At 41.9% G+C, this 144,179-nt stretch overlaps 5 protein-coding genes across 6 annotated transcripts in view; 3 read left to right on the top strand and 2 right to left on the bottom strand.

Annotated features, from left to right (window-relative positions):
• Positions 1-50,491: 50,491 nt before the first annotated feature.
• On the top strand, positions 50,492-104,772 carry epha5 (EPH receptor A5; the record flags this gene model as incomplete). Its single annotated transcript, XM_079178862.1, has 19 exons — positions 50,492-50,591; positions 54,935-54,999; positions 63,634-64,354; positions 78,087-78,242; positions 78,354-78,692; positions 85,456-85,580; positions 86,916-87,005; positions 87,219-87,288; positions 87,453-87,555; positions 90,980-91,047; positions 91,842-91,967; positions 93,269-93,454; positions 93,951-94,012; positions 97,538-97,605; positions 97,697-97,838; positions 98,809-98,958; positions 102,620-102,813; positions 103,911-104,075; positions 104,661-104,772. 19 exons carry the CDS (start codon positions 50,492-50,494, stop codon positions 104,770-104,772), a joined length of 3,042 nt encoding a protein of 1,013 aa, XP_079034988.1.
• Positions 104,773-126,557: 21,785 nt separating this feature from the next.
• LOC306710966 (heat shock protein 30-like) lies at positions 126,558-127,201 on the top strand (the record flags this gene model as incomplete). Its single annotated transcript, XM_079179716.1, has 1 exon — positions 126,558-127,201. One exon carries the CDS (start codon positions 126,558-126,560, stop codon positions 127,191-127,193), a length of 636 nt encoding a protein of 211 aa, XP_079035842.1. The 3' UTR covers positions 127,194-127,201.
• Positions 127,202-130,308: 3,107 nt separating this feature from the next.
• Positions 130,309-130,968, bottom strand: LOC306710632 (heat shock protein 30-like; the record flags this gene model as incomplete). The annotated part of the gene is made up of 1 exon (XM_079179274.1): positions 130,309-130,968. Exon 1 carries the CDS (start codon positions 130,942-130,944, stop codon positions 130,309-130,311), a length of 636 nt encoding a protein of 211 aa, XP_079035400.1. The 5' UTR covers positions 130,945-130,968.
• A 2,169-nt stretch (positions 130,969-133,137) lies between these two features.
• LOC306710133 (N-acetyllactosaminide beta-1,3-N-acetylglucosaminyltransferase 2) lies at positions 133,138-134,489 on the bottom strand (the record flags this gene model as incomplete). Its single annotated transcript, XM_079178527.1, has 1 exon — positions 133,138-134,489. One exon carries the CDS (start codon positions 134,487-134,489, stop codon positions 133,146-133,148), a length of 1,344 nt encoding a protein of 447 aa, XP_079034653.1. The 3' UTR covers positions 133,138-133,145.
• A 4,427-nt stretch (positions 134,490-138,916) lies between these two features.
• Positions 138,917-144,179, top strand: part of smad2 (SMAD family member 2) — a gene marked incomplete at its 5' end in the record, with an annotated part of 8,153 nt that continues 2,890 nt past the window's right edge. The window contains 5 exons of one of the 2 annotated variants that reach the window (XM_079179595.1): positions 138,917-139,164; positions 142,497-142,586; positions 143,193-143,386; positions 143,533-143,667; positions 143,876-143,950. In XM_079179595.1, coding sequence (XP_079035721.1) covers positions 138,917-139,164; positions 142,497-142,586; positions 143,193-143,386; positions 143,533-143,667; positions 143,876-143,950 — 742 coding nt within the window. The remainder of the gene's footprint in view (positions 139,165-142,496; positions 142,587-143,192; positions 143,387-143,532; positions 143,668-143,875; positions 143,951-144,179) is intronic. The other variant, XM_079179596.1, reaches the window with a different exon arrangement.

The following is a 144,179-nucleotide window of genomic DNA, read 5'->3' as shown; positions in this document are numbered from 1 at the left end:
AGAGAACTTTAGCGCTGGATTGACAGTTGGACTGGTGTGTGCATAGCAGCAGAATGAGGAATGATTAAGATAGCAGCACACAAACATACACAAACACTATATATATATATATATATATATACACTTACTGATGCATATGCTGCATAAGAAGGCATAAAACCAAACACTTGAAGCATAGTGGATATAATTGTCCCTTGTGGGAGATGGATTGATGGCGTGGACGGTGTGGGAATAAGTTAAAATGATTTACTACACACACACACACACACACACACACACACACACACACACACACACACACACACACACGTTCACGAACACAGCTAAATGAATGTCAGCAGGCAAGCCAACAACCTGTTATGTCAGCATGAGTAGATGTGCACACTTGGCCGTGCACGCACGAAAACCCGCATGCACAGAAATGCACATGCGAGTACGTGCCGGTGTTCAGCCATCTGACTCTCGGTATTGACAATCAGCACGACAGTGTGGAGAGACACGGCTCATCAAAGGCTCATTTGAAAGGCGCTGAGCATGAATCCCATGCAGCGGGTTGTTGTGTATTTCATTCTTTAAGGGTCACGCTGCCGGATTATGAATTCGCTGGAGATTGTGGATACAAGCCACATTGACTCACAAGTAACTTGTTTATTGGACAGTTCTGATGAAAAGTAATCATACCCTAATAAGGAGCTTGGTCCGCATTGTTTTGCCACATTTTAAATGTTTTGGAGCTATTTCAACTAGTCTAAATTTTGACCCTGGCTGGGATTACAAGTATGATCAACTGCTTGCAAACACATGTCCACATCTGTCCATGTCTTGAGGTCATTTTGTGCAAATTCTGTTTCAATTTCTAACAAACCAGGCTGAAGTTGTGAGGGCTGCTTTATTCAGTGTTCATGCCCGCCTGTGGTGTTTATCTTCTCTGGTTTCACAAACAGCTCAACAAAGAAATAGATAATTGAGAGCAATATTCATCAGGAATGCAACTAGACCTTATATGTCATAAATAAGGACAGCGAGGTGGAGCAGGACGTCTTCTACTTTTGAATAAGGGACTGATCAAATATAGAGTAGGACACATGCAAACCCCTTTTTTAACAATTTTTCACCTGCTGATTGATCGCATAAAATTCCCTCATTTATATTATGACAGGTATATGTGTCACCATTGTTACCAAATGATCTTAGCTTTTTAATTCATGAAATCCTGTGGTTGGTCCGTTTTGCTAGAAATCATCTATTTCATCAATTGTCTGTTCTGCAGCGCAGATTCATTCCAGCCAGCTTTCGCACTAGAGTTTGTTTGAAAGCATTTTTGAGAAGACAGACACACACATTTTTGGGGCATGTTTGTGTTATTACACATCAAAAGGCTCTCGAGTTCATCTGAAGGTTCATCTGAAGTTCATCTGCTCTACATCTGATAAATGTGCTCATAGAGAATTGTGGTCAGGCAAGGCTGTAACCTCGGTGCAATTACAAAAACTCTCACTTTACAACTAATTATTAATGTTCCACCTAATCTTGTTCAAATACTTTATGTGAACATCAGAGGGGCTTCTTGCCAAACTTTTGGACATAATTGTCTGTTTGATTCCTCTACTGATGGAACTTGATTTTGCAGATCATGGTTCTGCATGGCTCATGCTACATACTCCATAACAACCCTTCCTTGCCCCTTTATGAAAAAATCCATTAACGCTTGAGTTTTGAAGTGGCTTTCTTTAGCTGACTAGCATTATATTTTTATAACTAACAAAGCACTTTCATGTTGTTTTTTACATTTCTCTAGCGACATTTGCAGTGTCGTTCTTTGGTCCCGCAGCAGTTCAGATAATATTATTCTCAATTGGCCAAGCGGACTGATCAAAAGGAGGAAACAGTAAAGAGTTCAGAAAACGTTGGTGTGAACTCATCGTGAGGGTCAATCGGGGAGATTTATTGTGACAGCACATCAGACTGAAACGTATTATGTAGTAAAGATTGAGAGAACATGTCAGGGTGGGGGGAGGGGGAGGTAATGGATGAAACATCCCTCGTCACAAACAACTTCAAAGAGTCACTGAAACACAGGAAAAGAGAGCCACAAAGAATGAGAGACGGTAAAGTCATCAGAGACTGAACGAAACTGACGCAGACACAAACAAGGAAAAAAAAGAAAAAGAGTAAAACAAAACAGGAACAAGATGCAGACACACTTTCAGATAGAGGTGTAAAAAAAGTAGTGAAAAACACAGAGAATAACAAAGAGAGACATATGAGCTGTTAAGTAGGTGAGTTAATGTCTCAACGAATGTTTAACTTTTGTTTAACCACCAAAATTAGCGCATATATGCATGTTTTTTTAAATAGGGGGAAAATGCCTAAAATAGACTTCTTTTCCATCCCCAGTAGACGAGACGCCTTTTTATTTTTGTTTATTCAGTCTCTCTTTCATATAGAGTCGGTTTGATGGGTTTTATTTTTGTTTCTGTTAAGTTTGAGTGTGTTATACAATGATCAGCGACGTAAAGTTAATGTTTCTGTGAATGGAGTCCGGTCGTGTATATAACTCTGTGAATTAAGTGGTTCCTTTGACCAAACCAGAGTTGGTCATTGCTGGAAGAGGAGAAATACTAACCAAGATGTTATATTTTGTTTCTGTTGAGTTTGAATGAAGTGTCATTTGATGATCATTGAGGTATAGTGACTGTTGTCTGACTGGAGTCTTATTAATTGTATGTTTTTGGGCCACTGACTAAGAGTCGCTATTTGACAGCCTGGGAGTGACCTTTCCCTTTAAAGGCAAAAGCCAGATGTCATTGGGAGTTGGGGCTTTACATTTTCATTATGGGGTTGTAGGCAAAAAAAGCTCATACTGTGTGGTATATATGATATTGTCCGTTGTACTGAACAATTTATTTTGCCATTTCTATGTGAAGATTTGTCCTGTTGACATTGGACTGTGGTTAGAGTAATAGTGGTGGTCTTGTGTAATGTATATTGGATGATGTCTGACTAATTAACATGCCAGGTGCCTCATTGTTGCAGCAAGCGCCATTTTAACATTCTGAGAGAGGACTGCAGATGAAAACGAATCAATCTCTGCTAACTCTGACACATTTGCATTTGTATTAATGTTGAATAATTTGCACTGTTCCTGATAAATAAGGAAATAACTACGAATGGAAAATAGCAAATTGTTGAAGAGAATATAAAATGACTTCATTTGTGTTTATTGGTTCTCGTGTTAAACACACAGTGTGTGTTGTGCCTTTTTTTTGCTTCTGCAAAAATCCTCCCCTGCTGACCAGACTTCCTGACTGAAACGTAAACTCCATTTCTTTCTGTCCTGAACAGACACAGATTGTTTTAACCATCACTCTTGCATGCACTGTACAGACTGACACATATTAGGGAACCACAGCTGTCAGTGCAAAACATGATCCAATAGCCTGCAGACAGATTGAAACACCTGAGCCTCTGCACACTGCTGCTGGTACAGGGAAATGTCACATTTCAAAATGTCTGTCCTACGATTTCAAATAGTCTCTTGTGTTTTTGTTTTTTCGTGTCTTAAGTGGTTCATTTAAATACTTTCATTTCAATGGACGTGAGACATGATCATCATATCGCTGTTGGAAAAGACAAATGCTAAAATATAATGTTTGTTTTTCAGAGAAATGTCCTATTAAAATGAATTGAAAACTTATACCGTCGAAGACAAAAGTGTAAGTGTTACAGCCTGGTGTAGTGTAGACTAGGATCGTCATTTACTGTATGTGGCACATTAATTAATTCATGTGGATCCATCTGGGTCTGCCCCATTCTGTGACATGAGGGTTAAACATGTCATTGGAAACATTTTGAGAGTGACAAACTACTATATTTAAGCAAACTAATGAAGTCAGGAAAATACTTTTGAAAGCTGCTGATATGGCGAGTAAAAAGACCTTGACTCAGGATGTTGTGGTTGTTTTTCTTTTCTTTTCTTTTTTTTGTCTCAAAAGAAACAAATAGATGAAGAGAACAGGGTGGCAGATAAAGAGAGATAAAGACAGAATAATGTTGCCGTCTCAGAGGACAGGGGGATTACAGAGAGAGTTAGAATAACAACGGCAGGGAAACAAAATAACTGGCTTCTGGTCAGGCGGAGAGTAAACTAGAAAATATCTCCACTGAAAAGAACATTTTTTTTGCTATCGTACACAGACAGACACACACGTGTTTGTGACGCCGTCATCGATGAATGCAGACAGAAAAACATACATGAAGGCACAACCAAGCGGACCAGGACACAACAACACAACACATTCTCATACCAATGCGATCAAATACCGACACTTGGTCAGTGGCACTAAGCTTCAAACTGTGACACTCTACGTAGCCCCCTAGCGTCGGGTTTGGACGTGTCATGGACGGCGCGCCACTTTCCACTTGTTCTATGGATAGTGTGTTTTTCAAGATGAACTTCCGTCTCCACAGGAAGGCACGACAATTATTATCATATTGCTGTAGCAAAGCACAAAAAGTATGCTAAAATATAACAGAGGCTACTGCCCATTGTGAGTCACGCCTGACGTGACAAAACGTCAACTTGGAGCCACAGATAACAGCGGTCTGTTGAGAGTGAGAGCGCGTTGGCCGAGGAGACGTTGAATCTCAACGTTTTTTCAACCAAAAATCACATCAACATTTCTAGATGCGTGCATATCAACGTCATAGAGTTTGAAACGTTTCCACATTCTTCATTACATTTAGGTCAATGCAACAAAAAAAAGCTAACTCACGATTTGGCAAACAGGCACATATGGTATGGGCAGTTGACTAGGCAGACACACATAAACGTATGCACACACACACACATTCTTTTGAAGGCATAACAAACTCTCTCACACTCTCACACATATGCAATGACAGTATCTGTGTCGTATTCTCTTGGGTTGGAGTTAATCCTCACCACAGGAGGTGTCATCACCTCAGTGAGACACTTTGTGCTGCGTTTTCAATGTACTGAAAAGCGCGATATTGAAAACGTTAACTCAGCTGACATTTATTTCATGTCGGGACTCTCGGTAAGTGTTGAGACGGAAGCAGAGAGCACTGTTTAAATATGAATATGTCAACAGAAATATGATTAGTAAGAGTCGCTAAAAAACTCTGCGCGTGCATACATTCGTATTCGAGGAGTGTGCGTGTTTATGTACAAGGAGCATGAGCCTTTTCATCTCTCTCTCTCTGTCTGTATATATTCATTACAGCTCTTTGTAACACTTAGTTCAGCTCTCCTCCCCTCGCTGTCCGCCCCCTGAACAATGCCCTGTGCCTGCTACATGCTGATGAAGTCGCCTTTGTCTCAGGAGAGCTTTGATTCGCAGTTTGGGATAGCGTCAAAACCTTTCTTTAATCCACGGTGCTTGACAACACCAGTGGAAGTCAAGCTTAGTTACGCAGTGCTCCTTCATGTCCTTCTCTGCATCCCTTTGAGCGTGAGGCGTGTGCAGTCCCTCGGCCTGTGGTATTCCAAAGGTTCTGATGAGTCACCGATCAAACTCAAATGAAGAGTGTTCACTTTAGGGTTTGCTGGTTGTCACAGGGATAACATCTCAGTCTCTGTTAGCCTGCCCCCCCCCCCCCCCCCCCCCGATGTCTGTTGTTCCACTGCTGGAGAGACCTTGTACTGGTATGATGTGTGTGGAATCCTGCTGGGACATCCTGTATATGCACATGTTTGCTTGGCTTTGTGAACACAATGCTGTTCAATTTGACTATGGCAAATGTTCTGTGGTATTTTAAGTAATAGGCAATATGAATTCATCTATTTTTATTATTTAAATTTTTTTTAAAATTACACCTTCATTGTCAAGACTGCTGGGCACCAACTGATTACTTAGTAAGGCATTACAGTAATGTGATTACTATTTTCAGTAACGAGCAGCAGAAGGGGTTCAAATATGGGCTGGTGGTTCGGGGAGATGGAGGAGATATGTGATGTGTGTGTTGGGTCTTATTAGCTTACCGTAACACATTACTCTTTGCTTTGGAGTAATTAGTGAAGTGCTGTAATTAAATTATCAAGATGTATTTATAATGATTAAAACAGTGTCATCTTGTCCCAATGAAGATACAGTGTATATGTATGGGTACGTGGGGATACAAAATACAGTTGACAAAGTGTCTTAGGAAGTGCACATACAACACAGTTCTATGATGCAAGAGAGCTGAGTAGAAACATGTGAAACATGCTGATTGGAGTTGTAACGTGTCAGCTTTGATTGATTAAATCCAGAGCACATAGCTTGAGAATGATTCATTCCTCTAATAAAATGAATAATGCCATACAGTTTTCTGCATCACAGGCCATCATGTCTCCTTGACCTGTCAGACCTGAGACCGACATAAAGTGAGAGAGGCAGCAAAGAAAAAGAGCAAGACAGCAAGAGATTAAAGAGGAAAAGTGGTTGTTTTTTTTCCCTTTTAACGAGATGTGTACAGTTTAGAGAAAATGATGACCTCTCCTAAACTATGATGGATGACACCATTTAAAACAAAAGTTGTACCGTCATTTGCCAACATAAGACTTTGAGAGATTATTCCACAATTATTTCTACGATCCTGGAATTTTAAGTCTAACACACAAGCATGCCATTTTGTATATGAATTTTTCGAAATCTGCCAATAAAAGCTGTGTTTCACGAAGCATATGGGTTGCACAACACTAGTCTGCTACCATCTGTGTAAACAGTTGTTACTCTGACTTTGCGGTGAGCAGTTTGGCTCCATTACCAGCTGGTGACTGATGAGGATTGACTTCGTCACTGAAGAAACTGTTGCACGAAGGAAGCTGTTAGTGTGTGTTTCTGAGCTAGTAGCTGAGGATCTGCCAATGTGGGCAAACCGTATTAAATCCCAAATATAAATATTTCCAAAGATTATTATAAGTCATGCTGAATTAGTGAGGGAATGCATGATAAAGTGATGGACAATAGATCCAGAATATTCCATTAGGTTTAGCAGAGCAGCCAAAAAAGTGCTTATCAAAGCAATTTTGTGGGCACCATATAGATATTCCTGCCAAACGAACAGCAGCATCTATTCCTAGCAGTATCGGGCAAAACCTAAATGTAAAAGTCACATTTAAGCTTGGTAATTAAAGCGGAGCTCTAACAGGAACATCCAGTGATGGGGTGGAATTTCACAATGCAAACCTTTTGACTTCTGTTCAGGTCGAACTGAGCCGTTTTAAAGTTGTGCTACAGAGAAAATGATTGGTTCAACTTGCATGCTGACATTTTTACAAGGTGAACCAGCTGCAGTGTTCAGAACCCCCCCCCCAGATTCAAACTGAAAAGATTACATAATTTATATCAACATCCAAGGGTAATGCTATAACACACTGCTGTTTTCTTGGACTGAAGGTCTGGTTTGGACCAAGCAAACCTTGATTACCTGCAAGATCCCTGCTATAATAACAACATGGTATTTTCACTGTACCATCACTCATGGTTGTTCTCAGATGTTTTGTTTCCAAAATAGTTAAAAGGGATCAATTCAGGATATATTAGTCTTTCGAGAAAAAGGTTGGCAAATATTGTATCTTTCTCCTTTGTTCTCATTCTCTACTTATCTTTTAAAATCCCTCCATTTAAATGATTTTATTACCTCTCCTTCCTTGTTTTCCTTCTCTTCCCTTTGTGGTGCTCCTGGTGACGGAGCCCGGTGCAGATTCTCCACACATGTTGTGCTGTATGACTGACCAACGTAATCTCTGTGAAGTCCTCAAGATTTAATCCCGTCAGCCATTCAATGCCTTTGCACATGTTGTGCAATTAAAATCCAATGTATGTTTTGCACCAGGCCACCACCAGTTACCAAGAGGAAATTAGCATAGACACATTCCAAATAGGATGGAAGCTTTGAATTGATTTCTTGAGGGGAATTGGGTGTCATGAAAAATGACTCAGCCTGAGCTAGTCCTTGAAGTCCCCCGATGGAAACCAGGCCAAATGTTTCGTGTGCCCTGCATAGCTAATAGACTGGCTGGGTCTGACATCTAGTGGTGAATACAGCTGTTGCATTGTGTGCGACCTGTTTTAAAAGGTGGTCAGACGATAAAACAAACGGATGACAATAGATGGATGGATAAATTAATCTTTGGATGGATCATGGGTGTACTTGTCAAAATAGAAGAGAGATATGAGAGAAAAAAAACACCTTTGTTCTGTGTGGGTATTCATTACTCCACTTAAACTAATCGCACATAGACAAATTCCTGTAGACAGCACTGTAACTGTAATTAAAGTGCTTCATGCATCGAAATAGCTAATGGGTTCTAAACTGTAATTATATTATAACAGGGTGTCATTCTTTTAGCTTTAGTATTCATAGAGAGGATATCTAGCTGTATTATTTGTCAGTTGTAGCTGCTGGCAGAAACCTTTCTGAAAGTCAGAGCTTCAAACTAGAGGGATTGTGGAACCCTTATAAAATATTTAAATTTTGACTCCAGTTTTCATAGCGAGGTCATCACCTACTCGGGAGCCCAGCTCCCAGGGTCCTGGGGGTACACATGGTGAAGGACATTGAGGTGGTCTGGGTATCTGATTCAGGTGAATTCCTGTGGCTCCCTGTGGAGGAATTCCAGGCACCTCCAACTGAGAGGAGACCACGGGGCAGACCCGGAGCACGCTAGAGGGATGACAGAGGGAGAGGGCTTAGAAACCCCCAGGAAGATCTGAAGGATGTGACCACGGAGAAGGACCATGGATTACTTAGTCCAGACCTGGATAAGTAGCGCATCAGTGATAGCTGATAGAACTTTGAACTCTCAAAGTACATCATTGAAATTCACACTTCAAAGAACCTCTATATGTTCTGGACGTGGTATACAATACTGGTCCTAAACAAATACCCTTGAGTCTGATTTGGACCTTGAATTTGCAGGAAAATATATTCTATAAATTACACTTTGACCCCAGGTTTTACATATGTATAAGTATAAGTAGGCTATATCTTCACAGTTTTGGTGAGAATAGATTTTTTTTTAATGAACTTTTGAAAAAGAAGTATTTTTAGATGATGAGCCAACTGGACCAGAGTGGCTGGATCTTTAGGAAACGTATGGCAACGTAAGTGAAGGAGCAGCTCAGAAGTTATTTCTCAAATAATTTTCTCTAGGGACCAATTTAGTCTTCTGTAAATTAATTAGATAGGGTATATACATTGAAGTCTCTTTATTGGACAAAAGTCAAACATTTCCTTGAGGCCCTGATATGTAAAATTGTATAAAGAAATAAATATGGTGATTATAGTGACAGCAGGGCAGACTAAAAAAATGTAGTTTCCACTAATGAATAATTGGGTAAAAATGAATTTGTGTCATGATACTATGACATGAACTGAATTTATTAAGTATACCTTTTAATACTTGGCAGCAGGGCCGCTTAGAATATATCATTGTTACTCACCAAGGCAGCTGCGCAATTAAAGACTAGTGCTTAGAGGGCAACAGAAATGATATTGTGCTCTTTAGAAGGAATGACTTGAGTCAAGAGAAGAAAAAAAACAGAATTACTGGATGGCTACATCAAGGGGGACAACAGACCACGTATTTACACCGCAAGCATTCAGGTGGGTATGTGTACATCAACAGCTGTTGGTAATGCCATAAGGTTCCGGACAAATTGTGATCTAATAATCAGAATTTTTACAGATTTAAAATGGTCAGTACCACAAAGATATGAATATTTGTTTTATTATTTGCCATTCCACTAGGAACAGGAATTTAGTTACACCTTTTGAGTTATGTCACAGTACCACGTTCATTGCAATTCATTTGGACATTTATCTGCTTTGATGCACTGTAACAATGCATTTAAAGCTTGGCTGCCAATAGTTGTGTCAAGTTAGGTTTCATTTGAAGATAAAAACTGGTTTGATCATACATTTGGCAAACATAGCTCCCTAGCGTCAAAGCAGAATCATGAATGCAATTCAGAAATACTTGAAGTGACTGCACTATGATTAGCAGTTCCCAGCTGTGGATGTGTGTAAATGTGGAGCAGGTTCTTGAAGATAGAGCGTCTAGCATATTATCACTTGTATTCCTCTCCACTCAATGGGATTTGTTTCATGGCAGAGGAATAGAATTAAGCACAGTCACACGAACGAGTCGTCTTACCAGGAGGGGGAGCTAGTTGCATATCCTTTATTGACCTATCTCCCCTTAGGCACCTGCTTCTTCTACCTCAAGCAGAGTCCCAATCATTGTTCAATGGAATACAGCTCTGGATTGTCTCTCAACTACAAAGGAAATTAAATGCTGCCCCTAAAATCCCTCAAATGAGCAAAGTGATGACATTAAAAAATAAAAAAAGGTTTGGTGTCCCACAGCATCAATCCTTTTTGTCCTCATTAGCTCCATTCGCACATAGTCATCTAGTTAAAGCTTATGAAGAGTGTTTTATGTAATTGCAGCATGACCATTTCTGTATTTTAATTTTAAGAATACAAAGCTAACCTATAAATTTATCATATTATATTTTATTGTGTTTTACTTCAATTTGACTTGTCTACACTGTCTCGTACTACAGTAGTTAGCCTTTAATATAAGAAAATGACTTCAGTGTAGTACATTGAACTAAAATGAGACATATATGAGACATATATCCAACACTCTAGTCTAGACAGACCATTTCACTGCCGTGAATCTCGCTGGACTGGGCTAATTAATGGATCTAATTAGTATTTCATGGTTAAAAGCAGGTCAGTGGCTGATCTTCTGAACAACTGTCGTGGACAATGATCAGCACTGTTAGTGTTCTCAGGAGATCTGTTCTTGTGGTGTGCAGTGTTATAAATGATTCAATTATATGAAAATCACATAAGAACTTTCTATGAATAAAACATATGGCTTAAGCTTAAACTAAATTCATCTTTTCTTTGAAGGGAATAGTGCACTGTTGGACAATGTTTCCACTGGCCCCTCCTCCTGCACTGTAAGGTCTATTACCAAAATCTGAATTCAAACAGTAGACTACAAGACACTGTCTCTGTCCGGCTGGCAGAGCACAAACTAAAATCAATGAAATGCTATCACTGTTAGCATCAATTCAAAATGACATGCACACATTTTGAAGAGCCATGTTAAGATGGTAAAGGCTTTACACACGCATGGCACTTAAATGTTTTAACGTATTACCTGTAATCCTAGTTCTATAAGCACAGGCTTCGCTTTCTACAGGTTATGAGTAATCCTCTCCTCTAACCATGAGCATGCGCTCAACCCCCAAAACATTTGCATAAAGGTAGCCGGCCAATCAGGACATGACTGTCTGAGAGGACCTTTTGCTTCCTGTTATTTTTATTTATTTAACATGCTTTCTTGCTAAAAATGTATATATATACATGTAAGTGTGTGTGTGTGTGTGTGTAAGCATACCCATATGTTTATGGTGACAGTTGAAAGTCCCAGTGAAGAGCTCCATCTGGATGAATGATGTCTTTGTGTATGTGTGAGTGTATGGTTGATTAAACAGGCCAATTATTGCTCAATTAAATGAGGCATTTACAACCACAGACATATTGCAATTTGGGAGTTATAGGAATCTACACATTTACACATTCATCTGTCTCTCTTCTCTACAACACTGTAAATCTCACTATCCATTTTATAAGAGGGAGAGGAAAAACCGGGGCATTCATCATGAGCCTGGAGACATGGGATATGGGACTGAGACATGTCAGCTCTGGAGACTGGAGTCCATGATAAATGGAGAAAACTTGTTATAATATCTACCTATTAATATACCTTGGATATGATATGTTCCTACCTGTTCATCCGTCCAACATTCCTGAGGGGTTAGAAGATAATTACGCTTTTACTGATGGACAATATGATTGGGAGTGGGAGATCGCGCAGTGGATGAAAGAATGGGAAGAGAGGCACAGAAAGAGAAATCCAACCCTTTGGGTATCAGGACATTAATGACTACTGGGGGTCACTCAGAACCAGATACCGCTCTAATATAATGTATTCTACCTGGACCATGAATACACTAATCAGACCATGGTCTCATCATCGCTTGATGAGCCCTTCACTCTGAAGGCTTAATGGAGTTGACCCAGAAATGGAGAAATCTTTGCAGAATATAATTAACAAACTTTTCTTCACTGGAGTTGAGTTTAGTTTCAGACTTGTAGTTCACAGCTTCTTTGCTGGGATGCGATAACTTGTCAGTGGCCTCAAATTTGTATGCACATTTTTTTTAAAGGTTAAAGACCTGTGGGCATTAACCACTGACTGTAGTGGAATCGTTGTACACAGTGGTTAAACTGGGCCCAACTGAGCCAACCGAAACAACATGGTCTCACTCCAAACTCTGTCCGTGTCCCGTGCAAAACTAAATGTAAAGTCTAAAACAAACAGCGGTTTCCTGGACGAAAGTCCTGCCTGTATGACCCATCCAACACCGCTCCCACACACCATGAGGGGACTATCTCATACAACATGAGTTGCTCTGATCGCTAATGACGCGGGTGTGTTTACATCGGAGTTGGTTGTGTCGGAATCAGACCCCAAGGGCACTGACCAAGCGTCGGTATTCGACGAGTTGGGAGTGAGACCAAAGTCAAGCTTTACCTCTTGATATCCGAATTGCACCATGTCAGTTATCGTCTCCTTCAGTAGCACAGGGTTGCCAACTCTAACGCCTTTGACTCGTGACATCCGCTTTCAAGCCGCTGTCTCACAGTGACCAAACACATGCAGAACGTTGGCTCCTTTTCTTCGATATCTGCGGTCATCGCAGCAGCAGGATCGATGCCTTTCTCCAAAATTGAGAAAGGGGCTGTGTGCAATTTACGGACATGGCACGTCAGCGGTAACTTAGTTATTAATTAAATACTCTGATGTAGGATTGTGATACAGAAGGTAGCTTTATTAACCGAAATGATTTGCTGTGCAGCAAACAGGTAAACACAGACACCAAGTTCTGAAATCATTGGGAACAAAGCACATCCGACCATTTTTTATTTATTTATCTCACACTTTGTCTGTGACCAAGTGTTGGTCCAAGGAAACACTACCCATTGGTGAAGTGTCAAGGGCGAAACTCAAGGAACACCTCTTTTTGCACAAGTCATACCTCTGTTTCAGTGATAGAGTGTCAGTATCTGGGACTGCATACTGATACTGTATCAAGGCTAATAGTTACAAATGCAGTTTGGTGCCATCCAAAATATTTTGATCTTGCAGTCTGGCAATAGCCCTCATTAGAAGGCTTGTCTCATCACCCTGACGACCACCTCACAATGTGACTTCATCTGTCATCATTATCCAAGTCGTTGTTGTTGTCAGGGAAACCCCTCTCTGGTCATAGTGGGACGATGGCATTGTGTGCAGAGACAAAAGGCCCCCGATGAAGCATAACATCAGTTATGCACACTCTTAATTTTTTATGTTATGGAAAGTAGCACAAAAGTCCATTCATTTGTCGTACATTTATGATGATAATGAACATTTGAGGTGAAAATATGCGCGTTCATTAACACAGCGTCAGATGCCTGCTCAGGGTTTTAATACATTTCTTGTACACTAACAAGATGTTGCCATGTATTTTGATTAACAGAAAGCCAGAGACAGAAGAGGTGAACAACATCTTTCAATAAAAGATATTCCACAATCCAAACATAGCGAGTTCATAATTAGTTTTTGAATGTAGCAAACCAGTTTTTATTAATTCATTATCTTGACACAACAAGCTTGAGATAAAAAAATAATTGTATTAGAAAAATAAAGAATAAAGAATATTATAAAGTATTACGTAATAATTAAGTATTTGGTGACTTTATTTCAAGACAACAAAGAATAAATGAGTAATTACATGTGTGGCCTCTTCAGCTGTCCATAGATAACACTCCTGGGGGGGAAAAAAGAAAGAGCAAAAGAAAACCGCCAACAAATGTGAATGAGCATCTGCTATGGTGAATACAGGCCTATTTAATGAACACTGATCAGTGTCCAGAAGCAATTAACATATTCCTAGAGAGAGACGGAGGGCCTTACAAAGGAAAGAAGAGCTCGTAGGCAATTGCCAAGCCACACAGAAGGAGACGGCACTCACACTCACCTGAGACCCAGCACAACACACGGTGGAGGAAATTCACAGTTCACACTCACAGATGACAGGAAATGAGGAAAAAAGGGGGGGGGGGTGTAGAGAAGGAGAGGAAGTTAGGGATGAAACAAAAAAAAAGCAGATAGAGAGGCAGGGAGAGGGAGAACAGAAGGATGAAACAAAGGGAGGAGAAAACGTCCCCAGATGGCGGGGCATACGGTGAGATGTGTTAGCAGACAAAGCTGGCAAGCTGATGTGACTCTGAGAGGAATAAAGGGACAGGAGCGTGTGTGTGTGTGTGTGTGTGTGTGTGCGTGTGTTTGCACCCTTTGATCACTCCTCAGGGAGTCATATCTCACTTGAATGAAGATCTCCATTGAAAAATAAAAAGCATAGACAGTATCACAATGCCTAACGACGCATATAAACCATACCCTATCTGTCACATTATGTATTCTTTTCATTGTTGATTTAAAAGTTAGTGACTTTTCTTGTTATGTGTTGTTTTTAGTAGCCTGCAGAGGGCAATGAAACACTGCACTCTTCATACAGCTTGTTTAAGCTCAATGATTCTTTCTCACAGGAAAAATACGTCCATGTGTGAGCTATGCTATTCATACGCAATGATCCGTGTGCGCGTGGGGGCACATGGATGCATTTGTGTGTAAGTATGCATGTGTTAAGCTCAAGGACTTAAGCATTCACCCTCGTGACTCAGTAGTTTCTTGGGAGCAAGGTATAAACCATTTGAAAAGCTACAAAGTGCAGAATATCCTTACTCTTTGATTTATGCCTCTCCCTCGTCCCTTCCCATCCGTCAAGCCCTTGACTTGATCTCTCTCTGGGGTATATTTACCAGCTTGGTCTGACCGACTGCTGTACTGTAAAAACAGAACCTTTCATCGATCCGATATCGATCGAGATGCTGGCTAATTAATAATGCATCAAGTTGGGTCAACTGCTCTGCTCTTAGGTGCTCCGGTTCGCCCGACTGGAAACAGATCACAGGCCATGAGTTGCAGTACATTTCATCACCAGACCTCCTATTTCTTTAACGTTGGATTTATATCAGTTTAGGTCAGGTGTGTGTGTTAAGAGAGGCTACCAGTTTAAATGCTTCAGTTTATGTTTTTTTTTAAAAAATAGGGTGAATTGCAAATATTTCAGGAATTTGAATCTGTCCAAGTATAAACTTCATTTTATTATTAATTTGATTACTTTAGATGCAGTTCATTGATGTTGCTGCTCCTGCTTTGGTTGATGTAGCAGTAGTAAGCTACTTGCTGGTTTCTGGGAGTCCGCCTCCCCCCACCTCTGGCCCCTGTGCCAAGCTATTACATCCCAGACCACGTACCGACACTGAACATGGAACTTCTGGTAGGACAGCGAGCAAGCAGACCTATAGATAAGGTAGACTATTGGGTCAAGTATTCCTTTTGAGGAAACCTGAGGCAATGATTAGCGTTTGGACATGGAGGTGCAAACAACAACAGGCAACTTGGAAAGCTATCAAGTCCCTTCAATTAAACAACCTTTCAGAACAACTCATATAAGTGTATTCTGATCTGACGCAGGTTACAGCAGGACAATGTCCTTTGTCTCCGCCTTTGAAAAGCGATAAAAACAACCGCTGCAAAAATAAAACAATCATCTGATTGTACACTGATCAGGTTTAGGCACAATATGAAGTGTGTTAGTGTGAGGGAAAGATCATGGTTTGGGATAAAATAATTATTTGGACAAGGTAAGAAAAAGACTGTCCTATCAGTTTGTATTATTACTTCATTACAAGTAAGGGGACCTTCAGCCTCATGGTTAATGAGGATCATTTTGTTTGAGAGAAACTATTACTGGCTGCTGGAAGTGACAATGTCAAAATTGGCATTTTCCGATTTCAGACCCACGTACTGACTGAATCTGATGCCCAGTCTTCCCGGCTTCCTTTTCAGGATTTACCCATTTCCAAAATTACTATATTTTGGAACTGAGAGTACCCTATATATGATGGTAAAAAAACAACAACTTTTATGTGAACTGTGTGGCTTCTTCTCCACACTGGTCACTCTGACATCTCTCAGGTGTGCAAAAGCTGTCTTTATTAATATACAATTAGAACAAAGCATGAGGCAAAAGGTCAAGTGGTGTCAGAGTGGCCAGGAAATGGTGTGAATGAAGTCAACTATTGTTTAGCTCTTGAGCTATTGATATGGGTACAGACACTCCAGACTGTCTGACGTCCAGCTTCTTTGTCCTGTATATAAAGAAGGGAAGAGGGAACTGGTGTTTTTCAGTTCTCTTTTAATTTAAGTTATTTTGAAGATGTTTTGTGGTCCTGTTTTGTGGTCCTTTGCAGGTCCCTAAACAATTATTTTCTTCTGGTGCATGAATTTCTTTTCCCTGTAGATGTTCATTGTATTTAATATGTAATTTGACTTGATACAGTTATCAAAAGGGCATTGCCAGTAAATGACTGTATCCCCACTGAGACTTCAGGTCTTTTAATTTAATGACACTCCACACCAGATGGAGCACCATGCAAATGGCATTGTTAAGCATGTCTTTATAGTCACTGCTCATGCGGTCATATAAGTGCACATCAGCAAGTCTAGCCTCGGTCTAATCCATACTGCAAATGAGCCAAAGAATGTAGGACATGATATAAATTGTGGAAATTCCCACTTAAAATCGCCAACCTCTGTCCTTTCCAGTAGTTCAGCTTGGAGGATGCCATTGAGATTCAGAGCGGCGATGCTTTCCAACTGATGCAAGGCTTATATATTTTGACAAACCCAGATGGTCTCACACCTGCTTCGGCCGAGCAGAACAGGTTTTATCATCATGCAGCGTAATAACTTTGAGTCAACAACACATTTTAATACTAATCTTAACAGTAAACAAGCCAAAAAATGCACGTTTTTTTGGGGGGGGTATTACTTGAGAGATGGTTGATGACGCGAAACTCCAAGTTGCATACCAACACAAGATACACTGTACATATGAGGCTTTGAGAGGCTTGTATTTCAAGATGTTTCCATAGGCAGAAAATCCAGGCGCACGATGCCAAACTGAGCAGCTGCGAGCGTCATGCAAACCGTGCAACGGCACTTAAGAATCATGAAGAAGAGCAGTATGTGAACAAACATGTTGGTTCGTGGGTGTGCTGGTGTCTTTCTGTTGAATTCATGAGACATCTGGCATCCCTGAACCCCCTGCCCTCTATCCCAACATAAACACATACACACGCACTCACACACACACACACACAAACACACAGCCAGACCTGAATAATGAGGTGTCATGTCTCCCTCACACTCTGGGACCCCCATTCATGCCTCATCCATTCACGTCATCTTCCAAATCCATCTTTTGCGCTGTAAGTCTCCAGTGTTACACGCTCCTTCTCCCCCATCACACACACACACACACACACACACACACACACACACACACACACACGGTGTAAGGACGGAGGTCATGTCACGGTGCTGAGAGATGATACTTTTTATTGAGAATAATTACAGTTGAGGATTGGCCGCTCCCTGGTCTCTTCAGTATAAACATCTCCTATTGGTCGGGCTGGTTCACGCCTGGCCTACCAGCTGCCCTGTTTGTCTCAGGTGGTAAAGGCAATTATTATGATGAATGAAGATATTATTTATCATAGCTGATAATTTGACAGCAGAGCTTTGCTTAGATGGCTGCTATTGTCGAGGTTCACATAATGAATCTTATCTGCATCTGTTTTCCAATCTCACATGAAAAAACACTGAGGTGAAGATGAGACATTTTACAACCACCTTCCGTGCTCGGTCGTTCAGCTTACGACCGCTCCATCTATTTTTACTTAATGACACAGTGTTTCCAGACGATTTCACTACAAATGAGCCCTCAACTGATTTGGGATGAGCCCTTACATCCCTAAGATTCCAGAAGACGCAAACATAAGACCAACATTCTTTAGAAGGATTTATATTTTGCGCACACAGTTCAATAACGTCACCAGTATGAAGCGTCTCTCCCTCAGTGTGTCGTAAGCCGAGCGTCTTTGTGCTTTGTTTACGTGGCCGGTCCGGCCTCGTGTGCATGTTAGTGCATGTCAGTCTCAGTGGTTGTGTCCCACTGGCGAGGTAAGCGGTGCCGCTCTGCAACGCGCTCATACGGCAGTTACCGCTGATAACGCCGTCCTGACACTGAATCCCAACTGCTTCCCAATGGGAATTTTGTCTATCTTCGCCGTCCTACTTGTCTCCTGTTGTAATTGCTATGGCTGCAAGAGGGTTTTGTCAATTAAACATAAAACTTAAAACTTAAAACTGCTTTTTTGTGGCTCTTGCTAGAAACTCAACATAAGTCGTAACAATTCTAACAAACTGCAGACTTTATAATTTAGCTGAATGGATGTAATGGAGAGTAGTAAAGTATCATTTCATATTCACACAGAGAATATACCTCATTAAAGGAATAAATTGTCATCAAAAACCAAGACGCAAAAGTGCTTTGAATCACCTGTCACATGCAGTTACCTTCGTTGTTTAAATATTCAGGCTTCTCAGTATCACAAATTCACAAAGAAAGCACAAATAATATATCAAAACTATGTCAACACTGCCTATGAAGCCATTAGAAGGTCTTCGGGTGCTCTACCATCAAAGACTGATGGTCTTTTTTCAAAAATATACCATTGGTTAATAGAGCTGTTATGGATTGATCTCAATTCCTGTGTGTGTGTGTGTGTGTGTGTGTGTGTGTGTGTGTGTGTGTGTGTGTGTGTGTGTGTGTGTGTGTGTGTGTGTGTGTGTGTGTGTGTGTGTGTGTGTGTGTGCATGTTTTACTCGTGAATTGGGGACATAAATCTGATTACAGAGTCACATTGTGGGTACTCGCCTTCCTTTTGAGGACATAATGCATGTCCCCATAACGTAAATCATTACATTTGAAGGTGAAGACTTGATTTAGATCAGGCTTAGTTTAAGGTTGGGTGTTGTGATAAGGCTGGTAACGATTATGGTTACAGTCAAGGAAAGTCTTCAGGAAGTGAATGTAAGTCAATGCATTGTCCCCAAAAGTCATGAAAACCTGACCACAGTGTGTGTGTGTTTGTCTTTAGAGTCATCAGCCAACAGCTCTGTGATCTGTGATCCAGTAAGTAAGCTAGGGTGACAAGGACACATGCACACACATGCACACACATACACACCACACTCACACACACACACACACACACATACACAAAGTGCACATACACCACTCGTCCTGTAACCCCGGTTACCTATAGGTCGTGTCTTGCTGATGACAGCTTTATAACTCTGCCGAGAGAGGCAAATCTCTCAACACCAGTGTGTGTTTGTGTGTGTGTGTGTGTGTGTGTGTGTGTGTGTGTGTGTGTGCTCATTTGAGAGCAGGTGTGCAGCTGTGTCTAAAATGAGGAGAAGACAGCAAACATTAATGAGTGGAGACTGATCAAATCTAATCTATTCATATTTATTTCCCTTTTTTTTTGGCTGCTCATATTGTGGAACAGACCAAGAGTGAGGGAGGGTGATGAATAAAAGAGGAATGCAGGTAGGATTAACTGACGCAGATTTGAGGTGCATATAGAGAGAAGGAGGGAGCGAGCACAGGTGTAGGAGGGTTTAGGGAGAGGGGAGGCAGGAGGCTAATTTATTCAGCTGGTACGTAAATAGTGCAAAGTATAATGGTATTAGTGATTATATGAGGCAGCTATTTCAGGAGAGAATCTGCAACCAGCTGCTGTAACAGATGTAAGAGGAGAGGAAAGGAGAGGAGAGTGAGGGAAGAGGCGAGGACAGGAGAGGAGACAGGGTGATTGATTTAAATTCCCATGCATGCAACCAAAGGATTTATTCAAGTCATGGGTATTATTGTTATTTATGGTGTCCATGCTCATAAAAAACGAATTGAAAAAGAAGATGCCCTGCGCTACGGGTAACCTGTGTGTGTTTGCTTCCCTGATTCTGTGTGGGTTTCTGTCCATGTGTAAGTCCATATACATGTTTCCATAACAGCGTCCCTGTAAAATCATGCATCCACACAAGCGAGAGAGAGCGAGAGCGTGTCTATGTGTGCGTGCAGCCCTCGCCACTTCTTCCGAGCCCTCCGCCCCCCCTCGGTTCCTGTGTTGAGGTATCCTTGTTCTCTGTATTGTGATGTTTTTATCTGTGTGTGATTGCTACAGTTCCCCTCAGCCAAAACACACAGCTCTCTGAAGGCACACACAGTGCCAGCTTTAGCCGCCCTCTGAGGAGTGTGCGTCAATAAAATATGAGCCGCGGCATACACACAGCCTAACAGACACTGGCGTCTACACACACACACACACACACACACACACACACACACACACAGAGGCTCGCCTCAGCCTGTGCGTTTACACTGCTGTGAACATGAACGCTAAGTGGAAGTTTGCACGCAAACATGGCGGCCACGGGAGTTACCTCAGGCCAGCTGCCCTGTCATCCAGTGAATCAAGCGCACCATTGCTCTCCCTGCCCACCGTCACCGAAACTCATTTGACTGCGGGATATGTTTAATTAATGAGCACCGTTTGTCCTTTTATAGCTTTCAAGACCTCCAACCCCCAACGAAGAAGGAGAAAGAGAAAGATTGAGGAAGGCACACGTGTAGGAGAGAGAGTGGTTCCCACATGGGAATGCGTTGCGTGTTGCGTGGGAACTGTTGGTGCAGCAGGCTTGTTTGTTGGTGCATCAAGTGACAGCAACAAACTTGATGTGAAAGTCCTTCAGGCTGAAAGGCTTTAAGTGGGCATCTCAGCACAGCAGTGGAGGGCACACACGGCACGAACACAGCGCATGCACATATATATTGCAGCTACTGACAAAGGATTGTAAATTCCGGTCGTCCCACCACCATCAATTGGGTGAAAAAGCCCACGAAAATAAAACACGATAATTTAGTGTTTGCCATTGTACTGTGGATGGGACTAAAGAGGAAGATCGGTGTGATCACACAACAAAAGCTAATCCTTGAAACTTTGGATTTAGAAGCTCATGCTCAAAGCACTGCTTTAAAGATGAAAGGTATGTGTAAAGTATCTTTTTGAAAAGCTGGTGAACTACACTATAAATGTTTCTGTCTTTGTACTGACGACATTATTGTTTCTTTCCATTTCCCTGCTACAAATTCATTCATTCAAACATTTTGCCCCCAAAATATCCCTGTAAATGCCTACTTATGCCATGTCTAGTATTGACTCTTTCAAATTAAAGCTGAACCACCTCCCTGGACCAATCCATGCCAGAACCGGACTACAGAGAATGATCTCCAAGTGTCGCCAGATGTTTTTGCCTCGAGCTCCTTCCTGTTGTCACCTTGCAGTTTATTGTCATGAATGGAACTGCCTCTGACGGCCTTCATAAATTTCTGAGGAGCCCTGAGAGAGCTTTGAGAGGTTTCCGAGGCAATAATATCACAACTCCCAGAACAACTCAAGGGCCACCAGGTTCAATTTCCTCTCAATTTACCAAATGCTCCACATATGGGCTTCCATATATGGTCGCACAACCTACTATTAGCCTGAGGAGACAGCCGTGTTCTCCCCCCTGCAGTCCCACCTCCTCTATGCACAAGCCTTGATGGGTTCCCAATGACAAGGTCATGGTCCCTCACTGGCTTCCCACATTGTTTTCTTTTATTTTTCTCCTCCCCCTGCCACTTGTGTGTCTTACTTACTTTGGTCGTCAGAGGGTTTTAGGTTGTAATCCACTTTGCCACTTATTCTACATAGCTTGTCGTCCATCTCACATCTGTCTTCCATAACATTCAATACAGCTGTGCATGGTTTCCAAGCTTTATTTGTTCTGACTCTGTGAGCTCTGTATACATATATACAGTGGCTTGCAAAAGTATTCATACCCCTTGAACTTTCCCACATTTTGTCACATTACACGCCACAAACATAAATATATTTTATTGGAATTGTATGTGAAAGACCAACACAAAGTGTCACACAATTGTGAAGTACAAAGAAAATTATACATGTTTTTAAATTTTTTACACAAATAAAAAACTGAAAAGTGCAGTGTGCAAAATTATTCAGCCCCCCTGAGTCAATACTTTGTGGAACCACCTTTTGCTGCAATTACAGCTGCAAGTCTTTTGGGGTATGTCTCTACCAGCGTTGCACATCTAGAGACTGAGATTTTTGCCCATTCTTCTTTGCAAAACAGCTCAAGCTCAGTCAGATTAGATGGAGAGCGTTTGTGAACGGCGGTTTTCAGATCTTGCCACAGATTCTCGATGGGATTTAGGTCTGGACTTTGACTGGGCCATTCTAACACATGAATAGGTTTTGTTTTAAACCATTCCATTGTAGCCCTGGCTTTATGTTTAGGGTCGTTGTCCTGCTGGAAGGTGAACCTCCGCCCCAGTCTCAAGTCTTTTGCAGACTCCAACAGGTTTTCTTCCAAGATTGCCCTGTATTTGGCTCCATCCATCTTCCCATCAACTCTGACCAACTTCCCTGTCCCTGCTGAAGAGAAGCACCCCCAGAGCATCATGCTACCACCACCATGTTTGACAGTGGGGATGGTGTGTTCAGGGTGATGTGCAGTGTTAGGTTTCCGCCACACAAAACGTTTTGCATTTAGGCCAAAAAGTTAAATTTTGGTCTCATCTGACCAGAGCACCTTCTTCCACATGTTTGCTGTGTCCCCCACATGGTTTCTGGCAAACTGCAAACGGGACTTCTTATGGTTTTCTTTTAACAATGGCTTTCTTCTTGCCACCCTTCCATAAAGGCCAGATTTGTGGAGTGCACGCCCAATAGTTGTCCTGTGGACAGATTCCCCCACCTGAGCTGTGGATCTCTGCAGTTCGTCAAGAGTCACCATGGGCCTCTTGGCTGCATCTCTTGTCAGTGCTCTGCTTGTTCGGCCTGTAAGTTTAGGTGGACGGCCGTGTCTTGGTAGGTTTGCAGTTGTGCCATACTCTTTCCATTTCCGGATAATGGATTGAACAGTGCTCCGTGACATGTTCAAAGCTTGGGAAATCTTTTTATAGCCTAACCCTGCTTTAAACTTCTCCACAACTTTATCCCTGACCTGTCTGGTGTGTTCCTTGGACTTCATGGTCCTGTTTGCTCCCCAATATTCTCTTAACAAACCTCTGAGGCCGTCACAGAACAGCTGTATTTGTACTGAGATTAGATTACACACAGGTGGACTCTATTTAGTCATTAGGTCAACATTCAATCATTCAGCAGTCATCAGGCAACTTCTGAAGGCAATTGGTTGCACTCAGAGAAAAAGGGGCTGAATAATTTTGCACACTGCACTTTTCAGTTTTTTATTTGTGAAAAAAATTTAAAAACATGTATAATTTTCTTTGTACTTCACAATTGTGTGACACTTTGTGTTGGTCTTTCACATAAAATTCCAATAAAATATATTTATGTTTGTGGCGTGTAATGTGACAAAATGTGGAAAAGTTCAAGGGGTATGAATACTTTTGCAAGCCACTGTATATATATACATATATATATGTATCAGATTATATATGATATATATATATATATATATGAACGTACATACGTTTTGTTACAACTAAGTAAATATGTTAGAAGGTTTATTTCCATTTTTGGGGGGGGGGGATTTCATTGTGGTCACTTTAAGAATCTCGGGATGTCAACATCAGCACAAGTTATTTCATGTGACCGGTAATCAGGAAGTAAGTGAGCATGACTGAGAGCTGCTGTTTCATTCCTATCTGAGTTAATCCAGCAACATCTGCATACATTTTATGCCTTTTGGTGGCATCGTGGGTATGTATTGAATGGTTTACTGTCATCTACGATCGCAGATCATCATTTTTTTGGGACGATGTTACGTTCTTGGAACTTTGATGCTAGCAATCCACCGAGTTGCTATTGCTTATGACTACACTGTTCCCAGGCCTTTAGAGGTTCATACAAGAATATTTACAATAAATAAATGAACAAATAATTGATTACATTTTAAAATATGATCTCCTATAACTTACATTTGAAGATAAATAGTCGATAAATACATGAAACATGCAACAGCAAAATCAAGGGGATTTGATTCATATTAAAGGCTGAGTTGGTATATGTACATTGTGTACATGTGTCCCATTGTTGAATATGCCTTTTGTATGTTTTTGTTTTAGTTTCACCCTTCTTTGCTACGCCATCAAACCTGTGGACAAGGAACAATCATCTTCAGAGTCTTGATGTTAAGGAGGCGTTTATCTGACTGTCAAGTTATATACAGCAGGATAAACAATATATATATAAGTTTGTAAATATATAAGTTTGACAAACTTAGGACCCTTTAAACGACAGAAATGCTTTGCCTTTTTGAAGTTTGAAGCTCTAGCGCCCTGTAACACTTCTGTCAAACTTTACCAATTAGTATTGACAATGAGAATTGGATTTATATTAATGAGTATGTTATCAATTTAGATCCAGACGAGTGGGGTATTTCATGGTCTGGCTGGGGGGACATCAAGCGTGGATTGACGTTGGCAGACCTTTACGAGCCTGATGCTCCGACACAAATTACACAACGGTTCTGTTTACCATCTTGAAACTAGTCTCGCAAACAGCTCGACTTTTTGATTCCTCTGACCGCTTCATACTTTATACTTCCCTCGTCTTTCCCTTTCTACCTTTCTTTAGGTCCCCCTTTCTTTCTTTCTCACCTCTCTGTGAATGTACAGGGGAGCTTATTAAAGCCATTCTTTATCATTTAATGAAGCCATTGGATTAGAGGTGATGCACTGACCAGTAAAAGGGGAGAAGTGCGGTAGGAGTAGGTAGGAGGTGAAGGAAATCCGCTGCTGGTAGCACCAGGTGTTTTTGACCAATACTAATAAGTCTGTACAAAATAGTTTGACAATAACACCTTTATTATGTTCAGCTGCACCATGGAGACAAAAGCTTATTAAAAGCCTTTTTTTTTTTACTTTTGCATTTGCCTAGAGTACTCCAAAAACATAAGAACAGTATTATTTAGACATATAATGACATGTCTGAAGTACTCTAAACATATTAATTTAGAGTTACTGGTTACAGTATAAAATAAGCTTTAGGATACTACTTTTTAATCATGAATGAACGAAACAAATCAGATCGAATTTAAAATTGAAAAAACTGTGAAAATTAACAAATAAACATTTTATCATCGCTGTTCATTCTCCATCCCTGAAGTGTTGAAAGTCAGATCTTAACAACTGAAAGTTAAAGATGAAAAAAAGGCACAAATCTCTCCGTGACTTTGCCTTCCTTTAAGAAGGAGAGGTAAAGAACATGTGTCTGATCTTATTTTCATATTCAGACCACATAAGAAACAAAGTTTTGATATTCAGTTTGAAGACGAGCAGGACTTAAAGCTTTGTCCTGATGTCGATCCTCGGGGGGGGGGGGATAGAAACATCAAGGAGGTGTTGGAGCTTTAAAGTGTGGATGCAGGCTGTGCTTGTATCCTTCTGACTCTAACCAAGGAGACTGTGTGCTATAGCTGTGTCAATATAGAGATATCTCAGCTTAAAGAGTCCAGAGAGGCAGGCTCATTTCTCTCTGTGTGTTCTTCTGCCTCTCTATTGCTTTTCCTCTCTTTTTTTCTTCTCTTATCTCTCTTTTACTTCTTTCTCTTTCCATCTGTATCAACACTTTCTCTCCTCATTGCTTTTCTCACTGTCACTCAACTCTGTCACTCAACATTCCTCTTCGGTCCAGGCTTTACCTTAGCCTGTCTCCCATTCTGACTTGTCCTGGTCTGTCTCGCTTAAACCCGTCGTGAAGGAACCCCTTTCTCTCTTTCTTGTGTGGTGTCTCTTTGCCTGGCCAATTCTCTTCTTCTATTTTCTTTCTTCTTCTGTTCCTCATTTTTTCTTGCACAGAAGAAAGTACACGTTGAATGCGATCATGAAGCCCAAAGTAAGAGTTTTATCTCAGGACTGAGTCCGGTCAGTCAGCCGACACCAGCAGGCGTCTGAGCCTCCTGTTACTGAAAATCAGGGAAACAGTGAAGCTGAAGGCACTGAATATGGCAATCTGTCTATGATGGAACCATTGTCTCAAAACGGTGAGTTATACAAGCTGCAAATTAATTCAGTTTGGGAGAGAGACAGTGAAATATTTGGCATAACACACGCTGCAGAAGTTGGTGTTTTTTTAGACATTCAGGAAAAATACTGGCATTAAACCATTTCAAGAAAGAGGAATAAAACCAGGAAATAGAAAACTGTAGCATTAGCTAGCATTTGTAAATGCATACATTGGTATAGCCAGCATTGAAAATGTCCCTCCTGAGCCACGGTAGGACTGTTCTCTGATACTGCAAATGCCGTGACACGTTTTCACTCCCCTTATCTATAATTGTGCATTGTGACCTGTTCGGTTTTTCCCCTATCTGGAATACATAGTATCGTACTGATGCTGTCCAGATCCAGCAGCAGTTCTATGTCAAAAATGAGAGTTGGACATGAGTTGTTGTTCTGTCTCAGGTAGTGTATCACAGCCACTATGTCACCTCTCAAAGGGCCCTGACAGAAAGAAAGCATGTCAGAATTTAACCTTGTTCTATTGTCTTTGCAAATCACACAGTTTAGGGGAAAAACCATAAGCTATGATTAGTTGAGCATTAGTGTGCAGAATTTACCGCCCATTAAACTGAATCTGATGCAGTGAACATCTCAAAACTGTGATTCCGATATTTAGGACAACATGTATCCAACCAGAGGAGACTTTGACACGTGAAGATGAGACTTGCACAATTGAACGTGAAAAGTTGTGTTGCAGACTCCTTAATTAAAGCGCACAAACTGCAGATGGCTCTGAAGAGGAGGGTCCGAGACTGCCTCCGCCTTCTGGTGGAAAGTGCAGGTGGGGTGGCTTTTTTTGCCTACAAAATGAGCAAAATGTAAACTGAGAATGAGGGCCAGTTTATTGGTGGGAAGAGGCAACAATGGAAAGCGTGCCGTGACGTGCCGTGTTTGGATAAATGAGATGAATTGGGAGTTAAGAGAGAAGAGTGTCTGTACCAAAGTAAACGGGCGCATGAGCCTTCCTTGGTCTCATTGTTGAACTTCAATAGACTTCTAGTAATCTTTATAAAACCACATCATCAGTGCTTGCTATGTGACCAGGAAGAAAGTAGCGTGCTCTTGTGTAGTGCTTCCTGCTATTAATGATTTTATCAGTGCTTTTTTCTACCCTGTCTGCTTTTAAATCACTGGCGCGTGGACATCATTTGATTGCACACGACTGACTTCATTAGAAACAGGCGAAGCCACATGTTAGTGAAACTGATGTGATACAGACCATGATGTCATGCTTAATGAAGTAACGGACCATTGTCTATCCGTGATCCGTACGGATCCCCCACCCCCCACGGTTCGGCGCGCGTGTGGACTGTGCATTAATTACACAGTTAAACGTTAACCATCACAGTGTGAAATAAAGTTTTACTGACGATCTTTATCCGCCAACATCCAGTAAAATATGCGATCAGGACATCATTCATGTTTTTCTAGCCGCCGATCTCTGATAATGTTATGTTGTAAACAACACTAACAGCTAACAAAAGAAGGTTCCGTACAGAACAGGCTCTGTTCAGTAAAAATGAGTATTGAGCAAAGATATATCATGTGTTTCAATAAATACAGTTGTTTGAAGGAGATGTTTTCACAGCAACATGAATATATATTATAAAGAACTATATTATATAAAACTAGCTCTGAGCGGCTTATGATATATCATTAAAACTACAAATAATTTGTTTTTAATCAATAAAAATGTAATCTTTTATTTCCTTATCATTTGAATTGTGTTTTTAAAAAGGAAAAATACTTTTTTTTACAAAGTAATAGAATAACATTTAGAATTGTTGATGGTTCACACTGAGTGGTTGAAATTATTTTTGGGACGTTGGCAAAAAATGTAATAGTCTGGAGATCAGCTGCTATAACCAAACAACTAGGAATCTGTATCTGCCAATATGAATCATCAAAGATCGGCAATTAGTATCGGCGGCAAAAAAAGTGATCAGGGATTTGTAAAAGTTATATTCGCTCCCTTTTTTCTTTTGTGCTGATCCGAGCTGTGATCCGAACTGTGAGTTTTGCGATCTGTTGCACCACTACAGTAAGTCTGCTTATCCCAGTGTTCCTCTATGAACATTACACTTCCAGCTGCTTGACCCAAGGCGGTGTAGTCTTTACTTTATTGTTGTTATTGTGAAATTAAAGCTCTTCATGGCTTCATCACTTGGAATGAGAGAGGCATCCTGGTTTAGGAGTTGGCACCTGCTGTCTGTTGCACTTTAGACAAACTTTGATAGTTCTATGGTGTGTGTGCTGCCAGGTGCTTGCACAGTGCAATCATCCATTAGGAGATACCTGCAGCATGCTATTAATACTGTTTCCATCACCGCTGTCCATAATAAACATTAAGCATCACTTCCTCTGCAGCTCCACTGTTTCGCACCAGCAGCTATCTGGTACACAATATCTCTGTTACGTCCTCGCACAACAGTGGTAGAAATTAAAAGTTGGCCTTGTACAGCAAAGAAAGTAATCATGAAGACATTCATTTATCGATTTGATTCAAAAACAGTGTGTGTTGTTGATTTTCTGTGGGATGAGCTACGATAATTGCTTATCCAGACGTGTTAATGTCTAAAGAAAAGCACGTATTAGATGAAGATATCACTAAATTTCAATTTTAAATCCTCTCTCTTTCCCTCTCACATTTCCTCTCCTTATTTCTCTCACTTCCTCTTCCCTTCCTCTTTTCTTTCCCCTTCCTTCTTCCTACTCACTTCCCCCCTCTTCTGTTTCACCCCTGCTCTTTCTTTTCACCTCCTTCCTTCCTCATCTTCCTTTCCGTTTCTCCCTCCTTTCCGTTTCCCTCCCTGAGTCTCTTCTTCTCACGCTTCCCGTTCCTTCCCTCTCCCCCTGAGTCTTTCCCCTCTCTTAGTCTCTCTCTCTCTCTCTCTTTCCCTGCTCTCTCTTCCTCTCTTACCCCCCCCTCCCCCTCCCCCACCCTATAGGGATAGAAACTCAGTAGAATTACCATCCTCTTGATCTATAATTACCACACAACTCTCTCTACCCCTGGCACTCGTTCTCCTTGCTTGCTTGCAAGCCAGTCTCAGAGTGTACACAGGATACATACATTATCATTTAAACATTTTCCTTCCGATGACAGCCTTGTCCTGTTTGTGTGAACAAATAATATAAGAATCTTTGAGATGTTCAACAGAGGAGATGAACATACACTGTATGACAAGCGAATGATGGCATGACCTATATATTGGATGAGCCAAATAAAAATGATGGAAAATATGACGTGTAACACCGTGTATGATGTGTGTCTTTTCACTTTGACAAACAGGTGCACTCGGATCAGCAGCTGTAAACAGTAATTCCTGCATATAATCCGTCTCAAATGTCTTCCTTTGTCAGTGTGTTTTCTCTTTAATGCTAGCTTGTTATGAGATCCTGGTGTAGTCAGCTATTGACCTCTCAAGTTGTGCTGAGCACACAGTATATTTGTCTCCCTTGCCCAAGTTTGACAGCTGTGGTGTTGTAGCAGGAGTCAGTTATACAGTTTTGGAGTGGAAACTAGAGATACGGAAAAGATCAAACTGTCCAGGTCTATCAACTGTCGGGATCATAGCCCTGTGATATTAAAGGGGAACTTCAAACGTGTTGGGGAGTACATATGAATATATATATGAGAAGCGGACCGTGAGGTCATCCATTGGTTTGTCGACTACAGTTTTGAAGCAACAAGTTTGGCGTTTTGGCCGTCGACATCTTTTCATTTTTTTTGCCTTGCGATCACAATACTTTTGCAAGCATGCAAAGGTTATGTTGATTTTGTGGTAAGAATTTAAAATGTGATGGCATTGGATGTAAGCAAACAAACAAAGAAAATGTCATTGAATGTGTAAGGGGTTTTGCAGATTAATCCAATCTATGCTCTTGTTTGGCAATTCGGTTGCGCAAATAGAAAAGGAAGAAAAACAAATTTGTTTCGGAGAGAAAAGAATTGTTTTTTTTGTTTTTTGTTGTTTTTTGTCGTACGGTTGATTTAATGTCCCCTCTTGCAGATACAAGTGCTCACAAGATGAATGACTGCTCCAACTACAGGCAGGCGGGTAATCAAGAAGAACGAGCCACTGACTCACATGACACATTTAGTGAATTGACTGCATTCATAGAGTGCTTTCATCCAAAACACTTTACAATTTACCTCTCATTCAGTTTTGTTTTGCACACCAACTGCGGGAAGCTATTGGCATTGGGAGCAATTTGGGGAAATACCAACCCTCCACAACCTGCTGAACCTAATCTGCACCTTCAGTAGATCACAAAAATGTTCAGCGGACAACACAAGAAAGTGGATTAAAACTTAGCCAGACATTCAGTTAGTCATTCAAGTGGGCTGTTTTTAAGTTGATAACTACAATGCAATCTAAGGAACCAGCCAAGATAGCGAGGTCGGACCGCTTCGTCTGACATAATGCAGCTGCAGTTTAAACGGGCTAGAAACTATATAAAATCAGTCATTCTTTTGTCAGTCAGTCAGTTAGTGTTTAACTGTGATGAAATTAATAAGGCAGTAGATGAGGCAGTGAGGGTAAACACAGTTTGTAACCTACACTTCTATTCTCCTCAACATCTATTATTCATCGGCCAGGATGATTCTTTCATGAGGCGAGCTAGTTGCACATAATTCATAACGCAGGCTGTGGAAACTAGGACAGGGTGAGATACAGGCAGAGAGGGGAGAGGTGGGGGGGGAGGAGGAAGGATGAGAGAGCGGCTGAGTGAGGAAAGAGGGTGACGAAAAGGATGAAGACAGAGAGAGCGTCAGGATGAGGAGGTGAGAGAAAAGAAGAGGGGGGAGACGCAACAGGATTTTAGGTTTACAGAAATACAATTGAATGAGGGGGAACAGGCTGCAGAGCCTGTTCATGTAGACTGCAGGGAGAGAAACAGATGGGAATTGGGAGATTGAAGGAATGAAAGAGCAAGAGCGAGAGAGAGAGATGGAGAAGAGAGACAGAGAACCAGTGGGAAATGTTGGAGAGAAGGAGGAAGAGCGATGAGGAGAAGAGAAAGAGAGTTTAAGATGTGATAGATATCGCTATCAGGCGGTGGGGGGAGGAGTCTGCTGTAAAGAGAAGTTTATCATTGGTCCTTTGTTTTACCAAAGAATACATTTGGATCACGCTTAACTGTGCAGCCTGGTAGGGAGATATATGGTTTCCCTGCATATTTTTTTACCTCCATAGAAGCAATAGCTGCAGGAAGAGTAGTGCGTGTAAAAGCAATGAAAGCTCTGTCATCACTCGTAATTTGGCATCGGACTTTTGAAGACATTCTCTCCTCAAAGCAATTGTTCCCCCATCACGCCCCATGTCTGTTTGATATCAGACAGTTCACTCACTTGCGCCTGTGACTAACGCCGCCAGCACCTGAGAGAAGCAAGTAAGAGAGATGTAAATGAGGGAAAGAGGCAGGTGTAATTCTCTGGTTGGAAAGGTGAAACATGGAGTTAAAAGTTGGGACCGCTTCTCTTTGGTCTGGTGCTGGGAGCGAAAAGATCAGAATCCAAACATCATTCAGCGGCTGTGTGTGTGTGTGTCTGTGTGTGTGTGTTTGACAGAGAGAGAGAGAGAGAGAGAGAGAGAGAGAGAGGTGACAGGCATACTGACAGAAAAGAGAGAGAGAGAGAGAGAGAGAGAGAGAGAGAGAGAGAGAGAGAGAGAGAGAGAGAGAGAGAGAGAGAGAGAGAGATCACAGAGAGAGTGCACACTTTCTCCCGTGCTATATAGCTCTGGGCCGTGTACACAGCAGAAAGTCACGACCCCAAACTACAGTCCATGGTCTGAATTCCAATGAATTTTTGACTGAGATAGCGCATTTGTGAGTGTGCACGTGTGTGTTTTAGTGTGTGTGTGCGCGTGTGCATATGTGTGCGTCTGGGAGGAGGATGGGTGGGTGTTAGCGTATGGGGGACAGTATACCTCTTGGGAGCTGAGGGCAGAAAAAATAGAATGCTGAATTGTGACAATGACACACAACCCTGGGAAACACGCAAACACACACACAGCAACCACCCTAGGAAGAGGTGCGAGTGTAGGGTAGGACAAGGTGACCACAAATAGAGTTGGAACAAGGCTAAGCATCTTGTAACCTGCTTGCGTAGAGCCATGACAGTATGCTGGCAGGACGAAGTGCATAAACAAAAAAAAAACAAGACATTTGAGGATGTCTCCATCAGCGATGTCTCTGCTTCTGTTTTCAAATGTGACACTCCACCTTGAAGACGGCTCTCAGACTCGAACGAATATGGCAGCCACCACGCTGAGGTGTTGTTGAGCAACACAGAAGAAGTGTTCCAAATACATACTGGAGAAGTGACTAAATTACTTAAAAGTGTAATCAAAAGTGCATGCATACTTATATATATTTTAGATTTTTAAGCGTCCTATTGACTTTTGTTCCACAATACACGGTTGCACAGGAACAACATTCTGCGGCAAAAATTGTTTTAGTTCAAACAAAGGAATTTTTCATGTACATAATTGATAGAACACCAGAGCAAAAATGCATTGTCAGACTACATCCTGGCTTAGTTTTTGCTCACTTCGATACCTTATTATTTATTTTGTGTTTTCAGCTCTCCGAAACCCACTTAATAAGAGTCCATGCGGCTTTGTAATCCCAGCAGCCCATTTCTGTGGTTTGCAAAAGCTTCTTGATTGATCCTGGTTAATATTTTGAAGTTTTCTTCTCTCTCCATCTCTTTCTTCATTTTATTTGTGTAAACGTCTGTGAAGATGCATATGCTCTTTATAATATGCCCACATATAGTATGCACGGATCTGCACTCATGCATGTGGCAACATGCAGATTCTGCCTCAGTCCACATTTTGACATTTCTGTTCCTCTCTAGCCGTTTATCATATCGTGAATACAGTGAAGCATGGAGGAGAGAGCACTGTGTTTGTTTCTCATATTACAGTGTAAGTTACATGAAATAGACCTCAACGTAAGCAGTTCTCAGACTGTCTGATGGCTTCTCAGAACGCTAATGTCATTATTGCACAGATTAAAAGAATCACTGTAATCAATGACCTTATCGGTAATTAAATACACTTAAAATATATGTACTATATTTTATTGATTGCCAGAAATCTTGCCTAACATGAGGTATGGTATCTGCCAGCGGGGCTGTTTGATTATCATGTCTGTCGTGGCTAACTATTAAATCATGATTCGAATTTTAAGTCTTTCGTGCCAACAAAATCACTAAAAATAATATTGTATTAGAATAATGTGAACAGTAATGTTGTTCATAAACCGTTGATTTGATGCTGTTGTTGAAAAAGTCAATATCTCATTTGCATTAAAACATCTGAAAGAGAGGCAGAGGGGGGTCAACATGGGTCATGAATGGTTAGAAAGGTCACAGAGAGGGACACCTAAGGTTGCAAGCAAAACTCCAACCGTCACTTGATTTCTCTGATGTCATTTTAAAAGTGCTGTTTTCGTCCATCATTTACTCAAAACCCTCGGATTTGCACTCAGCTGAAACTTTAGAGGATCCTCTGGCTACACAGTATCCATTTGAAATCAATAGCTGGCGACACTGCTGCTTTAAAGATCGATAGTGGCACTTAACGGAGGGTGTCGGTGAGGTCTTCTTTTAACTAAGTTGGGCTGTCCACCCTTTTGTTGTATTTTTGTATTTTTGCATGTGTGCAGAGACCGCTTTGCTTCCTGGCAGGCTGGAGATTGAGTGAGAAGATTGTCTGCCAAACTCTACTGGTGCAGTCATTTCATTTCCAATTCCTCTTAGCAAAACATGCCATAAACTTTATCCCAAAATTCTAAAAGCAATAAGGATCTGAGAAACACTCAGGACAATCTCTTTCTTGTCGGCGGTATCAGCAAATCCTTTTTTTCCTCCATTCAGTGTAGACGGGGCCTTAGACTGGAATAGGTTGTATAAGGGACTTGATGGAAAGTTTGCATGTTTCCATCAGCTGCAACAGATGTAGGCTTTAACAAAAAAAAGTAATTTTTCAGATTCCTTCAAGTCAGAAATCATGTAAAAGTACTTCTTCTCCGGTTTGAGAATAGGGGCCAGATAGGTGAAATGAATACTTGAAAGGGTTTGCATAAAATATCGTTAATATGACACATTACGAGACAACCAAAACCACTGTGAAAACGAGTTGGGGAAAAATAATTGGGTGCTCGGATACTTAAATGGCATGTGGGTCATTTAAGTATCTAGGTGTCTAGTAGTCTAGGTTATAGTCACACTGTTATACAGTTTAAAATCATGCAGAGATCATATCATTCTAAGGAAAAATGACATCAAAAGCCTCCAGCGGTCTCTCCTTTGTGTGAAAAATGCAACTCAGAGGCCGTTTACTTCAAGGCTCTTTGTTCTTCTCCGACTACTGGATTAATATCTTCGCTTTTTTGTCAAAAATGAGTTGAATGGTCAGATGGACCCAGACCTAATTTTAATAGATCTGTGAATATCTGACGATATGAGGAAACTAAATGTAGCACAACAATGCTTCCTGGTAGTGGTAGGGTAGAGTATGAGGCTGTTTCTCTTTGATAATAACATTTTGAAGTATTATTGTTTTCATGCTCACCTTATTTTTTTATTGTATTATTCATTTACTTATTTTTTTATTTATATTTTTTACTATGTATTTAATTAAGTAGCGGATGAGGATTTAAATTTCAGTCGTTATAAATGATATAAAACTACAAATGGTCCTAACAATTATGGAATTATCATTGTATGAGATATACACATAAGTTATAAACCTTTTTTGCAGAAGTATATATCTATCTCGCCATGCATCTATGCTTTGAATGTGTTTTATATTACACCTTCTATTCGAACAACAAACGCTCTGGAAGAGTTACTTTCAGTAATTACATGGGCTTTGAAATGGAGTTGGCTGCCATCCAAACTCGTCTGCCGGGTCTTACCCCAGCAGGGCATGTCTTGCACTTAATAGACAGTGAGAAAACGGCTTTAATATAATTTGCTATGTAAAAAGGGGGTGGAGGGTTATTCCAGAAACCTCAACCAGAGTTAATTCATAAAGAGTTGCCATGAGATCCGTTCATTCAAACTTGGACAGGAGACAGAGCTGCTGGTAAACACAACGCTGGCTCTTGCAGGGCTTCAGTTTTGGGTGTTTTAGTTCGATAAGTCTTTATTGAACCAGCACTGCAAACACTATCATTTTTATTTTATATACAAGTAATCACTCAAGGTGAGATGGATGGACCTTATATCTCACTTATTTCTTTACCAAAGCGTCATATACACAGTGTGAATAGATGCCAAAGACATGTTTTGTTTGATCCATTTAGCATCCACCAATCTGACGATTACTGTTACTATCTAAACAATGACACTTTGAATGAATCAGCTGGTGTTGGAGAAAACGGATTCGGCAGACAAAGCTATCTCAATGTAGAAACAACGATACTCATTCCATTACCTCCTCATATCAATGCTCAGTTGTTCTGAATAATCGCATCACTCTCGCCTCAAGCCTTCAGCTATTTAGCGATGGTTTAGAGTTCATCTGACAGGTTGGAGTTTCCACTCACTGCATTATCTGCTCCGTGTCTCCGTCTTTATCGTATCTTTCATTCTGTTTCCAGTTGGGTTTTTTTTTTGTCTCCCCGATCCCTGTGTAGAAGTAGGTTGACACCCCCCTCGGAGGAAACTTCACGTAGCATTTTCAGATGATGACTCAGTCGTCTGAAATGCCGCTCTGCCTTGCTGTGTGTCTCAGTGAAGCACGTGCAGTATGCATGTGTCACAGTGGTAATGTACGTGTGTGTCTAAGCACACTAATCGTAATTAGTTGTTTCCTGTATCAGGCTGTTTTGCAATTTGAAGCACAGGCTCTGCCAAGTGCCCTGAGGGTCTGTGTGTGTGTGTTTGTGTGTGTTTGTGTGTGCGTGTGTGTGCATGTGTGTGTGTGTGTGTGTGTGTGTCTGACTCTGGTTGCTCTTTGTTTATATTGGGGTCAACTGACATCACACTTCCTGTGCACCAGTCTTCCCTGTCTGGCACTGTTTTTTTGTTTGTTTTGCATACGTGGTTGTGTGTGTGTGTGTGTGTGTGTGTGTGTGTGTGAGCCCTCACCCTTACTAAAGATGTCACCAAATCCAGTGTCCTCGCACCACTTTTAACTCTGTTTAATTCCTCTTCTTTCTCTTGAAATAAATCAAAGAAATGAAATGCTCCTTTTCGTCTGACCCTGGTCCACGTGTCATCATCAACCATGTTCTCCACCCTCCTTTTGCCCCAGCATCATGCCATCAGGTTCCTTTTTTTTAAGTCATTTCAGAATATATCCCCTCTTCTAACCTCTTCCCCCCGTTGTGCTTCTTTTTAGCTCTTAATCTCAACCCCTCACTTTATCTAATATATTACATCCCTTCCTCTCCCCATCTTGACATCCCTGCTCACTGTCTTTCATTTCTTACTCTGTCTTCTTCTCTCCATTCTCCACTTTTCCTCTCCCTCTCTCTCTCTCTCTCTCTGCCTGACGCTCTGTCTCTCTCCCTCTCCTCCCTTTAGGAATGGAGGGATTATGGAGATGAGAATGTGTATTGTTCGGGACAGGGCCTGTCTGTGATCCTCTTGTAAAAAAAAGAATCTCTGTGCCCCCAACTGGAGAGAGCTGCATCACCAGGATAAACAGCATGTGGCAGTCAGACACATGCAAACACACTAGCGTGCTGCTTTAAATGCATCCATATACACAAAAAAGAACAGACACCAAAATGCATGCACATACGCAGGTCTATGCACCAAGAAGAAAAGCATGCACAGACCTCATTTACATAATCATGACAGGGAAATATTCTCTAAAACAGATACAAAAGCACATACAAACTCCTACGAACAAACATAAACACCTAACAAAGCTGTCATAGTGGTGCAACTAACTAGTGTAGATGTGGCAACCTCCGCGGGGGAATTATACCACAGGAGGGGGTTTTCTCCGTCTCTTTCTATCTCTCCCTGCATTTCGTCTTTTGAAGGTTTAGTTTTCCTCTCCTCGTGTTTGTGCCGGTGTACCGGCTGCATGTGGGAGAGGAAGAGAGGGGAGCAAACAGACCGGGAAATTCAATATAGTGTGATTTATTTGACTGCGGTAACTGAATGCACTCATGTAATGCTGTATTTTATTATCCAATAAAATCTACCTGTGTATGTATTATATCCGTCTGGATAATGAATGGGGATACACGGTACATGAATGCATAAGCTTTTGTAATTAGGCATGGGTCCAATCTGAGGGCCATGAAACTGGTTGTGATTATACATGATAAACAGAAAATAATTCGATAGTAACATGAGAAAAGAAAATCAGACTTAAGGCGTGAAGCTATGCAAAAGGAAAGGGGTGTAACGTAAAGCTACTATCTGTAATTGGACATATAACGCGAGTGGTCGTGATTTATACCGGAGGTATAAGTGCAATTGTCTACTCTGCTTAATTAAATTAATTTATACTGACATTCATATTCCTCATATGCATGTATGTGCCATTTTTGCTGCCAACAAACAAATACTTTTCCAATAAATTACGCAAATGATAAAACAAGGAACTTCACCTTCAAAAAAAGCTAAAGGGGCTGAAAGAGGTTAAACTGAGTTCAAATTAAAGCAGTCTGATTATTAGTGGTTAGTGGCCATAATAGATCAATGGAGCTGTCATTTAGACTCAACTGCCTCAAGATTTACATATTTTAGACTCATGCTCTATAAAACATTTATTTTTTAATAAATGCCCATCTCTTAAAAGCTTTAGAGGAGATCAGCTTGAATTGGTACCAGTTACAATAGACATCTACAGTATGATGACCTCATTTCAAAGCAAATGTTGCATGAGACCATATCACCTTTCAAATAGATGACTAAAAACGAGCCAATTTGGATTCAGACAACAATGATGACCTATTGATATTGAAGACATTGGTTTCCATGACTTAGAATATTGATTATTGGCCCCTTACTGTACTCTTTGTGTGACAAGAACAACATATATGATTGGTTTCTGCATAATCGACTAGTTTTATGATCGCATGATGTAGCTGCAGTGCCGAAGACATTTGTCACGGACGGCAACATCAGATGGTCCAAGCGGGTAATGAATGGTTGATGAGGCATTTAATCCTTTTCTCTTCTTGTCAAAATGAGGGACATTTGTAGAAAAATAAATGTTCCATTGGTTAACATATAAGGGTCTATAATAGAGTCTGACATGCTCAGACAGTTGTTTTTTTGTCATCCGTCCGGTGTATGCTGGGATACGTTCCAGTCCAATTCAACACGAACCCTGAATTAGAATGAGGGGGCGCATCCATCCGTCCATTTTCTAAACCGCACAAACACACAAAAACATGCACACCCAATGCCAATCACTCTGTTTATGTCCTGCCTGTGTCTTTGTTTTTAAATTTTTTCTTTTTTTCTTTAAGAACATATTGGATGCTAAATTGGAAGGCGAGCTCATCAGCCACCTCTTTTATACTCAGAGCGCAAGCACAGATCCCTGCAGAGGTTACAACGAGGGGATTGGGATAAGCTGAGAGAGGAATGTGGACTCTGCTTCGAAACTGTATTCTGTTATGCATCATTCCCGTCCCTGTGCATGTTTAATATTGTTAATAATGACGCTAACAGTTATTATATTTGATAAACAAACTGCAGTGCACCACATCATTTCACAGGGGAAAGAAAACACCTCTTCCCTGAAAGTAGGTGTAGGTCAATGAGCTCTCATATATTTTTGTCCTTCATTTTTTTTTCTTTTCTTTTGATGGGGTGTGTTAATTATGTTTATCTTCATGTAACTACTTACAAGTTGCTGTGCGCCTTATATAACTGCTGTTGGTCCCTCTGAGAAACACAATTCATCTCATCTGGGTAAATGTAGGTTTGGACTTTTTGGCCACAGTGTCTCCCAGCACATGCAAGAAACATGAAGCCAAAAGGTCTTTTTATGTCTCTTTTATATTGCTGTCCTATATGTCTGGATGCAAGCTGTTCTCCCAGCACCGCTGCAGTGTCGCCAGCTGTGCCGCCGCTCCCCTGGCAGGTCAATTATGAGGCCTGATGAGTCGAGAAAGCGTCGTAACAGTCAGCTTTTTAAGTAAAAACTTGTTTTGCATCCCAAAGAGCTGCATTTAAATTAAATATGGGAAATGCAATGTGTGACGACATATGGCCAACAGACAACATCTGAAACGTGAAGAATATTACCGCGGTGACCTTCAGGAATCCTTTGCATGGCCAATAAACCAGTAATTGGAAGCAATGAATTTCCTTGTTTTCCACTGGAAACAGACTCCAGGACTGAAAGCTATGTTAATTGTGGTATCCAGTGATTTCTATGCCAATTCTCACATTCAGAATGACCAGATTTCTTCCCGTGACAGCTTGTTTGACTCAATGTTGAGCAGCTTAATGCCAAAAGACGTAAATGTGAAGTAATGTATGACCTATTGGGCACATCAGGCATGGCTTTTCCATGTACGCTGTGAGCATCCATTGAGCCCATATACAAGCTGTTATTTGAGAGCCTCGGCAGTGTCTACCAGCTGTAACAGCTCTCTCCTGGCAGGCAGCATATACAGTCACAATCCATCTGTGTCTGTGGGCATCAGGCAGCGACACCGCCGCACTATATATGTCCTCCTCTAAACTGGCATGCTACCACTGCCTCCCCCACAGCTGCTAAGATAAGAGCAGATGCCTTTTTTCACGCTGCTCAAAAAGTCAGACAGCGATCTACGGGCTTGCACACATCTGTATTATCTTTTCCTATTTTTCCCATTCACATTAGGTAACCAAATCAAGAAGCAGTTTAACCTGAGCGGTGGAGTGCTGAGCCGGATGCCCTTGACCTTCTTATTTCTGGCAATGTAAGGTAGACTGAAATAATAGGACTGCAAGGTGAATAATCTCATTTATGGTACACGTGAAAGAAAAATGTTTCCAAAGCAATTTAAGGAGTGAATCTGCTGAAGAAGGTAGCCTCTGACCTGGCTATAGTGGCCTTAATTACTGGCACAGTTTTGCTATACAATGGCGTTTGTGAATCAATTTTGCAAGGTACCGAAATATGGGTCCCGTGTGGAAACGACAGACAATCCTGCATATGAGACCAGAGCGAAATCCCAGACTGTGGCAAATTGTACTCTGCTATTCTCAGGAGGCTCTCTGCATGACATGAGCCGCACGTCTAACTAGCTTGGCAAATTTGCCTTTTGAGGGAAATTTTCTGGGTTCATTATTTCGTTTTTCAGCAAGACTTGGTGTGAAGTCTTTTGCAATTTAATTTTTTGTTATTTGTGCAAAGTTTTTCTCATAAATATTATTTTTTTTTGTGTCATTTTCACAATCAAATATTAATTTTATAGCTTGCATTCATTTTTTAAATAATTGAAATAGTGTACGTCAGGTCACGTTGTGTCTGTTCACTGAAAGTTTCATTCTCAAGAGAGCCGAGGCGGGTCCCATTCACTTTTCCTGTCCAAACCGTCTGAGACACTTCAAGATTTAAAGTGTTGATCCTCTGCCCAACAAGCCCATTACGCATGCTGCCTCCTGGTTCAGACCTTTTGCAGATTCTCAGTGTTCTGTTATCGCCCTTGTTCTCTTGCCAGCTCCTCATCTCTCTTCACTGTAGATTTAATTAAGTCTTGCCTTTAAAAAAAAAAAAAGCTCAGTGTTTGATATGCAAATAATAATGCATGGACATCTTTTTAAAGTGCATGTACGCATAATGAAAGAACGATTACATCGTGGAGACATGAGTAAAAACAGGCTGTACTCCACTTTGACAATGAATGGTGGGGAGTGCTTTTGCCTTCAGATGGAAGATCAAGGTTCTACTACTAAGACTTGTAATTTTCAGTCAAAATGGCTCAATTTTAGATAACATGCTACTACTTATTTTCTTCATGGCAGCTGGTTAAACTAGAAGTGGCTGCACAAGCACAGCGTTTCAACGGCTCACATCAGATTGTAGCAAATTCTTATTTTTTTTTTCAATATGTGGTCTATTGTTTGGCTGAATACAATTGTATTCAACAATGGCTAAAACATTAATATAATGGCCTGTCAGATTGATGTTATTTCACAATAATCATAAAATAACACGTCTGCAAATAGTCAGCATTTAAAAAAAGGCACTTTCAGATTTGAGATGGCTTTGTTATTTATGTATTTGTTTTAATCTAGATACACATCGAATACAATCAAAACAATAGACACTTTTAATGGAATTGGATTGCTAGGCAACAGCTCCATATTTACTTCCTGTCAGCTTATGTCATTCACTGCAACAGGAAATAAGACGTAATTAAGGTCGAGTGATAAATACAAAAGGAGTCACTGATTTGCAAAAATAGAATGTAATATGTGGGCGGCTTGAGTGTGTGACAACTTGCTCAATCAGCAATGACAGCTGTTTATCTCCCCCCAACAACTAAACACAGAGGCAAAACATGATAATAATAATTTAAAGAGAAGCATACATACATTCGAAGGAGCGTATAGAATACACCCTTACGAGTGACTGGAAGGCTATTGTTTTTTCCCCAGGGAACTTCTATCCATAATCTCCTTTCTTCATCCACACACACACACACACACACACACACACACACACACACACACACACACACACACACACACACACACACATACCATCTAGTCTGTTATTGCTCCATAGGGATCCATTCGTTTTCACATGCAACATTTAAATCAGGCAGCATGTGCATGTGCTGGCAGGGCGTTGGTACATGTATATCAGCAGGGGGAAGTGGAAGGAGGACGTGTTTACGGATACATGTATGTATGTGAATCATGTAGGTGTTTGAGGTTTGTGAACAAATACCTCATTTGACTGAAACTGAGTAGAGGGAATATATTGATTTTGCTCATTACACATCATCAGCGTAGTGACTTCTGATTGGTCAATGAACATGCTCTGTGGTTAAACAGGACAAGCAGTTACTGTCATTTATGAGCACGGGGAAAATGTACACATTGCTTTAATTAATGAAACGTAACATTGCCATTAGCAATTTTAACTGTTTTTCTATTTTGCTATCATTTCAGTACTGCTCTGGCCTTGAATTGGCATCTACAGACATCGCTATTGTGACGATTATTTTCAGTGTACTACATCAATGGTATACATTTTTCAGAAGTCCCCTTTGTTCAAATACTCCTGCTAGACATGAATGATAAATGATGCTTCTAAGTCAAATTAGCCAAAACTTAATTTGTTAAAAAACTACGTTTTTTGACGTACTTGTCTCTTCAAGACTTTGTTTTGCCTCTCCCTCTTGTTTCACCCTTGTGAAGCTTATTTTTGATTTGTGATACTTGTGGATGATTTCCAGCTCTTTGAACATCAACACTTACACATTGTATAGTATTGCTGTGACGACTTCCATCTGTTTGGCACCATTGCCAACTGTAGGGGACAACATCGTATCCAAACTTTCTCCTGAGACCACTCATGGTCTGTTTTTTTTTTGGCTGTACTACAATGTACAAATCAGCTGTTTTCTATCTTAAGCTGGGGAGGCATACATTTGTTTGTTACATTTTCCAAATGGTGTCGATTATATTTTGGTTAAAAGGGTGACTGGTTTGTCTTTTATTGTTTTTGCTTAGAGACTGAGATGGACGGATAACAGATAGACAGAAATGAGGGAAAGAAAGAGAGATGCCAGCATTTTGCTAACACCATTGAACTAGACAAACAATTGATTGGATTGCCCTGGACCCCCAGGGGGCGTGTGTGTGTGTGTGTGTGTGTGTGTAGCCAGCATGATATTGAAGATGTAGGTTAAAAGGAAGAGGAAATACAGGGCTTCAGAAGTGTGAGGGTGCGCACGCATGTGTGCACTTCTATTGGGCTAAACGTCCTCACAAGGCTTAAACGATGAGGAATACTCTCCAAGTTGAGTGAATTAATGTAATCATTTTTATATTTTTGATCTTATTTTGCTAGTTTTATGTATTGGCCCTGTCAATTCTGATTAAATTGAGCAGAAACACAGAGGTTGGGAAACTCTATTAGACACAGCTGTACAATGAAATCCTTGGAGAAGTACAATCACTCATTTTGAAGAGAGTAGAAACCTGTAGATAAATGTAGATACCGTCTAAATTACATTTATTGAATTGGCGCATCATCACGTCAGCTGTGCCAAATGAGTGTAAGGGTGTGGTGCATTGAGAATATTGTATTGTATCAAAAATTAAGAATGAAGAGGAGGAGGAAGGGTGGGGGCATATGAGAAAGGTCGACATAGGAGCTAAATAGACAAGAGAAAGCATGTGCTGTATGTGTTGCTGGAGAAAAAAAAAGCTGAGGTAGAGAAAAGCAAAGTGACAGAAAAGTGCTGGGATGGATGGGGGTGGGGGCGTGGGTGGCTGTTGGGGGTTAGATTGGAGGAGACAAAAAGGATGAAACAGATGAAAAGGATGCGAAAGCGGGGCGTGCCTTGGGGAAATGGAGGCAATCGATAGAAAAAGATGCCAAAGTGTTTGGGGGGGGGGGGGGGGGGGGGGGGGTATGTTATATAACTCCAAAAATGGCAGCCCTGAATTGCAGAGTAGTCTGTATTCTGGAGGGCCGTCGTCTCTCCTCCAAGTTGACTGCTACTTGCCTGAACTAACAGTTCTACACTGAGGGGATACTGAATATTAAAGGCTCAGGAGATCAGTCTGATCTCACTGCTGCTTCAGCTCTGTAGCGCAATTGAGTATGAAGTATTTATTTTTTTCCTGTTTTTTGTTACAATTTAAATCCAGCTCAGGAGATCAAAGTTTTGTTTTTGGTCTTCTTTTTCAATAATCCATAATCATAATTGTCAGCGCACACATCTACTATGCATATGAATCCTCACAGCCATTTTCAGTTATTCTAGTGCATTGGACTAAAAGTATCACTTCTTTAAAAAAAATAGTATACATTACAGAAATGTAATAAAACGGTAAGAAAGACGTAATTGTTTCTTCTTTTGCCTGTTGAAGGAATCTAAATCAAAACACTTCTGTTATTTATGCTATGGCTCAACTTAGAACCTCAGGCATATTTTTTTCTCTCTCCACGGATTGCACTTAGAATATGTTATCCCTCAGCCCTATACACACTCAGTTTCAAATAAAGTATATATTCTGTAGGTCCTGAGCTGGGAGATAAAATGTGTGAAGAGAGAGCTGTAGGATTTGGAGCACCATGCCGAAGGGAGCAGCCAAAATAGAGAGAAAATATCAGCAGCACTGCCTGCCAGCCTCACTGAGCTGCTAAGCAGGGCTTAACGATGCCCAGGGGGCTGTGTGTTGTGTGTGTGTGTATTTGTGTGTTCGCTTTCCTTCTTTATAAGCCCAAAACAAGAGCTCCATGTTTCGGGGTCAGATAGAGGCCAGAGAATCTGATTTGCAGAACTTTATTTGAGGGTTGATGTCAAGTAGTTAGGAGTGGATGCAGGTTAATTGCAGCAAGATGAGCAGCAAGTGAGTCCACCTGTGGTGGTCTCACGGTCGCTTAACAGGTGTGAAACTTAACTGTGACTTTTATGGAATGGCGCCATTGAGGGTCTTGCTGTAACATCCCGCAAAGCAGCGCACTCTCTCCGCAGAATCATGACAGACTGACAGGGAGGAACCTCACCACGAGATCGGAACAGATAACGAGGTGCACACTATCTCCTAGATTACCTCTTTTCTCTTCGGTGAACTGTCGACCTGACCAACCAGCAGTTTCCATGTGCATCAGTCTGAGCATGATCTCTGAACTCTGCCGGTACATCTTTGTGCTCGCCAGGTATTTTTAACTCGTATTGAAAAAGCACAGGTGTAACTTACAACGTGAGCAATGGCTCTCTTTTTTTTTTTCTTCATTTAAATGCTCCAGTAAGGCATGCCAGTGAGCCGACATAGCCAGGCACTGGAGTTAGGATGGAAATGGAATGCAGCCACAATTCACTTCTGTAATTAGACACATGCTTTTCCTGCCACAAAATGCATGCCACTAAAAAAAAAAAGTCCACCATCCTCTTTGGAACTCCTAAAATCAGGTGTGTAAACGCTCTGCTGCGCCACCGAAGCATAATTCATCCCGGCTCATAGGGGTGAAGCACTGTTGGACTCTGCTTTTTCCAGTTCATTTAACTCAGGCTGTGATTTCAAATGTATGCTCTGAACACTGGCGTCTGATTTCGTGAAATAAGTTGTCATATCAACCAAATTCAGAAATAATGGAGGAGAATAATGATTAGCAAAGTGAACCACATTCTTTTTTCAGCCCTGCAGTGCTTATGGTTCCAGAGGAAAGCGCCTCTAAAAGCATCTGAGTTAATGTAATAATAGCAGACGTTGCTCGGGAGGCAATGCTTCACCACATGTTGTCATGGCATTTTGGAAAATCCCAGAGTTCCTTGCAGCAGAGGCCAGCTGGTCAAGCCCCAAAGCTGATTATTTTGGGAATGGGGGTGCAGGGTGTGTGTCTGTGTGTGTGTGTAGAGGGTCCATGGGGATTTCTCAACTACCTCAAGGCCCATTTCTTCCTCAGGGTTGCTGATCAGAAGGAGGTTATAAAAAAGAAGTTATTTTAGATTTCAGTTCACCAGCAACACGTTTTCCCCCAACAGAAGAATCAATAACTAACGGAATACTTGAGAAATGTCATGTAGTGTGAAACCACTTGCTTTCAAGAATAAATATCTTAAATATATTTTTGAGGGGGCTGTCACGGTTTTCACTGCACAATTATCATGGCCAAAAGCGTTCATGAAAAAGATATTATTGCCATATTTATAGAAAATTTGAAAATAAATAAATGGGGCTATCGTTCAAATTTATCTTTTTTAATATCATGTTCATCGTCTATAACCTTTATATCACAACTCGGCTATTTTATTTACAGTGTGTTTCTTTTTTCTGTCAATAAAGTTGTGAAAAATGTCTTTCTAGATATGGATATGGAGTGAATAAGACTAACACTAATATTTATTTGTAGGAAAACAATTATGTATGTGTGGGTTCACAAAGAAATTACAAAAGTTTTAGAATGACATTTTAAAAGCTGAGATATTTCAAAATGCATTTTCTTCACACCAATGTAACACTGGATTTCTGTTAACACAAGAATGTTGTAGAAGAATATACTATGAATAAAAAGAAAAACATGATCATTAGGCAAATAACGGACAAGCTGTATTATAATTGTAATACCAGTGTGTGTTTGTGTGTGCATGTGTGAAGGGAGATCTTCTCAGTTGGAGGACTGAGTCAGTTTTGACTTCCTACTTCTGCATCAGACAAAGGTGTCCTCACTGCCAAAAGCCAGGTACTCCCTGCTACACGTGTGTGTGTGTGTGTGTGTGTGTGTGTGTGTGTGTGTGTGTGTGTGTGTGTGTGTGTGTGCATGTGTGACAGAAGGAGAGGTGTGTGTGTGTGCTCCACTGACCCTGTCTGACCTTGCTTTCCCATTCCCTCCCCTACTGTCGTGAGTGGGCACACACAAAATCACAACTGACTGTTTATCCCCCAAGGTGCCATCACATCTGATTGCAACAAACCATTGGTTTGGGAAAATGCCGTGTGCTGATGTTGTGTCCTGTAGTGAAAAACAAATCCTACAGAGACTTTTTACCACCAAAGAAAAGGTTGGATATGGTTCACATTTATCTTGGCCATACTCATGCCCACGTTGGCATTTTACATCATATCGACTCTGTTTGAGTTCGGTGTGTATTTAAAAGTGTGGATGATGTCATGTCTCTAACCTTAGTGCTACGTTGTTTGAAGAAATCTTCTTCTGGACAGGAAGTAATCATGGGGATGGAAGGGCATAAGAATTCACCAACACATTCTCAGTCCCAGAGGTATCTTTTCAAAATAAACTTCAGTGTTGACAGGAAACGTACAGTTTCCGCTTGTTACAAATGTAGTCTCTGTTTAAAATATACTTTCAACAAAGATTTATTTAGTTTTTAGGTTTACTTACTCAACAAAAGTACAACAAGGTTATGTTTAGGCAGCAGAATACTTGGTTAGGTTTAGGCAATTAAAGTACTAGGTTTAGGTAATCAAAGTACTTAATTAGGTTTAGGCAACAAAGATACTTGGTTAGGTGTATACAACAAAAGCAATTGGTTAGGTTTAAGCAACAAAAGTACTTAGTTAGGTTTAAGCAACAAAAGTACTTAGTTAGGTTTAAGCAACAAAAGTCCTAGGTTAGATTTAGTCAACAAAAGTATTTGGTTAGGATTAGGCAACAAAAGTACTTGGTTAGGTGTTACCTAAGTTACGTCCTACCTACCGTCTAGGACTAAGGAACCCTAACCTGTCACAGTAATTCCACCACTTATACTATCAAAAGCACCCAAAAGAATAACATAAAATACATTGGCAAACAACAAAATAAGGAGATACATCACTGATATCTGACTGCTAGGGGGCGGTTTGAGGTTTGGGGGCGGATCTTTTTCTTGCACTTTCCTCCGCAGACATATTACAGAATTAAGCCGACGACACCTCCTCGAGACGACAACAGTTTCTGGCATCCCAGAACCACCTCCACACCCGCTGTCAGTGCTAATCAGACCCCTACATGCCAAAAATACACCACCGCCATAACCACCCTGGCGTTACACCTTCGGTTACGGTTGTGCTTGGCGAGCAATGTTTGTTGTTTACCGCAATATGGGAAACATTTAAAATGTAAAGATGTTCAAATTGATGTCACAAATAGGAGGTGGGGATTTGTGCTATCTATCAGGGTTGACAAGGGAGGTTGCATTGGGGTCATTGAAGATCTGAATGTATGTTTTTAGCAATGAAGCCATGCATGCGTGTGTGCACGCCTGTATGTATGTGCATACACGAGCGTGGGAGGTGCCGGCAGGGCACGCCACAGGGACAAAACCGAGAATCCCCCAGTTATCAAAGAACCTAATTGCACCATGAAAAATAAAGGCAGGACAAAAATAGAAAGACAAACAGCAAAAACTGTGAGAAGGATAGAATACAGAGGGAAAAGCTCAGAGAGAATGAGAGAACATGAGTACTGTGTGCATTTTCTTAAACACGTATACAGGTAACACTGAGAATATGAAAGAGACTCTGCTAGATGGTGAGACGTGAGAGAAAAGGAAGATTGAGTAGAAACGGGGATCAAAGCCAAGATGCCATTGCAGAATCATCAAACATCATCTAACAGTTTTATGGTCCCATAGATATTAATTAATTGAACACACTTTGAGGAATCATGATGATAGAACTCTCCTTTCCAGAGCCTTCATCTGTGGCGAGAATGTTTCTATATACAACACATATTTACCCAGGAAGCAGACAAAGAAATGACTGTCATTCACAGTTATGGTGTGAAGAGTTGGCGGACGGTATATGTGTGTGTTTGTGCCAGGGATGGGGGTGTATAGTTAATACATATTCACACTTCAGAGATGCGTGCGCCTACAGTGTTTCTGAGGGACTTCACTAAATGGACACATTTAGGAAAGAACTGTTATTGTCTCTGTCTAGACTGTTCCCTTTGTTCAGTCATCGCAAGCTTTCAACCAGAGAGGTTGAATAGAGAGGTTCATCGTGCTAGCCTGTTGGTTATAATGGAACACAACTGAATGAGTGACGTCAGACAAATGTGTGTATGTAAGTAAGTTTAATTGATTTATTTAGCACTTTTCAAAATTATTACAATGGGTCAATATTACACATTTTAAAAAAAGAGCTTGTTGCATTAGAAATGCATTTAAGAATGAATAGGTCTTGACGTGAGTTATTATACAGTTTGCATTATAGTTTGCTGACCTGACCACCAGAGGTAGCCTAAGGTTGACCATAAAGCCACCAAAAAAAAAAAAAAACAAGGAAGAAAGAAAATGCTGCTTGGCTGCAGTATGAAAAGAAAATTATGTTTTTGATTATGTCTTTTAATACTGTACTCTTTCGTTTGTTGCTGGTTGAATGGTGCCACCACACAAATAGCAAATCACAGCTTTCACGTCAATAATTTCATATATTGCCAGGCTCAAGTCTACTCTCGTCTCTTTCTTTGCAGCGTCTTTCCACCTGTTATTGCTCCCTACAAGGGAATTAGTTTTGTATCCACAGCCGAGCAATAATGCTCCGGGGATGGAGATGACACTCATCAGGATTTTGAGTGATAATGCCAGTTACTGATTCAATATCAACCTCTGAAGTAAACTCAGCAGTGGATGCTGTTAGCATGTTTCATGGTTTGGTTAATTTCTTTTGAAACTAGGGTTGGCAACGTTGAGAAACTTGCAAGATTATGCTAGATAAAAAAAAATAAACAGAGATTACCCAACCAACAAACCCAGCCCAGTGTTGCAAACTCTTTCGAGATTTTCCAAATCTATTGATAAAGTCACCAAGTCAGCAACACTGACAGCCCGTCCCTTCAGGTCTCCCTCCAAACCCACTCCCCCAAAATTCAGATTATTTATGTTAACAATGAACATGTCTATTGTACTCACAGCTGTTAAGCACATTTATTAAGAACTCTCCAGTGACCTGCAATAAGTGCACTGAAAGAGTGCGCTCAGGCAGACAGTTGTAGGAAGACAGGTAGACGGGCCATCAAGTATTTTTGTTATTCTATTTATTGATTGCAAGCGGGATGTAATGAGAACAAATACAACAATATTTTTGAAGAAGATCACCTACCCTAGCGTTATCCAGTGTAAATAAATACTCTTAAAATGAACAATCCCCATTCGCCAATTCATGCAGGGGGCGTGTAGCAGGGAGCATCAAACTGTCATTGGTTTTTAAAGGTAACGAATTTAGAAGTAACTAACCCGGCTCTGTTCATCACACAGTTTAACACAAATGCAGGGGGGGGGGGCGCTTGATAGGCACCATAAAGTAACGACGTTACATCTGAAAGTGGTAACGAGGTAGGAGTAATAAAGCCATCATCTGGAGCAGCAGTGGGGTTCACCTGTGGAGGTTTCTGTGATTGGAGAGACTTGCGCTTCACTCCGCCCCCCTCCCCCCCACCCCCGGCGCGCTGCCCGCCTCCCCAAACCAAGAGCGAACACACTCGTCACTTGCTTCCTCTACCCGCTGCATAACATGAGCTCCCTTCCCTTTGAGTGGACGTACAACGATACAGATGGTTTCCCAACGGCATCCCGCTTCATGCTGACCGAAACTGTTGTTATTTAGGAGAAATATCTCCCCCCCCCCTCCCCATTCCCACGGTTGTGTGGTTTTTTTTTTTGGATGCGCCATGCAATCTCGCCGGTGGAGTTGTGGAATTCGGCTGGCGGCGTGGACGTGGGTTTGGAGTCTGACATTGCACGGAGCGTGGTGCATCCCCGCAAATGAAGGTAAAACGCGCACAGACACATGGTGGACACCGCTGTTTGGTCCACGACTTTAATTGGCACTGACAAGTCTGACCGGTTAAAGGTCCGTCTCTGGTGCTCCGCACCGTCGGCAGTTCCGACGCTGTTTGAAAAGGAGGTCCAAAATGAAATTGAGCAGATAATGTTTATGGCAGCTGTGTCCCCCCCAAAGTCCGTAATAATGTGTTCCGAGACTGTAAAAAACATGAAATTAAAAAAAAAAGACCTTTGATCAGAGCATGCGTCTCTCCAGATAAGCAGTCCTTGGAGGACTTGGCAGCGCAGACAGACGCGCAGGGCGCTGCGAAATTCACTTCTTAAACATCGTCCTGAGCAGCTCATACTGTTGAATTGGCATTGACCTTAAAGCGCTTTATTGTGCTTTCAAAAAATAAATAAGTAGGAGGTCAGGAATTCAATTTGAGTTTTGACATCTCTTATAATAATGGGAACTTATAGGTTTGTGCTGCGATGTTTCACTTGATTCCCATTACAGGTTATTTGAGGTTTAGTCTAGTCTGACATTCTTTAACGATGCGATGAAATCCCTTTAATACTGTCAGTTCAGATGGTTGGCAGTAATGTTACTTTTCTTGTCAGCTATTAACAGTTTCACTTGGCACCACCACCTAATTTGGCTCAATTATTTCCATATGCGTGAGGTGAAGACCGTTTACTTCTGAATATCAAATATGGACATTTGCAACGAGGCTTAAAGATAGGAAAAGGGAAATAAGTGCAACGTGTGAATCAGTGTGTCAAATATTGTTCCCACGCCATTGTCCGCGGGCTGAGCAGCATTGTAATAGCTTGAGATGAATGCCATTGTTTGGGGGCTCTAAACAGCATTATCCGGGAAAGAAAGAACATCCATCAACCTGCTTATTCTTCACATGGCAGATGTATTTGTTCAAAGTTTAGATTCGCAAAAGCCTTTCCCAAAAGTGTGACCATGGGACACCCGGGGGTCCTGCAGGGCATCTTTCGGTAACATGTAAAATAATTGAAGTTTACCTGGAATGTACAGGTTACCTCTTTGTGTCAGTGTTCTCTGAATTAAATTACTGTGGGGTTTTGGTTTAATGGGATAAATTGCATTTTGTAGTGTTGGCATACAAGTTCCACAAAGGAGTGAACAGTTCGATAAATTCACTTGAAAGAAAGGGTATTTTACTGTATCTGTCTGTGCCAATTACTCATGAGGATTTCTGTCTGTATCTGCAGTTGTATATACTTGAATTCCGGCCTTGTTAAAATCAAGCTTCAGGCTGCGAGAAGCGTGAATCAATGGCAGCCTGGATCATAAGTTTATGTTTTGACTGGAGTGAGAGAAAAGAGAGAGAAGTCCTCAAAATGATCTTCCAATGAGCCAGGCATTTCCTTTCCCTGCTGTCTTTCATTCATCACACACATCCTTTTGTTTTGCTCTGCGGTGGCACATTAAGAATTTTTTATTTTCTTTCAAATTTGACTGAAAAAGTGCAAACATTTTCTCCTTATTTCAAAATACAACAGTTAAACACCTCGCCCCTTTCGCCAGATTCAACACAAATTTTAGACGAATTTTATACGTATTTGTATCGCAACGGATAATCACACATTGTGTGCATAATTGGAGCGGAGGGTGAAGCCCGTAATTAAAATAGCCGCTATCCTCTCATTGGGCTGATTTATTGTAATTGAAAAAGTCACATTAAACCATTTTTCAGCTCGCTTTAGACATCTTGGCGGAATCATCGGGGACTCTGGGCACTGATGTTTCAATGTGTCCTCACATTAAACAGCAGACTTGCCTCATGAACAGAATTTAAAAAAAAAAAGGCCCTGATGCCTCTTTAATAACATTTAGCAGTGAGGACAGTTACCCTGCAGTGGGGCTTCAACCGCTCATGACTAATGCTGCTGAGGAAAACTGTACACACTCTGCCAACTTGATTAATTCCCTATGTTGAAGCTAATCCATTATTTTTGAAATCGATCAATTTAATAGAACATCTCGATGCAGAGCCAGATGCCTTCTCGTCTGTTGTAGAGATTCTTTTTTTGTCTGTCATTAATAATAATGTCTGACTAATGAGGGGTGTGTTAAGTGACACTTAACTCATATATTAGCTTTTTATTGGTAATGGCGTTGAAATGAGGAAAGTAGATTTTGGTTAGTTACAGTAAATGGCTCGATGGAAGTGTAGGTTTGCCCGCTTATTTACTTACTTTTGGTTTCAGAAGTAAAAGGTAGGACGTGGTTTCAGACAAGGTTGTATTGGCACTAAAACCCATCCCCTGCTCGATTGCTACAAATGTGCAATTAAAAGTAAATGGCAGCCATGTCGCTCTCGGATATTCAGTGATTATTTCGAAGATCATTTTTATCTGTACTCCACATGCTGAAAATCTTCTCACTCTTCAACATTTTTTTTTGGAAATATTTAGAGTATCCTTGAAGTAATGTCACCACAAGCCTTTCAATCGCTTCACTCATTTCAATGGCGATGACTTTTAATAAGAAGTTCTGTAGATCATTGTCGCGGCTGATCTCCAACTTGTTCGGTGGTTTGATCCTTAGAGAGAGAGCGAGAGAGAGAGAGTGTGTGAACGAGGTAACGTGTCCCTTATGATCTAGTTCAGCATCACTTATCTCTTCTTTATGGCCTAATTAGTTGTCTAATCGCCTCCTAAGGACATCTTTTATTATTCTCTACAGAGCAGCGGAGACGGTAAGACTAGTGTAGTGTAGTGTAGTGTAGTGTGTTTGGGGAGGGGGAGCGGAGCGAGCGCGTCTCGGATAGTGAACTAGCTTCCGCCTCATATTTTGTTCCGCTCACTCCACCTTCTCACTGTGGACCTCTATTCTTTTGTTGACATCGGGGCAGGGTTGATAAGAGGATCCGCTGTCTTGTAATAAAGCTTATCAGAGGACTGGAAATATTGTGCCCAACAGCTGCTTTTAGGACGTGGATAGTATTTATGAGGGTAGACCTTTGGACGATTGATTGAATCTCTGGCATGCAGTATTGGTCTTTGCTCCGTATTAATGTTACACTACGAAACTCCTCTTGCTGGCAAGAATCAACACAAGGGATATGGCGGCAAGATACTCGCGTTACTCACTGCTCTGTGAAGCTTTATCACAACTAAGGGAAGAGAGATGGTAAAACATATTGTGATGTGGATTCCAGTGTCTTCTGCAACTACCACTCACTCACAATTTAAATTTGGCAGCTCCCGTGGGAAAATAATTGACATAATCCAACATTCAAAATTGAAAACGTGCCAATAGTGGGATATCCACACCAGCTGTCATGGATGGGGCATTAGTTAGGGACTGAAACAATGAATTTGCAAGTAGTTAAATAGTCTCTGGATGTTCTGAAAGGGACATATCTAAGACCAGTTAGCATGTGTAACATATACTACTTCTTCTATTACTAGTATGCTGACATGTCTAGCTCTCAATCTGGTCCCGTTGCATGGAGACGAGAAGCTTGACAATAGAGCGTTCAGTTGGACTTTCTCGTTTATTGTTTGAGTGCACGCTGTGCCAGACGCTGAACAAGCCAAACGTTATCACAGATGAGATAAAGAGACCTGAACTCCGGCCTGAAAGAACTTGAGTCTCGTTTTCAAAACGGCGAGAACATTCATGCAGAGCAGTGGGAGGATAATGCAGAACTCACGAGAGACTACGCAGTCACCAGTGTTGCCCAAGTGGTCAGGTTTATTGCACTTGACAGCTTTCAACTGAACGGCTGAGAAAGGAGGATTTTAATGGATCGGTTAGAGCGGAGAGCACCGTTGGGGGCACGGAACCACTCGGGAGTGTCAACAAGATGCACAAAAGTGTGTAACTAGATGATAGCCACTCGTCTTGGCACAACACTCCAGGCCGTGCCAACTGTTATGTCAACTCATGAAGTGGCTTTTAAACGACTTTTGTAATGAATTCCTTTAAAATTCAAAGACTTCATTTAAAACCAGTTTAGTAGGTTACAGAGATTGAAAGTGGTCATTAACCTGTCGGCCTATAACTATAAGAGAGACACGCCCTCAGGGGAAAGTTACTTTTGACAGTAACTTTCCTGAGATTTTGTCTGAGGAGCAGATCTGCAGTGAACACACGGGTCCAAAAAGTTCTTTTTCAATCCTCAGTTGATTAAGATTGTGTCAATTCTCCAAACTCTCATCCAAATCTACACAGCGGTCAGCCTTGGTGATATACCTGTCACAATTTCACCTTTTATTAGCTGAATACATATTATGATTGTAAATTGTTTTATGTTGGTCGTTTATCCATACTTAACACTGCCTGTGTTTTTAATCTTTAACAGTGAACCTGCTGGATTCTCGCTCTGTGATGGGAGACCTAGGATGGGTGGCCTATCCTAAGAATGGGGTGAGTATGACCATTGCTAAGATCTTCCAATTGTTGGTTGATTACAAAAGAAGAAGAAGAATACAATTTGACAAATGCTGTTGTGGTGACACCTACAACTTTTTAGTGTCATTGTTTCATGATTGGTTGTCTTTTTGGAGGCTCCTGTTGAGTAGAAGTATACAGATGTGTTGTTCTTGTGTTTTTTTTTTGGACACAGTCGAAACACCTTCTGACATGAAAACAAAGCTATGTAGTTCAAATATCTTTATCGTCTTTCAGAAGATTCATTACCCATCAGCAATTACTTGACTATGTCTAACAATATACTTGCCTTCGTCCAAAAAAAAAAAAATCGTCAGCTTGTGAGCTCAGTTTATGTAGTTTTAAGTTGTGAACTCAGCGTGTGACCAAAGGCACCTGCGACATCATTATTTCACACTGAACTACAGGCTCTTCAATTGTTTTATCAAGGTTATTTCAGGACATTTCATTACCAAGAACTCTCAGTTCATTATCAGGGTCAATTGAATTCATGAATAAGATGTTGAAAGTCACCACGGGATATATTATTCTCAAGCCAGGAATTGAAATTCCATTACCAAGTATTCCCATGGGGAAGGCTAATTAGAGAATGACTCACTAGAGTTGGAAAATACTTATTTTGTGGTATTGTATATTGTGTTTTAATGAAAAAGAACTAGCATTTAAAATAAATGTATTAATGTATTCTGGAGCTTCAACACTACCTCGACTCAAGAGACCGTAGCTGACAGCCGAATCTGCCACCTTTTGTTGGTAAAAAATGAAATTTCCCAACCTCCAAGGGATTGCTAGTGCTGCGGTCGCTCTAAACAGGAATTAATTTTGTGCATCCATTTGATCCACATGGAAAATCTCTCACATAGTCGCCACTCCTGTTGGCAAATATGCAGCTATACACGCCGGACCAATAGTGCTGACTGTAGCGTTTTGTCAGCTCTGGGTATTCAAATCACGGCCCACTCTGTGGCTGTATGTAGATGGGAGAGATAGTGCTGACAAAAGCAGCCGTATGCGCATTTCATATCAATGAAGATGTGATTATGGCATGTGGTTTCTACTGTGCACCCGCATAAATAACAGCTTTCAGGGGGGGACGGAGGGAGAGGAAAGAAAAGACGCGATAAGGCCATGTAAGGATCTCATAATGACATCCTCTCTTATTAGGTTTTTGTTCAGCTCCGGTTTCAAGTGATTACAATTTATTTTATTATTCTGTTCAAGTTGACTGACACTGAAAGGACAAACATGTCTGACAAAATGAATACTTTATTCCCTGTTTGGCATTTTAAATAACAGACGTTATCGTCGTTGGCCATTATATTTCCCATCATGCTCAGCACATAAACGGCAGAACCCAATGTGCACAGCATACTCTCGCATGTTCTCCATGCGCACAAACGCACATTTGGCAGCAACAATCTTCCGTGGCTAAACAGGATGTTGAGGAGGCACAGAAGTTGTTTTTTTTTTGTTCCAGATGGTTTGTTTCATGCCTAGTTTTCTCCTCGTCCAGCCCCACCATCATCTCTCCTCTCATTCTCCACTTTTTTTTTTTCCCATCCTTCATTGTCCCCGAACATTCATTTTTACTCCTTTTTCCCCGTTTTCTTCTCATTCTTGTCATCTGCTCGTCTGTTCTTTATCTCGCCATCTCCTTTCCGCTGCGCTCTTCTCCCAAAGCTTCAATGTGCTTTGAAAGTTCTTGAAACATGCATTTTAGCAAAAGAGAGATGGGAGTAAAATAAGGGATTTAAAGAAAAGTGTTTGAAATTTGATGGATGACCTTGAAATGTTATGACACATTTCAATGAACAGCGGGACACTGACATAGTAGGTTGTAAAACACAATTAATAGCTTAATTTTTCACTAAAAACCTTTCTCGCTTCATCTATGATGAGCTCCTTGAGCTGTCTAGAGTTGAGTGTTCTTCTCTTCTGTATACACAGCTTTATTTATACTCAAGCATATTATAAACTGAAATTATGAAGGCCTTACGAAGTGTCTCTTTATTAAAAAATCTATTACGGAAGTCTGGTGATGCTGAGAGACGGGTGTGGTGTGGGACAGGGTTGGAGAGATGGAGATCTGCAGGCAGTAACAGCTTGAAATGGACAAAGAGTGTGAGAGAGAACTCCTGTGACCTCGCGAATAAAAGTCCTCTTGAATGCAAGTTCTTCATGGCCAGTCAGGAAGACGGTGATAAACTAGAGAACGAGACCAGAAGATCTTAAAAGTGGAACTAGTTTCATTTTGTCTGCTATCCATGTCTCAGTGTAGGTTGATTACTGCAGCAGAACGGATGAGGTTGAAAAGGGTTTAGGTTGGAGAACATAGAGAGAAATGGTGTGTGTGTACGTAGTTGAATGCAATTAATTAGCGCTTGATAATGTAGGACGATATTCATAGGTTATTTGGCTGATGAAGAAACAACAAGAGGATTATTAGGAAGAAAGCAACCGCCAAAGTTTAAGAGTTTAGCTTGAGGCTCTACATTTGAGCACATTTGAGTTATAGTTGGACGACACTGAGCTGGTATCATTGGAATCTCAGTTGGCCAATGAAAGTTTGCTTCCTCCTCACTATTGCTGATCTTATGCATTTTGGTGGATGCTTTTAACTGCTGCTTCTTAAAGCATCTTGACGGGAGAAGAATAAAGTAAGAAAAGTCATGAAGGAAGGTGACATTGAAGGGATGGATCCCACAATATGGATTATTTTACTCTGTCCATCAGTCTCAATTACCTCCCATTTTGCTCAGTCTTTATCCGAACATTGGTTGGCAATGACCCCTGGGCCTGTAAAGATGCCGACACACCAAGCCAACCTCAAAGAACCTATTGACAGAGGCTGACTGATGAGACACGCTGTGACGCCTTAAGTCACCTCACTTTTTCTGTTTCAAGTTTTTTGTTTGAAGAAAACACAAAGACAACTGACACTCGCCACGCTACGGGCCTGCATGAAAGGAAGTAGTCTGCAGAAAAGCCTTTCTTTACACAAAGACGAACAAGCCAAACTAGCCCACCATTTTCCCACCACTGTGAATCTGTTGAAATGGGCTTTATACAGAATACGAGACTGTCTGACCAAAAGCTGCAAAAGAGAAAGTTAAATTAGTTTTTGTTTCTTTGCCTGCTTCTGCTTTTCCATTGGGCTGAACGATTTGAGGAGACTATCTAATTGGGATTCTTTAAAATGTCAAAAAAGAAATGAGTTTCCCAGGGTCCCATGTGACATCTTCAAATGTATTTTGTAACAGTCCACCATCCTGAATATATTGTTCAGTTCATAAATGTATTTTAAGAAAGCAAAACCTCCCATTGGGGAAGCTACTTATTTTGGCTTTAAGAAATGACTTAATGACCTCATCGATTATTAAAACGGTTAACAGTTAATTCTCTGAAGACTAATGGACTAATCGCCGCAGCTGTAATTGCAAAACAAAATCCGACCAACATTGCAATTTAATTGTGAATAGTTTCTATACATCAAACCCCAGTCTTAGTAGTTGTGATATACATATATTGCAATAATACTGCTGGCTTTGGCCAAGTGTGTTTATGAGCATTTTGTATTATGACATAATAAATTCATCATTGTCATTTAGATATCAGACTGACAACCCTGCACTTAAATCTGCTTAAGTTGATGATGGATGATTAGCTCAAACAGTGTGAGAAGCAAAAAAAAAAGAAGCAAAACAGAAAATGAGGTGGAACCACGCTAAATTGGTGTAACTTGCTTTGCTGAACAGCCACTCGGAGAGGTCTCTTTCATCTACCGCCTCTCGCTGATGCCGCATGTTCAGTTGACCAAAGATAAAGGCAAGCCAGCATCAAAGGTGCTGAACACACTGCAGAGATACTCTGGGTAATGGTGAGACACAGACGCTCAATGACAGCTAACAGTTGGCCCGACGTGTCGGGGTCCTAAACTGTCCGTCCCTAATGAGGAAGGGCAGCGGCTGTTTGAGCAGTTCAAGGAGTGTTTGCTTAGGGATACGTTCTGCTGCAACTCGTACGCTATTTAGCAGGCCTGGTTTTCCCTTAATGCACATGACGGTACCATAAGGAAGGGAAGACAAGGTGGCGGGAGGAGAGGAGAGCGGGGCTATACGAGAATGGCGGAAAATCGCTAGAATAAGGTGTGACAGAAGGGATGATCGGGGACAAGGAAGAAGAAGAAGACGGGAAGTCAGAAGCTGCAAGTTGAGGAGGCCGAGATGGAGAAGGGTGGGGGAAGCGGACGGAACGGTGTTTCTAGGTTAGACTTAAGATTGGATAATGACAGGAAGAATAGAGGACACATGGAGGGAAAATGATGATGGACATGGATGACATGAAAAGGCAGAGGAATGAGGCACAAGATGAGTGATGTTGGAGTGAATTAGATGGAAGCAGAAATAGGGGGGGAAGTTGTGTGTGTGTGGGGGGGGGGGGGTTCTTGTAGGAATAAGGAGGGAGGGGGACAGTTCTATCACAGTGTCATGACGGTCAGCGGTAATGGGCGGTAATAATAAGTTGGGGACAGCTTTATAGACTTAGAGCCAGGAGGGCACTCAGCACAGCCACAGGGGGTCTGCTGACGGATGTGACTCGCACGCGGAACACCCACACACATGCGCACACCCACACACATACGATAGTCAACAAAACAAACACACACTAATGAGGAGCCAGAGGGATGCCTATAGGGACAGTTCAGTGTAGGGAGCGAACTGAAATAGAGGCTAGTGCTGCGTGGGGAGGTCTGAAAGGCCTGACTTTTTTTGATAATTTGCCACCGTTGGGACCAAGAACTCTCAATCTGTTGGCTCTTTGAATTGTATCAATTCACCCAAATAGCACCAGAACAAATCGTACTGCTAGTGGTATCTAGCCATGCAGATCATTTTGGTTTCATGTGTCCAGGTGTTGAGATTATTGCCCCTAAAGCTTCTGCTGCCACCATAATATAATGTGAGCAAAGGGCATTTTGTTCACGTTGCTCAAAGCTTTGAAAACACGCGTCAGAAATGTAGCTTTTGAAAAAAACAATGTCCTGCAATAATTCACATTCTTTGCTGTCAACAATTTTTTATAGGAGCTGCGCAAAGCAATCTGAAATCTTGAGGGGAAAAAAACCGCAGGAATCTTCTAAACAAATATGTGGAAACTTCAGCGTGTGAACCCGAAAGTGTCTGTGTGGCTAGATACCACTATGGGGGAAAAAAAATTCTTGGAATTATGAATGAACTGACCCTTTCAAGAAGAGGTTGTGTGAATTGCATGAATGTGAGGTGGCCGTGCTGAAGATGTCGAGCAAATAGATGGTGAATTGCGCTACAGAATTATTGAGAGACAAAAATAGGTCAAGTAGTAGATCTGCTGTAAAATGTAACATACAAATAGTTATTAGTTTAAACTTTGGTTTCTACAGTGCCTCACATTAGTACGGGTGGTCCTGAACCCACAGTGTTAGTATGCTGCCCTCTGCACCGAGCTTTGTGTTTGACTCGGAGGCCCCTCCCCACCTAATACCATGCACAATAGTTTTAAAGATCCCATGCATTTGAACTTAGCTCATTCCTGGAAAGCCATCCTCAGTCATCACAATCCCTTCCTTCTGCCTGTGACTACTGTACCAAATCTGTCTTTTTCTCCATAAATAATAGCCCTTTGTTTGGTTTGCTAACTCGTTTCTAGCCTTGCTTTGCGAGGAAATGCATCGATGATTATGGTTATCATTTCATGGAACCTTTTTTTAAAAGCAAAGGAGCCAAACCCCTGCTAACTTTAATGGAAGTGTGTGCGCGTCTCAGTGCTCTTTTCAAACTTGCAAATGGCTCCTGTTCGACTGTCATGTCAATTTACATCAGTAATCAAACACTGTTATTACAGCAGTGCTGCAAAGTGGGCTGGACCTCCAGTGGCAACAAAGGCAACCACACTTTATACACAGATACTGAAGCCGTTTGGTTCCAGGCATAACTGGAGAAGGTCGTCTGCTAAACTCCCTGCTGGGCTACAAATGATGGTGTGTGTGTGTGTGTGTGTGTGTGTGTTAAGCTGTGTAAAGCCCGGAGCAGCCTGGTGGATCTGTGTGATCTAACCAGTAAGAGGCTTAATGTCTGCACTGGGACTGACTGTGACTGACTGGGCTGGAGTCTGGGAGAGATCGGGACTCAGTCACACTCAAGCACCCACAGATCAGGTCTGTGCATCTCCAGTGTACTTGTGAAGACATAATGGATTTAGTTTGACCTTTACCCAGGCTATGTCTAACCTTTACTCTTAATAAACTAATAGTCAACTCTCAAACGGCCCTTTGAAGAATTCAGGTTGGTTGAAGTTGAAAAATGTGTTTCTCTTCACAATGTATTTAGGATATAAGGAAATGCATATTTGTGGCGATAGGGTTAGAAAACGTGGGCTAAACCTTTTTGCGGTTGTCGTCAACAGCTGATTTTGCGGCAAGCAAATAAGTAGCATCGTGTCATATCTGACCCATGTTCAGTTTATAGTTGTACTGTCAGCTCTTTGTCCACAACACATACCAGGCAGACAGCATGGAATACAAATCATTCAAGTATTACTTTAATTTACTTACTAATTTGGTGTTCTCGCTTCCAAATAATCCAGCCACAGAACTATCCATTCATGACAAAAAATGACATGGAACACTTTAGGATCCTCTTTAGCCCGGGTATATGCACCAGCATTAATCGTTTGTTAGAAAGGCTTTTAACAATGTAACAGGAGTGATCCTGACCAGTCATAAACTACAGATAGAACATAATCCAACAATGTAATCCTTCAAATCACACTTCAGGAGACTCTCTAATGATTCGAATTGGAAATAAACCTGATTTATAATGGCATATGCAAAGTAGCCGACGAAACACTAAAACACTTTGTAAACTCTAAGCTGATGTGGAGCTGAGAAACCTTTCACTTCCACTTTTCTCTTTCAAAAAAGAAACTCTCACCGAGATTTTATGGATAGTTTGATGATCATTTAGAGATAAATGTATTCATTACTTTGATTTTCATTTTTAGTCCGAGATTTATATTGAGAAAAATATGTAAATATATGCTTAATTTGGTAGTACTTTTTATTACTTTTGAGTTTAATGTTAAGTGATCTAGATTTCAGAGATTGTTCATTCCAGATCGATATATTATTATTTCTAAGGGGAGGGGCATTGGCCGGTTAATCGGCTATAGGCTTTTTCCTGCTCCAAACTATTGTTATTATATCAGCCTTTAAAAACCCACCACCGGTCGACCTCTTATTAAAATATTCTCACTTTCCAGAGATGTGCTCACTGTTGATGCCTAAAACTCATATAGGTCCTCTAAACGATGGAAGTACAAAAGCACAAACACACAATATGATTAATCAACCCAGAGGCATGTGCATTTTACACACATGTCTAATAACACTTGACTATACCTTCAAACATCCACAAATGGTTCAGAAACTGAATGATAATACGCAGAAAAGAAAAGAGGCCTTTAGAGAGGCCTCTAAAGCAGGGAGGAATGAGAAGGGGGAGAAAAGACAAATGGAGAACAAGACAGAGAAAAGACAAAGACAGAAGGTTGTACACGGCGACTAAAGCAAGGGTTGATTAATATGGGCTATTAAGCTATAACACCAGATCATAGTCTGGTCCCTCTGGCCATATTACAGTGACATGATGAAGCGCCTGTATTAGCCATGGGAGAGTGCTAGTGATGCAGATAATAGCCACCTCCCAGGAGACTTGCAGAGGGAATTAATGCTGCTGTCTGACATGCACACACACACACACAGGCACAGATGCAGATGCTCACACACACACACACACACGCTTGAACACTGACGGCATAATTTACATATATGCACACATACAGGCAGGAACCAACACACACACACACACACACACACACACGCTTTATGGAGGTATGGCTATGCACTACACACCGATGAACACACCTTTAAGGGCAGGTTAATCATTTTTTTTGCTGACAACTCTACCCCCCCATTCATGGTAAATGCATATATACCCCATAACACTCTCATTATTTTCTGTCTATTGCAGTAGGAGCAAACGAGGTGGAAGGGATGAGGATTATTCTGCTATCTATACCTAGCCACACACACACACTCTTTATAATTTCCTCGCCAGTGTTAAGCCTCTCAAACAGGTTCACGTAGCTCATTCTTACTACATTTCCAAGGTTCTCAATTCATCAATTTATTACATCTGTGCTATTCAAAATATTCTGATATTGGCACATATAACAGAGATTTGTCGATACCATTACTGCAAAGTATTGTACATAATTACAATTCTGAGGTTCTTGTACTTTACTTTATTGTACTTTAAGTATTTCCATTTAATACTACTTTATTCCTCAACCTAATTTCACAACAGAGGGAAATATTTTACTCATTACTCCACTACATTTATCTGATAGTTGCTCATAACTTGTCAGCTTAGGATTTTACCGAAACAACACATTAAAAGTATATAAAATACAATGGGGAGTGAGGGAGCGCGACTAAACTACCGGAGTGTAAAGTCGTAATTTCCCCTCTTCTGTGCTCTTTCTTTACTGACCTCCCTCTGTTCTCTGTCTCAGTGGGAGGAGATCGGGGAAGTGGACGAGGACTACGCTCCGATCCACACTTACCAAGTGTGCCGGGTCATGGAGCAGAACCAGAACAACTGGCTCCACACCAACTGGATCCTGACCGAGGGCGCCCAGCGGGTCTTCATCGAGCTCAAGTTCACCCTGAGAGACTGCAACAGCCTGCCCGGCGGGGTCGGGACCTGCAAGGAGACGTTTAACATGTATTACTACGAAACGGACGGGGGCGAGGAGGAAATGGAGGACGGAGAGATGAGCGATGGAACGGGGATGACGGAGGAGGTAGACAGGGCGATGAAGGAGAGCAGATACATCAAAATCGACACCATAGCAGCCGACGAGAGCTTCACCGAGCTGGACCTTGGGGACCGCGTGATGAAACTCAACACGGAAGTCCGCGATTTAGGCCCCCTGACTCAGAAGGGCTTCTACCTGGCTTTTCAGGATTTGGGGGCCTGTATCGCTTTGGTGTCGGTGCGCGTTTTCTACAAACGCTGCCCGCTTCTAGTGAAGAGTTTGGCCGAGTTCCCCGACACCATCCCAGGCTCAGAGGCTTCGCAGCTGGTGGAGGTAGTGGGCCGCTGCGTCAATAACTCCCTGCCTTTATATGAGCCTCCCAGGATGCATTGCAGCACGGAGGGAGAATGGCTGGTGCCGATCGGGAAGTGCGTGTGCCAGCCGGGATTTGAGGAAATCAATGGATCGTGTCAAGGTAAGAGGAAGTTTGTGTTTTCTTTAGTTTTTTTTTCGTCACCAGTAATTAATAAATGTGAAAATTTCCAGATTTCCAAATCATCTCCCAGGGTTCACATTTTCGGCCTTTTTTTAGGTTTGTCGGTGCGTGACTGTTTGGTTTGCCATCTCGTTTGTTTATTTTTATATCCATGCACAGGTTTGTTTTTAGTATTGTGTGCTTGAGTGTGTGCACAGACGGGTTTTATTCTTTTACTAAGAGTGTTTCTTGCTATGAGTCAGTCTTAGTGGAGGGTATTCCCCCGAGCCCAGCAGCACTTTGCTGCTCTCACCCAGCCGCTGTTCTGCTCCGAGTCGAGCCCAAACATTCCCACCGCCGACCTTAACTGCCATTTCCACGGGCGCCCAGGGCCTCTCTATTTTCCTCCCCTTCACTCCTCTCCAATCTTCCTCTGCTCTGTCTTTAAATTACTCAATTTTTCAGACCTGAACACTAGACTCTACTTGCGCAACCACGAGCATCTCTGAGTGGCGTGGCGAAAATTTCAGAAAGAATTCCAGAGAAGTTATTACAGCGGCATGGAGCTGCGTGGTATGGAACATCGAAATGTGTGATTTTATTTGGTGGCTCTCGAGTGTTTCATCTCCACCAGTAGAGTGTCGGCCTCAAGCGAAGAACTCAAAGATTGGTCTCAAAATGCTCAACTACACATGGCCGACTCCGGAACAGTACATGCAGAGGTTTGCTTAATTTCTTGCTTTTCTAATTTGCACATGCATATGGGTGAGTGTGCACGTGCAGCATGATGAATCAATTTCTTGGCTTTGATAATTTGAGGAGGCTGGTTGCAGGTGTGCAAGGCTCAGTGCTTTCAGGGAGCATTTCACAAATCAGATTTTCTATTGAATTCATCACACCATGCCTCCAGAAGTAAAAGCATGGCCTTTTTAGATGCAGCATATGTCTTCTAAAAAAAACAAAAAACGTAGTGTAATAAAGTGTGCACCATCTCCAGCTTAACTTTGTCAGACATGGAGTCTCTGTGGGGAGATCATTAGGAAATAGCTGTCAGTGTGCCACCGGCCTGCCTGGAGTCATACTGCCACCAACTGTGCGGTATCACAGACCTGTGGCTGACAAGGCTAAAAAAAATAAATGCAATAAATATCTCTGGCGTTTTTCATTCTGTACTGTGTATATCAGGTTGTGGAGTATTAAAAAAACTATGAGAGAAGCATCTTTGAGGTTACTGTACACTGGAACATATACTGTGTAGAATAAAAACGTGTGCACTTTAGAATTACTCAGAATACTAAGAATTACACATAAAAAGTAGTAATGTCATTAAAAAAAAAGGCATTTTGGGCTCTTGGATTGGACTCTCTGTCTGCATCATTGGCAACGTGCTTTAGGTGACGTACTAATGCTTGTACAGTAGTACACCAAATACTGTAGACTGCAGTTTTGTTCTCTCCAGCTGTCGGTTGTTTGGATCACCCTCCACCTTGATGCAGACTGAAATATCTCAAAAACTAATTAGATAGATTGGCAGGGGTTTTGTACAGTCGTTAAAGCTCCCCAGGGGTTAACTTTTGTGGTTCAGACTGAAACGCACACGGGCGGCCGTCGCTCTTGGGGTAGAGAGGTTGGTGGTTGGATCCTTGGCTGCTACGTGTCCTGTGCCGATGTGTCCGTGAGCAAGACACCGAACCCCTAATCGCTCCCCGGGCGCTTCTCAGCAGCCCACTGCTCCCGACATGCTAGGGATGGGCTAAATGCAGTGGTTTAATTTCATATATATGTACAATGTATATAATGGCGATTATAACAACAATATCTCTCGTTCTAAATATCAACTGTTGGATGGATCAGCGTGTGCGTTGATACAGATATTCCAACATGTTCTCACTGCCAACTGTTCAAATACAGCAGCTTGGACAGTGGCCCTACGCTTCAAACTATGAAGCTCCGGGTACCCCTCTAGCTTCAGGTGTGCACCTGTCAGTTTTCCACTGGACTTGAAATAAGTCAACATTTTGAGACTTGGTTTCACACGGGACACCAGCACCAGTCTCCTGGGTACAAGTCCTGTGTTTGTCTGACCCATCCATCCATTGTGAGCTTCAGCATGCTGACAGCAGCAGTAGGTAACGTCTGTTCAGCCTCAGAGCAACAAGCATGGCTGTAGACTCTTCGTCCTGTTATTCTTAATGGTTCTTTGAAGTAAAAGGAACATTTTTTATGGCGCCCACAAAATAGCACATTATTTACTGTACATCCAGCAGCATGTCGGCTGCCTGTGCGATACCTCTGTTGATGGTGCTGTTATAGAAATATGTGTTTTAGTGAACTATGAAATCTAGCACAAGGAAAAGAGAAATTGAAATGCATAGTTTATAAAGACTATATATTTTGCATGTTTTCCCCGTTAGAGATGTAGATATATTATCAAAAGTGTCATCGGTATACTGTGTATATGCATGTGTCATAAACACAACATGGAGGAAACGTTTTTTCCATTTTCATTTTCGAGTGGCGAGATGATGCTGAAGTATATCATTCACAGTGTTCAAAAGCCGAGTTGGTTTGAACTGTATTCACTCTTTTTCATAGATAGAAAAAAAAAACCCACTACGCGTGTGACAGAGAAGTGGTTTGTGTCTGTATGGAGCTGGTGAGTGCAGCAGCGAAGATTAAAACAGTATTTTTTTGTTTCATGAGACATCAATTAAAAAAAAAAAACACGAGTCTTTTCTGGTGCAGACCGAGCTTTAAAGAGACAGACGGACAGAAAGTGGCATTCCCTTTGAACCTCTATCCGTGAAAGTGGTGCGAGGGTGTCGGTTTGATGACGATGTGATTAAAGTCTGACCCTGCCACCACGTTTTGCGAGACGCTAAACGTTGCGCCTCATGACCGGTTTTCGCCGTCGTTTTGCAGCAGAGCAATGTTTTGAGCCAGAAGGATTAGATGATTTTCATTTTAATGAGTTTTGCATTTCATGAAGATCGAGCTTTGTGATATGCAAATGTGGCTCTTTGGTTAAACGTTTCAGACAAAAAAAAACACATCCGCTGCTCATAGTAGAATTGATTGATTCTTTTCTTTTTTGTTTCGTATCGTGGTCCATACGTGCAGCAAAATGAAGTAAACAACCTAAATAGTGAGCTGTCTGAGTAGAACACCCTCCAAGCAATTATTGAAGCTACCAGATGATTTTCAGTTTCGGATGCAGATGAGTCTGACGGCCTTTGAAAGTGTCTACAGAGAGAAACATGGCAGGATTTCCTCTCTCTGAGCTTTGTAACCATATGTGTTCTCTGCTTTGGCAAACATTTTTTTCATGTGCATTTCGCTCGCTCACATCGCAGTATCAAGTGTTTAATCCCGTTTTGAAAGCTTTCCTGGACTCCATACTGCGAGGAGTTATGTATTCAGTCTCTTTATGTATTTTCGGGACGGTGTCTGCTTTTCAGATGTGAACGTTCTGAACATCTGTCTGTCTGGATATGAGAACCTGCACTGGGTCTAGTGGTTTCATTCCCGCTCTATTATGTCTATTTTGCCCTCCTCAGTGAATGTGTTTTAACAAAGACATGCAGCATTGATGATAACAACTTTCTATTTTACAGCCTGTTCCGCCGTTTCAGTTAGTGCTTTAAGCATGGTGGTCTTCCAGTAGGCCGAGTCTGTGAATCAGCGGGTTGCAGGTCGGAGTACAGTACAAAGTGAGAGAAAATGTGTGTTGATCCTGGCTGGTTTGGCTGCATGTGCTGCCTAGTGGAGCGTGATTTAACGCAGCCTCTGTGAATGTAGGACAGAAATCGTTGCGTACAGTTCTCCCTCCCCCTCTTTTGTCTTTTTTTTTTCCTGTCTCACGTCTCGAGTTCTTTGTCTCACTCATTTGCTTTATGTCTACACCTCACTCTTCTGTCCTTCTTCCCCTGTCTTTATTTTCTCTCGCTTTATCTTTCTGCGACTGCCTATCACTCATTGCCTTTCTATCCCTCCTTCTTTCTCTTCCTCTTTACTGCTGCCACTTCATCAGCACTCCTGTCTTTTACACACACACACACACACACACACACACACACACACACACACACACACACACACACACACAAAAATGACAGTAATACTCTTTTATAGAAAAAATAAATCTCCCCCCAAACAATCTTATTCCGTCTTATTTTCTCTCACTCACTCATACACACACACAATAGTACATCTGTGTTTATGGAATACATTTAACCACAATACACCAGCAGCAGGAGTTTCCATAGAGGGGAAATACTGTTGGACATAACATTGTCACTGTACAGTAACATCTGTACAGAAATGCATTGTTGGATTTGTGTTGTTATTCGTTGCTTTGTGCTGCTATTGTCCAGACTCGGTGTTTGATTACTTTAGTATTTTTTGTATTATTTACTCGTATGACATCGGAGGATTAAACTGATAATCCGTTTCCATTGTATTTGTTCATTTTCGAGTGCCAGCGTAGCAAGAATGAAAGACACAGATCGTACACACATTTACATACGAACCGTGTGGGGATGCCGGCTCCTTATACCAGAGATGTCGGATATTGTGTCAGATGACATCTAAAGATATTGTATGTGGTTGTGTGTAATGTATAGATGTAGGCACAACTTTAGCTGGGATAATTGGTGATGGCCTGCAGCACTGTCAGCCCAGCGAGACTGAAGAGAGGGGATTGGGGGGGAGGGGGGGAGGAGTGCATCCACGACTAGATGGATGGATGGATGGAAGGATGGGAGGATTACAGAGAGGGGAATGTGATGGCAAAACAAGGGGACCCAAGATAAATGGAAGGTTTCTCACCATGGGGTCTGAGGGCAGAGAGACAGAGAGATGGATGAGTGTTGTTTCAGCGGTGATTGCAATAGAGGAAGGATAACTGAGGATAGAAGTGGGCAGATGGATGAGGGGGGGTGATTGTAGATTGAGTTCAGCCTCGCAGATGTGATTTAGGCTGAATGAACACTAGAAGGAATGTGGGAATAATGGCTGAATGGAACATTGGAGTAACGTTTGAATTGACTGTTGGGTTCTTGGAATAACAGCTGAATGGTTTGGATCGCATTCATGGTATGATGTTTGCATTGAGCATGATGAATCCTGTCTACGTATATCACTTTGTACATTATTCTCAGCCAATTTTCTGTCATTTAGTTAGCATTTGTTTACTGTGAGTAGTTAAGAAAGAACCAAGTTTGTAGTCTTGGCTGCCAGAACTGCATTAAACCCTCTGCTGGATTTGGCTTCTCTATCTGACCACCAGTAATAGAAGATGAAAGCCACAATACCGCACTACAACCAGACGTTGATATAAATTCACCATGATTACATTAGTTATTTATTTTTTTAACTCATGATTTATTTATTGGATTTATTTTATTGTATTAACTACGAGGCAAATGTAGCTGAAGACGTAGCAGCATGCTGACTAGAAACCTGGATGAGGTGTTTACATGGCACACTATCTTAACAACAGTCAGGTTGGTCAGTACTAGTTTCTGGGTTTCTGGGACCAGGATATGTCTATAAGTGACTATAAATAAAATAGTTGGCTTGAATGATGGAATAATGTCACATGAGCTGACTGAAATCTTGGAATAAGGGCTGGGATTCATTGTTGGTTCAGTGGAATAAGTGCTATATTGGATGTTGGGAAGATGAAATAAAGGCTGAATGGAATCCTGGGATTGACAGCTTGGTGATGTTTGGATTCAGGCTGCACTAAATTCAAGTGACAGAAGAAAAGACTTGGAGGTATAAGATGGGCAGCGAAGTGGGGGGGGGGGGGGGGGGAGTTGGGGGAGGGCGAGAGTCGGCAGAGAAGAGGAAAAAGGATGACAGAAGATGAGGAATACGAATGACAACGAGGACGACTGATAGTATCATCAATTAAAAGAATTGTACCAAATGATGAGCTGCCGCTCACTGGTAGAAGAACAAAAACCACGGAGTATTCCGTTCCACGAGCGTCTTCTTAAGTCTGCCATGGGTAGAGCTGGATTCCCCTCGACAATACGTTGTTTCGGTGTCAGGGCTCCCCTGATGTTCCTCTGTGTTTGCCTGCCTGTCAGACGTCACTGCAGCATTATGTCAAACTCGATCGGGTCACGGTGGTGCTGCTGCTGCTGCCATCAGAAACTGTCCCACTGGTGTAGCAATGCGAGGAAGCTTCCTGCCTTCTCCCCTCCAGGGAATTATGGGATAGCGAACAAGCGGCTCACGTTTTCAGTGCGGGGCCGGCGGTTGATGGTGACACGGGTATTGCAGGGGCTTGCGTAACACAGAGGTACACGCATGATCGTGGCGGCATCTGCCATTTTCAATATGTGCTGATAAGGGTCTGACTTCCAACACCTCCTTGCTTTAGTTATTTAATTCAATTAGTCAGTTATTGAAATGTATTTGTTTTAGTGACATGCAAAACATTTTGCCCATCTCACATGGGATTCACAAGACACAGTTATTTAACCGTCATCTATCGTTGATCGATGTATATTTTCAGTGTTGACAAATCAATAGTAGCCCCTCTGTCATGGTTGCATGGGTGCAGCCTAAACTTTTGATCTGAACTCGCTCAACCTGAATGGCATCGCTAGTCTGGTATTTGCTCCCCTGTATCTATCGCAGTGTGCCTTTTTTTTAATTCTATCATTTTAAGCTATCAGTATTCAGAAAGCCTTACTCATCCCTGAGTTCCTCAAGAGACAGAGAAGCATGGTGAATCATAGCGCCGACATCTGCAAGTGGCAGGAAGCCTTTTTTGACTCCGTCATCCCCTGAAATATGAATCGACTGGATTCATTGCATAAAGAGCTGCCATTCATCTTTTAAGATCCTGTTCAATTGGAAGCTGCTTCCGGACTTCTTTCAATACTCTACTCTCTCTCTCCTCCATCTTCCTCCCCAGCCCCCTCTCCATCACGCCATCATCTCAACGTGGTGATGCTGTCATGACAACTAAAGTGCTTCCTGAGTGCTTGTTGGGTAAACTGACTTTCCCAGAAGTGCTTCCTCCCCGTCACCCTCCCCCCTGCTAACGTGCACATGTGTTTTGTAATACTTGTGAGGACCCTAATTGACACGGTGCATTACCTAGCCCCCATCTTCAGCCAGAACCAACATGACTAGGTGCCTATCCTCATTCGCCTTAACCTAAACCTAATTCTCACCTCACCACTGAAACCAAGTCTAAACCCTCAAACGCCTCTTTAAAGAAATGCGGGCCAGCCGCAATGTCCTCACAAAGACAGAAGCGCACATAGACACACACATTCCTGCAGTTGGTGAAATATTAATAAAATGCTGCGTTCAGCAGAGCCAGCTTCTTTCCATGAAAGCCTGGTCGTCTCCAGAGTACCAGTCAGCGCTGGCTCGTAGGACTGGTGAGACTGGTAGTTGTGGACACTCCTGATGCATTTAGGTCAGGCGATTATTTTCCCAAATGATACGCTTTGACAAAACAATAACAGTTTTACAACATTGTTGAGGTTTTTTTTCTTCATTTATTATAACATCTGGCTGTTTTAAAAAAATACATCAAAACACATTTTCCTGGGAATGGAATGAAAGTGCAAACAGCATCTGGTGAATTTAAGTTGGGACTTGCAGTCTCCACATGTGCGTCTGTGCAAACACGTAGCAATGTAATATTGCTGTGCAAACGGAAACACAAATGGTCTGCATAAATGGGTCAAATGGAATTATTATTCGATTCACAACCGATTTCACACATCCATTCCACGCACTTACGTCTGACCTGACAGCCCTCCACCTCCAGCACACGTCTCAGGAGTGTTGTAATGCCACTGAGATCCTGACCTTTGTACACCCAATCTGTGGGCGCTTGTAATTTGTGTTTGCGGTTGTCCGTCCGTACATTTATCAAGTACATAAAAATGCTGAAAAGGCAATATAACCTGCAGTCTGGTGTCATTGTTGTTCAGCGTAACTTGACATTTGATTTTAACATTATGATATATTGCTAATGTTTAATCTCCCCTACTGGGGCAATAAATTGATTTGTGTTGGAAAGCCATTGTGACCTGCTGGACCTCTGGGTGTGAGCTTGTGGCCTGGGAATAAATGGGTGCTGAACAATGACCCTCCTCCGCCACCCAAAAGACAGGAAACCCCATTGACTTTATTGTATATTGTTGTAGTTTTATCATCTGGCTTTGTTTGTGTTCACACACAGGCATACGCAAATGTAAGCATGCATCGCCACATACACATGCGCTCAAACGCAGCAATGCAACAATAATGCATGAAGGTATGACACCGTCATTCATGCAAACACACACAAATAGACCCGCACACACATGCTGTGTTTATGTTCCTTTAGGCCAGTGGCTCGCTGGGGGACAAATGCAGGAAGAGGATATTTACCGTGTTTCCTTGCCTGATTTATTAGTTTACAATGGTATCTGTTAACAACATGGGCTTTGTGTTGAAAACTCAGCTTCACCATTTTTGTGTTTCTTCTGTCAAAGTTTACTTGCTTGCCAAATACTGCTGAATCCGTGTACAGTTAGAAGAGTGACAGGAAAGATGGAAGTATGAGTTCATGTCACGTTCGATAAATAGTGTGAGACGTTATTTTGTCTGACTGTAAAGCTCTGTTTGAAATTCAGTGGTGGAATGTAACAATAGTTAAAATACAGTTTGTGCACAACACAATTTTGAAATATGTGTACTTTCCTCGGGCATGTCCATTTTATGCTACTTTGTACTTGTACTCCACTTAATGTCACCAACATATTGCACTTTTTATTCCACATTTACTGGCCAACTGTAGCTGCACTTACTCTGCAGAACCTCTTCACACAACTTACGACAAGCTTGTAATATGTAGCATTATTATGGATTAAACTACCCAACAGCATAGATAAAATTAGCTCCACTTTAACCAGCATGCGATTGCATAAGTAACGTGCTAATAATACACTATTTTATGATGTAACAATGCATACATAAGGTGTACTTCGATTATTTTAATGCGTTTGCGTCTGTACTTTGAAAGCATTGTGTAATGGAGTATTCGCACATTTTGGAATTGCTACTTTTGTTCCTTGTCCATCACTGCAGACCGTTTTCTACTTTCCATTTTCTACAATGTCGTTAGCCAACTACCCAACTGGCACTAGTCATGTCTCCAGAAGGTTGGCGAATACTGTCCCTTAATCCAATGATTATATTTCTGTTTTAGGAATTTACTTTACTATTTGCATCCTTGCTGTGTCTTAGCCCCATATAAATGAATTAAAATCCAACCTTCTGTTGATGCACAGTGTGTGGCCCTTAACTTTAACTTCTGTTCCATCCCCCCCTTCGAGTATGTATCGCTCCCTCTGCCTTAATCGCTTACTCCCTCTAATCCCACCAAACGACAGCCAGTCATATAAATCAACATGTTTACAATGAAATGTTTCCAATTAAAGAGGACGCTCGTTAAGAAGCATCAACCGACACCGCTGGATCCTTAATTGCCTGGGATGCCAGTGTGTGATGCATATTAATTACGTATTAACCTCACACACACACAAATGCATGCAGGCACATTAGTGTGTGTTGCATATTAATTACCTATTACCCTTTTGTGCTGTGCATTAAAAGCTGCGTGGCATCAGAAAGACAGCTTGCCCAAGGGCAACGCACACGCAAACACACACACACACACACACACTAATACCACCAACACTGTCTATTCGCATGGCATTCTCAATGAGGGATGAGCCATTTCAGTCAGCCGCCCATGACCATAACTAATCTCACCGCAGCAAGTGTGTGTGCATGTCCGTATTTGCTCGCATGAGTGAGTGAGTGGGTGTGTCCCTTTTAAGACAATTTAGCAAGTAAAGCACCTCATCCAAAGATCTAAGCCGTTCCTTGCTTCTGGAGACGTTTAATTTCTAGGAAATCTAACAGGATGAATAATAAAGAGATGATTAAATTAAGTGAAGAAAATAAATATACATAGTAAAACAGTGTGGGTTTGAGAGTTGAAATGTATGGTACTGGTCATTTAAAAAAAACTATAATCTGTACTTCATTTGCAATTTTACTAAAAATATATAACTATGGAACTAGATCAAGAGGTCACAGTTGGCCATATGCCCTCCATATCTATATATTGTTAGGGTAATGGGTCACATTTCATTAATCTTTAAACAAGACTCAAGAGTCTACACAGCGATGCTAACGTCTCCATCACCATCCCTCCATCGCTAAATGTTTACAGCAGTCCTTTGTTTCACCATGATGCTAGATGGTCTATAGAGTTTAAATGAAAGCAGTAATCACTAAGTCACATGCACAGTAATCCAGTTGCCATTTCATAAATGTAATTTAGTCAACTTGTTTTTATTGTTTTATTTCCGCTCTTCTCCCGACAGCCTCCCCATGGACTTTAAGGCTACTCCTCAGCTCTCAGATTCCACACTGAACATACATGTTCTTATTCCCTCTCTGTGGCAATTTAATTGCTTTATCCAACTATCAGCCTTCAGCTGGCTGCCCTGACCCTTATGCCCCCTTTTGCCTGTGGGTGGTAAATCCTTAGACACATAATTAAACGAATACAGTCAAACGGAGCATGATATATATGTAGTTCTTTCCGCTCATATCACGTCTCACAATGCATGCTCGCAGCTCACTTCCACACATGTTCTGTGTTCACTTTTCCTGTCGAGCAAGGATTATCTATTTATCCAAAATGGGAAAATGAGCTAGAATTAATGATAATAAATACCTTAACATCTACACTGTTGGCTCGTTTTAGTCAACCGGAATTGACTTTCATTAAAGTGGCATGCGATGGATTTCCTTTTCACACCAATTTGCACATTTTAATTGCAAATGTTTATATCATTCTCATAATCATTTGCAACTTCCAGGGGAAATTAATGCATTATTTTTAATTTAATGAAAAGACATCATATCATCTTTGACACCACCTTATGTCTACTTGTCTATGCAAAATATCTATATTTATCTCTTTTTCTATCTCTTCAGTAGTAACATTTTTCAGCAAACAAATGCAATTTTATGTTCTTTGCCAAGAAGAATCCGGGATCAGATATGGAACATATTTAATATTGTGTGTGTGTGTGTGTGTGTGTGTGTGTGTGTGTGTGTGTGTGTGTGTGTGTGTGTGTGTGTGTGTGTGTGTGTGTGTGTGTGTGTGTGTGTGTGTGTGTGTGTGTGTGTGTGTGTGTGTGTGTGTGTGTGTGTGTGTGTGTGGTCTGTAATTAGAAAAACAATATATAAAAGTTATACCCCACAGTGACAGTTGACAGCCACTGTGGCCAGCAGACAAAAGTAAATCCACAGAAGCTCAAAACTTCATCAACAGGAAATCCAAGTAGGAGCCATCAAAGTATCACACTGTGCCCTATGCATACTGTTTGATTGACAGGGGATCTTCAGGGAGTGCAGCATAGCCACACCAGGTGGTGGGAGTTCAGCACCAAAAATAAGACAATAATGATAGTTACACTGGCATGATATCTGACCATACTTTCTCAAATTATGAATCTGTTCAGAGGGTTTTTCATTATTTATTTTTTTATCATGCTGCTTATTATCTACTCCAGTCTACTTCACTGCCTGCATGTGTGCCTGTCTTTGTGAAATGAGCTGCCACCCCATGTTTTATTGATTTGGCCATGGGGGTTTTGAGGATGGAGTCGAGGAGAGCTAGACACCAGACTATGGCAATAAATCTGTATGCAACCATAAACGTGTGCGGGGCAACGGGCTGAAGCAGACAAAGGATCAGGTGTGTCCTACTGCCCTGAATGCCTCAGCCCACCACACACAGACACACACACACACACACACACACCTACACACACACACATGCGCATGGAAGGTGATACGGTTCTACATCATTAGACTGCAGCAGAGTAAGATGAAGTAAATGGACATTCAATACAAATCATGCATTTAATACCTATGCGTCCATTTTTTCAGCATTTCACAAAAGATTCGGCGGCAGCAAAAATCAAGAATTTCGACCATCTTTTCACATCTGAATGAAATAAGCCCTAAAGACATGCATTACTGTCTGTGCTTTGTTGAGCATGAATCATCTCATCAGCTGCATTACTATCTGCTCCTTCGAAACTAGGCCAGCTTCATGAATGCCTCAAAAGCGATGTCTTGAGCCGATCAACTCATAATTAGTGCATGTGTGGCATCCTACATGCTAAGCCAATCCACGCATACACACAAGGCCACACAGAGGCTTCGAATGTGTGTGTGTGTGTGTGTGGCGTGTGTGTGTGTGTGTGTGTGTGTGTGTGTAGGTGTGTGTGTGTGTGTGTGTGGTGTGTGTGTGTGTGTGTGTGTGTCTGTGAAGCAGAGGTGAGACATAGAGCGATCCAGGGCAGAGGGAGAATTTTTCAGGCCTAATGTTCCATGACAGTGGACCAAGGTTCCGTCAAGGGGAATCAGAGCTATTGCTGCCTAACGCCTGAAACACACACGTGCACACACAAACACACACATCCCCCCCCCCCCACACACACACACACATACTACTCCTTTGTCTCATCTCCTCTCTTCCCACAATTCTCTTCCCTCGTCTTATTTGCTTTTCACCTACTTTTCCCTCCCCTATTCATTGTCCTCCTCTCCTCCTTACCTGAAGTTTAATTATGAAGTTGTTAATCCCAGCTGCAGCCTGAATGGGCTTCACAGCAACCACATTTTAAAAAAAATAAAAAAGAGCGGGTGAAAACAACAGCTCCTAACCTTTACGCCCTCCGAGGACGAACATAGATCATATCTCCTCTCTTTTGTCCTCTACTGTCTCTCTGTCGTATGTATGTATAGAACTCTGCTTATCGACAGTCCAATATCCCATCATCATTTCATCCTCTATTGCATCCGTCTATTTGTATCCGTCAAGGGTGCAACAGCAAAATCAGGAAGAAAATGATGCCGTGATAAGCCGGTGATTGGTTGGCTTGGGGGCGCAGCCATGGCGACAGAGGTTGATGATGTATTCTCCCGTGTTAACATTCCGAGTGTGTCACCCCGCTGTCTACCTGTCCCACTTAGATCAACAGAGTGTATGTCTGTGTGGGAGGAAGAGAGATTATGTCTGTTTCAGTGCTTGTTTGTATACGTTTCCCATATGCGGCCGGGTGGGTACAATATTGTGCCGCAGATGCCCATGATTCTTAACCAGGCGATGTTCACTGAATTGAAAACTATGAATAAGAAGGGAAGCTCCAAAATAGGAAAACAAATAATAATCTTTTTTTTTTTTGATTAAGATAAAAAAAAAAACAGAGGAAGAGAGCAGGGTGGCAGGGTTTGGACAAAAGAAATAACTCCCCCGAGGGAAATGAGAAGAAAATCAGACTTTAGAAGGAACAAAGAAGAAATACAAATGTGACAGCCGAATGCTTCTTTAATTTCATCTCTGCAGCTACAGCGGTATCTCTGATGTGAAACCTCAAAACAACCACAACCACCCAGGGAAAATGTCGATGCTGACCTCCTTTTTTTTTTTTTTTTTCAAAAGAACTAACCATGTTCTCCTGCTTTTTCTCTCCCCCACCTTTTTTCTTTTTCTTTACCTCTCTCCCCATGGCCCCCTTCCCTTTCCCATTTGTACGTCTTCTCTTATCATCTCATCTCCTCTTTATCCAACCCAAAACATCCCATGGCATCCGCCCCCCCTCCCCTCCTCGTCTTTCAGTCTGCAAAGTGGGGTTTTATCGCTCGCTGCTGGAGTCCTTGGCCTGCAGTAAATGTCCACCCCACAGCGTGGCCAGGCAGACGGGAGCCACTGCTTGCAGTTGTGAGGACGGATACTATAAGATCGACTCCGACCCTCCCAATATGGCCTGCACACGTGAGGATTTATATTTGCACATGCATTTTACAACTGATGTTCACAGTTGTATTCTAGGATACCATGTTGCTGTAGTGACCCCTTTCCAACCTCTCTTTCCATCTCTCTCAGGCCCTCCTTCTGCTCCACGTAACGCCATCTCCAATGTCAACGAGACCAGCGTCTTCCTGGAGTGGTCCGTTCCGATGGAAACCGGTGGCAGGAAGGATGTGCGCTACAACATCCTGTGCAGACAGGTATTGCCAGATGGAAGGGGCTTGGAAGAATGCGGCCCCAACGTACGTTTTCTGCCGCGCCGCGTCGGCCTGTCAAACACCTCGGTCATGGTGGCCGACCTGCAGTCACACACCAACTACAGCTTCCTGCTGGAGGCTGTCAACGGGGTGTCAGAGCTGGCCAAAGAGCACGCCAAGCAGTATGTGTCACTTAATGTGACAACCAATCAGGCAGGTATGTTGCGCCGGATCTGTCACAACTGTCAATACTTTGTTTTGCCAATCACAGCCGCCTCCCCATGACTTCTCCAATCAGCACCACAGCTGTCCTGTTTTTGTTTGGTTTTTTCCCCCCCAATATTCAAGCTTATTCTGAATTTCCCAACACAAATCATCACCATTTTGTCTTTTCTTTTTACCTCGTTACGGAGACTTCCACAGACCAACCTGCAAGTTGCATTTCTGGCGCAAATATCTTAGTTTGGCAACAAAGACACCAGATGATCAAATTATCACCATCATTATTTTTCCAACAAATCTGTCGCTGTGTTAATTTCGTCTCGTGCGCCATCCTTGCAGTGAATGAGGGAACATTGCACAGTGGAAAGCTAATATTTCTGTTTTTGCATTCAGATTTGTCATTGAAAAAGCAGCTTGGTCCCCTCAATTAGGCAGCGCATCCCATCAACAATCTTTGCAGGAATCGGGGGCAGAGTGAAAGCTCTTGATTTGCAGGCTGGTTGTGTATGGGGGTGTCTTTTGTGGTAGCAGGTGTTTGTTTTTCTTCTGCATGCCTATCAAAAATGATGAATCAGGCAGATGATAGGCAAGTTTGCATGTTATTTTTATGCTGGGAAGTACTTTTATTCATCAACTCTAAGCAGAAAAATAAACCTTTAGCTGGTATAATGTTTTGCACTTGTAGCTGCTGGGAATATTTCATTATCTGCCATGCCAGAGCAGCTTAGAAATTTGGTGTGACTTTAAAGTATGCTTGAGCAAGGCACTAAACCAATAACACTAAAGTGAGCCGCACAGTGGCCAAACATAAAAGACCACTCTCACGTTAGACAATGAAAGAGTCCAACTACTCCCCATAGCTGTAAATAGGGAAAGCTTTGCTGGCTTTCCTTTTAAATGGAGATTAAAATTCATATGGGCTTTGGGAGACCATTTTTATTTTTTTTTTATGTTTACGGGTGGTATGGGCCTGTGTAGTTTATTTGATTTGCTTGTAATGAAATGGGCAGCATATGGCGTAATGAAATGAGAAAAATATGAGCCTAATGCTCTCCTTCCCAAGGCTTCCATCTGTAGGGAAGGCTAGAGAAAGGAGCCGCTTTGAAGGAGTGTTTGTTCCCGTTTGTTGAACAAATGGTTCATTGGCAGACTATTAACTGTAGGAAGTAGCAGCAGCAGCAGTGGTAGGAGAGAGAATGAGAGAGGGCAGATGGTTGTCTGACAGTCAAGAGTACCGACGGCCCTCTAACTGTGTTGTCATTGTGCCTGTCTGTAGACTGAGTGGATTACACCAGGCTACAGAATCCACATTCAGTTCATTGGCGTTGCGGCTAGATTAAAGTTAGCAGCCACTGGACCGTGTAGAGATTAGGATTTACATTAGATTAGATTACACATGGTTGGCTGAGTCACAGACAGATCTGCTCTTTGGCATGAATGAGGCACAGGCTAGGCTAGGGCGTGTTTTTATTTCTGTCGATGTTTGATAAATATACTCTCTTTAAAAGTTGGGAACGCAATAAATGGAAGAAGCAGTCACTGGCACCGCTGAGTTTGTGCAGCGATCAATAGAATAACATTAATTAACGGACGTGTTGTGACTGAAAGGTTGTTGTGTGCTGCGCCACTGACCACATCCAGCATTATTGACGGATGTTGCCAGAAGTTTTGTCGCACCTAATTAAACCACACCCAACCGGGATGTCGAGGTGTACAAACCCTCCAATGTGAACTCATCTGTACTCGTCATATTTTGCCTCACGGGCAGAAGCCCCAGGCGTGGCAGCCTTTTGCGTAGTGTCGTGATGCTGAAGGTCTGCGTGTGGTTAACCTGGTGAGTTTAGGCAACAAAACCACTGAATAAGGGTTGGGGAAAAAACATCACGGTTTGGCTTAGAATAAGATCGTTTGTAACCTAACGGAAGCGATGAGACTCAGTGGCGTACTTTCAAATATAATGGGCGAATATGGCGCTCGGCTTGTGGTGCTATGTCTCAATGCAATGTCTCTTTCCAGAAATCACGACCCGGTTAGTCAACAGAATCCACAGACCTTGTTATGAGCAGTTTCATGTAGGAACTGTGGTAATGGGTCATGCTTTCTTGAGAGAGGCATTGCTGTTGAGTTACATTTTTTTTAGATTTCTTTAAGCACCTTAAGCCGAGTGCCATACAGTACCATTATACTGGAGAGAAGGCAGACGTCTCTGCAGCCGATATCTCCTAAACTAGGCAACTCGCACTAAAACCATCTAGATTGATAAATAGCACCACAGTTAAGAGGGAAAATGTGGATTTTGATTTAGATGTGAACTGTCCCTTTCAAAGGACCTCCTCGCTCTCAAGTGATTTCCCAAAGTAATCAGAACAATCATGTTAACAATAATCCAAAAGCATTAATTGTAACGAGCAGTTTAACATCCTGCCTCGGCTCTCTATGACAGATGTAATTACGCAATGAGGACTTTGATCAGCGTTGTAAACATCTGTATTTTTTTTACTGCGCTTCTGCTCGCGAGGGTAAAAAGGCACAAACAAAGATACCAAGACCGAAGTACTGAGAAACGGGGGCCGACGGGTAGTCTCAGAGAGACGGAGACGGAGAGAAGGAGTCGGAGGATCTGCCTTTTGATGTGTGGGAATTGTCACACTCGATAAGGGATCCGTGAAACAGGTGATTTCACAGTGTTCCTGTGAAGACCTGCTGAATGTTAAAATGTTGGTACTCGTGAGGAGGAGAGGTGAAAGGTGGGAGGGAAGGACAGAAGACTAGGACGGAGGTAGAGGAAGAAGCTGTGGAAATGAGGGGGGAGGTTTGTGATGAGGAAAGAAAAGGTGAGATTGTACACATTATGAAAACACTGAGGTCTGGTGCAGCTTCATTAGAAAGAGAAGATGGAAGTCGTATATTTTGCACCTCTTTAATAGTTATGATACGGTAGCTAACTATCAACCATTATTAAGATGTAGGAATTAACTTGCAAAAAGAAAAGAAAAAATGTCATTCATGAATCCAAACCATGGGAACAAATAATCTAATTGACCATAAATCATCAATAATCGCAGACAATTCGGTCTTTTGTCGGCCGATAAGCTTGATGATCATATAATGGGTTCCTGCGGTAGCTCAGCTCTGTTATGTCTTTCTTCGTGCCCAGTTTTTCATGTTGCTCACAGTGTGGGAGCACTGCGTGGTAACTGCACACTAAACGCTCACATACATTGTTTGTGCTGTTGTTGGCAATTCATCAAATGAATGGTGATGCATTGCGTTGTGGGTGGTAAAAATAAGAGCACAGCCTGGTGCGCTGCCCATGTGTCTTACTTTTGCTTTTAGTCATGTATAATAGATATAAAAGTCGTGGGGTAGCGAGGTTGTTTGCATTGAATTTGTGAGTATTTTAGCTCTATTTTTTTTAAATGTATGTAGTGACTCAGAATAACATTTGGTTACCACGCGTACATTTGGAGTCTCCAAATGTCCTTTTGGGACATCTGCCTCTAGAGTCACACTTCAATTTGAGTGTGAAAGTGTTGGTACTTTCACAAGAGACTTTAATAAGCAGTTTATTCTCAGATTGTTGCTTTACCTGATGTATGCGTATAGTATGTTTGGTTTAGGAGCTGGAGCCATTTAAATGTTGTCATTTTTGTTATTTTTTTCGCACAAACAGGAAGTTTGGAGACCTTTTCAAAGATTGATGACACATTTGGTAGATCAGAGCAGAGGAGATAGGCTATAGGAGATAGGCTAGGAAAGAAGAGGGCCAGGGTAACTTTTCACTTTATACGAAGATTGCTTTCCATCTGGTTGAGTTTGAACATTCAGTATTCTTTTAAACGTATTTTCCTATGAATTATACCCGACAGGAAATACAGGAGGAGAGATGGGGAATGACATACGGCAAAGGTCTGGGGACGTTGCAGTTTAATGGTCAGACTAAGAAGGCGCCCTGTACTTCCAGTAGTCTTCCTGTTAAGACTTTTATGAATTCCTGATTGACTGAAATGTACGGGTTGCAACCGGTGAGATTGCAATATGTTACGTGACGGATCAGTTTCTAGGCTGCCAAATGACTGTCACTGTTGCAATTGTATGAGGAAAAAAACATGAGAGCGGGATGAGATAGAGCAGGTCGACGGGTGTTTATGTTTCAAATAAAAAAATAAAAGATGAGAGCAGCTTCGGTGCTTTACAACCTTAATAAAGCCATCTCTCTTTGTCTCCCATATCTCTTTCATTCCGTCTCCGGGTCTCTCGCTCTCTGTCATTCTCCGAGGGTATAGTTAAAGTATAATAAACCAGATAGTTGAAGGTCTGTATTGATTTTAGTGATGCTCCAGACAGATAGCGGTCTGAGAGGCTTATGTTCTGCACGGTGATAACGTTGCTCTTATCTGAGGCCAGAGTTGTTACACTGGAGGGCTGCACTCGTCCGCTGAATAGCTTTCTCGACCTGTCCCCGCGTGAAATGGAAGCTTCGGCTCGATTGGTAAAACAGAAAATAGCATCACAGACGTTAAGAGTTAATTTGTGGTGTGCGATGCCGTACTGTAGGTGCTCATTATCAGATGTAACAGGCACTGGAAGTGTTCGAACCAGCGAGTGCGATTCCTCTGTCTTCCTTGCTGCTAAAATGAAAGTGTTGCTGGGGCCCTGTCTACATGCTTTCACCGTGTCTCTCCCTCTGTCTCATCTCTCACTTTCTTCCCGTTTTTGTCAACCCTCTCACTTTTCTTCCGTCTCCTCCTCTAGCACCCCCTCCGTCTCTTACAGCACCTCCCACCCTCTCTCTGCACGGAACTTTCTCAAATCCGTCAGGTTTTAAAACACTTAGTTAGTTTAGTCTCAGTCGCTGAGGTGTGGCACTAAAAGGTGTCTCATTGTTGCGCATCTGTGCCGTTTGGTATTTGGTGAAAAGGAAAGGTTAGGGCTGAGAAGGAACAGACGAAAATGACGTGATGATTAAATCCGTTTGTCGTTTGGAAACGGAATCCAAATATAAACTGAATTACTTATGCGTTAGATGCACAGAAGACTTTCCTAAACTAACTTTTCTCATTTAACCGAAAATTCAGCCATTTATATAACAAATGCAGCATTTCAGTTATTTTTCAAGAAAAAAATCCCCACAGCTGCTTTTCAAATATCGTAGTATTTGCCTATTCTCTTTTTTTTTTTAACACATTTGGGTTTTGCATCAGACAAAACAATTTAAACATTTTATTTTGGGGAAAAACATTTGACGGATTCATCAATTATATAAGAAAAAAAAGATATTTGCAGCAGCCATAGTTAAAATATATACATATTGTATAAGTGGAATGGCACATCATCAACTTTATTCTTATAACCCCAAAATCTAAAGTTTGTACAACAGAGGGCTCTGCAATCTGCACACGACCCTCTATTCTATTTTGATTAAATATAGCATGGCAATCTGCATCCTCTTTCGTTGGATTTGAACTTATTTTTTGATGTATTGTTACCCGCTAAGCTGCTGGGAAAAGAAGCCCTCTCTCTCATCATCACATCCCGGCATTTATAGCGTTTAAGCATTGAGTGTGTGTGCGATTGGGTCTCTGGTTTCAGGCTTTTAAGATGTTGCAGATAACACTTCTGTGCGACCATCCACTCAGGATACAGTTACTGTGTTTGTAGCAATGATTTATTCCCTGTGGAGTTCTGCTGAGGCTATTGAAACCTAAACGCTGTTTAGCATTTGCAGGAGAAGCGCACCCACACACACACACACACACACACACACACACTATCAGGATGTTGCCTGAGGGAGCATTTTGCCTAGTGAAAAGCTCTTTATGTGTCAGAGACTCTCCAACTGTCCCTCTGAGAGATGGGCCAACAGTTCATGTTACAACAGGATGGTGCGACGATTGATGTGAACGCACACAACTGAGCTCACTTGACATCAGAACTTTAAAGAATAAATTACCAAAAATCTTATAATGGAAATTGAAACTTCGCAAAGAGCCTAAAACAAACCGTTTTTCCCCCTGTAATCAAACGTGGTACACTAAAAGCTGTGTGCCAGATGTGTGGTGTCGTAGTTGGCTTCACGGGGTCCTCTGCCAGCAGCTACTGAATAGCAAGATATAAAGGGATAGTTTAATTAGGCACAGGTGGAGCTTTTTGCCAGATTGTAGACACTTTTTTTTCTTTCAGAGGCAGGGCTGCTTTGGTACCAGAAATAATCTCAGTAGTTGAGATGAAGCTCAATGGACTGTGCCAAACAACCTCAGAAGAACTTTGGTAACTAACAAACTTGAATCCATGAGAAGAAACTCTCATGAGAGAAAAATCACCCAGCGTGACAGAAATAACACGGCAGCAAAGCCCGATGCATCACAGTCTGATTAAAGTGAACCCCCTTCTTTTCACCACCATGTTTAAAATCCTTTTTTGTCTTTTTTTTTTTAATGATTTTTTTTTTCTTTGATGTTTCGTCTTCGGTTTAATATTTCATAACGTACAACAGTCCCAGCAAGCATTACAACTAGCTCTGTGCATGTAAACATCAAAGCATGAGGTGTCTTCAAAAGAGGGATGTCTTCTAGAAGCTGATGGTACCCAACGTTGGCACCGTTTCCCTTGTGTTTATTGGGATGTTATGTCAGGCGTGATAATACTGGAATAAAAAAAAAAAACACATGCACTGGCATGCTTCGTGTTAAGCTGCTTGATGTTTACTAATGTTCCTGAAATTGTATTATGTCTTTTTTATCTTTGTGTGTTTGCAGCACCGTCCCCGGTGAGTGTGGTGAGAAAAGGCATTACGGGGAAAAGCAGCATCTCCCTTTCTTGGGCAGAGCCTGATCGCCCAAACGGCATCATCCTGGAGTACGAGATCAAGTATTTTGAAAAGGTAAAAAGAATTTTGCCCCTTATACGAAGCTACGTGTCTCTGTCCGCTGAGTATTTTTCCAAAGATCACATTATACAGAAGTTTACACAGATTACACAGATGTATTGATTATGCACGCACTATTATGCATCAGTGTATTTTATTTTTCGTCTGCTCCACGCAGCCTTTGTCCTGCCAAAATCAACACAAAATGAAAGGACCTTGTACTACCTTTTGACTTTCAAATGAAGGCTATATTGCATCCATTTGAGAATTCGCTGTAATGACCCCTGTCGCCAAATTAGTTTTGCCTCATAAAATCCTCGTGAGCCATTTATTCAACGTGTTCAATTTGTGGAAACGTGTTGACAAAGACTGTTCAAATTGCCTTCAGAAATACAGCTGAATATTCAATTTAGTCTTCAAAGTGTCTTATTTTTCTGAAGTGGCCTCTAAAGAACCTTTGCCTCAAAAAGACTTTCATTTGACAGAGCTATAGCTGTGTGGGGGGTTTTATTTCCTCTCTTTATCACAGTTGGATTTGGGTAGAGGCGGGAATTCGATACTGCTATTTAGATCATTGTTCCCGTGCCCTTCCTCTTTTCTCTCTTTAGTCGTCCGCTGTCGTCTTTTCTGGGAAGGTCAGAATAAAGGTATACAGGAGAGCAGAGCAGGGTTCGTGGTCAGTGGTTAGCTAATGGCTTCTGGCTAATGGAGGGGGCATTTAGCGGTGTTTAAACCTGATGTGGTTACAGTTGGGAAACTGATCCTTACACACAAACACACACTCTCACTCACACACGTACTACAGGTAGCTTATAGGGAAGCACCGATCGGTCTTTTTTTAGTCCCCTTACCGATACTTGGGCTTTGGGTATCGGCCGATTAGAGTACTGATCTGATACCAGTGTTTGATTAATGTGCTGTATGCCTCAACGTGTGGAAGTGACTGAGATCATTCGTTTATGTTTAAGGGCGCATCAGGATCGACTTAAAAATTGCTTTCCTATCTTTATAAATATAACAAATATAGATAATAGATATAAACTAAAAAATAATGAATCATACACCAGTAACCTGGTAAAAAAATCGAAATCAAAGAATATAGAATATAGTTCAATAGATGGACCACGTTGTCCCCGATATCCAATCCAGCTATTTGAATCACTTTCTGCTTTATATCTAATATCGGTGCATCCCCAGTAGCTTAGCCATACAAATGTGCTAAAGAATAGGGAAAATGTGCAGGCGAGAAGACGCAAATGTGCAATATCTGCAGCAACAAATAATCATCAAGGCTACAAGAATGTATGTAATGCAAGTTGATTAATTACAACTCCTCCGTTTCTCCCACAGGAACAGGACTCCAGCTACACTATTATAAAATCCAAGGAGACTGAGATGGTGGTGGAAGGCCTGAAGCCCTCTTCGGTCTACATCTTCCAGGTCAAACATTGGTTAAAAAAAACCAAATGAATAAAAAAAAAGGCATTGATGAATAATAAAAAGCACTTTAGTCTGAGATGAGAAGAGGTAAATTAGCAAGTAGATGGAAGTTGTTGAATCAAAGTTTCAAATGTGTAATACATTTTAATATATGTAAAAATAAGTATGGTGTGATTTTTACTGTTGATATATTTGCTTATGCTGCATTTTCAGGTGCGAGCCAGGACCTCAGCAGGCTATGGCGCATTTAGCCGACGTTTTGAATTCCAGACCAGCCCTTACTGTGAGTACACCAGAGAGGGAGCGCATGAGAGCATACAAGTTCAACTTGTACGAGACTACCACCTGCTTTTTTTTTTTTTGGAGTCTGCTTATACAGCAGGTGGCAGGTGGGCTTTTGTTTGTGTACTATTTGTGTCTAATCCCACCTCTTTTCCTTTTTGGCAGTAACCGCGACCAGTGAGCGTGCTCAAGCGTCGATAGTAGCGGTGGCCATCACGCTGGCTCTGGTCCTACTGGCGGTAGTCGCTGGATTCCTGCTCAGTGGACGGTAAGTCCTGAATACACACCTGAAGGAACACAGACACACTCATGATATGTGTCCACTAATCTCAAGATTGGCGGTTCGGGTGCTGTGAGTGTGAGTGTGATGAGCACGTTGGCCTCTGGGCTCTGCCGTCACTGTATGAATATGTGTGGGAACGGGTGAATGTTGACATGTAATGTCAAAGTGCGTCGAGTGGTCGTGAGGCTAGAAAGGTGCTAGATAAAATGCAAGTCCCTTTACCACCATTCTCCTGTGAGAATTCAGGTGATGAGCAGAACATGTTTGCATGCTTTAATTTAAAAAAAAACAACACATCATTTCTCTCAGTCTCTCTGAAAATGGCTGTATTCAACCTCTGTTTGAAGCGCTTTGATTTAGTGACTGTCTCCGAAAAAAACAGCCCAGTGTGCGTGTGATTCCTAAACGCTTCCGGGTCTTCCTCATCTGTGCCATCGCCATCTTCTCAGTATCACTACTGCAGCTGGGGACTCACTGTTTGTGTCAACTACACAGAGTTTAGCAGCACTGCTGACGGTAATGTTGTGACCTTATGGAAGTCCGGGAGGCTCGTTAAAAGGCACAGTGTCTTAATGCTGTCAATTCTCTGTGAATTTGGCGTTTTTGATACTTTCACAATATTCATATAGTGCCTAGACCTGCTTAATGATTAAAAAAAGACATACGGCTGTACATTTCACTTTATACAATATGGGACATTTAAATGCCATCAACTGTGCTGACCTAAATGTCTGTAGTGACACCCCTCATCCTCTCATCTTTGGAGCAAGCGGCATTATTGGACGATGAGACTAAACGTTGCTCACTTCGGGGAAATAATGGCGGATACATTTAACAAGCAAAGGACAATATGACGTCATTTATTCATTCTGATGAAAGAGGCTGCTCTGCGTGAAACCTCTAAATACACTTATTATCATTTTTTTTTACAAGCACAGCAGTCATGAACATTTCTCAACCTGCGGATCAACGTTGGCTTAGTCAGAGGTTATCCACTTGTCCTCCTCGGTCCTACTGCTGACTAACAAAAAATGAGCAATACCAAAACTAATTTGTGTCCCAGATATTTCTGTGTTGCAGAGCAGCATTATGGGATTAGATGCATGGCTTGAGGTTAGAGATTTGTAATAGGTCAGGAGGATTAAGGGTTTTAGGTTATAGCTTCAGCGATGATTCATACAAGCCAGTGGAATCTTCTCAATGTCTGGTGTCACAACTTTGCTCTGTTTTACATCAGCGTTTAGCAGTCTGTACATTACACACTGCATTAATGTTGTATCTGCAACCCTCCGGTCTCGTATGACCTTCACTTTACGGGGTCTTGTAATTGGTACAACCAATTTTCTGATTTCCTTTTCACACACGCACACACACACACACACGATACATGAATGCAAATACTGTGTATAGCAAGGGAAGCTTTCAAACACATGCAGAGCATGTAATCCCTGGCCTGCGTAAATGTATGCAGTGTTGAGAAGACATTCAGCCTATTGTTCTCATATGATCTTATGTCCATGAATGTTTTATTTGTCTGCAAAAGTTCATTGAACTCTTAGACTTTTTCCATCTTCGTAAACCTTATTTTGCTATGACATGTATCTATTTAAGTTAATTAACAACTAGTGTGTCCAAATGCCTTTACTGAACCATAATTAATACAGATGAGGGCAGTTTTACGAAGCTCCGAGTCTGAATTCATGTCGTTATTGGACAGAAAGATCAGACGGATAGACAGTGGGGGGCTCTGGTAATGTTCAAGGATTAAAGAGCAAATCGGAAGGAAACGGTGGTGATTTTGGGATGAGGATGGCTCTAGATTCGTGTGGGGGGGGAGAGATGGAGGAATGCCAAATTTCCCAGTGATGGATTTGGAACACAAGCGCCACAAACCCCCTCCAACCACTGTACCCCCCCCCCCCCCCCCCCCCCCCGTCTGCGTGATCCTCCAGACTACACGCACAGGCATAGACACAGCACACATGTGTAGACACACGGACATAACACGCGGATGCATGTACTGTACGCGTGGGTTAACACACGGATGCAGACATGTAGGAAGTTGGAGAGCCGGCTGGGCATGAGCGTGCTCAAACCCCTTGACTCAACAGATCCAGCAAACCAAGCCGCCTCGGGCAGACACGCATGTAGAAAACACACACACACACACACACACACACACACACACACACACACACACACACACACACACACACACTCTCAGACTCCCCTCCCCCAGACTGTCCAGCTGCGCGTACTGAACCCCTCCAGTCAAGCCTGGCTGTCCTATGGACATGACCCTTGTGTGTTGTGGGCTTTTTGTCTTCAAACTCCAGAAAACTCAGGCATCTAAAACATTCCGTTGAGTTTTGGTTTTACAAATACAATAAAGCGAATCAATGTATTTTCCTCTCATAAATTAGCATTTTAAATGTGTGTCTCTGTGTCCGTTTGGTCACTGTCATATGTTTGCGTGTGCGTTTGTGTGTGAGATCACGTTTATCAATCCTCCTGTCCTGTGTAATCTGGGTCATCTCTGATTATCTGTGATGCTGCTTGTCCAAATATTGAAACGCGGAAGCTTTGAGCGCAGACACAGATACACATCGGCACAACAAACAACTTAATACCGGTTTTGGCCTATACACCAGGGGATACACGGACGCAAGAGAGAAGGATATGATATGGATGCAGACAAAAGGCCGTGACTGAAGGAATTTCTCTTCTATTCCCTTCTTTTTTTCAGGCGACTTGATAAAAAATCTTTATTTTGTACGTAGCCTTTATCGAAAAAAGCTCAAGACTGCTCTCGCTCCTCTGCCAAACAAAAGTCAGAGTTGATCTGTTGACGATCAACTCTGATGGTATTGTTTGAAAACTGCAGTCCTTTGCTAATGTCTAAAAGGCTGGAAGTTTTCAGGATTTTCAGCAATACTTTTTTGAAAACCTTGAAATGTAAGTAAGCAGAACCTAGGAGGAAATAAAAAGCTTATCTTGCAGTTGGATCCAAGTGTGATCGTTGCCTTGTGTTGGCCAGGATTAGCTTTTTATGTGTCTGGGACATTTTATGGTATCGTTACTGGGATCTCTGTCTGGTACCCTTTTCTTCTCTCTGAGTGTAAATGCCACTGTTTGCGTTCTGTTTAGATAGACAGTAGATAATTTGTAAAAGGGCGTACAGCATTTTTCTCCTATACTATAAATTGAAAATGCATGTACTGTGTGACTGAAACTGAGGTGTTGTCATTGTTTTGTCAACCCCCTGTAGGTCATCAGTATGAACCATTTATACAAATATATGTTCAGGTTTTCTGCCTCGAAACGGCAGCATGAAATGCCGTGACATGTGCACATATCAAAGCTGTGGCATGACATTGACTCTGATGTGTTTGTGTGTCCTCCCTCTCAGGCGGTGTGGCTACAGTAAAGCAAAGCAGGATCCCGAAGAGGAGAAGATGCACTTCCACAACGGCCACAGTAAGTTAACAAAGCCCAAACTCACTCTCTCTGTGTGTGTGTGTGTGTGTGTGTGTGTGTGTGTGTGTGTGTGTGTGTGTGTGTGTGTGTGTGTGTGTGTGTGTGTGTGTGTGTGTGTGTGTGTGTGTGTGTGTGTGTTCATTCATTCACAGTGTCCACTACATGTACAGTAGAGGGTTCAGACTGCGGTCATGTCTGTATGAGTTTGTTCATCCCCGTAGGAGTGTGTGTGTGTGTACAGTTGACATTGGTTTGTACTAGGAGCTATTCTTTAAATGACACGGCTACGGACCAGCTCAGTGGCAGCCGTGTTGGCAGAGGACACACGAAAGCTATGACGATTTATAGGCCATGACAGCTTAATATAGTTGGCCACATTTTTGGCATCGCATCCTGCCATCCATCTGCTGGCATCAGAGCCGACCATGACGGGGTCATCAGCGCCGGAGAGCTCAGGAAAAAATACCAGTGTGCCATCACGGTTACATTGATTCATACTTAAAATTCATTTGAATTCAATTTAATATCACAGTATACACTTTCATGATAATACAGACCATTTTGTAGACATTTAGAAACTGACGAATCAATATACTACTCGGCATTGACAAAAAAAATCTTGTCCTCAATATTGCTGTAAAATTATCCTGCTCCTTGATTTGCAATATTGCCCGCGACAGCCTTATTACGTTTTACATTATGCATGCATGCATTCTGGATACAAGGCTGACTAAACGTTAGCGATGGTAAACGACGTCTAAATGGTAATGATGCCGGTGCTTGTGTGTCTGCAGTAAAGTTCCCGGGGGTGCGCACCTACATTGACCCCCTCACCTATGAGGATCCCAACCAGGCCGTGCATGAATTTGCCCAAGAGATTGATGTCTCGTTCATCTCCATAGAGAGGATCATCGGAGCTGGTGAGTCAACTCTGCGTGTGTGTGTGTGTGTGTGTGTGTGTGTGTCCATAGAGAGGATCATCGGAGCTGGTGAGTCAACTCTGTGTGTGTGTTTTTTTTATATTCACTCTTATTCCGAGCGGCAGTTTGGGGCTGATTTGGCCACAATAATGTCTCACAGAATACATTATGGTTCATTCTGAAGTGAACCTGTTCAGTCAAGCATTCTAAGGTAAAAATACCATCATCTTGTAACAGCTGAATTTAAACAATGCTGTATTCATAGACTGTATAGTTCGGCATTTCTGGCCATCTCCATCTTGGTTTTTGGCAGTGGCTGATTCCTTCTTTTTCAACCGGAAGTGATGCAAGAAGGTAGAGCTGAGAACAGCCGAACACTGAATAAGACATTTCAAGCCGACCAAAATGTCAACTTTCATAAACTGAAAAGTATTAAGACGAAAACAACTCCAGGACCAGACAACTCCGTGGTAGCGACTTGTCAATCACGAGGTAGCCACACCCTAAATCCTACCCTGCTTTGTGGTCTATTTTGAATATTATAAAATAAATATATTATTTTAAATGGGACCATCATTTACTAAATGAACAGCATGACGTATTAAAAATATTTGAAGCTATTAACGATTGAGACCATAAACTCCATAAAAATGTTTGCAATCTTTACTAAGGTAATAAATCAAGTGAGAAGTAGGGTCATTCATAGACTTCTATACAACCAAACGTATGTGTGTAACCAGAGGAGTTGCCCCGTGATGGCCATTAGAAAGAATCCATTTAAAAATCGGCATCGGCTTCACTTTTCAGACCCGGAGATAGTATTAAAACGCACTTAATAACCGTGATGATTCTGTCATGTTGTGTAAAATGTAACCATTTCATTACCTCTTAAATTGGGCGAAACATTTTTTATTCAACCTGCATAAACCTGTCACATTCATCATTGCACGCCGTTGTGTAGAAGCACGCTTCCACGCATACTCAATTAAGCCAAACGCTGCTAGAAAATGACAGCTTTGCGTGGCTATGAATGGTGTTTGTGTCCTGCTGACAAACATGTCTATTTGCAACATGTGTGAACCTCGCGTTCTAGCTGTGCAGCAACACTTCTTTTGGATTCTATGTATCTATCTGTAGTGATATTGAAAAAAAGAAAATGATTACAATTGGTGGAGGTTTTAACTAATAACTCTTCTTAGCATCAGCTATGAAAGGTTTGCTTCATCGTTGGACAAGACTTTTGCAGATCGAGGTGCGCCGAAATGTTAAGGCCACGGTTAAGCTCTGTCTCCTTGCCACAGGGGAATTTGGCGAGGTGTGCAGCGGACCGCTGAGGCTACCCGGGAAAAGAGAGATCCAGGTCGCCATCAAGACCTTGAAAGCAGGCTACACCGAGCAGCAGAGACGCGACTTCCTGTGGGAGGCGTCGATCATGGGCCAGTTCAACCATCCAAATATCATCCGTCTGGAGGGCGTGGTCACCAAGAGTGAGTCATCGCCATGTCTGTTTCGAGTCAGGCTTTGCAGAATCGCCCCGCAGGATTTAGAACATATGTCACAATGCAGATTACTGCGGCTTCTCGTGTGACAGTGGTACTGTGTGTAGATGTTTGGGAATCTCAAGCTAAACTCGTCAGACGCTGCCCTGATTTCTTCAGTCTATAAGCTGTACTTAGTCAGGGTTTTTCATCCGTCAGACCCAGCTGTTCTTCATCAGTCAGGTTTGGATGTGCTTCGACAGCGCCAGCTGTGCTTTACCCAAGCTCAGTTGTGCTTCGAGTTGTACTTCTGAAATGACCTTTTCTCTGACATACTGTTTATGCATTTATATAATGAATAGAGTAATAACAAAATGAAATGTAATCGATTTCAGAAAGCTCCAACATTGCCATTCTGAGTAGCTGAATCATCTGAAAAGACTACAAACTAAATATGTGCTATTATTTCCCTGCTGAAGTTATTTTCTCACATCTTGCTTCTCAGGCAAGCCGGTGATGATCATCACTGAGTACATGGAGAATGGATCACTGGACACTTTCCTCAAGGTAGGACAGAGGGGGGGACAAGGATTGTTAAGAGAGGGAAATCTAGGGAGAAGGGAGTGAAGGATGATGAGGCGATGGGAAGGAAGAGTAATATTTATAGACAGGAGATGGTGGATAAAGAGGAGGATGATGGGGAGTATAGAGGGTGGGAAAGAAGAGGAGGAGGGTGTGGAGAACCGCCGCTGATTCTCAAGAATCCATTTAAAATTAACCGTTTTCGCAGCATATTTGTGGTATATGAAAATGAAGTGGCGTCGGCTCTCAGACACAGATCTGTGTTGGTCTGCAGTGAGGTAATTGGCAAACGGGCACGGCTGGAGAGCCACCACTTGCGGATATGCCAAATTGGGAGGACAGTTATCGCAGGGGTGGGAACAAAACAACTAAAACGTTTAATCCTTTTGGAAAGAAAAATACATTTATGAAAGCTGTTTTCAGTGGCGATGGAAGCACCGCTGTGGGAGAATATGTCCACCAAAGCTATCATTATTCCAATTCAGTACCTCATCATTCGACACGTTCAAGCAGACATTAACTAGAGAAGAATATGTGATAGCCATGAATGTCTGTGTAAAGAATAAGCCCGTGTTGTGCAAGATGTGTGACTGTGAAGACGTTGGCAGGTGTCAAGGGGGAAGCAAAGTTACTTTGTCATATTCTGAGGGTGGCGGGAGCGTTCTTTCTCTAAAACACTTTAGGAAACGACAATGACTTGCACTGAATAGTCACAGGAGGCCGGTCTACATGGTGCCGACTTTGAAGTTACTCTATCATTTTCTTTGTTTACTAGCCCCGACTGCGAGACGGATCACTTTGCCAGAATATATGAAAGACATCTGAGCACTCGGGGCTGGAATCACGTCTGCTTTGTCTAGACAATTTGGACTTCACTGAGTGGAGAAGGTGGGCTTATAATGAAGGATGGCAAACCTCTGAATTAAGTGATCCCTCTCCAGAGAACTTAAGTCTATTCACTGGTTACAATGGCAAGATGCTCAGTTGGCGGACAAGGCTAAATCCTGCCTGGAAAAAATAAAAAGAAAGGCTAAACTCCCGCAGCAGATGGCTAATTGAGAGATGAGCGAAATAAGGTCACGTGATTGCATGATGGAAAATGGCATATTTCAGCGCTGCAATTATGGAAATTTGGGAAAGGTGAGGAATAATGTGGCGGGGTGCTGGAAAAACAATGCAGGCTGGGGAGACCGGAGCAAGATGTTCTCAACCGGAATGTGTGGATGCTGTGAGACAAAAGACAGAGGAAGGGATGCGCTGCAGGGCTGTAGTCAGTGGAAACCGCTGCCATGTGCGTCTCAGGGAGTGATGCTACTGGATAGCAAAGGGAGGCAGAGGAGCGGGCAGACCAGCAGGCGGAGCAGCCGGACAACCCTGTGAAGTAATTACATGGATGGCTGGTGTACTGAGGCTGGGTGGAAATGACACAGCCATGAGAGAAGCAGGGGCTGGACTGACTCCAAGATTAAGGGTCACAGCTATGGACAATGCGGTGTAAGGCTCATAAAGCTGAGGCTTAAACAGTCTGAGAGCGATCATTGGGAGAAAACAAAGGGGGACCCTGTTGGAAGGGCTTTCAATTTGATGGAAACAGCAGTTACAGTGCTATAATTTACAGTTTTTATCAGTATTTCATGAAGGCTCACGCCTTTATCTTAAGTGTTAGGCAGTCAGCCTTTTTTATTCTCTTTGGTAGAGAGTGAGTAGAGTGTTTACAGCACCAAAACAATTGCCTCAAGTGATGCCACTTGAGTCGGCGTCGGTTGGGGCTGAAGGCTACAAGTTTGAAAATGAAAATAATCTGGGTGTATGTAGAGCTGGGCGATAATTCAACATGATAATGTATCGGCTTTCAATGGAATCGTATCGTGGTGAAATATTACCTCGTGATACACAATGTTGTCTAAAATGAAAATAACAAGCGCATACTAACTTCATTTTTTTAAGAAAGTCTAATGTGAAAAGTTTCGGGGGAATAACATTTGAAGATTGTCATTTTGTTTGTTTGACACAATACAAAAATAGGTGTTACCCTGCCGTTATTTCATATAGACCTATAGTTATTGAATTACCAGAAAACATGTCATACTGTGATATATATATATATATATATATATATATATATATATATATATCTCAATGTACAGTATGAGATATATCGCCCAGCCTTGGGTGTGTGGAGATTGAATGAAGTGAGCCTGCCAAAACTCTGCAGCCCAAAGCTACATTATCTGAAACTAGCACAACACCCGCTTCTCTGACAAAACGACGCGAGCTGAGTTTCAATGTAGGTAATGCTGGCGCCACTGGTTTTGACAAGGAGGAAGAGGGCATGGAATGAAAAAAGACTGCATCGACTTTAAGACTTTTTTTTTTTTAAAAAGGTCTTTTTATGAGTAAATCAGGGTCATACTCTGTTATACTCTTTCGGGGAGCGACCATCCTGACCAGCATGCAAAGGTAGAGAAAAAAACCATTCTGTCCTTGGCAAAAAGTTCTTTGCCCCATCATCATTCTTCCTTGGTTATTAAAAAGACCTAATTATCAACCGTGGGTATGGAGTTTTAAAGGTCCCACAAGGGAAGGTTAAACCAGGGCTCGGAATGAGGAACGAGTGGCCGTGACTTGCTCGAGGGAGACGAGGCTTGGCTGGTGTCTGTACCCGAGGCAGTGTAAAACGTGGTGCGACTCTGACAGCAGGGCGGCACAAATCTCTGTGCAGGATTAGAGGAAGCCTTCATCATAGTTTGGGGTACAAAGGTGCACAGGTGATACCAAGCAGAGAGCGCAATGGCTATCACCATTGCCATGATGTGTAGGAAATTGTTATTATTAGAGATAAATTATTAGGAATTTATATTTCCCGGAAGGAGAACTGTAAATCCCCCACTGACTTAAAACTGTGAGTTAAAGTTGGATATGTAGCGCTGTGTATTCGTCGCGATACTATAACTTACGGTAATTGTGGCATTAATGGCTTTCATGCCGCAAGGCAACCTTTAAGCGGCCGTTAATAGAATGCTGAGCAGTCATTTTACAATGCAGAGGTCATATGTGTCCTCTGTCTTACGCCTCTTTATATTATTTAGCAAGTTGACCTGATTTTGCAGGCTACACGCGGAAAGATGTAAATGATAAAAAATGCTCTGCATTGAAGCACATAGTTTCACTACATTAGTCTTTTTAATATCAAACCATGTGATGAGCATTACAGAACTAGTGCAGGAATCCAATGCAGTGTAGACGCTATAGACGCACTGCGTTGACTACATGCTACGTAACTGAAAGTGCATACAGAGCATCCGGTTTCAACAGCATTTATATTGACGTTTACTGGCAGGCAGTGAACCAAATCATAGATGATTTTGTTTAAGTGGATTTGCAACATGATTTTAAATGCATCATGTGATATTTCCCCATGTTTTCCCCCCTCTGAATGTTATCTGTTCCCTGTTCTCAGAGCCAAATATCAAGTCTTTTTCTTCTTTGTCCCTTCTTCTTTTTTTTCAGAAAAACGATGGTCAGTTTACTGTGATCCAGCTGGTTGGTATGCTGCGTGGCATTGCGTCTGGGATGAGGTACACAGCGACGCAAACAAACCTCTATTACAGCACACATCATGAGGGCACAGTTTAGATTTAATCCTCCAATTTTTATTGATAAATGCAGATACCTGTCAGATATGGGCTACGTCCACCGGGACCTCGCGGCTCGTAACATCCTGGTCAACAGTAACCTCGTGTGTAAAGTGTCTGATTTCGGCCTGTCCCGAGTCCTGGAAGATGACCCCGAGGCGGCGTACACCACACGGGTAAGACTGGGCATTTTTCTATAGAGCTGCAACTATCTTGTATTTTCACTGTCACTTATGGTTTCAAGTATTCAAGGGTAAGATGCTGGTCACATCAAACTTTGGATTAAGTTGAAAACTCTTACATAAGAATCTTGATCGAACCGAATACACACACACACGCACACACACACGCACACGCATACATACAGGCGGCAGCAGGTTTTAAATTGAGCTGTGTGTCCCGGACTGAGTAGCGTCCTGTCAGCCAGAGACTGGCTGCTTCCTGCAGGAGGAGGACCAATTAGTACTCAGCACAGTCTCTGCAACACTCAATTAGCACCGAGTCTTGCTGCCTTAGCGCCATCTATCCTGTCACTCACCTCTCCCTGCCAGGCTACATCTCTTCTCTCTCTCTCTGTCTCTCGCTGTCTCTCCCCCTGACAGCAGTGAGAATAACTTCATTCACACCCTTCAAATAATCAGACCCTGAGACATCCCGCTGCTGTGTTCATCAATACTGCATCAAGCTAATTTCACTACTCATCAGCCGAAAAACACATTCTCCTGTGGAACTCAGCAGTCGTCCTGTGAACTTTTCTATCTTTGCAATGAAAACGCGATAATGAAGCTGAGGAAAACGAGCAGAAGAATGTCAAGGCCCCCCAACAGTTAGGACGGGGGATTTGTTGAAGAAAATCAAACTTGGTATCATGATCGTGTTCATTAGTGTAATTGTACGTTGGACCACATGCGGCACAAGTGTCTCAATTAAGGTCTGTTCTTTGTTTCCATCCTCGGAATTTTGAATGCCTGCAGCTGTATTTATACACAAAAGAAGGTGATTTGAACAAGTGTGGCACTGAGCTGTTGGCGATGCAAGTCTTGTTTATGTTTATGTTAAGCGCCACAATGAGTTGAAGTCACAGTTCGAAACTTAGTTTCATTTTAAATCCTTAAATCTGGTGAATGTTCTTGCATGTTGTCACAGGGCGGGAAGATCCCTATTCGCTGGACGGCTCCGGAGGCGATCGCGTACAGGAAGTTCACCTCGGCCAGCGACGTGTGGAGTTACGGGATTGTCATGTGGGAAGTGATGTCATACGGAGAGAGGCCATACTGGGAGATGTCCAATCAAGATGTGAGTTTGACGTGACGTCGTCTTGGAACATGTTTGTGCGAATGCTACACGCTTTTTTGTCAGTTTTAAGTTGTCTTGTTTTAAACTAGTCACCCTGCAGTTTAATCAGCAAGTGGAAAGTTTTCAACCTTTTGTATAGAAGCCATGAAATGGCTAATACAACTGAAAAAACAATCTCAATGTCCATTTAGTAGTTGTTCTGGCGCTTTCAATAATATCACATGGTCTTCGTCAGCAGAGTTTGCCCAGTATTTTTGTTTTCTTCTATTAAATAACACAATACATCTCGTTTGTTTTAATCTGTAGAAATTAAATGGCAATTTGCTGTTTTACGGGGGGGGGGGGGGTGTTATGTGTCGGACGGTTTCTTGGCCGCAACCAATAACTTCCTGGAGTATGGTTGCCTGGCAACTGCCCAGAGCCAAGAAAAAGTCTGGAAGTTAACAAATGAGATATACCATGATGATTAGTGACTTTTAGCAGTGCTGGTCAGCAGATTTGTTGCCATTTGACAGAGCCCCGCTTGCCGTTTCCCCCTGTCTCCTGGCTGTAGCTTTGTATTTACCAGGTTGCTATGAGAGTGGTATCGATCTTCACATCTAACTCTCCGCCAGAAGGCAAATAAGCGTTTCCCAAAATGTCAGACTTTTGCTTGAAGGAAATTGGAAGCGGCAGTTAAGAAAAACTGCTGTTTCAGCTGCTCAACTGCAAGTTCCAAGGTCAAGAATCAACTTTGAACCTAAACTGGGACAGTCTTTCTCGACCTTGGGGTTGCTTCATATCTTAAGACTGATCATGATAGATTTCTGATGACATGCATATTGATATTAGTTTCATATTTATCAAGAATACATTTTAAGAAAATGCCCCTTATGCTGTTTTAGAGCACAAAATACTTATTTTTTTCTTGTGAACTTGGGACTTGTGTATAATACAGACAGCGATGAAGACGTAAAGGGAGAAAAAGACGAAAAGGTGAAACACGTTTCCTGTCCAACGAGGTTGAAATAAGGAGGTTCTGTGCAGGAACCTATTAATACGAATCTATTTCTGCAAAGTGTGGACAATGAGAATGAATAGCTTCAATGGAAACACACAGAGGGAGACATTGCGGGATGTAGCGAAAGGCGTGCGTAAGCAAAAGAGTGAAACAGGTGAATACACATGGAGGTGCAGAGCTAAGCAGAAAAACGTGGCAGGGAAAACAGCAGACTGTACACTCACTTAGGCTATCTATATAGCTCACATTTGGCCCAAAGGTTTTTCGAACACTTGTAAACAAAACGCAGCAATTCTGGACATATTTGGCCAAATGAAAATGAATTGTTGTGGTATAGCGCAGTTAGCTCTACTCAGCAAGTACCCAAATGACCTTTGTGTGTCTGCGCATCAGAGAGGAGACGGAGAGAAGAAGCGGGTGAGGAAAAGAGGAAGGGAGGCCAGCACCTACATTATAGTGCAGCCCGGAAGACATTTTAATGAGAAAGACCTGCCTTAGTGTCGCATGCCGATGAGTGCAAATGTTGCCTCAGACGCCGCACACGCGCAACCATTTCCCACCCACAGACACACACACACACACACACACACCATATGCGCGCACAGCCCTCCAGTGACCTCTTCATCCCCTGCTTCAGCCCCCTCCCTCCCTCCTTTTGGTTATTAGGCTGTCTGTCTCAGAGAAGTCTAGAGAGGGGGGAGAGGAGAGGAAGATGAGAGGAGAGGGGAAGACGTTTGATGTTTAATTGAAAGCGTTATGCTGGATTTTCTCTGATCTGCGCCAGAAAGTGCAGGCTCTCGCACTCCTCTTTCTCTAAGCTCTCTCCTTCTGTTTCCCATTTCTACCCCTCTCCTCCTCGCTGCTTCCTCTCGTTTGTCTCTCCGAAATGTGAACTCCATCAGTATTCTTCTTTAATTCTCGTTCCGCCCGCTCTTTATTTCGCCCGCCTCGGCCTCTCATGTTCCCCTCCTCGGATCTTTTCCTCCCCGCCAGTCAGCCATGTGTAGCTCCTCGCCCCTCCTCAACGAACGGCAACGATTCGATGCCGCGCTCCTATCTCACGCTTTGGTGCGAGCGTGCGTTCGTGCGCGCACGTTTATTGGAGTGCTATCACGTCTGTGTTTTGTACGAATTTGACTCGAGCAAAGGCAAATCAATTCCCTCCAGTGTCTTGCACTGGCAGAACTAGGCTGAAAACTCCACACTGCTTTCCACTGCAGGGTCTAGCGGAGAGAGCCAGGGTTTATTTATTATTCATCTAATTCAATCCCCCCCCCACCCCCCCCAAAAAAAAAGAAACAGCGTCTTGTTACTTGCGGAAATTATTAACTGGGCCGTGCAGCGTATCAAATACACAAATTCTGTTTTTATGATGTATTGCTTTGTTGATCCTCGCAGGGGAGGGGAGGGGGGGGGGGTTCGTTTTTCGCTTGCTAACTTCATGGAGGTTTTGAGTGCGGGGTCAGATAGAGAGCAGAGCATCCCTGGAGCAAACATCTGGGTTCAGGAATTTGCTCCGGAGATTTCAAATTGAAAGTGACATTACTTCTGCTGAAGTTTGTCGCAGTCCTGCTGTGAAAAGGTAATTACAGGTCCAGGCGTCAAACAAGTTGTGTCTTCTTCTTCAGACTCTGCCCATGCAGTAGATGTCTCACATTTACCGTCTCTCTTTCTCAAACCTTTTCTCTTTAAATGTGTCTCATTTAAAAGCTGGTCTGGCGGGTGCATGTTGCATCATCATATTATCTCATTACTCCCTGTTAAAATACTAATAATAGACAGCTGTTCGGTCATCATTGATTACTGTGCGGGTCCAAATTCTGTCACCTCTTCTCTGAAGTCCAGAGTCTTTTGAACAAGCTTGTAAACTGATCAGCATATTTTAATATGAATCAAGATTCAGGCACTGCATCGCTTAGATTCTGATTGCCAAAGGCCAGGTCTGACAGTGCGAGGAAGTGTTTTTTGCCGCTCATGCCATCAAACTGTTCAATGCTCAGGATATGTCGGCTGGTGACCAGCCTTCCATATAATACTTCTGGGTGGTGATGATCCTGTTTTGACCATTGACAACTGGATGGGTGATGACGGCTGGAGATTTAGTGCTTTTCTGTCAGTGCTGTACATTGAAAAAGTCAAGCTAAAGATGCTATACACAAGATTGGGAGGATTTCTATCGCTTCTCAATGGCTCTCACCCTGGTGACTGTTGAGCCGCCGGCTTGCAGCTAACGTTGCTAAGAGCCCTCGCGGTGCAAACTACAGCCAAAGTGCTGCTGCAGCCGCCGTATGAGAGCAGTGCAGAGCGGCTGCCATCAACTAACCAGTGGAGCACGACCGGCTATCTCAACAAAGCAAAGAGAAGCTCGGATAACCACACACACAGTGGGAGAGGGCCTTTATTCACTACTTAGGTAGACATTACTCCACCATATCTTAACTTATACAATAATTCTTTGCTGCTCTGGACATTACGTTTTGCACCTTTTTAAAGTCACTGTTTGGATGGGAGGATTGAGACTTACATGGGAGGTTTCACTGTTATGGCTGGTCGCCACTGCGACTCCTAAACCCAATGGACAGCCTTTGTAAACTGGGTGTTACTCTCTCACTCATCTCACTTTTTTTTCTAACCGCTATTTGTCTTTCTCCATCCCTGCAGGTAATAAAGGCAGTAGAGGAGAGCTATAGGTTGCCGGGTCCCATGGACTGCCCTGAGGCTCTATATCACCTCATGATGGACTGTTGGCAGCGAGAACGCAGCAACCGCCCCAAGTTTGATGAGATTGTCTGTCTGCTAGACAAACTCATTCGCAATCCCAGCTCATTAAAAAAACTGGTCAACTCCTCACACAGGTACGAATTCACAGCGCAAAACACTGTTGTTTTCTTTTTTTTATTATTATTCTGAAGGCCAACAGCAGGCCAATTGTTACCCTGATATATGAATAAGATATCCTTTCCGTGCTAAATTTGAATATATTCAATACTTTTCAATAATTGATTTTCACACCTACTGCTTGTAAGGCTACTAAATGTAATTTTGTGTTCACTTTTTCAGGTAGAGATGTATGTCGGTTATTTAATCACGAAAATGCATTTAGTTTTAATTGACCTAATCATTCTTAAGTGACTTAAACCGAGCTCTGCAGGCTAATAGACTCGTCACCATTCAGATGAAATAGAAATGGAGTCTTTATTGAAGTCTTGTGTCGCTGCATAATTAAATCAGGACGGACATAGTAGCTAACTGCTGCATGCCTGCAAAGTAGACGAGAGGAAATAAATGAAAGTGGCTCGGTTTTCCGAAAACCGCACATTAGTCTGAATTGTATTCAGTGGGGTATCTTTTGATTATCGTAACATTTGAATATTCAATTAGTATTTCACCACTATGCGCATGCATTGCATTAGTGTATAATGGCATGAAACGGCTATCAGTGCTGGGAAGCAGACATTTAGTCAGACACCCACATTACCTGATTTTCTTCGCGGATATAATGAAATAATGGGAAATCTGTCCGTGTACACGCACACACACAGACACACTTACAAACACATTGCAGGAACACAGTTAATAAATCAGTGGCATACCTAATAGCCCATGCAATAAAATATGCCAGTTAGCCAGATTAAAGGGACGCCACATAACGCTCTTGTTCTAGCGACAGCGTGGAGAATACGGTTAGCTTGCATGAACATGTCTGTTTGAAAGCATGGCGAGTGAGCTGAATGAGAAGGCGCTTTGAGTGGACAGCAATTTTGAGCTTTGCGTGATGATGCAGAAATAGCATAACGAAGCCTCGCTGGTGACTGTCATGACATTTGAGCTCAAAATGTAGTCGATTGCACAGTAAAATCCCACTCCTTAATATTTCTTATACTTTTGTGCTTTCATTCGATGACTGTCTTACTCATTCTTTTTATTGTGTCTTCATCTTCACGTGCACCAGGGTTTCCAACCTGTTAGTGGAGCATGCCAGTGTAGAAGGGAACTGCAGCACTCTGAGCCAGACCGTAGGGGAATGGCTCGACTCCATCAAGATGGGTCGTTACACTGAGCTCTTCATGGAAGGAGGTTACTCTTCACTGGAGACGGTGACTCAGATGACATCAGAGTAAGGTCACTTCCACACACTCGCAAACATAAAAAAAGTACCAGAATGTTTAGCCATGCAGATGGTTGTGGTTTTATTTTTAGATTTCTGCAAAATTGTATAAAAGAAAATGTATAAATAAATACTAGTCCTCATTGTCACTCTTTAAAGTAAAAAATGACATGATCCAGACTTAAATGACAACTAACCCTGACTATCAAATGCTCAATACAGCACATACAAAACAACTCATTTTTAATTTATACTTTTTTTTACAATGTACAAAATGTTGTGAAGGTCGAAACTAAGTGAGGATGCAGGATCTAGGTTGCAAGTCTGCTAAAAAGTTCTAAAACGCATGCACCCGTTACAGAACTGAGAGCGTCTATAAAGATAGATATAGCTACAAAACAACTAATTTGTCAGTATGACATGTGAATGGATAAACTACCATATCAGTATAATGAAGTTTAATAAATAGAATAATTAAGTTAAGTTTAAGTACAGTGTTTTTTGTTGTTTTTTTATCACTTGCATCATATATTTCTTTATTTGTTCGCAGGCTGCTTGATAACGTGGGCCTGTTGTTTCTGTGCTGTTTTTCAGGGATTTGCGAAGAGTAGGAGTGAGCCTTGCTGGACATCAAAAAAAAATCATCACTAGTATTCAAGAGATGAGAGTCCATATGAACAACACCAACTCTACTGTAAACATCTGATGGATATGTACAGGCATGCACACACACACACACACACAAATGCTCACATATGAACACACACACAATTTATGGACCTAGTATTTGACGAAAAGACTTGCTGTTGGACCTAGAGCGGCTTAGCACTTTCTGAGGACAAAGAAGCCCAGTGTATATGGATCTAAACTGGAGGATCCACATGTTTGTGGTTCTTGTGTGTGGAGTTTGCTTTTGGTGTCGTTGGGGATTTTTTTTGACATTGCAGCACTAAAACCAAACTGAACTGAGCTGAGTGGTGCTACATGAAGGAAAGACGATGGTGAGCGAAACTGAACTGAAGTGAAGAGTTTTCATTCGAATTATTCCATTTGTGTGAATCTTGCGGATTGTGATACCTCTGTGCACTGTTTGGATTCTTTCAGATCCAACGTGAAACACAGACCACAGATCTGGCTCTGAGAGCAGCCAGCATTTTCTGGCTGTATCACAAATACATGGGGTTTCACGCAGCGGGCTAAAAAAGTAACTTTTTCAGCCCGTCTCAGGTGATCTGAACCCGGCGGATCTGAACAGTTTCTGTGGCAATTTTCTCTGGAAGTACGGTTCCATCACGAGTCATTGAACTGAACACCATTCTCAGGCGGGGGGGGGGGGGGAAGTAATAATGGACCAAGAACAACATGTTTATTAGTTTCAGTCTGTGCTTTGCCATGCTGGTGTGCTTTGGATTTAGTTTTCCTGTCGCAGGCACATCTTCAAGCAGCAAGACTGCAGTTTTAATTCAGCTGTACAAAACTAATGAAAGGTCCAGACTCGTATTCTGCATCATGTACTTCATTGTCTTCCGAGGCGATGCAAGACAAGACTACATAATGCAAGCTACATCGTTTAAAGAGGCTGAAGTTTAAAATACTACAAAGTAACAAGGAAATCGTCTGGGTCTTATTGAACCTACAAAAGAAAAGTGTGAAAAGATACAAGGCTTGAAGCATTATGGTACCCTATAGCTGCTCTTCTGGCTGAATGTATAAAACTACACAAATCACAACACTTGGTTGCCAAGTCATTCTATTCAGTTTGATATGAAAATACTGTCAAACGGGGATAGAATGTGAACAATCTGGTCCCTAAATCCAGCTTCTGAATGAAGCAGCAGACTGTAAAAGATATTCAGCCGGCTATCCGTCATCTTTGCACTGAAAGTCTGTAGGAATCTCCAGACAGAACTCATTCAGCAATCAACTTTAGCTTCATATAACTGGATACTTCACGCATGTTTTAGTGGAACGTTCGCTCAGATGCCGGGCAACCTTCGTGTAGGTCCACACAGCTTCACTCAGAGTCTAGAAAAAAAACTAGTTTCCTGAGATTCTACTGGAACCTGTGCTGAGACACCAACGGATACTTCACCCAGATTCTGATGAACCTCCACATGCAGGCTTTACGCCGGACATTCAAATGGAACAGTCACACAGGTTCTGATGGAAATGCCACATGCTCAAAGGCACTACCTGTAGGATTCAGCTGGAAGATACAATCAAACAGTAATTTAATTTCATGGGAATGCATGGAAAAGTTGATCCCACCCGATGGAACATTTGCTCGTGTGATAATGGAACCGCCAGTAAGATTCCAGTGGGACTGTTTACTGATATTCTAATGGAACCTTTACTCCGATTTCTAATGGAATCTCCTCTCGGATTCCAACGCAGCCTTCACTCAAGAGTGCACTCAGTTCTTCATGGAGCCTTCACTTAGAACCAACAACCTTCAGGTACCGCAGGAAACCCTCAACAATTTATTCAGTTCACCATGCCGTAGAGTCTCTCTCCACCACATGTCTGCTACACCACAATAAACCTCACGAACAGGACTGCTGAAATATTGATCAACTTGATAATCATCTATTTATTTATACTTGTAAAAAATGATGGAGACAGTTTGTTTCATCATAATACTCTCTATTGGACTACTGAGCAGCTCTGCCTACATGTCTTTCATGTATATAATGTATAATATATTTAAAGCAGGGAGCATTGTTCTTCTGTCTACCATTATGTGGACAAGTTGGTATTGATCAAGCATCTCAGAGTAGTACACATTAGTAAATTGTGACCGATATTCTAAATCAGCATTCCTGCTACTTAGACCTGGGCCACTGTCTGGTGGGGGCAACCAGCACGTCTGTCCCCATGTAAGGGTGCCCCAAAGGGTATGGAGAATTATCAGATATTCATGTTATGTTGTTGGTGATTGTATTTCCTTTCAAGTTTTGGTACAAGACCTAGAAATATTTCCAGCGGCCCTAAATGAGACCGCAATAATTACTCTGTTGCCTCTAAAAGCCAGAGGAGTGTGTGTGTGTGCACAGGGATTGGTATCTGAACTTCTGGTATGGTTTAAATGTAAACAATGATGTCAATGATCAATCAAGCCCTTGCTTTACTTCTCTTTGGTCTGATATATTATACATTGCTACTCTGTGCTTTATTGCTTAAACTTGACCCTTTTCACCATTGTGTTCACCTAAGCAGGAACTGAGTTCTGACCGTATACATATATATATATTCATCCTCTTTGCAGATGACATGCTAATATTTTCCTGGTTATACACAGTGCAGTGCAGATGCTGTGGCTTAAGAGTCAAAAAGAAATGAGATTGTAAAGCTAGTTTTATAAGAAGTGGTATCATTTGACTGTATGAAAAGCACACAAGAAGAATGTAAGGTTTTAAAGGGGTATTTCACTTTTTTAGAGGATATGTTTGGCTTTTTAAAACTCAAACCTTCCGCTGACTTCCAGAGGAGTCAAAGAAAAAGGCCTCAATGGTCCAACTCACTTGTGGCTTTTGAACTTTTCCACCTGCTGATCAAGATTATGCTTCTTGACCGGTTTCATAAAAGAATGTGAGTAATTTGAAGTGTTCTATTTGGGTATGTGTTTTTAAAAGTCGAAATGTTTTAACAGAGTGAAAGTTAGCTTGGAAGATAAACATCTGCATAGTCTATTTAGTCTGCATATATCATTTTGGAGGTTTGGCTCCTGTTTGTGCATTAATATTAAATATGAACAAGAGCCATTCTGCAATATTAGATCTTTGGTTTTTATACCTTCTTTTTAAATCACAGTGTTATTTTTTATTCAAGCAGGTCTTAGTCTTCAAAAGTGCATCCAACTTTTTAGCAGTAAAACATGTGCTGTAAGTAGACTATTGTGGCTATGCAGATCTTTAATGTAGCGGGGGGGAATGCATCAATACTATGGTGCACCTTTTTGTATTTGACAATATAAGGCATGTACAGTGGAAGTAAATGTGCTGGGTGGTCTCCTCCAGTCATGTGAATACCACAGCATCTGATGACGTTTCAGTGTTTTGATCCCACCCAAATTTCATGGTATTGGCTTTTTACAACCACCCTTTTCAACTTGAATTTCAATTTAAAACCTATGCCTGGGCCATGAACAATTGGTGAATAGTACACCCTTATAAGTGCCTCTCATCTTTCGAGCACCATTTTTTTTTTCCTCCCCTGCCAAAATGCTACGCCCCAACTTTCTATGTATTTACTTTTTGCCAACAATATCTTCAGGCAATAAGAATGTCAGACAATGTGTATGTTGGAACTAATTTAATTTGCACTTTATGATAAATCTTGTGCCCTTTTAGTTTGACTAAAAATGTCTATAGGGGACTGACTTTAGTAGTTCTTATTGATTTACTATACAATTACTCTAATTACTGAGTTCCCTTATGCTGAGTATATCACTTCATATTCTCAATGCTTCCCATAGTGTAACATTTGACAGTTAAGCACAAGGCATTGGTAATATTTTTAAAAACAAATCAAAGTTATATATATAGATATATATTAAAAACTAAAGCATCATTGATGTAGAGCACCACATTGTGTACGGCACAACGATACACCTTCAGAACGTAAGCACAGGGTTTGAGAGAAATCTGACGGGCGAGCGGACGATATGACTTTGTGCGAACGTCAATAGCACCTAGCCCTTGATGTCAACAAACTTCAGCCGGACATGTTGTCTTAGTGTTTTGTGGCATTATAGCATTACCACTGCTAAGTGTGAAAGCAGATATTGATTTGTCTTTTCAAACAACAACAATACATACGCAGTTTAGTTGACAGGTGTTGCTGCGCGAAACACCTTCTTTAATTCAAATGATTTATTCTCAGCAGTTTTGCAATGGCATGATTTTTATCCTTTGCCGTCTCTTGTCGAGCAATTTTCATTTAGCGGGAAGAAACAAAGCACAGCCAACCAGCAGAGACTTGTAGAGATGTATTGATGTGTTGTTACTCTACAATGACTGTCAGCTGGAACTCCATCCACCATGCAGTGAAGGGTTACGCAGGAGCCACATTTCTAACTGTCAAATTGCATTAAGTAACATGTTTTGATTTAACATCTGAATAAACAACCTTGTTGTTTGAAATTGGCTATCAGAAGAGGGTAATCTAGTTTCAATCGATATACACGTTCATTTCCAGAAGAAGTTCTTGCATTTGTACTCCTTCAACTGAATTCTAGCAAATGTAGAAAAGCAATACCTGATGTTAAAAAGCAAAAATAATATATTTACATACAACCATGAAAGCTTTCACCTGATATCTGACTGGTTTCAAGACATTTTCTAATTATGAAAAACATAGTGTTGGTGTCTTTGATAACTACAAAAACAAAAAGCAGAGAAGTGGGTGGGGTTATATCTGGGCCACAGTTTTAGTAATAACGGTCCTAATGTTTTCTTTTGGGCAATATACTGCTTTTGACAGGCTGTATGAGCATTTCCAACACTTGGACAGTATGACATTGCTGTCAGGAAATGAGAAACTATGCAGATAAAAAGTCATTAGCTGACATATGTGTCATGACAACAGCCATGGACAAACGGCACCGTTGGGGGAACAAACAAAAAAAGAGCCCCGAGTTTGTGCTGAGTAACATTGAGATATGTGCTAAAAGTCAACTTTCAAATGCAGATTTGTAGAAAAATACTTGTTTTACCAGTGGCCCCCACCCACTTCACAGCTGTATAGTTAACTTCTCAGGAAGTGAAAAATGGGTACATTTATCGGGACATCGGTTGAAAGCTGCACATGACAAGATATCCAAGTACCAACATACAAAAGCAGGTGTGCGGTTATTAGGTTTTCCCCCGGGTCAAAGACAACGATCATGTTATCAGTTTTCCACACATAAGGTTTTAAAGATCTGAATAACTGTTTTGTGAATCTTTGAAAGCACAGTAATGATACAATTGATGTGCTATTGGTTTGTCTTTGAGGCTGTCATGTATTATGTTTGTGTTGATGTTTTTGTAGTGTGTTATCAAATTCTATATTTTTGCAATAAAACCGTTAAAAAAAAAAAAAAAAATCAACTCTTGAGGTAGATGTCATTACAATGCCTTCCAGCCAGGGCTGCTGCATGACACAACACATCCACAGGTAGGGTTCATTGATTGTTGTTGTCCTGTATGTAAATAGAGTGCTGCAGGTATAAGTCCTAAAAACCTGATAACGAGCATTTTTGCACATTGGGTTCCCTGGCCTCGAAGTCTATGGGTTTTTGAAAGGTTTGTCTCGTAGATGCTTGAAATAAGGTCTGTGATAAACAAAAGCTTAAGAGGTTTTAGTGTTTTGTTCTACGATATAAAATATTGCATTCTCGTGAATTTTTAAGCTTTTACATTTCTTAAAAAAGGCAGTTGCTAACAAGTGTCTGATTGAAACTACAAAACGTCACACTGACTATTCTGCCTTTATAGCTTCATCGTGTATACTCTGTCGTGTAGTTAATTTATAACCCAATGATTTTCTTCTGACGATAGCATTGGTGTTGATTTGTGAATATCCTCTCGCTAAACACAACATTTAAGTATCATAAACTTGTGTTTTCTGCAATAATCCAAAATACAATGGAAAAAAATCCCTTTTGGCTTTTTGTCGAGGGAACCAGTACAAAGCTAGCTTCCGAGGTTGGCCTGCAAAAATGTGTCATCCCTGCAACATATTATTGCATCACTACCAGGGTATAGAATGGGTTTTATATCAGTGATATATACGCTCTCATGTTCTACTAATACCTGTTCAACAGACATATTCACTACATTGCACATTTAGCCACACTAGTGGCACTTTAGTCTGGACTGAAATATCTCAACAGCTATTGGATGGATTTCCATTAAAGTTTGTAGAGTCCTCCGTGGTCTCAGGCTGAATGCTACAGACTTTGGTGGTCCCCTGACTTTTCCTCTAGTGCCAACAACGGGTCAAAGATTACACGTATCCAGTTATATATCTCAACATCTACTTTACAATGAATTGTGATACCTTTTTGTGATCACTTAACTTCGAATCTAGTGCCACCATCTGGTCAAAATGTCAATTTGTCCAATACTTTGGTTTATGACCAAATACCCTTAAAACAAACATTATTTTCAAATGTAGCTGGTACTTTGGTGTTAATCAGCAAATGCTAACATATCAAACTAAGATAGCAAAGATGTAAACATTATTCCTGCTAAACATCAGTATTTTAATGTTGTCATAGTGAGCATGTGTTATATTAGCATTTAGCTGCAAGCGCTGCTATGCCTAAATACAGTCTCGCAGAGCCTCGAGCGTTTCTGTTGATTTGTAGTCCTGTTTGCTGTCCTCAGTGACGAGCCATGCATGTTTTAAGTTCACCTCATGGAAAGTGGCCAATGTCGGACACAAAGGCGTATCTGGCGATTTAGATTCATACTCATTTAGAACATATTTCAATAAGTAATTACATGTTTTATGGATGCAGCAGTGTGCATTGTAGCTTTTTACTGTCAATGCTGTTCATCTTCACCAGTTAATAGAGCAAACTACAGGCTGTGAACTTTATTGTAATGTACTTTGTTAGGATTTGTGTTTTGTCTGCATTTATATCCCCTGTTGGTTTATATGTAATGAGCTATTTCAGCCCAACAATGTAATTGCGGAAAGATGTTTCCAGGCTATGCAATTAGACACGGTTTATTGGTTGAAATACCGATTGTCAGGGTAACAAGGGAGCTAGTTAGCAGTTTTTCTCTTTGTCAAGGTGGAGACGGAGAGGGAATGATACATGAGCCCGATGGATTAATGGACACGGAGGCTGTTTCTGACTGCAATTAAATTAAATACTGCCCTAAATTCACTCTAAATAGCATGGCCCCCATTCATGTGCTGAGGTATTTGGTGAAAGTTACTGTCAATGGTGCATCATGGCCAACAACACAATCCAGTAGACTACAGTTCATGGCTGGGTTATAGGGAGATGAGCTGTGAGGCTCTGTAAAATGCACGTTTTAAAACCCGATGACGCAAGACCAGGCAATGATGTGTCTGTCAGATGCATTAGCTGCTGATGTCAGCGACTCACGTTATTGTGTGTTCGCTCTGTGGTGAGAGCCTTGCTAACAATTAGGGCACTATATGCAAGAATCCTATATATGATTTTGCAAACAAAATTATACACAGAATGGGGCGAATGGTCGTTGGGTAGTATTGACTTTAAATCATTGTGACGTTTAAAAAAAAAGAAAAATCGAATTCACACATCTTTTCATTATTTTTTTGTTAACCTTGAATCATGTGTGAGGGTGATGCAGTTCTTCCATTGCTAAAGTACTTTATATGTAAATATCACCACCGTGTGTGTGTGTGTGTGTGTGTGTGTGTGTGTGTGTGTGTGTGTGTGTGTGTGTGTGTGTGTGTGTGTGTGTGTGTGTGTGTGTGTGTGTGTGTGTGTGTGTGTGTGTGTGTGTGTGTGTGTGTGTGTGTGTGTGTGTGTTGTGATGTAAAATCAAGACTAGCTGATCTCTGGGGGAATCCATCGCCTGCACGGCTCAAGGTGATTATTACACTTGCACACGCATAAAGTGTATGAAGGTGAAATTAGCCATCACACCATCAGCGTGGCTATTACCAAAACCTCTGTATCAGCGGCTTGAAGAAAAGAGCTGCGGGATATGTGTGTGTGCGTGTGCGCACTCCTGTGTGTGTTGGGATTGCACTGGGGCCATATTCCCACTGGTGCTGACTGGGATTGTTCTTGGATGGGTCGACGGGTGTCTGGCTTTGGACAAGCCCGGCTGTCCCCCTGTATGCAAGCACATCTTCACATACCTGCTCGTCTGCCTCTCTCTGTTTTGACCGTCACCGTCTGCCCGACTGCTGCACGCCTGTACATCTTCAAAGCTGCATGACATTCAGTTTGTGACTCTATTAGGTCTTCATGTCTGGCTTTCTGCTTGCCTTTAAATCTCTGGCCCCCCAGTCGACTGCTCTTTACGGCATTCCTCTCTATTACACTGTCACTGTGTCAGACTAAAGTCGGTTATCCCAGGGCACGATAAACTAATTTTCTATTGAAGAAGTGTCAGTGGTCGAGGCGTCCCGAGGGTCATTTGAAAATCATTGCAGAGATGCCTCTTTTAATCATTATCAATGACCTTCAGCAGAACCTTAGCTGTCAGTGTAGGCGTAATGGTCTGGGTGTCTGCAAATCTAGCGTTTTTTGTGTGTGTGTGTGTGTCGGAATGTAAGCATGTCTGTGTGTATAATAATGCATATCTCTGTGTGTATGTGTTTGTGCGCATGTGCATCTACATTTGTGCCTGTTTCTGCATTTAATTGATGGATGTGGGTGGGCTGACATTTTTTGCAATTTGCTTGTCTAAAGAAAAGGTTTATTGTCAGAGTCCTGCAAAAAAAAAAAGGGTTGCAGGAAGTACTTTGAAGTCAAAAGTTGGTGCCGTTGCAGATTTTATAGTGGACTGGGTGTTTAAAAATGCCAGTGCTGTTTTTAAGCAGACTTGACCATATATTGTTTGATTTTTTTTCTAGGAAAAAACATCCTCCCCTGAGTATAAATAGTAACTGCTTGTTTTTGTGTGCATCTATTCGTGTGAGCATGCTTGCCTTTTCTGTAGATACCGTTAAAAAGACCCACACAGCATTTCCCTTGCATAGAAATCTCAGTTACAAAAAATGTCTATGCAATGCAAAGTTTTGTTCTTGTTTTGTTTTTATGAACAATTTTTATTTCAGGAATAAATGGAGCAAGTGTAACAGTCCACTTGCCATCTGTGAGCATTAACAAGTGTTCTTGTTTGGGCAGGTTTTGGCATCCGATATTGGCATTGATGAAGAAATTATAATTTCCACTTATACAATTTTACAGTAAAAACATTATCCTTGCATTCTCCTGGCATCATGATTTTCTTATGTTCAGGTCCTGACCCCTTAGCTGTCGAAATGCAATTGAAATCACTTCTCATGCAGACGGGAGCTCAAGGTGCATATGGCCAGATATAGCCGCTCGCTTTTTTTTTCCTCCGTGTAGCAGCCACCCTCAACACCCATTAAACTGTTACAGGAGGTCTGACCCAGACCAAATAAGCTGCTGGTAAATGGCCTTATCCATTCTGCTACTGATCCGAGGAGCCTGCCATGAGAGGTCTGTGTGATGTCAAGTGGCTGGCAAGGACACACGTTTACACACACACACACTCTCACACACACGCGCTCACACAGAAACCTCAACAGCGGTAGCACTCTGGCAGGTCTTTGTGTAGCACTGAAGATAACTCACACACACTGGCTCCCTCTCTTTCTCTCCCTCTCTCTCTGTCCGTCTCGCCCACAGTATCTGTCTCCTTCATACAACGGCAGCCAGAGGGACGTATTTGTCACTCGCCCAGATGTTTTTCCAAGGTCCTTTATTCGAAGCAGTCAATCATATGAGCAGAAATGTCCCTAATGTGAAGTCCCTTTGGCGCAAGGGCTCTTTGTGTGTGTCCAAGTCTGTGTATGTGCATCCATGCGTGTGTGTATGTAGAAGGTCCGTCAAGGTGAGATGAAAGCGCATTTGACCTGAGACACAGGGGGGTAATATATTTATAACAACTACAATAACTCGCACACAAGCATGCAGTTGCTGTTTTTCTGGGTCTAATGAGTTCTGTCACTCTGGCGCGCACACACACATACACATACACATATACACACACACAGGGTTTTAAGTGACTTGGCACACACTCTTTGTTCCTATTTCCTCCACGAAACCAAGCATCTTTATCCGGTACAATTTCATTTGTAATTGTCTTGAATGCTCACGAAACCCATTTCCAGGTTAAATCATCTGCAGGGACTTTATGAAAATGTAATAAAAAAATTATGTAAAATATATCTATATATGCGTGTGTGTGTGTATATACATATATCTTGGCATGCTATAATCAGATCATATTTGTGTATTTCATAATCCAAAAGGTACAAAACAAATTTGAAAAAGCAGGAAAAAGATTTGAAGAGTTGTACTGTATGTGCACTGCCTTATTTGGAGGTAGTTAGCCCCCTCAACCATGCTCCATAATGAAGAGGTGCTGCCTGCCCACTGAGCTGTCTCGTCTGATAATTATTTTGACATTACCCACTGAGGGCTGGGCGGGAATTCTCCTCCACAGCGTCTGCTTGCCATACATTCTCCACAATCAGCCTCGCCATGCATGGCTAAATCTGTGCATGCACTGTGGGCGAGTACAAAGCCCGTGTGTATGTGGAGCAGCATGCTACGAATGGACCTGCAGTCACTTTATTTTTAAACGCTATAAAGGTGCATGATTCAATCCAATCATGCACCAGTTACACAGATCAAATTGTGAAACTCAGCCAACACAAATCTGCACATTTTACTTTTGTATTGGAAAGCTTTGTCTGTCACTCTTTGACTGCTACTTTATTTGCTAGTATCTAAAAGTTATATGATGGCATGCAAACACATTGTTAAGAGAAATGTCACTTATCAATGGCGTACAAATAACTGGACTGGAGGGTTCATTAGAGATTCCTTGCTATTTTTTAATAGCACTGCTCCTTCCTCATTACAAAGCCACATAACTGTTTATTAACCTTGTGATAACCCTCTCAGTGGTGCTCACACAATGCACCTACTCATAATTCTGACTGGGTTTAGCATGTTGTATACAGTAATGCAAAGCAGCAGCAACTCCCTGTGAAAGCACCGTGAGGGAGAGCAGAGCCAGATGTTTCTCACAGTCTAAACATGTCACAACAATTGTTTATTTGTTTAGTTTCAAATATCTTTATTAATTAACTGTATTTATTATTAACTATATTAAATAGTTAATCTACTGATCTTCATCATTTGGGGGGATTCAAATCTGCATAAGTATGTTCAATTAATTCAATTTATGTTACTTTGGATCCGTTCACTTAAATGTGTAATTAGGTCGTATTCTGTTCATTAAAATTCAATCAGTTCCAATCTTTAAATAACAAATCCTTTGATCCCAGAAGGTGTCGGTACAGAAGATGAATATAGGCTTTCATTTAAAAAAAAAAAAAATCTAAATTGACTCACAATAGAGCACAAAAATGTGAAGCAGCAGTTCAGCATTTTCTAGTCATATTACGGGAAAAAAGGACACCCACTTTCTACAGTACATGATATGAAAACGTGTGGTTTTCCTCATGTATAAACTAGAGTTAATAGCTGTGAATGTCAGTGAGAAGCGCCCAATTTATCTTAATATCCACTGCGCTCTGCATAGACAAACTAATGACTGCAATGCATCACCTGGATATTGTATTTCACTGAAAAGTGTGTGTGTGTTTGTGTGCATTTGAGCGTGTGTGACTATGTTCTCTCAGTCAGTCTCCCTTTATGTCTGTTGCATATTTGCAAGCATCTTGCTCAGCACCATATATTGTAATTCATCATAATATGTGTAATGAAGTGACCCTCAGTCCAACGCCTTCTCCTTGGAAATCCATACAATGAATTTGAATTGGGACGTATACGTTCACTGGCCAATGCACATTAATTGCCAATGCACAGAACAGTGTGATACTCACAGGAAAAAGTGTATGTGTGCAATTACTGTCTACCGAAGAAATAATCGTATTAAAAATTGTTGCCAGCAATGTCTGTGGGTCATCGTGAGAGACTTGCAACACTGTCTCTGGTGGGGGTTTTTTTAATTGCAATTTTTAAATTTGTCAATGCTTTGAGCAGAACAAATGAAACACCGTTCTTTTGGGATGGTATTATTAGCTGGAAAGATGGATCATTCTGTAAAAGTATGTAACTAAAGATAAATGTGTGAACTGCTGCTGTAATGTGATCCAAAATACAGGGGGGGGGGAATTATTTATTTGGCTGGACATCAGCACATTGCTCTCTTATAACATTGCCACTCACTCACAATGGACAGCAGAACTATAGATCATCTTTTTTATTACACACATCCTTCTTCCTTGTCAACACCTGGCCCCTTTGTGCCCAGTGATACTCAACTTGTGTTGTTCATCCCCAAAAATGTCGACTCAAGCGGCATTACTTTATAAGACTTTTTTATGCAGTATAATCTGTAAATAGACCTTTTTATGCTTGGCTGTAACTTTTCCAAAACTTTATCTAAGTGCTAAATCTCAATTTATCCAAATAATTGTAGTGGCCTAAAAGACAAAACAAAAATATCTTAACTGCCTTCATGCAGACATTGCAATGAAGAAAACAGGAAAATCTTAACGGTTTGTTCAGAATTAAGGTTTTGCTGCTATGGTTGAAATAAAATACCCCGGTTGGCAATATGTATTTAGCTAATAAAAACAGTTGCATTGATATATATTACTGAGAAATAGCTGCCCGGTCTGACATTTGGTTCGAAAGCATTGCTCACTACAGTGTGTAATGAGTCATTATTAAGTCATGTTTCTAAAATGACTATTGATTTTTGCCCCACAGCGGACAACAAAAAGCGAAGATGGAGATATGAGTGAAGTATCTGTGACGACGATCCCAGCAGACGATCAGCTGTCACTCCACAGCTGACGATGAATCACTTTGCTGTGCTTTGATCACTCTGTGCTTTTCCCTTCGTGATATTATTACCCCAGAGGTATTTTCTTCTTATTTTGTATGCACCCTGGCAGAAAAATCAATGAATGTTTGAATTCCTCTGAACGGATGAATTTGTCTGAATGGATAAAGACTGAATGATTGATGGAGAAGGTTGAGATGAGCAGACAATTCAAAATGTCTTTCTGCTTTTAACATCTGTCTGAAGTAGAGGAAAAATGAAGTCTCGACTGCTTGACCTCATTCGGCGCAGTGGCTTATTCCGTCTCATGTTGTTGCGTTTTACTGGAGTCAAATTTTAAATACGGTTATTAAATACAATCATCTATGTGTGTGTGTGTGAAACCATTTAGCTCAGTGTCAGACCTACTGAAAGTGTATGCCGTAATACATTCAAGTCCATTAATGCCTGGGAATGAAACAGAATCTGAAAGAGGACACACACACACATATGCATGCCCAAACACACACACACACACACACACAGAGTGCTGTATGTCTCTGATAGCTTCTATTATCTAGGTCTCCCTCCTGGCTGCACATCAAACATGGATGAGCTCCAACCATAAAAGGCTCCATTTTCCTTTGATTTATACAAGGAATAAAAATCGGAAAGGTGAAAAGTCCAAACCATGCATATTTTATCAGCTCGCTGACACCAAAGGCAAGACGGAACCAATTTTAACATCGAGCTAAACTTAAAATAGACCATGATAGGACCAAATACAGGAACTGCAATACTGAGCCTCCTGACCTCATTGGCCAAAAAGCCTTCTGGCCTCATCCTGTATCAACAAAACGAGTCTACAAATAAGTAGAACATTATATTAAATATCAAGAAAGTTTCCTTTATCTTCATAAATTATTCAAATCGTGAAACACACCACTGGCTCTTTCAAATATAGAATAAACATGGTCTGTTTTGGGCTATTTAACAGGGGAATAAACACATGGAATTAAAGTCTAGACAGCGATGTAAACAGGATATTTCACATAGAGATAAGATTTTCTTGACGCCGCAGAGATTGAGTGAACAGATACTGCTTTAGCATCAAATACCAGTCCTCAGGGCCCAGTTTGTCTTATTCCTTGTTAAAAGACAGTGGTGATTACAGATCAGTACTCTGGCAATGAGAGGCTTTATCTATGTGTCCCCATAGTGTCTAATAGATCCTATGGCAGCGGGGGTGGGGGCTGGGTGGTGTGTGTGGTCTTATTGTTTTTTTTAAGACATTTTCTCCAGATGTGCTGGTGACTAAATGTAGTGGCATAATGAATTGCTACAGCAGCTGCAACTTATTACAAAGAGAATCTGACAATGACACAAAATTAGAGCAAATGTGAAAATATACTCTAACATCGGTTTATGTCACATCAATATTGCATGGAATGCGCAAATATTTGCACTGTACCCTTTGAATAGACCCAATGAATAACTGGCAAGATTTCTTTTTTTTGTTCAATAAAAAGAAGATATGGACGAAAGTCTAAACTACACAAAGTCGATTAAACTTCATGTCATCCCCTGTATAATGCATATATCTTTAGACATATGACCCTTTTTGCTCTACTTAATGCCTCCATATCATACAGATAGCACCTATTCAGACACATCCCTCCACCTCATCTTTCTTTTTGTTAGTTCATCCCCAGCCCTCTCCACCTATTCTCCCTCCATTGCATGCATCCATCTCTACTGTACATCACGTCTGCCCTCCCTCTCTCCCTCCCTCCACCGCTCTATTCCCATCCATAAATCGCTCCATACGTAGCCCCACTCCCATCCCCACTTTCCCTCCCTCGTCTCGTCCTTCCTTCCTATCCTCTCTTGTTCCCACTCCCCATTTTTTTCTCCCCTTCCCCTTTTCTCCATCCATCCATCCTGTCTGAATAATGCAGTGGCCACGCAGCTGCAGAGCCATTGTCCCTGCTTCAATGTTAATGTTGTGTCCTTGTCACAATTATTGGGTCACTATCATCCATCACAGCTAATCATTGTCTTACAGATACATGGACAAGCAAAACACGTTGCGGGGAACAAAAGCCAAACACGTGTAGAGAACAAAGGCGCACATGGAGCAGAGAAATGTGTCGCGGTTTATGACGCTCGCGTTAAATCGAATGATGCACTATGAAAAGGCAAACGCAGCAGGCGCTTTACTTTTGACTCTAACCGATCTGTCTATAAATGTAAATACATATGTTTGTAAGTGTGTTTTCAACGTGATTTTTTTCTTCACTGTTATGCTGGAAATGTTGACATTTGGGGCTGCCGGGCAACGGTAAAAGAAAGTAATTTAAGGGTCAGCGTGCCTAAATCAAAATTTTCAAAACTAACACATAGTAATGTCAAGACGTACACACAATTTTAGGTTTTTTGTGCTAAGGTTATGAGATGTTTACCACTGAGACATCTACTGGCAACACAACAGAATGGGAGAGAATGGAAATAGTTTAGTTTTTTCTGCTTCAATAATTTCTAAAACATTATAAATCAAAAAGAAAAAAAATCTTAGTCGGAATTTACCCCCCTAATATTGCATTTCCTATCGAGTTGTGTCAGAACTCTAAGAACAATAGCCGTGGCTGTGTTCGACATCACTCTCTATTTACCATAGCGTAGAGTGTGTGAATTTATTCACTATATTTTGCCCTCAAGTATTCCACAATGAAACAAGAAAAGTCTATTGCGTATACACGACTTTCTGCTAAAAACCCCACAATGCAATGCATCACATTCCATCATAGACGTGACTACGCCAGAGATAATGCAATGTGACAATGACGAGTAAGTGTCTGAAACCTTAAGCTTAGTGTATATAGAATTTAGTGAATGGGTGAACAAAGAAGTGATTTTGGTCACAACCCAAAACTACTTGCATTATTAGAAAACCTTAGAAGTTGAAAGTAATTATAGTGGTTTCTCCCTCAAATGCACATGTTACCTGATGTTCATTCCTCAGAAAACAACCGAAATGTGACCTTGTAACGGCACTTTGCCTTATAGAAGAACAATTTAATGTTAGGTTCAAGGAACAAAAGATCATGGTTCTTACAACCCTAACTTCCTATGCAGCCCACATCATTTGAAATAAGTCAACATTGACTTTTAGTTTCAAACACAAACACCAGTCTCCTGGGTCTAAGCCCCGTGTTTGACGCACCCATTTACCCCGACCTCCTCCATACCCAGAGTTTGATCCAAACATAATGCCATTGAACCTTAGAATTTGTGTGTCCACCACAACTAATTGACTTTCCATTGGCATTGTTTCCGGTACAGAACTTCAACATTGTTCGTAATGTGCTGCTGGGAGGTTGTGGTCCTTTTTACGTGTCTGTGAGTTCAGGCTGAAATAAGAATAAAGACGTCTCTTCTCAAGTGTCTCTTCTTTCTGAATAAAGGAAGGGCTCAACATAGCCAGGTGCTCCACAAATACTACATATAGCTTCCACCACCGCAGTGATGACTGTCAGGTCTGCCACTGTATATCTTTTTGGTTTACTTCATGCAATGAGGAGCTTGGACTGCTCTCAACAAGTCGTTTCCTCAGAGCCACCGAGAAAAGTTTTTGAATTGCAAAATTCAGCATAGTATTGTCAGCAGCAGTCTTGTTATGAGGAGGAGTTGTCATGGTTTAATTAGCAGTGAACGTCTTGGTATTTTTTTTTTTAAAGTTGTGTTCTTCCCTTACAGTCCTGATCACCCCAGTGGTTTGGCTTTGCTTCGGATTCACGGATCTAAAGACCAGAGAATGATTGTGGTGGCGGATGGGTCTTTTGTGGGATTATTGGTTTGATTTTTCATCAAACAAACACTTTTCAGTGATGGGCTCGGCATATGGATCTGTACCGCTGCACTGTAGAATTTGTGGTGGCGGGGGGGGGGATGAAGGATGGGGGTTAATGTGGATTAGGTTAAACAGGCCCATTAAAACATGAAAGCTTGTTGATAGCTGATGTGGGAGTATCAGACATCTCCTCTTAGAGACCAGAAGCTTTAGGGTATTGAGCGTGTGTGTGTGTGTGTGTGTGTGTGTGTGTGTGTGTGTGTGTGTGTGTGTGTGTGTGTGTGTGTGTGTGTGTGTGTGCTGCAAATGAATCGATAGTGATGAGAGCCGGCTGGTTTCTATTACCTATTTAATTATCCTCCATCAAACAAACATGATAGCACCTTGAGATCACTATAGACCACAGCCCATCGCAAACACACACACACGCACATACACACGGCGAGTCCTCGATAGTAGGGGGGGCATGTTTACTTTTACTGTCATGTGAAATAAAGGAGAATCAAGGTCACCGCGGCCGAGAATAACGCCAATGCTTTCACAAAAGAGCAAAGATAGCAGGTTCTTTAATTAACCCTGTTCTCTGACCTTTTTAAAGAAGTCACAAAAAAAAGGTAACAAATGAGGTAAATTAGGGGAGACGGTATCATTTGATTTATCTCATTAAATTCCATACTAATGGTAATTTTTAAATGTCATCGGTTAAGGAACTGCGAACTTGTGCTGCCATTGACTCCATGCCACCGAGGGTCGGCTCAAGCGCCAAAAAAAGCCTTGTTTCTGTTGCAAAGCCGCTGAGCAGTCGTTGTCTACCAACGTCATCTGACTCGGCATAAAATGATAAAGCCTCTCTGGTTGAAATCAAAATATTTAAACAGATGACTTTTCCTTTTTTTTTCCTCAGCGCCAAACCCCAAAACAAGCCATTTGGATTCTGCAGCTGGGAAAGAGCAACATGGAGTCAGTGTCTGACTGACAGCTGTGAGACATGCGTTACTGCTTGGTGTCTGATTAGGCAGGGCTGTCTGTCCTCTGTCTCACTCTCACTCTCTCTGGCATGATTGCATAACAGGCGATCTGCACTGAAGTGTGTGTGTGTGTGTGTGTGTGTGTGTGTGTGTACAGTATATGCACACGCATTTGAAAGCGACTTTGTGTATCGCGTGACTCGGTGCGTACGTGTGACCCAGAAACGTCGAGCAGTCTCTCATGGCTTCATTAGGGGATAAATCAAAAGTTCAGGATCTATAACCTTTAAATGATCACCCTGCCGGCTCCCTGACACACCGTGCATTCGTGTCTTTTTGTGTGGCTGCTTTGCTCACTTTTTCTTATTATTCTAATACATTATCGTACCGAGCTTCTCGCAGTTTTCTTCATGTTGTCCATAATGTATTCCGCTAACTGTTTCTCTCTGTCACTCTCACTTATGGGGTTTGAGAAGTGTGAGGAGACGCTGATTCTGAAAGTATCTTTTCACCTCAATGTCAGTGCTTTCCAAAAAAAACATGACAAATCACTCTTCACGAGTATTTATGATGCGACAAAGCTATAGTTATTTGTTCGGTTTGACTCAAGCGCAATAACAACTTGGTTACGGTTGTAAAACATCTGGGTTCGGGTTACGATGACTACTTCATTTAGGTTGCGGGACCTTCATCGCCAGTTGGCGAGGGAAGGACTGCAGTCATGTTTAAAAGAAACAGGCTGTTCCCATACAGCGTTCTTAACTATACCTACAAATTATGAATGCGCTTTTTGTAGATATCCCACAAAATCTGTGTGTAATCTACATAATCATAAACCAGGAAGTATAAAGACTGAAAAAACCCTAACCGGATGGGAAGGGGTTGCATGGGTCACAAAAAAAAAAGCCACTTCCATAGTAACTCATACGAACCGTTAGGATACGTTGGTAGAAACCAACATTAGCTGTTGGTGGGAAACTGGAGACGGACAGCGGACTCGCGTGTCCATCCACCCTGACTTCCTCCCTTTGTCGACTTTGTGGCTCCAAAATAACACAGCACTACTTCCTCTTTTGTCTCCTGACAGACAAGAGTCGTAATTTCTACGCCCTCGCTTGAACGTAAGCGCATGTCATTTTTGGGGGAATTTTGCTGAAACGACTGACTCTGTCATTTTACTTGGGACGACAGTCTTGTCGTACGCCGCCATTGTGTGTTGCCCCTTGGGTCGTCATTACCGCACAGAGGAAGCTAGTCAGGGTTGGGAATCAGAGCGATAACAAATTCAAAAAATGGTTCGTCGTCGCAGTTGGAAACGAAGCACTGCAATTCATCCATTCATCCAAAATTGAAGCAGAGCACTGGATCTGGCACCAAGTCACCTACTCCCAATGAGGTGCATTGGCAGGAGATTGACAGATCGCAACTAAAGCGACAGCTTATCGCGAGGGTTTGCGCGCGTTCGGCTTGTTGACATCGTCACGGACTCACTTGGGATGTTGACTTTTTAATCAATGGATCCGACATTTTTCCGACTCAGCTCTTTGTACTGAAGATTCAACCAGGAGATGCCTGCAGGAAAGGAACAGGCTGTTTACCTCTGGAACTCTCCACTAGACACCTGGAATAACTCCTCCTCTCCTGCAACTCAATAATAGAGATAAGGAAGGCAGTACAGGAGAGTTATCAGTTCCGGGTCCTACACACACACACAGAACCACTGCAGCATTTCACTACCTCTCTCTCACTCGCCCTTCACTTCCCCCCCCCCCCCCCCCCTCCGTTGCCGAGTCCCGCCTCATCACCTCCCATCCCACTCCTCTGGTGTTCTCTCATCTTTCTCCCCCCCCCCCCTGCTGCATCCTCTCACCCCCACCCACCCCTCTCTACCTCTCTTCCCCTCCTCCCCACATGTCTGTCTGTTCGAAAACTGGAGCAACGTCTTAATCGAGGCTCGAAGACGTGACGGGAATTTCTAAGCCACCCCGGCTCTGCAGTACAGACACAAACACACACACACACACACACACACACACACACACATTCTGCTTGGCAGCCAATTAACAGCCTGCGATCCAGTGCCAAAGGAATAACTGCATGCTGATGAGCTGGCGGCTCTGTGTGTGTGTGTGAGTGTGTGTGTGTGTGTTTGTGATGAGCTGGTGGCCGTCAGAACCACTTACACAGATAGAAGGATATCTCTTTTATGTGTTCGGGGGAGAGAGAGGGGGATTATGGCGCATTAAAAACCATCTTCGTGAGGGACAAACTAAGACGGGCACAAGGAAGTGCAAGTTTGTGCCCAAGATTGTGTGTGTGTGTGTGTGTGTGTGTGTGTGTGTGTGTGTGTGTGCGTGTGTTTTGATGCTGTCCCGGCGTCTTCAATATATGTGTGTGTTTGTGCATACGAGCAGCATCAGGAGAACAATGCGGATGATTTACATGGCAGCCTTGCTTTCTCCTCCTAATCCTCCTCCTCCTCATCCTTCCTCTATTTCCGTTATCTTTCGTTCTCCTCCTCCTCCTCCTCCTCCTCAATTCTAGCCTGCCTTCACTTTGGGGAGTTCATCCAAAGGTGAACGCCTGGAAAAAAAAAGTATCTCCCCCACCAACCTCAAAAAACTCATATATTCTCTTTTTTGTGTCAAAAATACTGACACCAGCCTTGACACGATATCCCCGAGCTGCAAAGCGCTGTGTTTGCCAATCCAGGTTTGATCCTCTTTTCTTTTTTCTTTTGGAGGTAAGAAATGTGTTGAAGAGAAGACTGTGGGTTGAAATCCTGCCTTCTGTGTTGTTGTTGCCCTACTTTATTGCGCAGTCCTCTGTATCAGTCTTCTCAGTACACCGGATAAATACATTAAATACTGGCAGGTGAAAGGTGTGAAACTATTAGCAAGTGAAAAAAGAACAATATTCAATTATGTCACAATATCACATTCACGGCAGGTCACCGAAGAACTCATTTAGAAGAACTCATCTGTGTTTTATATGTGTATTTAAAGACGAAACAGCTGCTATTTTGCTCATGTCATATATAATCAAATAAATATGTTTGTGTTTGATCAACTAAAACCAGCATGTGTGCTCGAAATAATGAGGGGAAAGTACAAATGAACAGTTACAGTGTTAATTAGAAGCCGTGTATAATAGATGTATAGGGAAGCTTTTTTTCATGTGTTCGTAAATGGATGTGATCTTTTGTTACACTAGGCTGACAACTAGTGGTGGATAGCAGCTGGGGTTTGGAGGATAGTTCTGCTGGTAAATGTTTATGTGAGGAAAGGCTGCTATCTAGTGGATACATGTGCAAACGAAAGGGGAGGATGTGAGGAAATTTTGTGCAGAACATAAAAAAATAAGTTTGGACAGTCTCATGCTGAGACATGAAACAAACATTGTGTTTCATCTGAGACACTCAAAAGACCAAAGATCCACTGTAGAGGCTGTCTCTCGTGGATTCTGGTATTCCCTCAGAAGTAGCTGGTAGGAGTCACCCTATTTCTATTCAAATTAGTATGATTAGTATGTTAGGAAAAAGAAAATAAAAGGTCTCTATTAAAAAGATGTTTCGCTGATATCTTTCTGTGTTCCCTGACTTCCTTGAATCCTTATTTCTTCAACTAAAAGGAACGCATCCTTTCATTACCTTTTTATCTTTGACATTTTAAACCAATTTTGAAAGCGTGTATTTATTTTTGGAACGTAACCTTATTGCGAGCGCTGATTTATGAAGATTAGAGAACGGCATTCTTGGAAATCTTTATAATTCATAACACTTTATGACACTCTGGAACCAAATAGTGTACATTTCAGATATCATATTTTTTTAACTTGATTCTGTATTGCGGGTTAAATCTTCATGTGTACCAATAACATTGGCCCCAGTTTATTTCAAACAGCAGCATTCCTGATCGATCTGGAATGATCCAGTGACGTCCACAACGCAGAGAAACAGCACTCCCCAGTGGAGAGCTGTGGTAGTGACGGGAAGGTTCCTGAAAACTCAGGACCTCCTCCAGTTAGAATATAAAAGCTGGGACAGTCCCACTGCAGAGACAGAAAGCAACACAGACGAGAAGACATCTTAACAAGAGGACTCAACACCAAAGACACACTGAAGATGCTGTGCTCTCATGGATTCCAGTCTGCCCTCAGTCCATTCATGGACTTCTACTGGCCTGTACGCAGTCTGTGGCCACAGGTCAAACCTTTGCTCCACCAGCAGGATCTACTGCAGAGAAACCTACAGGCGCTCCGCAGCAGTCTGGAGCTGATGGACGAACTTCAACACGAGATCCTGGAGGAGACGGAGCCTTTCCAAACCGGTGCGGCCCTGCGGCCGGTCTCCTGCCAGCTGGAGGGAGAGGGAGAGCACTTTGGCCTGACCCTGGACACTCGAGGATTTCCCCCAGAGGAGCTGTCTGTCAGGCAGGTGGACCGCAAGCTGAGAGTCAGCGGGAAGACGGAGAAGAAGCAGGAGGACGGGGAAGGCTCCTACTCTTACAGACGCCAGGAGTTCAGACAGGAGTTTGATCTGCCTGAAGGGCCGAACCCTGAGGCCCTCACCTGCTACCTGGATCCAGACGGGAAGCTCCACATCCAGGCAGCCAAAGCTCCATGTGAGGAGGAGGCTGAGAGAGAGCTGACTATCAAGAGGAGCTTGGAGGAGAAGACACAGCAGAGTGTGTGTTCACAGACACAAGGCAGCAGCACACAGGACAAACCTGAGGACATGGACTCATCTGCATGCTGTTAAAGCAATGAATAGTAAATGTGATGAATGATAATTATGTTTTCTTATTTGTATGATCAATAAATGTCTTGAAACTTAAACCTTGTCATTTTTTATTTTTTTTGTAGTACAAAATAATGATTTATTTCCACATTTCAGTCTTGTTAGGAAAAGAAAGAAAAATAACTCAAAGGGTAGAAATGATGAGGATTTGAATCTCAATGTATTACGACAATGATTCAAATTAATTCATCCGTGTTTGGTCTCATGACAAGTATTCTATATCTCTTATCTACTACTACTAATAATACATTTATATTACATATTATATTATATTACATTGACTGGAATATGTTACTCCATATTTCCTGTTTTGCTTTATGTGCTTGAGAGCATGGTTCATGTCTTGAATTCTGAACCTTTTGCTTTCTCTATTTAAGTTCAAATTATGCAGAATGGCATGAACAATAATTTTATTTTTCTTCTTGACATCTGATCCTCTTTAAAATGTGTGCTTCATATTTTACCGCATTAATGTGGTTTTAATATTAGTTCAAATATGTTCACATCATTTTCTTGTCTCAGTCGAAGGTTGCATTAGATTCAATCATTGATGTATCATTTATAAAGAATGAACAAACAACAATTGCAATACATATTTTGATAACTCACAGGACATGGATTTCCTGTTAAACTGACAGTAAAGTAATTGAGTCAACTTTGTGAATTTTCCCTCAAATTGATTTCCTGCATTCTCTGTTACATTGATTCCATCATATTTCATGAGACATCAGAATCAGCTTTATTGGCCATGTATGCGTACGCATACATGGAATATATGTTTCCCCTCCGCTCTCAATGTACATACACTATTTTACAATAAACAAGAATAAATATATAAAGAATAAAAAAGGGCAGCAAAAAAAGTAGAACAGATAAACATTTATTGAGCTGTGGAAAAATGAAACACTTACTGCTAATACTGGTAATAGATGTCATGTTGGAATCTTGAATGCCAAATGTAAAAAAAAGTATGCTATTCATTTACAGATGAAATCATTATTTTTCCCTACCAAAATATAAGGGATAATATGCAAAAAAGTAACACACTTCATTTTGTTTATTTATCATACAAAAACATCTATGATAATCTGTTAACACTTGTGTGGAACACAGTTCTTATCCATTGTTTCAACAGCATGCCGATGAGTCCATGTCCTCAGGTTTGTCCTGTGTGCTGCTGCCTTGTGTCTGTGAACACACACTCTGCTGTGTCTTCTCCTCCAAGCTCCTCTTGATAGTCAGCTCTCTCTCAGCCTCCTCCTCACATGGAGCTTTGGCTGCCTGGATGTGGAGCTTCCCGTCTGGATCCAGGTAGCAGGTGAGGGCCTCGGGGTTCGGCCCTTCAGGCAGATCAAACTCCTGTCTGAACTCCTGGCGTCTGTAAGAGTAGGAGCCTTCCCCGTCCTCCTGCTTCTTCTCCGTCTTCCCGCTGACTCTCAGCTTGCGGCCCACCTGCCTGACAGACAGGACTGTCCCAGCTTTTATATTCTAACTGGAGGAGGTCCAGAGTCTTCAGGAACTTTCCTCTCACTACCACTTCTTTCCACTAGGGGGAACAATTACTCAGGAGTGCTAAAGTCACTGGATCATTCTTGTGTTCTCAGGAACTTCATGTATTTGCAGTAGTTCAACACTAGATGTCACTAAACCTCATTATTAGTTTTAAGTGTATATTTACCTCCCGTGATCATTTACTGTCTCTACCTCCACTTGAAGCTCAATTTGAAAGATACTAATTTAGGTTTTCTTTGTCCAGTTTGTCCTGGTACAACAGAGAACAACAACTCATAGTAGTAGCAGCACCAGTAGTTCTACCACTAGTAGGAAAGCTGAGCAGCTGTGGAATATAGTTTGAAGTTGAATTGTAATTACATCAGTAGTTCACTTTGCCTCCATTTCCTCATTAGTGTTCAGCAGCTCAGTAGTCTTCCTCATGTGGTCCTTCGATAGACTTATCTTCCTCTTCAACCCCATTACTCTGAAGCCACTGTCTGCCTATTAGAACCAAAATCAATGATAGACACCACAGAAGAATATGCTGTAATACAATGAAGAGAAGAGCAGAGAGAATTGTGTCTGAATAGTTCTGTGAGGACCCAGTCACACTCAGTATCTGATCTCTCTTCTGTTTTTGTTGGTGTTTTTCTGCCACAGCATTCATTCTCCCTGGAGGAGACTCTTCATCTGGGGTTTCATTTCCCACCTCCTCCTCTTCATCTTCCAGCAGGGTAAATGAAGACAGTTCTTGTAGTTTAATTTCTTTTATTGAACCTTTAACCAATGCTAAATGTATAGTAAAAGTGTTTTAAAAAATGGTTAAATAATGAATATATTTAGTTTTGTATGATAAATTAATGGGTTCAAATTTAAATCACAGTTTTTGTCACATTCTAAAAATGTATTTTAACTTTTTTGGAGGTGAACAGTTATGATACTACATACAATGTACTTTATATATATAATAATTGCATACTCATACTATTTATTTTAAAGCTAATTTGAAACATAAAAAAAGAAAAACATTCAAGGTTTCATCCAATTTATACAATATGAATGTTAATCATTTTAAAGTTACATACTGGGTTCTATTACCATTATTTTATTATTATTGGCAAATTGTTCAATTTCGCCACAGCTCTCCACTACAGCGCTGTTACTCATGATTAGTGAGTCATCATGCTGATCCTGTTTGTTCATCATGTTCATGTCTCATGAAATCTGATGGAAACCATGAAACAAAGAATGCAGGAAATAAATATGTAGAGCAAATTCACAAAGGTGACTTACCTATTTTACTGTCAGTTTTACAGGAAATCCATGTCATGTGACTTATCAAACTATTTATTTATTTTTTACAATTATTGTTAGTTATTTCTTTGCCAACCATACATAATGTTTCAGCTAAAATTCCTTCTTTTTCTGGAACGACTGATAACTGATAGATAACTTGTACTTGTGGCAAAGAAGGATTGATAGTGATACAAAATAGAATAAAAAGGTTTACATTTCAATCCGTTTATTGATCATACAAATAAGAAAACATAATTATCATTCAACACATTTACTATTCATTGCTTTAACAGCATGCAGATGAGTCCATGTCCTCAGGTTTGTCCTGTGTGCTGCTGCCTTGTGTCTGTGAACACACACTCTGCTGTGTCTTCTCCTCCAAGCTCCTCTTGATAGTCAGCTCTCTCTCAGCCTCCTCCTCACATGGAGCTTTGGCTGCCTGGATGTGGAGCTTCCCGTCTGGATCCAGGTAGCAGGTGAGGGCCTCGGGGTTCGGCCCTTCAGGCAGATCAAACTCCTGTCTGAACTCCTGGCGTCTGTAAGAGTAGGAGCCTTCCCCGTCCTCCTGCTTCTTCTCCGTCTTCCCGCTGACTCTCAGCTTGCGGCCCACCTGCCTGACAGACAGCTCCTCTGGGGGAAATCCTCGAGTGTCCAGGGTCAGGCCAAAGTGCTCTCCCTCTCCCTCCAGCTGGCAGGAGACCGGCTGCAGGGCCGCACCGGTTTGGAAAGGCTCCGTCTCCTCCAGGATCTCGTGTTGAAGTTCGTCCATCAGCTCCAGACTGCTGCGGAGCTCCTGTAGGTTTCTCTGCAGTAGATCCTGCTGGTGGAGCAGAGGTTTGACCTGTGGCCACAGACTGCGTACAGGCCAGTAGAAGTCCATGAATGGACTGAGGGCAGACTGGAATCCATGAGAGCACAGCATCTTCAGTGTGTCTTTGGTGTTGAGTCCTCTTGTTAAGATGTCTTCTCGTCTGTGTTGCTTTCTGTCTCTGCAGTGGGACTGTCCCAGCTTTTATATTCTAACTGGAGGAGGTCCAGAGTCTTCAGGAACCTTCCTGTCACTACCACTTCTTTCCACTAGGGGGAACAATTACTCAGGAGTGTAAAGTCACTGGATCATTCTTGTGTTTTCAGGAACTTCATGTATTTGCAGTAGTTCAACACTAGATGTCACTAAACCTCATTAGTTTTAAGTGTATATTTACCTCCCGTGACCATTTACTGTCTCTACCTCCACTTGTAGCTCAATTTGAAAGATACTAATTTAGGTTTTCTTGGTCCAGTTTGGCCTGGTACAACAGAGAACAACAACTCATAGTAGTAGCAGCACCAGTAGTTCTACCACTAGTAGGAATGCTGAGCAGCTGTGGAATATAGTTTGAAGTTGAATTGTAATTACATCAGTAGTTCACTTTGCCTCCATTTCCTCATTAGTGTTCAGCAGCTCAGTAGTCTTCCTCATGTGGTCCTGAGATAGACTTATCTTCCTCTTCAACCCCATTACTCTGAAGCCACTGTCTGCCTATTAGAACCAAAATCAATGATAGACACCACAGAAGAATATGCTGTAATACAATGAAGAGAAGAGCAGAGAGAATTGTGTCTGAATAGTTCTGTGAGGACCCAGTCACACTCAGTATCTGATCTCTCTTCTGTTTTCGTTGGTGTTTTTCTGCCACAGCGTTCATTCTCCCTGGAGGAGACTCTTCATCTGGGGTTTCATTTCCCACCTCCTCCTCTTCATCTTCCAGCAGGGTTACTGAAGACGGTTCTTGTACTTTACTTTCTTTTACTGTACCTTTTAAAATATGCGGAGTATATTTACTTCCTGGTTTTCCTTTATTTCTGGTAAATATAAGGAATACATGAATATTTGCCTTGTTCAAGGTCACAAAACATTTTGCATAATTTGCATCCAAATATCGTACCAGCCCCTGTGTATCCTGTAGAAATAGCCAAACATGCAAAGCAGTTGACCTCTGCAGTGGTCGAGGATGAAGTGGAGCATCAAACACTCAACAGTCCGATGTCTTTTTTTACTGCTCCACTCACAACTGTGGATTAGTAAACATCCAGATAAATATGACCACTGTGCTGGGTTTGCAATGATGGTGGTTTATAAGCTGCAAAACGCTTTGCATTTTGACTTCATGTCTGCCTTCTTAAAGATATATTATGGTAAGAGGATTGCAACCAAAATGTAATTTCATTATAACACCATAAACAACATAAATAAACAAGTCTGTTCAATAAAGGCATGCTTTCAGAGACAAACATTTATTTACCTTTGAATATCATACATTTTTTAAATCGGACTCCTTGAGGAGAGAAACAAATAGCATTGCTGTCGTTTGTGTTCATCTTAAATGACAACTCCGTCCCTTCCGATTCAAAGACAAAATCTTACAATTAACAGTCAGTTGGCTAACATTAGCAGTCAGGCATATTTAACTGTTTCACGATTGAAAATCAAACAAGTAAGAGTTGAGGAACTTTGGATTTCAGTCGTTAGAAACCATGAGTGGAAAACAATGTCTTCTATACATTATATACTTCCTGGCCAAATGGTAGCCCCTGTCAAAGTCAAGCATTGTGACAAATCATTACTGCAGTTCCAAAAGAATTAGAAAGGATCAGTTGCATTTTAAATATGTACCGAAGAGGATGTGAGACATTTTAAAATGTGATCTGAGAAGGAACTGCTAACTTAAAGCAAACATGAGGAAAACAAGAGAAAACACACATTAATTCATGTCAACCAGTGAACACGTGACACCGTATTCTCTTCAAATATCATGAAATAACATGTACGGTATATGTTTTTTATTGGGTAGTAAAATAAAACTTTTAAATTGAAAGGGTACAAATACACACCTGTATTGATTTATTATTAAAAAAGTAGCATGTACGTGCCCTTATTGTGTAATGCCCTCATAATAAAAGTACACTTTGAGGTAGATCAGTTTCCTCCTCAGTGTGACGTCACTCTTCGGAGGAAACGTACGTTGCTTTTGAACTTCACATGGTTCTGCCTGCTTGACAGGAAGACGCAGTCACAGAGTGTGCGTTTTCTAAATGAGTGTGGTGGCATCAGTCAAGGAATCCTATTTTGGCAAATGAGCCTCAGCATTGACCTGGCAGACTCTGGAGCTGCTTCCACAGTGTCAGCATCTCGTTGGGATTCCGCCTGTGCACGAGCAGAACGGATCTGTAAGCGCAGGGATTTCCCCTGTCCGTCTCTGGGAGATCGAATGTTAAAAAGCCCGGGTGATGGCTTGGGGAGAGCCCCAGTCTGTGCATGCACATGCCCAGATACACGTCGTCTATTGGGAAAAGGCGCACCCTCTCGGACACGTCTTTCAATCGCAACGCAAGCGAGCCAGAATACACCACCCCTCCTCCGCCGGCGTACGGTGGGTACCCGCCTTTGTAGAAACGTTCTGGTATGTAATATTTAGCGGACGGCTCACGGTTGGGCATTGCGTTATAGATTACTTCCCCCACAAACAGATCCAGGTTGGTTTTATTTGTATTGGCTTTCCGCAGGTTGTGCTCGTCCCACTGCTGGTGCAGGTAATCCAGGAGGGCACCTGTTCGAACGAAGACATCGTCGTCCCCTTTGAACACGAAGATGGCCGTGGGGCAGTGTTGCTGGAGCCAATGCCAGAACAGCAAGTCCTTCAGGGTCAAGTTGAAGAAGGTGTCTCTGAAATCCCACTGCAGGATATCCCCGTATTTCTGGTTCTCGAGCTCCAGGAGGTTTTTGAGGTCCGGGTGAGGACCTGTACTTGAGTCCTGCCTCCCGAGGAGAAACACTGTGCGCACCAATCCGCCCTTCTTGTTCGATTCCCCCTCCACCAGGCCACTGCGTCCCCACGTTTCCCGGATGGCCTGCCTGTTTTCGAAGTTCCCCACTTGGGATTTGATGGCCATGAGGAGCATGGGAGAATCCAAACCAAGGCTACTACTGTTCCTCCTACACATACCAGGTTGATTGAGAAGGAGGGGGTACTCCCTGCAGTGCATTGCCATAATAAACGCCCTCATTTGCTCTGGCAAGCTGCTAAAATCCTGCACACGAGGGACTGAACACTCGCGTGACATGCAGACGGAAGAGCATTCGTCTTCGATTTCTGATAAAAGCTTCACTTTCGGCTCCCCCGTGATCCCAGTTGCGTTTCCTCGCAGTATTGGGTTGTGCTGACGGTCCCACGCATGCTGCAACTGGTTCCACAGTGCGCTGTCCTCCAGACGAAGGTTCCAGAAAGGGCCAACTGGGTGAGAGGCCAGCGCAGGGGAGTTAGCAGAAACCCCAGAGGCAATGTAGTGGACGGTTATTTTCTGAGGCGTGTAGGAGATGGTGACGAATATGGACACCAGGACATAAATCAGAAGGTGGCCGGTCATCATGCAGGGAAGCAGGCACATGCAGAGCAGTCTCCCGTTGCATTTGCAGAATCTGCCCATTGCCAGTTAGCGTTCAGATCAGACACACACCTGCACACACATGTCAAAATAAACATTTTTAAATGCAAATATATCAGAGAACACATTTAAAATGCACTCTTCACTGACTAAACCATTGCAGTGGCATGTGTATGACAGCTTTTTAAAGCTAACACTGCAGGTAACCCTCTGGAGTTTCTGTCTCCTTGGTGATGGTCCACTGAGGGATAGTATCTGCTCTTGTCTACACACTCAGAGCATCATCCCGTGGCTACCTGCTGACAGGCCCACAGCCCCTGAAGACACGGTGTGGAACATGTAATATGAATGTAGTGGATTAACTCCCACTTTGTTATTTTGGACTTGGTTTCAGTAGAATATGTAGTGCTTGTTAGGGCTTCACATGCCCTATATCTATTTCCCCTCTTTTTTTATTTATAACACTTTACATTTTCCAAATGATCTAATCCCCCCTGCATGTTAAACATTGGCTGTTAAAGATGGAAAATAGCCTTGTAAAAAAAGTCTCCAACACACTGTTTCTCAATAGCCTTTACCACATAAACGTGAATTTGAATATAAGGAGTCTACTGACCATCTCTTTTTTTGCCAAACCCTTTTTTGAATACGACAATGAGTAAAAGACAAAGCAAAAACAATACTTACAAGTGTGTGAACTGCTTTGGATAGTTAAGTCGAGTGGTGTCCACTTTTTTGTTGTAGTGTTTTCATCCGGCTTGGTTATAGTCTTGTTAGAGCGTCTAGGTCTGTGGTGCATCATTTACGTCCGATGAAGGATAACGACAGACATCCTTTAAGTCTAATACAGGCGTCATCTTACCGCTGTATGTAGCCGCAGCTGAGCAACAGGTCCCCCAGGTAACTGCGCGCACCGAGCATGCGCATATTTGGCTCCTTGTGTATGATGAGGAAATTAGGAAAATACTCTCAGGATCAGGCTGCTACCTGTAGGCTACTGACGAAGACCGATTTAAACTCGGGAATCGGCTTCATCACAGACATGTGATTTGACTTAATTTGCATGCAGGTGCTGCCTGAGCGTTTGTCGGCATATTTGCATGTTGTGGCCATATGACCTATGCAAGGTCCCCGATAAGCGCTCTGTCCTTCACTGGCCTATGCTTCAACATTTCACTATAGGCTATACAAACAAAAACAATAGGCTGCTCTCTAAACTTAACAACATGCTCTGCCGGCATCAGCGTTCTATATGTGTAAGGGAAATAACTAAAGAAGACATATTTATAACAGCTTGGGCAAATTTGAAAAGAAAAAAAATTCACGTTTAACAGGAAACAGCAATTATTTTTATACTAGTGACCATTGACTATACTGTTTCCTGCAAATCTACAATTTAAGGAAATCACTAGTGCAGGTACATTACCTAGTTTGTCATTAAGATAGTTTGCGTTATTATTTAATTGCTCTGTTATCACTTAACACTGTCAAAATGTGATATAAGTGGGTGAGCGTTGCGGTGCAGGGGTGTTAAACCACACGGCAGTTTTGCAAAAGGAAGCATTGCAAAGATAAGCACATTTCCTATTTGTTTCTTCTATCAATTAGATTTAATTGACCAGCTACAGTGTGATGCAACTGTAAAGAGGACAACCGAGGTACCCGCTGATAAACGTCCCCAGCATACCTTTGTACGTAAATACATTTGAAGGACGGAACCCGCAGCCAATAGGACACACGTCTGGCAACAGGTTATCGGCTGAACTCCGGGAGTCGGCCAATAGGAAGGGAGAAGAGGCGGGGATTGTCGGCCTCGCGCTCCCGTTCATGTTGTAGCGTGTGAGGCGATACATGTTTGGTTGAGTTTTGAATGAGGGGGCCATCATCCCGGCGGCTCAGCGGTGGAACATACAGTTTAAAGTCTCTCTGGATGCATTTAAAATGAACAAGCAGGCTTTTCGGACAGGTACCCGAATGACGGTTCACCGCCCTTTCATCTTCTCGTCGGGTAAGTGTGTTTTCAAACAATGGAGCCGATTTGAATTGTGAGCGACAAAAACACACAGCAGGTCTGTTTTATTTGTCTGACACAAAGTAGCAAGCTTGCTAGCGGATTTTTTCGTACTCTTTTTTTTTTTTTTTTGTGTGCGCGTGTGTGTGTATGTGTGTGTGTGTGGAGGCGCGGGGAGGCGCGGGGAGGAGGAAAGAGGAGGGGGGGGGGGGCTTTCAGTCATTTCGAGACAAAAGAAACCTGAATATTTTCACTGTACGTGTAGCTCACAACAAATGACACCCAGGAGGGAAAACCAACTCGCTTCTTTTTTTTACCCCTAGCTTGTCAAAGTCCACACGCGCTGGCAGTTTATGGTGAATCGCCGTTAGTAGCGTTAGATTTATTCTTCTAACCGTGTGTGTGTGTGTGTGTGTGTGTGTGTGTGTGTGTGTGTGTGTGTGTGTGTGTGTGTGTGTTATGTGTATGGGTTCGGAGAAGAAGTAGTTAACCCAAACAGACACACACACTCTAACACACAAAAAGAAATGACGAGCCGATGCAGACAAAATAACGTTGCTTATTTTGCCCACAAGGCCCCTGATAAGCCGTGGTCAGCGTCTCGAGTTGACGTATACATTGTGGCCACAACAGCACGTTTTGTGCTTTAAAAAAAAAAAAAAAAATCTTAACGTTAAGACTTTCTGTTCAGTGTGAACAAGGTTTTGTCCCGGGGACACCCCACCGCCAAAGGTTTAGTCTTACCCCCTTTGTGTAGGCGATCAACATTTAGCAACGTTGAATATAACCCCACGTGATCCATTATTTTGCTAAATAATCTTTTTTTTTTTCTTCAATGACCCCAAATCAAGGTGACAAACCTCTAGAACGCTGTGTTTTTCCAGACCGCTTTAATTCTGCCACCAAAGCCTTTTATTTCTCCATGCTGGCCCTAATGGAGAGCATGCTTCACTGTTTAGACAACTGCAGGTACTGAGATTGCAGTTAATTATTTTCAGGAATGCTCCGACTCTTTCTTAAAAGCCATTCATACTCTTGCACTAATGGCGAGCAGTCCAAGGGTTAAGCCTGTGAAACTCATTCTGAGAAGGAGCTTGGACTTTCAGAGTAACATGCTAAGGACAGTTATCCCTTCCGGAGGAATCTGCACCACTGATTGGTTTTTATCTGTTTTTATTGTAGTGTAATTGATCAATAATTGCACTGATCTACCGACAACAAAGATGTTTATGTTTCGAGAGGAGTGAGGGGCCATGGGAGAAAAAAAAGCAAATCAGCAAATCAGAGCTCACATCAATGACCCAGATCAAACGGTGAAGTGTTTGTGTTGTGAGTGACGATTGAATTCCACGTTTCACGAGCTGTTTTCCGCTCCGTTACCTGTCCCATATATGAATTTCAAACCGGTGAACTGCTCACCTGCTCCGGACAGTGTGACACTGCTCACCTTTTAGCATTAGAGCGTGAACAGTGTTTGGTTTCAGTATAAGGATAGGTTTACTATGGGATCAGCAAAGGATTAGTTCAGATATTGAAGTAGAATTGTCACCTCATACTTGTGTTTACTCTCTTTTCTGTGAAAAAGAAAGAAAGAAGATGCTTGAACATATGTTTTCTTAAATGTTTTTTTTATGGTTGACAGAATAACAAAAAAGAAACCTCATCATGTGACACACTGTCCTCCATTCCTTCTTCATTTGGAACGAAACCTATAATTACTTAAACACTTTCAATGTTTTTCGAGTGCTTTGTGCAGAGCGTTGGCTGTATTAAAAACATATGTGAAGCTGAGTAACTGGAGCTGTGACTCAACAGTCGGGTATATATATATATATATATATATATGGTGAAATGCTGCTTGATCATGTGTGTGTGTCACCCTGTTGCCACTTGTAAAAATGAGTTGTTGTTGTTGAAAGTCACATGTTTTCTTTTCGGTTGACCAACTGAACATGGAAAAGAAAGCTGCTTCAAAACTGTGTGTAGTGCAAGGACTGCCGGTGTGGCTGATGCATGCAGCACGGTGTGGTGGGAGCGTTGGCAGCAGGGGGCTAATGGCTGTAGGCAAAACAAAAAGAACATGCTCATGAGTCTCATGTGTGGGCATAATTGATTGTTATCGTTTGGAGAAAAAGTTATGTAATGAGTTGATGTGTCCATCTGTTTCTTCTAGGTTTCTTTGGACGCTCTCCTCTGGCTCCTGACGTTTGGTGCTTTTGAAATGACGTTTTCCCCAGACTCCTCAAGACCAATGTCTTAGTTCTGCCTAGATATAAATACATATATACTTTATTTATATATAGTTAGAAACAAACAATCTCCAGAAGGAATTCAGACTACAACCCATCACCCCGTCTCACCCTACTTCCCCTCTCCCTAGTTCTATTTATACCAGAACGAGGGACATCAAAACACGCTTAACGCACACATACATACATACATACATACACAAGTCGCCATGTCGTCCATCCTTCCCTTCACTCCCCCGGTGGTGAAGCGCCTGCTGGGATGGAAGAAGACTTCGACGGGCAGCGGAGGAGCCGGAGGAGGCATTGGGGAGCAGAACGGGGGAGGACAGGAGGACAAGTGGTGCGAAAAGGCCGTGAAGAGCCTGGTGAAGAAGCTGAAGAAGACGGGGCAGCTGGACGAGCTGGAGAAAGCCATCAGCACGCAGAACAGCAACACAAAGTGTGTCACTATACCCAGGTGAGGCGAGGACACACACACACACACACACGCGTCCTGTCTCTGTCTTGTACATGATCACATACCTGCACAACATGGTCATTGTCACAGAGAATAGTAACACACACTGTCTCGCCCACTCGTGCACATGGTCCTGGTCATGGTACACACACACACACACACACACACAAACAAAATATATGAGAAGGACGGATGTCATTTCTTCTAAAATCAATTGATTATCAACATCAAAATAATTTCTGCTCTTAAGTCGTGCTTACGCTCACACAAAGGCACATCCGCGCTCCCTGTGCGTCGGTGTACCGCAATGCCAGCGATACAGATCGGCACAGCGAGGTGTGTCAACACACATGAAAGTAAGAGGGAGGGTGACGGGCAACCACAGGCTTGCAGAAAGAAAAGTTTCTGTTGTGCAACAACAGGTCCACTTCCTCTGTCCGCTGTGCCATAGGTTAGCAAGGCAGCAGAAGTGAAACCTGATTGGAGGAAACAGATGTCCGACATATGACGGCAACCAAACTTAGTGAACATGCATAAAACGTATACGTGCATTCACTTGAAATAGTTTTAAGTGTAAAACATTTCGGGTTTTTTTGGGGGGGGGGGGTCAGAAATGTTCTTTGGCGCAAGACACATCAGCTTGTGGCAGATGCTGACGTGTCTAACCGATGGCACACATTTGAGTAACGTGGTTAGATCGGCTCCTCTCTGCTTTAAGAAGCACTTGGTGCCTGAATCAGTTCTGAAGAAAAGCTATCTGCACACGTCTACATGGAAGTAAAAAAAAACAAAACTGGAAAGCTTGCATTACTCAGGTCGACTTACTGTTCCCCCATGCCTGCTTGGACTGTAGATACTTCCCCTGAACAGTGACAGGTCATGTGTCCAGTCAGTATAGATTTCCACCGTGTCGCATGACAACGTACGCGAGCCAAGTCACCAGACCGGGGCGAAACCTTATCGCGGCAAAGGTGGAAAAGTCAAGGGGAGCCCCACGAGAAGCGTGTGATTAACGTCAATCAATCCACCAGGATCAGCGGAGACGGGAGATAACTAGCTCTGCTCCTTGAAGATTTCATGAGCTTCCCTTCTCAAATTTTCTTTCTAATCCACCTTTCTTCTCCCCTCCCTTCCCTCTGTCTTAGTTTTCTTTTGATTATCAACAATAGAATTTGTCCCCGCAGAGAAATTGTCTTGTGCCCCATGTCAGTCACAGATCAGCTCACCTGGACCTGATGGGGTTTAGAGGCCTGTGTGTGTGTGTGTCTGTGTGTGTCTGTGTGTGTGTGTGTGTGTTTCCCTTTTCGTGAAAGCGGTCGTCCTCCTCCACTGATATCGGAGCGGGATGTTCCTTTGTGGGTGGGTAGTTTCTCAGCAATGCACTCTGCACGGATCGCTGGCTGAGGTTCGGGGGAGAGCTGATCACATTGCAGTCCTAATGCACGCCGAGTAGATTTACACACTTGCATCGACATGTAATACATTATATGTCTTAATATCAAAAGTTATAGGAAGTCTTAAGTAAAGCATGACGCAGAGCAGTGCTGGAATAACATGGCAGCTAAAATGAAAATAAATACAGCAATCGATCCAAGAGGACACTGCAGCATATATAACGAAACATGTGGCTATGCTAAGTGCTAAGCTATATCGGATACTGGTCTCGATTGTAGACGTATGGGGGTAAAAAAAAGTGCAGAGGTAGAACCACGTGAGGCTAAAGTGTTCCTTCCCTCTGAGGAATGTGGGCTTGATAGGAGCTTCTGAAGTGGTGCTGATAAGGTGATGCTGGTTCCTGTTTGGCATTTTACATGAATACTTGTTGGGAGTCTTCAACCTCAGAAGAACACATTTATTTAATTACGTTTCGTTTCTTTTAACTCTTATAAGTCGCATCACGCGCTTGTTTCGCGGTAGCTTTTTATGTATGTTCAGGCAAGTATTGGTACACAAATACAGTTAAACGCACGATGGAGTACTTTGACGTGCAGGGCTTTGTAGATCTCCGTTTGAGTGGTTGCAGGAATAAAAGGCGACGGAGGAAGTCTGGAGATAGCAGGCATGGGCAGCGCCTTGACTTAAATGCGGATGACCTGAAAGAGATAAAGGTTTCATGTTTTTTGTTTTTTTTAAAACAGCACACACAAATTATCCTCGCCGTGTTTTGCAAACAATCCAGTATTAACTGATAACCGGACTCCCTTTTTAACTTAGACGTCTTAGCTTTTTAAGCTTTGGTCCACAGTGAGCAGGATGAGGATCTTTTGCTCAGGAACGGGGCTTTTTGACAGACTATGTTGGGATTGTGCTCGCGACCTTTTTAGGTGAGAAAGGGAAGGAGGCAAGACTTTTATCTGTGTCTGGAGAGAGTCTCCACGGGGCTTATAGCTGCAGACCTCTTTCAGTGGGCTGATAAGTGTCGATAAAGAAGGTCTTGCACAGACAGGCCTGGCAATTACCTCGCTGCCATCGGAGAGACGGATCTCCCCTACACTCTCCTTCGTATCAACACGTTGGTGAAACTCATAATAGCTTCAGAGCACAAGTTAGCATCAGTCTGGATGTGTGTTCGTATACACGCACACACACACACACACACACACACGTTTGTGTTGCGTCTGGTTTTTCTGTTGTCTCGACACATCTTGTACGATCTATTAAACATCTTGATTTCCTCATTCACATATTGTTGTTGTGTACACACGTCACATGTTGTCTCAATAATAATCAGCAGAAATGTGATTATATTGTGCAATCAGGCAATGCGGGAAATGACTTGAACTTAAAGCCTTAAAAACAAGTAAAATGATCCGACGTGTACGTTGACATGATGTGAGCGGGAAAAGAGGAATCGGGAGATAAAGATAAAAATGACTTTCCTCTTCAGCATTATAACATGCAGTCACAATGCCCCCCCGCATCACCTGATTGCACCACATCACTGTCCCGCCAATAGTCCCATAATCACCTGTCATCCAGTTAGTGTCTCTTTTTGAAGAAAAAAAACCGCAAGGGTGGATCTTTTTTTTGTGTCCTTCCTTCATGCCAATAAGAGACCGACTGTACATGTTTGTGATCTCATCCTACTGATTTGGAATGAAACGCCTCATGTTTACCATCTGTTTTCTTTTATTTTATCCTTTTTGCACTTGTGTGTGTGTGTGTGTGTGTGTGTGTGTGTGTGTGTGTGTGTGTGTGTGTGTGTGTGTGTGTGTGTGTGTGTGTGTGTGTGTGTGTGTGTGTGTGTGTGTGTGTGTGTGTGTGTGTGTGTGTGTGTGTGTGTGTGTGTTTGTGTGTATGCATATCCTTTGTGTGTGTGTGTGTGTCTGTAGCAATTGCTCAGATCTATGGGGTCTAGGCTCAGGCCACACGATAGAGCAGTGGGACTCCACAGGCATGTACGGATACCATGACCACAGCAGGTGAATATACTCACACACACACACACACACAATGAGTCAACAATCACCTTACATCCTGTCATTCATTCATTCACTGTTCATCTGTATTTCTGTAATCTGCAGTGTCACTACACACTTGTGTGTATGTGTGTGTGTGTGTGTGTGTGGGCCTTTTCTGTTTATTGAGATCACCCAAAGACTTTGAGACTATCTGTCATGTAATTGCCACTCATGATGCAACCTTATCATAATCTTCCCTTAAACTGCGATTTGTGTGATAATGCTTTTATACATGCAGGCAGTAAGGACATAATTGAGCTTTTTATTTGAGTTGCCACAGCCAACATCTACTCCATTAAGTTAAATTATAGGCTCAATTTACAAATCTTGCTTTTGCAAGGAACTAGTTTCAAAATTCAATGTTCAATGGCTCTTTCCAACTGTGCTGATTCGTCTCACAAAATTCAGTTTAGCTTTAAGAACATAAGAAGCCTCCTGATCTCCACTGGTTTTGAGAGTTAGTGGTCTTTCTTCTGCTAAAGAAAGCACCAACATATGATCGTCCCCTGCAAAGACTTTGTCTCATGACTTGAGCTTTTAGCGGTCCTCTCTCCCGAACCTTCTCAGGTCCCTGGACGGGCGTCTTCAGGTGTCCCATCGCAAGGGCCTGCCCCACGTCATCTACTGCCGCCTGTGGAGATGGCCCGACCTCCACAGCCACCACGAGCTGAGGGCCATCGACTCCTGCCAGTTCGCCTTCAACCTCAAAAAGGATGAAGTGTGTGTCAATCCGTACCATTACCAGAGAGTGGAGACACCTGGTAATGATCCTTGAGACTTGTTTGCCTGTGTTTTGGTGTTTTGGTGTTTGCATAAGAAGCAAATGTTGATCATGCAATTTTGATCTGTAAAGCGATTCACGTATTCACGTATGCCTCCGTCAGTGATAACTTCCTTCTCTCGCCAGTGCTGCCTCCGGTGTTGGTGCCGCGCCACACGGAGATTCTCACCGAGCTTCCTCCTCTAGACGACTTTACGAACTCCATCCCCGAAAACACCAACTTCCCCGTCGGCATAGACCCTCCTAACAACTATATACCAGGTCTGTAAGCAGGGCAGGAAGCAAACCCCTTCATTGTTTTATTCACTTCTTACCTTAGCTGCCCTAATAGGTTTGTGTTCAATAGAAATGTTGTTGTCTCTAATGTACACGTCGTCGACCTTTATGTTGAACTTACAGAGATCTCAGTCTTTCTGATTGTGTGCATCATGTTTAAAATGTGTTCTTATTGCTTCTTTGTGTGGTTCAGAGACTCCTCCACCTGGCTACATCAGTGAAGATGGAGAAAACAGTGACCAACAGATGAATCAAAGTATGGAATCAGGTAGAGTAGTTGCTGCCGTTTATCTCAATGGTTGGGGGTAAAAAAAAATCACACTAATGGGGTCACAAGGTCAGTTTCAACAGCCTAAAATCGTACTCGAAGCACTTTATTTTCTTGTGCTGACAAACGTACATTGTTGCAGCCGTGAACATGAACGCTACAAACGGTATACATACAAAAGGTACAAAATGGGGTTCTGTAATGTGTAAATATGTAACTTTTTTTTCTT

The sequence above is a fragment of the Pholis gunnellus genome, assembly GCF_910591455.1.
Source record: "Pholis gunnellus genome assembly, chromosome: 18".
NCBI classification, from domain to species: domain Eukaryota; kingdom Metazoa; phylum Chordata; class Actinopteri; order Perciformes; family Pholidae; genus Pholis; species Pholis gunnellus.
The sequence above is the reverse complement of the archived record's forward strand: the minus strand, read 5'-3'. Positions and strand labels throughout refer to the sequence as shown.